At 42.3% G+C, this 130,590-nt stretch overlaps 4 protein-coding genes across 4 annotated transcripts; 1 reads left to right on the top strand and 3 right to left on the bottom strand.

The window, feature by feature from the left end:
- Window positions 1–4,255: 4,255 nt before the first annotated feature.
- LOC139470210 (protein AF-10-like) lies at window positions 4,256–35,491 on the bottom strand. Its single transcript, XM_071252527.1, has 16 exons — window positions 35,272–35,491; window positions 35,091–35,170; window positions 33,628–33,703; window positions 31,243–31,352; window positions 30,258–30,361; window positions 27,474–27,567; window positions 25,898–26,020; window positions 22,695–23,257; window positions 20,889–21,107; window positions 16,969–17,066; window positions 14,954–15,089; window positions 12,681–12,766; window positions 11,157–11,350; window positions 10,226–10,328; window positions 8,101–8,195; window positions 4,256–5,495 (listed from the first exon to the last, which is right to left on the bottom strand). The coding sequence occupies exons 1-16, from the start codon at window positions 35,378–35,380 to the stop codon at window positions 5,343–5,345; spliced, it is 2,343 nt and encodes a 780-aa protein (XP_071108628.1). The 5' UTR covers window positions 35,381–35,491; the 3' UTR covers window positions 4,256–5,342.
- A 5,627-nt stretch (window positions 35,492–41,118) lies between these two features.
- On the bottom strand, window positions 41,119–51,894 carry LOC139470209 (uncharacterized). The gene is made up of 3 exons (XM_071252526.1): window positions 50,211–51,894; window positions 42,163–42,408; window positions 41,119–42,037 (listed from the first exon to the last, which is right to left on the bottom strand). The coding sequence occupies exons 1-3, from the start codon at window positions 50,971–50,973 to the stop codon at window positions 41,685–41,687; spliced, it is 1,362 nt and encodes a 453-aa protein (XP_071108627.1). The 5' UTR covers window positions 50,974–51,894; the 3' UTR covers window positions 41,119–41,684.
- A 6,169-nt stretch (window positions 51,895–58,063) lies between these two features.
- On the top strand, window positions 58,064–77,108 carry LOC139470132 (dnaJ homolog subfamily C member 1-like). Its single transcript, XM_071252430.1, has 10 exons — window positions 58,064–58,216; window positions 59,057–59,158; window positions 60,234–60,280; window positions 62,331–62,502; window positions 64,830–65,100; window positions 67,657–67,787; window positions 68,536–68,658; window positions 73,114–73,180; window positions 73,820–74,238; window positions 76,586–77,108. The coding sequence occupies exons 1-10, from the start codon at window positions 58,064–58,066 to the stop codon at window positions 76,667–76,669; spliced, it is 1,569 nt and encodes a 522-aa protein (XP_071108531.1). The 3' UTR covers window positions 76,670–77,108.
- Window positions 77,109–84,291: 7,183 nt separating this feature from the next.
- Window positions 84,292–102,063, bottom strand: LOC139470386 (angiopoietin-related protein 3-like). Its single transcript, XM_071252804.1, has 3 exons — window positions 102,010–102,063; window positions 98,402–98,501; window positions 84,292–85,052 (listed from the first exon to the last, which is right to left on the bottom strand). Exons 1-3 carry the CDS (start codon window positions 102,031–102,033, stop codon window positions 84,397–84,399), a joined length of 780 nt encoding a protein of 259 aa, XP_071108905.1. The 5' UTR covers window positions 102,034–102,063; the 3' UTR covers window positions 84,292–84,396.
- Window positions 102,064–130,590: the final 28,527 nt, after the last annotated feature.

Here is a 130,590-nt window from a genome sequence, read left to right as displayed (position 1 = left end):
ACCAGGTACGTAGTTCATTATACCCTATGTACCATGGTACATAGCTCAGGTGACACCATAGTACCAGGTACGTAGTTCACTTGAGGTACCAAGGTACATGAAAGTACCCCGGCAGCAAGCAGTCACAGTAGCAGTGCCTGTGCCAGTGAGATTCCAACAGCATCAGTAACTCCAACAACAGGTAACATCTGAGTATCCTTCAATCACAACAGTGGTCCTACCTCCAGCACTGGAGGCTGCAATGAATACTGATTCTCCCTGCCTCACACAAGGTATAACCAACAAGTCCATTCATGTGATAAATGCTATATCATACATTTGGCATCTCCAGCGACATTCTTTGGAACTGACCTTCTCCCTGGGAAACTTGTGATGTGAACAATGTTGACAGAGCGAAGTCTTACTTGGTCATTACTTGGTATACTTGGCATATTTTAAAATCAATTTGAGGGTCCTGATATAGGGGTTCACAACTCAGTAGTCAGTAAAATTGGGTTAGTGACTTTGGTTTACACCGCTTTTAACAGTATTCCAGTTACGTCACAGTGAGTCAGCTTAATGTGGGAGGAAAGCCAGAAGTGATGCAGGTCTCAGACGTTTACCACTTCGGTGCAACCCACGAGCACAGGTATGGTGCTGACAAACCTAGAAACATAATCAGGGCGAACCAGGATTCGAACCCACTAGCTTAACTTCCCCTTGGAAAGTATTTTTCAATCAATAAAGTTCAACAAACTTGTCAGGGAAACTGTATTAATCTATTATTAACTAATTTCTGAAATCATGGGTCTGAAATACATGAGAATATTTTCTAATAATATGCTCTTAATGATTAAGGACTTGGGGACCCTATCACATACCTGTATTATCAAAGGAACGGATACTCTATCAGACGAGGCAGTTACCCCCAGTAGATCCGTAAACATTAGCTCAACTCACCCAGAAACAGTCAGCCCCACCTATTGCATTAACTCAAACTTAATGATCCAGCCTCGTCCCTATTTCACACAGGTCTCTCATTACCACCATCTCAAAAAAATCAGATCTCAGTTGTAGCTAACAAGATTGTCATGACAGTACATGAGAAGGGCTACAGCCAACGCCTCCATTTCCTTCTCCAAAGATAATGTTCAGGATGACTCACATTCCAACATTGACTCCCAGCACGGTTGCCTGAATTAGTAAGAATGCCCACTCGTCTGAATTCAGAGAATTTCACTTTCTCTTTATATTCCCGAGAATCGAACTCGCAACCTTCATATCTGTAGCCCAGTGAGTGTACCACGAGGCTACAGAGGTGGTGATAAGACTCACTTGTTTTTAGAATGTCCTTCTCAAGATCCGTTCGCCAGCAACAGATATTTTACACGCGTTTCCTAAGGTTCATGGAAAGTATGTTCGAAACATAAAAATGTTGATAAATGTTGTTTTGAAGTTTCTATTTTCGGTTTATAAGTATGGAAAAACACTTTTCCTAGGTTTTGGTAGACAGAGCATGCCGTGGGGGTCAGGAAAAACCGCAGGGGCTTCGCCCTCTTGGTTTTTCCCTCTCCCCAGGGCATGCTCTGTCTACCAAAACCTCGTGAGCATGTTTTCTCCAATACGTAAAGAAACAATTAATTCACAGCATGTGTGATGTATAACACCCTGTCCTTGATGATTTGAGGTTTCGTCCATTACTCTTGCCTGCATTGTTTTACCTTGTCGATAGATTGAACTGCAATGCGTCGCAAAAGGACTTATGTTAAACAGCAGTTCAAGTTGGGCCGTGAATTGAATACAGATTTCTCCAGTGTCAAATATTGGTCTCCTGTGACCAACCAATGAACCTAGCTAAAGCTTGATGATCATTATACAATATACGGTTCAAACCAAATGCCTAACCACACACACACATCTTGTTCAGCTAAAATTAATTTCTGAAATAGGTAGAACTCCTACATATTAAAATATTGTTAAATCTAAACTTTGACCAGGATCTGGTATCAAACCTCTAATTTCATGGGAGGGAAAGCAGTAAAAGTGCGGGATGGGAAGGTGTACTTAACGCCAGATTTCACACCATACATGATGTACAGGTGGTGTTAAGATCCAACATGCTTAAAACATGTAAAATGGTTGAGATAGTTATAAAATATATCATGGCCACAACAAATTAATCAACTGCTTGTCAAATAATTGGTCAAAAGTAGAAGAGGATGACGAAAGATGTTTTAAACATTCTGATGTCTTATTTATCTATTATTGTGATAATCTACGATCCTAAAACTAGTAAAAGTAGTGAAAGTCAAATCTTTATGTCAGGGGGACACCAAAAATGGGCTTACATCATAGTAACCATAGGAGGAATCAAACCAGTCCTTCTGCTTGAAGAGCAAACCACCTTACCCACAAGGCTACATCATGAACAGAAGTTATATAGAGGAGAGCCTATCATGTTAATAGATTAAGGTATGGTAGCCCTCCTTCACAGAGGCGTTCATAGATTAAGGTATGGTAGCCCTCCTCCACAGAGGCGTTCATGGATTAAGGTATGGTAGCCCTCCTCCACAGGGGCGTTCATAGATTAAGGTATGGTAGCCCTCCTCCACAGAGGCGTTCATAGATTAAGGTATGGTAGCCCTCCTCCACAGAGGCGTTCAGAGATTAAGGTATGGTAGCCCTCCTCCACAGGGGCGTTCAGAGATTAAGGTATGGTAGCCCTCCTCCACAGAGGCGTTCATAGATTAAGGTATGGTAGCCCTCCTCCACAGAGGCGTTCAGAGATTAAGGTATGGTAGCCGTCCTCCACAGAGGCGTTCAGAGATTAAGGTATGGTAGCCCTCCTCCACAGAGGCTGTTTCCAGAGTAGCAGCCATGGTGGAATACAGCACAGGAAGTTTATCTAAGATTCCAAACCCATTGCCCTTGGCGGGCAAACTGGAAAAAAATTCTTATAGAATTCAAAATTTGGATTTTCTTAAACTGAGTGGTATTTAACATTGCATTCAGTGCCATAGTGTACAAGTAAGCATCTAAATCTCTTCGACTCTCTTTCATGGTCAAGGTTATCAGGATGTCACCTCAGTGAATTCATTACACAAAATGGGCAATGTTAATTCCAGTGTGGGATTTGTATTGACAGTTGTACTGACAGTTGTAACGACAGTTGTAACGACAGTTGTACTGACAGTTGTACTGACAGTTGCTGCAGGCTTGGGACTGAGTATCGGCCTGAACAGCAGCAGTAAACATTTCCCTCACTATTTAAAGATCATCGTTTTATTCTAACACATGTATATTATTCAAACAAATAATTGATCAATTTGTTGTTGGCAGAGTAAGCCACCATCTACAATAAAGTGAAAATATTGCCGCAGTCAGCAATATTTCAGCCATATCACAGCAATCGATAACAGGGTGTAAGAGATGTTATGAACGTTGATCATATTGGCCAGTTTCGTTTCACACAGACGTACGTCCAATGTCTCTCTCACACAGCACTCATCACTGATCCTACTACTTCAAGTAGCCAGTTTGGTTTCACACAGACATACGTCCAATGTCTCTCTCACACAGCACTCATCACTGATCCTACTACTTCAAGTAGCCCACCATGGTGCCTTGTCACTTTCGTCTACATCATTCTACTCCTTCACACTAAAATCTCACTCCCATACGCATCAGTAAGAATCAGTGTAAAATCCATGGAAACAATCCAGAGTTCCATCACTAAACATGGAATTGAAAATATTGTAGTGACATTTCGAGATGCATGACGATTTTCATTCTCAAAATAAATTATATACAGCTATGACAATGAAACCTTTGTCTGGTACATGAGGATGACATGATTATTGATGACTGGAACATTGTGCCGCTGTAACCTCATCACATACTCCCTAATCCATACGACTCTCATCCTCACTCACTGCCATCTTTAGGCATATAGACATCTTGAAAATCACTGCATGAAAATATGACGATAACACACAATGTTGGTGATGATTTCAACACTGACCAGGGCCCACTTGCACAAAGCGATCTAAGCGCTAAGATGATCGTAACTCCCATACTTTAACATAGGCTTAGTCGTAGTGCTAAGATGGCTTTGTGCAAGTGGGCCCAGGAGTTTTATATACTAAGTAAAGAAGAAACAGAGCACCCTAATATTTCATATGACATGACATAATTAACTATAGTCATATGAAAAGAATCAGGGCCCACTTGCACAAAGCGATCTTAGCGCTAAGATGATCGTAACTTCCATACCTTAACATAGGCTTACAATAGTCTTAGCGCTAAGAGCGCTTTGTGCAAGTGGGCCCAGGTCTTTTGTAACTTCCTTTGAGTAGTGTCAATACCGTAAGTACTGTATTAGCCGTATTAAGCGCCCTGCTCCCTCCTCTGACAAACTTCTGGACCAAAATACAAGAAATCTTCATAACCTGCCCCTTCTAAGACCAAACATTTACATAACAGTAACTATAATTGAGAATGTTTTACTAGATTGTTTGAACTAAGTTTGTTAAGTAAAATACAATCTCTGGAGACAAAGTAAGCTTGCTTTTAATAAGTGGCCCCATTTGTCAATTTTATAGGCACCAGGGAACTTAATATGGCAAATACAGTAAACTGAAATTCCATTCCTGTTTCTAATAATTCACATAATCTTGAAAAAAAAAACACTTCAGGAATAGAAAAAACTCTTTAGAATGTGAAATAACCACTGATGAACACATTTGTTGTCATGACGATAATTGCTCTGGTTGGAACACATGTATTTGAGCTCTGTTTTCAAGGTGTTTGATTGACCGTGTCTACCACATTCCGGTCAGTTCCAAATGCCTAAAAAGCTGAAACAACAACCAGGACTATCACTGGTGTTATATTATAAACTGGTGTTATATCATAACAGGATATTTGCATATAGTTTTCAAAAATGTCAGAAAGAGTTAATTTTCCTCATATTCTTTACAAAACATACATTAAATATGGTAATCATTAAGCTGACATCTTGCAGCCAATCATCAGCCCTAAACCAAGTCCTTCTATGGTCCAACCATGAATCCAGCATTATTCCATAGTAAATACACGTCATTTCATCCATGGCATGCAAGAGAAATAAGTCACCCGTTGCCATGGAGACTTGATTCTAAAAGAAGGTCCAAAATCTCCATCACTGCCTCAGTCCTCCAATCACAGCACCTGTATCATTGCACAAAATGGGGGATAAGCTCCATGGGAAGTTGCCCAATCCTGGCTTCCGTTGTGTCCAGTGTGTAGCACGTACTGATGTGTTCTGGGGCCGGCCCTGTTGTAACAAGGGATGTTGTGGCTCATTGGACTTCCAGGACACAGCTTCAAGTCTTGTCCTTCGGTTTCCCATCCGGGACTCGATGACAGCCCCCATGAGTCTGGAGAGGGAGAGGATAAGGTAAACTGGTTGCCATGGGAACCGATGATGATGATGCTAATGACTGACTAATGGTGAAGCCAGGCTGCGGTTTTTGATCCTGTGAACAGAAAACAAGATTCTTATTGAGTCAGAATAAAATATGTATGTCTGGATGAAAACTAAACAACTTCAAGCAAGCAGTTTCGAGATAGATCCTTATAGATCCAGTATAAGGACAGTGTATGGATCTATTACGAAACATGGCTATTACAGTATAATAAAGAAGTTGTAATCCACAAATGTTTTGTCAAGACTGTTATTTCCAATTGCCTATAACATCTTACCACTGCTGGCCAAATAAGTGAATGAGTGAGTGAGTGTGGTTTTTACGCCGCTTTTAGCAATATTCCAGAAATATCACGGCAGGGGACACCAGAAATGAGCTTCACACATAGTAATCATGTCGAGAATCTAACCCGGGTCTTCAGCGTGACGAGCGAACGCTTTAACCACTTGGCTACCCAACCGTCCCACTGATCAAATAAAGACTAAGGTATGACGAAAACAACACACTCCAAGTCATTGACATTTTGTGCAACCTCACTGTGGGCCAGGGAAATTCCATCCCTTGTTTTTTCTACTGAAGAACCAGTGTGTAAGTGGTAGAACCACAGTAATGTACACAAGAAAGTCCTATTTTCAGGGCTATTCGGGTTAGCAGGCTTGTAATACATCCATTTCTGGATACTGTTCCACACTGTTGTCTTAGAACTGTCACTGCCTTGAGCACGTAAACACTCATATTCCCGAGGCAAGAGAGTTAACTTTAAAAGTCCAGTTTCCACCCTTGCCGAACTAGGCTGGTATTATGGAGTTACATTTTGGCTGGAGTAACGAGTCTATGCATAGTCCAAACAAAATCATGCTCCGAAATAGAAATCTGTGCTCGCGTGATTAGATGCACTCCGTGATGTAAGACTTGTTTTATCACAAAATAGATCTTGATTATCGATCAGATCGTCTTGACGGGGAGCCAGTTTTGTTTAAAGCAAATGCAAGTGATACGAGAGGTGGAATCTGATTGGTCCATAGGAGAGGCATAGAACTCGTAATAGCCACTGATGGCGCCACGATCGAGCCCAGGAATTCCAGCCTAGTTCGGCAAGGGTGGAAACTGGACTTTTAAAGTCAGTTAACTGTCTTGCCTCGGAAAGATGGTAAACACTAGGAGAGACCAGTGGCATCATAATGTTGATACAGTGATCCCTCGCTATTGTGCTCTTCAATAAAGCGCTACCTCGGTTACTACGCGCGGTAACGCATGGCTCCCAAAATTTATGTACACTTTTAATACCGAGAGTTTTACACAGACATAATTGTATTGTTGTTCGTTGTTCATTTGCACATAACGCTTCTAATTGCATAATCAACCTATTATCGCTGAATGGAGTTCTAATAATCTGTTTGAAAACATTCGCGGCAAGTCCCGGAAATACGATTGTTCAACTAGTTAACTTTTCACACTATACATCCTTTGATCTTAGAAGCGCATGCATGCAATAAAAGAGAACCACAAGCGAAGTTTATATTCTTAATTAGTGGGCAATCCAATTTGAGGCGACACTGTCACACAAATGTAGTTGCTGTCACAACACGGCGGTCATTCATTTCGTAATCGCGCTTTCGTAACATCGCCTGGTTTTTTTCCGTAGTTATAACAAGCGATTTCATTGGATTAAAATTTGTTTCTAATGACGCTTTCTTGCCGAAATCTGCTACAAGCTTCGTGATTGGTCAATTTTGAGCACGTGATCTCAGGCAGCCAATCAAATTATAGCTGTGATACCAAGCTCGTGTTTGATAAATTTCAGAAGTTGGCGAAAGAGGTTGTATAATGGTGGTTACAACTGGGGAATGTTCAAGGCAGCTGGTAAGTGGGGAGTTATTAGCAATCAAACTTTTGAGGGAAGGCTGGTTTCCATACTTAGGTCTTGTCTTCAATATGTTATGTATTTACAGGGGTATAAAAGTAAAAAACGATGTGCGTACTGTGTGAAGTATGGATTCACACAAAGTGTGTACACCAATTTTTACATATATGTCCATAAATGTAAAACGTAAGTCAATTCTTATCAATATATATGTAATAAATATGACAATAACTTCACAGACTGCTTATTTAATCAATAACACATGCAAATCTGTAGACAACAACATAAAATCAGTGACCTCATTCGGCGCAATATAGCCACACTCATTCTATTATTAGCCATTCAGGTTGGTTGGTTGGTTTGTTGTTTAACATCGCACTCAGCATTATTACAGCTATATGAGGGCGGTCTGTAAATAGTCGAGTTTGAACCAGACAATCCAGTGATTGATATCATGAGCATCGATCCACACAATATGGATTGATGACATGTACCCACCAAGTCAGCGAGCATGACCACCAGATCCCGTAAGTCGCCTCTTAAAACAAGCATAGTCGCCTTTTACGGCAAGCATGGGTTGCTGAAGACCTATTCAACCCGGATCTAGCCAATCAGGAAACAAAAAATCTGTAAGTGGGCTTGGCTTTGTTTATTTATTGAAACAAACACCAAAATAATTGCAGGGTTATCCAATCAAATGCCATGGAATCACTTGGACTTGTTTTTCAATGAACATGGTCTAATTCACGAAATGTTTCAGTTTGAAGGAAGCGGGCAGTGTGTGTAGCTGACCTGAGAGGTAGAGGGCAGCTGTTGGCCTGGTTGTGACCGGTCAGGGAGGGTCTTCACTGTCACCCCTGACCCTGCAACTAGTGGAGACACACACTCTGTCAACAAAACAAACCATGTGGTAAGGACACACACTTGTTAATCTGTGGAAATTGTGCTAACTGATGACACTGACAGCAGGTCAAAATACAGCAAAGTTATACCCCATTGTTGACACTGGTTTTGTCAAAGATGACCTCTGGTCGACGTTATTGCCTGGTGTCTCATCACAGAATGAATGTTACTGTAAGCCACAGTCAGCAATATTCCAGCAATATCATCACGATCATGGCAACTTTAGTTTCAATAAAATCATGTCATTTACTTGGATTCCTCTCCGAGTGAGATCCGAGTTTAATGAGATTGTGGCGACCTGACAAGCCAGTGACTAAATGCATGGTCAGCCATCTACACCATGGCACAGTTAAGTCTGATCCTCCCTCAGGTCAAGCATGGGATACTGTCAGATAGGTGGACTGTCCACTACAACTGACCACAGAGATTGGGAGTCTCCTCATAGTTACTACACAAGTACAGGGCCCACTTGCACAAAGCGATCTTAGCGCTAAGATGATCGTAACTCCCATACTTTAGCATAGGCTTACAATAGTCTAAGCGCTAAGATCGCTTTGTGCAAGTGGGTCCAGAACACAGGAACTGGGGTCCTTGTGTATGTTACTACATGTGTATTGACAACAGTGACTGGGGGCCTCGTGGGAGGTACTACACGAGAACTGATCACAGGAACAGGGGGCCTCGTGGGAGGTACTACACGAAAACTGATCACAGTGACTGGGGGCCTCGTGGGAGGTACTACACGAGAACTGATCACAGGAACTGGGGGCCTCGTGGGAGGTACTACACGAGAACTGATCACAGTGACTGGGGGCCTCGTGGGAGGTACTACACGAGAACTGATCACAGGAACTGGGGGCCTCGTGGGAGGTACTACACGAGAACTGATCACAGTGACTGGGGGCCTCGTGGGAGGTACTACACGAGAACTGATCACAGGAACTGGGGGCCTCGTGGGAGGTACTACACGAGAACTGATCACAGTGACTGGGGGCCTCGTGGGAGGTACTACACGAGAACTGATCACAGGAACCTGGGGCGTCGTCATAGTTACTACAAGAGAACTGACCACAGTGACTGGGGGCCTCGTGGGAGGTACTACACGAGAACTGTTCACAGGAACCTGGGGCGTCGTCATAGTTACTACACGAGAACTAATCACAGGAACTGGGGGCCTCGTAGGAGATACTACACGAGAACTGATCACAGGAACTGGGGGCGTCCTCATAGTTACTGCACAAGAACTGATCACAGGAACTGGGAGCGTCCTCATAGTTACTGCACAAGAACTGATCACAGGAACTGGGAGCGTCATCATAGTTACTACACGAGAACTGATCACAGGAACTGGGGGCCTCGTAGGAGGTACTACACGAGAACTGATCACAGGAACTGGGGGCGTTGTCATAGTTCTTACACGAGAACTGATCACAGGAACTGGGGGCGTTGTCATAGTTACTGCACGAGAACTGATCACAGGAACTGGGGGCGTTGTCATAGTTACTGCACGAGAACTGATCACAGGAACTGGGAACGTCGTCATAGTTCCTACACGAGAACTAATCACAGGAACTGGGGGCCTCGTCATAGTTACTACACGAGAACTGATCACAGGAACTGGGGGCCTCGTGGGAGGTACCACTTGAGAACTGATCACAGGAACTGGGGGCATCGTCATAGTTACTACACGAGAACTGATCACAGGAACTGGGGGCCTCGTGGGAGGTACTACACGAGAACTGATCACAGGAACTGGGGGCGTCGTCATAGTTACTACATGAGAACTGATCACAGGAACTGGGGGCGTCATCATAGTTACTACACGAGAACTGATCACAGGAACTGGGGGCGTCATCATAGTTACTACACGAGAACTGATCACAGGAACTGGGGGCCTCTTGGGAGGTACTACACGAGGACTGATCACAGGAACTGGGAGCGTCGTCATAGTTACTACATGAGAACTGATCACAGGAACTGGGGTGGTCGTCCCAGTTACAACACATGTACTGACCACAGGGGCTGGGGGCGTCGTCGGAGTTGGATGGTGTGATGGGGTTGATGATTGGAGGAGCTGGGCTCTGGCAGGATGAGTGGTCCACCGGGGACTGGGCCACCTGAAACCAAACACTGCACAAGTCAACATTCACACAAATATACTCATATCTGGCTCTTACATATAAATATTCACCTGCACCCTGGCTTTTTTTATTTGTTCTGAAGCAATGCAATAAGTACAGAAATATCCAGGGTCAGGCCATAAAATAGCAGCCTGTAAATAACACGAGTCCAAACCGATTGTGACCAATGATTCATGACGTCAGGGTGTGATGACATGCATCCAACCACCTCCCCGAGCCTGACACCTGTATACACTGTCTCTTCCTTATGACCAGCATAGGTTGCTGGGAATGGACCTACTTCAAACAGGAAACCCCACAGACCATCCTTAAATCATATGATTTTTGTTGTCTTTTCTTTATAGTGGACTCAGCAATATTCCAGCTAGATTCTGGACCAAACAATCCAATGATTGTCATCATGAACATCGATCTACGCAACTGGGTTAAAAATGACATGGACCTTGGACCAGACAATCCAGTGACTGACGAAATGAGCATTGATCCACGCAATTGGGATCGATGACATGCATCAATCAAGCCTGACCACCCGATCCCACCAGTCACCTCTTACAACAAGCATAGTCGCCTTTTACAGCAAGCATGGGTTGCTGAAGACCTATTCTACCCCGGATCTAGCCAATCAGGAAACAATAAATCTACCCCGGCAATTGTGATACGATGACATGTATCAACCAAGTCAGCTAGCCTGACTACCCAATCCCGTCAGTCGCCCCTCACAAGCATGGGTTGCTGAAGACCCATTCCAACACGGATCTTCACGGGGTTTATTCCTTTGACATAAGGTGCATCTGAGTTCCCCACCTGTGACTTGATGTCTGGAGGTGAGTCTGGTGGTGAATGCGACATGGAGTTGTTGTTGACGGTGTTGAAGGGGAGGGAGAGCCTGGCGTTGATGGTGAGCAGCTGGTTCCGTCTCTCCGTCAGGGACTTGACATACTCCTCCAGCCGCGTGTTCTCCGTCTTCAGCTGGTGCAGGCAGTTCAGCAGCGACGCTACTAGAATGAGAGAAGTAGAAAGTATATCATCGAAAGTAGACATGCAGAAACACGACTTAACATCGTGGCAGTATTCTGCCATGAAACATCTTCAAAATGGTTTCAACCGTATTTCAGTCGTGTCAGCTTATTGTAGGCAAAGTCCAAAGTGATGCAAAAGTTAATCATTTTTCACTTTTTGTTGCATTTTGTTGCACTTGAAAGAACTAACCAGTCATTATCTTCATTATGGTGACGTTACCGTATTTAACATAATAAGCGCCTCGCTCTATTAAGCGCCCACGGGGATAATTGCTCATATATTGGCTAGTAAACAATCCCAATTAGCACCCCTTCCGATTGATCAATGTACACAAGACTTATTTATTCGCGCATAAAACACACTCGTGTGTTATATTCACCCTTAATTATGGGCAATTAAATTCTGAAAAAATATATCTGTCGTATATAAACATTTCAGTCTGTCAGCATAAACCACGAAATTTATCTTTCAAATCTATTTTTTTCCACCAAAATAATATTCTTATAAGAGCCCCCTGTTTTTAATTTTGAGAGCGCCCTGGGCGCTTATTACGTCGAATATGGTAATTGCCATTGACAAACTGCAAATTACCATATTGCAAAGTTAAGAAAAATTAATTAAAAACCAAACTCCCACCCTGTTTTTGGCCTTGAACCATGTCTGGTTCTACAGGATGTTGTTTGCTTGTTGTGTAATACCACACTCAGCAAAATCCCAGCGATACGACGGCGGTCTGTCAATAATCGAGTCTGGACCAGACAATCCAGTGATTGACATCATGAGAATCGATCTCCACATTTGGGATACGATGACATGCATTAACCAAGTCAGCAAGTCTGACCAACCAATTCCATTTGTTGCCTCTTATGACAAGCATAGGTTGCCAAAGACCTATTCTACCCTGGATCTTTATGGGACCTTTTCTTACCCGTATCTTCATGGCGGGTGATAAGCATGGTTTGCTGAAGACCTATTCTTACCCGTCTCTTCATGGCAGGAAATAAGCATAGTTGCCTCTTACGACAAGCATAGTCGCCTCTTACGACAAGCATGGGTCGCTGACGACATACTCTAACTTGGATCTTCACAGGTTGAGAAAAGCATAGTCGCCTCTAACTACAAGGATAGTCGCCTCTTACTACAAGCATAGTCGCCTCTAACAAAAGGGATGGGTTGCTGAAGACCTATTCTAACCCATATCTTTATTGCTGGAAATAAGCATAGTCGCCTCTTACGACAAGCATAGTCGCCTCAAGCATGGGTTGCTGACGACCTACTCTACCACGGATCTCTACGTGATGTACTGACTGTCAAAGTGCTGGCTCTGCTCCATGAGGAACTGTGACCCCTGCTCCCACTGTCTCTCCAACAACTGCTCCATCGACGTCGGGAATCTGCAGGAGGAGGCATCATGGCATAGAATTACAAACTTACTCAAAGTGACATTATTAAAAGAATTTGCTACTAAGTCACATTCAACAATAATAAATGTTTTGTGTATGATATGTACAGAACTGCTGTGTAGGAGGGTACGCAGTAGACAATGAGTTTAAAGCACTAAATATGGTACTTAAAACTCAAAACGGTTTACCACATTGTCTTCAGGCAGTGTTTGAAATAAGCGTCTGCCCTTAGGCTCATGCCAGGCAGACGTGTTGGGCCCGTAGGTCCATGCCAGGCAGAAGTGTTGGGCCCGTAGGCCCATGCCAGGCAGAGGTGTTGGGCCGGTAGGCCCATGCCAGGCAGACGTGTTGGGCCCGTAGGCCCATGCCAGGCAGACGTGTTGGGCCGGTAGGCCAATGCCAGGCAGACGTGTTGGGCCCGTAGGCCAATGCCAGGCAGACATGTTGGGCCCGTAGGCCCATGCCAGGCAGACGTGTTGGGCCCGTAGGCCAATGCCAGGCAGACGTGTTGGGCCCGTAGGCCCATGGCAGGCAGACGTGTTGGGCCGGTAGGCCCATGCCAGGCAGACGTGTTGGGCCGGTAGGCCCATGCCAGGCAGACGTGTTGGGCCCGTAGGCCCATGCCAGGCAGACGTGTTGGGCCCGTAGGCCCATGCCAGGCAGACGTGTTGGGCCCGTAGACCCATGCCAGGCAGACGTGTTGGGCCCGTAGGCCAATGCCAGGCAGACATGTTGGGCCCGTAGGCCAATGCCAGGCAGACATGTTGGGCCCGTAGGTCCATGCCAGGCAGACATGTTGGGCCCGTAGGCCCATGGCAGGCAGACGTGTTGGGCCGGTAGGCCCATGCCAGGCAGACGTGTTGGGCCCGTAGGCCCATGGCAGGCAGACGTGTTAGGCCGGTAGGCCCATGCCAGGCAGACGTGTTGGGCCCGTAGGCCCATGCCAGGCAGACGTGTTGGGCCCGTAGGCCCATGCCAGGCAGACGTTTTTGGCCTGTAGGCCCATGGCAGGCAGACATGTTGGGCCCGTAGGCCCATGCCAGGCAGACGTGTTGGGCCCGTAGGCCCATGCCAGGCAGACATGTTGGGCCCGTAGGCCAATGCCAGGCAGACATGTTGGACCCGTAGGCCAATGCCAGGCAGACATGTTGGGCCCGTAGGTCCATGCCAGGCAGACGTGTTGGGCCCGTAGGCCAATGCCAGGCAGACATGTTGGGCCCGTGGTTTCAAATTTGTCTGCAGTCGATTTATTTGTGGAATAATTTTTCACAATAAGCAGCAGTTTGTTGATGAGGGCCTGGCAAATTTTGTCAGCGCCTGGAGATTCTAAAGTCTGTTCATTCTAATGGCAGCCTGGCAATTGTTTAATTTGTAGCACTGACTTCAGGCAACTGATTTAGTGCTTTAAAATGCAGTATTGTGATTGTTTTGAATAGATATTATTATGAGTGTGTGAGTTAAAACTTAACATCACATCAGAATTATTTCAGCCATATTGCGATGGATATTGTTAATATTTGCTGTGGAGGAAACATATTGTCTGGCTATTCATAAGTCATTTGATTGTAGATACAAATGATTACCTGTCTTTGAAAAAACATCCTGAGTTGACTTGCCCAAACGTTAGTTTTAGGGTGTTGGCTATTATTAGAAGGCTATCAGATCCGTTAATCTTTTAGGACATTGAATGACTGTCATCAAAATGTCCTGAAGAATATATTGGTAATAACATTGATGAATGTCTGATCAAAAGTTGATACCATCATTTTCAAATCCAGTTGCTCTTTGATTCCGGAACAATCTCTGATTCAGCTGAGGGTCCTACACAAGAGACAGTATCAGGCTTTACCCGACTTTAGACAGGTTACTCAAGTCCCGGGCTGGATTACCCTGGAACCTCAGAGTTGGTTTCTTTGTTTGTTTGTTTGTTGTTTAACGCTGCACTCAGCAATATTCCAGCTACTGATGGCAGTCTGTAAATAATGGAGCCTGGACCAGACAATCCAGTGATTGGTATCATGAGCATCTATCTCCACAATTGGGACACGATGACATGCATCAACCAAGTCAGCAAGAGTGTCCAACCAATCCTGTTAGTCACCTTTTACGACAATCAGTCACCTTTTGCGGCAAGCACAGAGTCAACTGAAAGCAAGCAATGGCTGCCATGAAACTCACCCTCCTGGCCCTTCTCCGCACCTCGACAAGGAGGGGAACATTTTGGGGGGACACAGGTAACCATTGACTGGGTCCTTGTCCGCATCCCCTCCTCCCCGGCTGGAGTCACATGCAGATGAGCTTCTTCCATCAAAACCTGCCAAGAACGACATCCCCAACATTGATTCAACAAAACTGATTATGCACCAAATTCACTTTGTGGATTAGTCCTCACACATATCTGACATAAAATATCAAACAGTTATGAAATATATGATGACGTTAAAAACGTGTGTCATATGATTGTTTGTCATTAAAATATTGTTTGCTGTTTTATGCTGCTAAAAATAAACAAATTGAAACATTGGTAGTGATAATAAGTACTTAAGGCAAGGTCTCCAGATATTTAAGAAAGGAAATATTGATATGTGGGATGATCTCCTAGTGTGGTGTGACCTAGTGTGATGTCAAGATGTGACACGTTCTCCCAGTGTGACACAATCTCCCAGAGTGACATGTTCTCCCAGTGTGACATGTTCTCCCAGTGTGTGACACGTTCTCCCAGTGTGACATGTTCTCCCAGTGTGACACAATCTCCCAGAGTGACACGTTCTCCCAGTGTGACACGTTCTCCAAGTGTGACATGATCTCCCAGTGTGATACCATCTCCCAGTGTGACATAATCTCCCAGTGTGACACATTCTCCTAGTGTAATACCATCTCCCAGTGTGATACCATCTCCCAGTGTGACACAATCTCCCAGTGTGACACGTTCTCCTAGTGTAATACCATCTCCCAGTGTGACACAATCTCCCAGTGTGATACCATCTCCCAGTGTGACATAATCTCCCAGTGTGACATGTTCTCCCAGTGTGATACAATCTCCCAGAGTGATACGCTCTCCCAGTGTGACACAATCTCCCAGTGTGATACAATCTCCCAGAGTGATACGTTCTCCCAGTGTGACACAATCTCCCAGTGACAAGTGTGACACAATCTCCAAGTGTGACACAATCTCTCAGAGTGATACGTTCTCCCAGTGTGAAACAATCTCCCAGTGTGACACAATCTCCCAGTGTGATACCATCTCCCAGTGTGACACTTTCTCCCAGTGTGACATAATCTCCCAGTGTGACATGTTCTCCCAGTGTGATACAATCTCCCAGAGTGATACGCTCTCCCAGTGTGACACAATCTCCCAGTGTGATACAATCTCCCAGAGTGATACGTTCTCCCAGTGTGACACAATCTCCCAGCGACGAGTGTGACACAATCTCCAAGTGTGACACAATCTCTCAGAGTGATACGTTCTCCCAGTGTGAAACAATCTCCCAGTGTGACACAATCTCCCAGTGTGACACAATCTCCCAGTGTGATACAATCTCCCAGAGTGATACGTTCTCCCAGGGTGACACAATCTCCCAGTGACGAGTGTGACACAATCTCCCAGAGTGACACAATCTCCCAGTGTGACACAATCTCCCAGTGTGAAACGATCTCCAAGCGTGACGTGATCTCCCAGTGTGACACGTTCTCCTAGTGTAATACCATCTCCCAGTGTGACACAATCTCCCAGTGTGACACAATCTCCCAGTGTGATACTATCTCCCAGAGTGATACGTTCTCCCAGTGTGACACAATCTCCCAGTGACGAGTGTGACACAATCTCCCAGAGTGACACAATCTCCCAGTGTGCCACAATCTCCCAGTGTGCCATAATCTCCCAGTGTGACACAATCTCTCAGAGTGATACATTCTCCCAGTGTGACACAATCTCCCAGTGACGAGTGTGACACAATCTCCTAGAGTGACACGATCTCCAAGCGTGACGTGATCTCCCAGTGTGATTGCTTAATGTGACACGACCTCCCAATTTGACACAATCTCCAAGAGATATCTGTCAGTGTGACACAACTTCCCAGTATGAAATGATCTCCTTGTGTGACGTAATCTCCAAGTGTAACATGATCTCCCAGTGTGATACCATCTTCCAGCGTAACATGATATCCCAGTGTGACAGGACCTCCCAGACTCACCTGACTGTCCAAACCTGGGTAGTGACACCGGTCCTGGAGCACTGAGACTCTGGAAGTAGGGAGATCCACCAAACACACTGTTACAGAAGCTGTTTTGCCTGCAACACACAGATATCATCGCTATACACACATCTACCCTGTACACATCTTTCCAGTACACACATCTTCATCTGTACACATATCTTCCCTGTACACACATCTTCCCCTGTACACACATCTTCCCTGTACACATCTTCCCCTGTACACACATCTTCCCTGTACACACATCTTCCCCTGTACACACATCTTCCATGTACACACATCTTCCCCTGTACACACATCTTCCCTGAACACACATCTTCCCTGAACACACATCTTCCCTGTACACACATCTTCCCTGTACACACATCTTCCCCTGTACACACATCTTCCCCTGTACACACATCTTCCCCTGTACACACATCTTCCCTGTACACACATCTTCCCTGTACACACATCTTCTCTGTACACACATCTTCCGCTGTACACACATCTACCCTGTACACATCTTTCCAGTACACACATCTTCCCTGTACACATATATTCCCTGTACACACATCTTCCCCTGTACACACATCTTCCCTGTACACACATCTTCCCCTGTACACACATCTTCCCCTGTACACACATCTTCCCTGTACACATATCTTCCCTGTACACACATCTTCCCCTGTACACACATCTTCCCTGTACACACATCTTCCCTGTACACACATCTTCCGCTGTACACACATCTTCCCTGTACACATATCTTCCCTTACACATATCTTCCCCTGTACACATATCTTCCCCTGTACACATATCTTCCCTTACACATATCTTCCCTTACACATATCTTCCCCTGTACACACATCTTCCCTGTACACACGTCTTCCCTTACACATATCTTCCCCTGTACACATATCTTCCCCTGTACACACATCTTCCCTGTACACATCTTCCCTGTACACACATCTTCCCTTACACATATCTTCCCCTGTACACATATCTTCCCTGTACACACATCTTCCCCTGTACACATATCTTCCCCTGTACACACATCTTCCCTGTACACATCTTCCCTGTACACACGTCTTCCCTTACACATATCTTCCCCTGTACACATATCTTCCCCTGTACACACATCTTCCCTGTACACATCTTCCCTGTACACACATCTTCCCTTACACATATCTTCCCCTGTACACATATCTTCCCTGTACACACATCTTCCCCTGTACACATATCTTCCCTGTACACACATCTTCCCCTGTACACATATCTTCCCTGTACACACATCTTCCCCTGTACACATATCTTCCCTGTACACACATCTTTCCTGTACACACATCTTCCCCTGTACACACATCTTCCCTGTACACACATCTTCCCCTGTACACACATCTTCCCTGTACACACATCTTCCCCTGTACACATCTTCCCTGTACACACATCTTCCCCTGTACACACATCTTCCCTGTACACACATCTTCCCCTGTACACACATCTTCCCCTGTACACACATCTTCCCCTGTACACACATCTCCCCTGTACACACATCTCCCCTGTACACATCTTCCCTTGTACACACATCTTCCCCTGTACACACATCTTCCCTGTACACACATCTTCCCCTGTACACACATCTTCCCCTGTACACACATCTTCCCTGTACACACATCTTCCCTGTACACACATCTTTCCAGTACACACATCTTCCCTGTACACATATCTTCCCTGTACACACATCTTCCCTGTACACACATCTTCCCTTGTACACACATCTTCCCTGTACACACATCTTCCCTTGTACACACGTCTTCCCCTGTACACACATCTCCCCTGTACACACATCTTTCCCTGTACACACATCTTCCCTTGTACACACATCTTCCCTGTACACACATCTTCCCTGTACACACATCTTCCCCTGTACACACATCTTCCCTGTACAGAACTGCAGAAAATCAAAGAATTTGTGTTTTTGATAAATCAATGCACTGTTTTTCATTATTTTCAAGCAATTCTAACAAATTTTGCACTCGTTTGATACCGAAACATGAATTCTACTATAGAATGAAATTTGAAATAAATAATTCTCACTTCAAAATGTTCTTGTTGTATTATGACTACATAAAGTCATAATAAAGTGTTAAACTAAACCTGAAAAGTTTTCAATGCAAGAGACTAAAGTTTGTAAAGAAACATAATGAATTGGTATTAGTTTCTGACGGGGAAATGATAATAATTTTACATCAATTTCACTGCATAATTTTGACAATTTCACTGCATAATTTTGACAATTTCACTGCATAATTTTGATCATTTCACTGCAGAATTTTGATGACTTTACAGCAGAACTCATGTACCCATGTCGGGAATCGAACCCGGTTCTTCGGCATGACGACAGAACGCTTTAACCACTAGGCTACCCTACCCCCCCTCACTCAAAGAAGAAGTGAGTGTGGTTTTATGCTGCTTTTAGCAATTTTCCAGCAATATCCCGGCGGGGGATGCTTCACACATTGTGTGTGTGTGTGTGTGTGTGTGTGTGTGTGTGTGTGTGTGTTGGATTTAACGCAGCTTAATGTGGGAGGAAAGCCCCAAGTGATGCAGGTCTTAGACATTTACCACTTCGGTGAAACCCACGAGCACGGGTATGGTGCTGACAAACCTAGAAACATAATCGGGGCTAACCGGGATTCGAACCCACAATCATAGGTGTCCGGCGTGCCCAAGGGACGCAACTCTGCACAGCGAATCCCGTGCCCCCTTCACACATTGTACCCACGTGGGGAATCGAACCCAGGTTCACCTGATGAAGAAGTAAGCATATAATCCGAAATGTTGTGTTCCTCATGATAAAGAAGTTGACCTCCATATATTCTCTTCCTTAATGTAATCATGAAATTTGAAATGTTTAATTCCAATATGGGATTTGTTTACCAACAGACCTGCGCTGGGTATTGGTCTCAGAAACATCAACAAGGATGTATTGTGAGAAAGCTATCATTCAGGACTGTATCTCAGGGTTTAACATGACGCACAAATATACATCAAGTACGCACAAATGTTGCGATTGGGTGCTGAAAATTAATACTGTATTCGACGTAATAAGCGCCCAGTGCGCTCTCAAAATTAGAAATAGGGGGCTCTTATTAGAATGGTATTTTGGTGAAAAAAAAACAGTTGAAAGATAAATTTCATGGCTTATGGTGACAGCCTGAAATGTTTGTATACGACAGATATATTTTTCCAGAATTTAATTGCCCATAATTAAGGGTGCATATAACACACGAGTGCGTATTATACACGAATAAATAAGTCTTGAGTACATTGCTCAATCCGAATGGGTGCTAATTGGGATTGTTCACTAGCCAATATATTAACAAATATCGCCGTGGGTGCTTATTAGAGCGGGGCGCTTATTACGTCAAATACGGTATACTGCATCCCAAGGGACGCCCAATATTCATTGTACCTATAGCGCATCAAGAGCAGTTCTGGGTGTCTGTCTTTTCATCCATAAACCATGACCACTGTCCACATGATCATTGATTGATTCCAGGTCTTAAGTAATTATATTATAGTAATTATCCAAACTACACTACACCATTTTCAGGGTTCACACTAGGAATCTTCTGACAAGGGCCCTTTATGTGAATATTCCAGAGGTACAGCCAACTTGCCCTTACAGCACACTGTTAAAATGCCCCATTGTATTTGAAACTGTGGACCTTTTTTCAAATTTAGGGGCTAAAAGCACAAGGTCTTAACATGCTTAATCTAGAATTATCCATGCATTTTAATACTTTACCGGAACCTCATATTGCCTGCAAGGACCCTTAAAGTTATATTAACATAGGGGTCCACCGGACCAAACTATAGTAAGTCAAGGTAAAATCGTGTTATCTCTCACTTACCCTGGCCCAGCCCCCGCGGAGCAGTTGGGACCCCCTGGCACCCCAGGAGGCAGTCCGTTGGAGGAGCTGTTGGACTTTTTCCGCAAGGAGAGTTTCTTGGCCCCGGGCGTCAACACTGCCTTCCCCGTCTGCATCATGTCCTTGTTCATCTTCCCCTTTCCACCAACACAACTCGATATCTTCCCTCGCCGAACCTTTTTCTTCTCCTTCTCCTGAGATCTAAACATGAGAGTTGTGTGAGTGAGTGAGTGAGTGAGTGAGTGAGTGAGTTGGGTTTAACTCTGCTTTGAACAGTATTCCAGTTACATCACCAGATCACAGTGTGTCAGCTTAATGTGAGACGAATGCTGTGATGCCAGGTCTCAGACATTTACCACTTTCGTGAAACCCATTAGCATGGGTGTGCTCGGAAATCCATGTGCAGTGTGATTCTGTGTTCTTCATGGTGGGGTATAAGGGATTTTATCTCCCGCTCAGAGATTTATTTCTCTTCCAGGCTGGATGCATAGTATTTTATAAATATCACATGGACCAATCAGATCTCATCATTGTGACATGGAGGTAATTTAAGGGTTCGTGTTTCCCCAATGTTAGTTAGTTTAGATTCCCTTTGGGTACCTGGGTCGGGTGGGTACTGAGTAGGACCTGGGTACCCACATGACTACCCGGACCCGCGGTTAGTCACGTGATATTTTGTTTCATGAAAAAAAATCATAATATAACAATTTTAAATCTCTAATGTTCGCATTTCTTCATGGCCATGAACACGTTCCTTCTGACTTAAACATGTTTGAACAAAGGTAAAACTTCAGTCAACTTCAGTGTATGCATGACCACATCGTTTTATACGTGCATCTAAAAACATTCTGCAAGGGCTACTGTCAAACTATTACCAATCGGACATTTTGTACCTTTCTCTTGACACCAACAGTGGGTACCCGGGAAGGGTCGGGTAATAGGGGTGTAGGTACCCGGGTAGTAAATTTGGACTCGTCCCAGCCCTACTTTGGGTCCAGGGTACATTAACTTAAACTAACATTGAGGGTTCATCAACCCATGTCAGCAGAGGTACCGGGGGACAACAGATGTATCTAATTATTTTGCAGGTATGTCTTCTTCATGATTTGTTTGTTGTTTAACGCCGCACTCAGCAATATTCCAGCTATATGATGGCGGTCTGTAAATAATCGAGTCTGGACAAGAAAATCCAGTGATTGACATCATGAGCATCCATCCACGCAATTGGGATACAATGACATGCATCAACCAAGTCAGCAAGCCTGACCACCCGATCCCGTTAGTTGCCTCCTATGACAAGCATAGTCGCCTTTTACAGCAAGAATGGGTTGCTGAAGACCTACTCCACCCCCGATCTTCACAGATCTTATGCATGAATCTGAATCAGTAAAAATACCACAATACGGCATTAGATGGTAAAATAGCAGACATCAGAAAACAAAATTAGATGTAGTTCCCCTAGATCTATTTCATTAGGAAAATATTGTAATTATCCAGAGAAAGCCATCTTACACCATTAATTCAAGATACAAAAAAAAGTCAACAATTCGGCAATTCAAGGAGGGAATGTGAGAAATGTACCTTAAATATTAGCAGGGTACATCGAAAATAACAGAACGGGTCTCAGCCAATCAGAAACCATCATCAATGTGCAAGGTAAGACAAAATGGAATGTTAGCAGTAAAGGCAACAAAAAACATGGAATGAGTTGAGTATGGATAGTTTTTGCAGGGCTCTACGACAGTTGATGATAGAAATCAAACTACATCTGACTCTAGACACACTGACCTTGACCGTGACCGTTTCCCAGGGGGCGGTTCCCCATCACTTCCCTTCCCGCCACTGTCCTCCTCAGCAGTATTGGGCGCACTTCCACTTAGAAACTTTTCAAATGAGTTTGAGAATGACCCCTGGTTGTGTGGACTCGTCACCTCGCCAGTCCCAGAACTACTAGCTGGGCTAGCATTAGTAAAGGGTGACGAGGCCGTGGAAAACAAACAGTTTGAATCTGTCACTGTAAACCGGGCGTCCATGATCAGTTTTTGGTCGTGTCCTGGCGGACTACATGAAGAATTGCTCAACGATGACACAGCCATCTCAGGTTTATTAATCGACTCCACAATCTGAGAGTTCGCAGGATGATTTTTCAGATCCGCCTCCGTGAATCCAGCAAATTCTGGTGACATCATCGACGATGAATCTGACATAGCACTATTATTATGAGATGGAGGCGTTGCCTGAGGTCTCTGCTTAACCACTTCACTACTTCCCGATGCTTGGCTCTGAATGACTGCATGGTCCATCGCTGTCTTGGCTCGTTCCTTGCTCTGCTCACAAAAGATTGTGAAGATCTGGAAATTAAATATTGTATTCTCTATACTGATTACAGGACCAGCACATCTCAATATAGTGAGAGGCTTAGCGTTGGAGTAATCAGTAGCTAACTAACTAACACACAGTAGCAGAGCAAGGGGGCTTGTCAACAGCTCTAGGGTAGAACTTCAACCCTTAACACTCCTTTACATATTGAGCCGAATCATTGCAGCATGAGCCCAGAGCTCCAGATAAGTTTTTGAGCAATTGAGTTTTTACTCGAAGGTTTCTATTTTAATTGGGTTATTACATTTTTCATTGTTCAACCAATATTTATTCACTCATGTATTTATCACTCTATGGGTTTTTTCCCAAAATGAGATTTTGAGATTTAAAAATAAAATAATGTTTTAGATGTATATACGGGTTCTAACTAAAGGCTTGACTCGGAAAGTAAATTAGCTTGTAATTGGGTTTCGGAAATTAGCTCTGTTCTACGCATGCTGAAAAAGTATCATTGGGAATTTACGCGTGCTGTTTTTATACATTTGAGTTTTTCAATTAATGCATGCGTTTCTGTACGCAAGTTATTAAAGGAAATTGGGTTTTGCATATTTTGGGGGGTTATTTTACGCAAATACTCTGTTTATCTGTAGCTCTGTAGCCCAGTCATTCAGTCCACCAATTAAAACTGCAGTAAACATGGAAAATCAGAACTATGTTTGAAAATGATTTGGAACAATCTGTTCTGCTCAAAAACATAGTTAGGTCCACCCAATTCTTTCAAATTGTTGTAGATAATCTATCATGCTATGACATATATATATATATATATAGTATGATGAATGATTCTGGGGGGGGACCTTAACTGTATTTGAGTAGTATATGAGCAATGTGAAGAAGCTTGTCAAGAATAAATGTGCTGACAATTTTACCATGGTTAGCGTTGCAAGTGTTCTTGATACAGCAAAGGTTCATGGATCGCATACTATTCAATGACTATCATTCTTAGGAACTAAATGTGCTTTTCCACAGGAAATATTATGAGGATTTGTATACATGTAAACAGTTGCCTGAAATTTTGTATCTTGACATGATTTGTGACAGTGTGAAGTAAAGAGGGATGGCAACACCAGACAATGTAGAAGAGGAATACTGCGTAGCTTCACTTGAAATAAGACCAGACTCTGATGTTTAGTAGATATAGCTTCAATGTTTAGTATACTCGGCTATTTCTTATGCTCTGAACAGTAGAGACTGAATATGTATAACATGTTTTTAAATAAAAAGGAATACTTACTGTACAATAGATAGGACTGGTTAGGAGTCGAAGGGTTAAGTTTTACCCCTGCACACAAACAGTACAAGTAAATAAGGTGTGGCAGGGTAAATATGTTCGAAGCAGCTGGCAGGTATACCATAACAGAAGCTTCAGTTGTAAGCATGACAGAGAGAAAGACTCCTATGGAATAAATCTAATCATCTTTGTCAGAGTGAGTGAATGTTGTTTTAAGCCAAAGTCGGCAAAGTAACACCGACATTGCAACAAAATCTGGATGAGCAACTATCTGCGTGTTGTCTGGACATTATGACACAGACATTCAGTCGCCTCTTACAACAAGCATAGTCGCCTTTTACAGCTAGCATGGGTTGTTGAAGACCTATTCTACCCCGGGTCTTCACGGTTCTCATAAGTAGAGATGATCATTGATGGCATAATAACGAAATCAGTAGAGCTGGCAACCTACTCTACCCTAGGTCCCCACAGGGTCTAACACCCAGATTTCTACTTACAACATGTACACTAAACATGACAGACAGACATCAACACATTAGTGTTTACTCAGACAGAACAGCATGCTACAAAAGCTGCCCCATGGATGCTCCACAGGTTCAGGGACACCACAAGGGTGGGACATGATGGGAACTCTTCCTCGTCGCAGGGATGGAAATTAGCACTGGCTCGCTAGCCTGGAACAGTCTTGTTAATGGTAAAGGTATCCTAAGGGCTAGTAGAATTTCAACACTTCGGGAGGTGAGTGTGTGAGTATGGTGTTACGCCGCTTTTAGCAATATTCCAGCAATATCACGGCGGGGGACACCAGAAATGGGCTTCACACATCGGCGTGACGAGCGAACGCTTTAACCACTAGGCTACCTGACCGCCCCCACTTCGGGAGGTATCGCTATATGTTATCACTATTGGGGCTTGTAGACTTTCTTGATTAATTTCTATCCCTGCATTGAGAAACATATTGCATTGATGACCATTTACTTTAATTTCAAATGGCAAGTCTTTCAAGATGATATTACACTGTGTTACAGAGAAAGTTGTCAAAAAGTCAATTTCCATCAAGTCATCTTGCCCCAAACTGTATCTTGGCATCAGTTTCAGTATATATCAGTGGACACAAAGGACTTCCTTTGCTGAGCATACTAGGCAATACCGACTTTACTTGATGTACTTCAGACTGAAGCTGAAGACAGACATTACTGCCCCCCTGCCCCCCTCGTGGTGATCCCTTCAAGTATCCCTCTGCCACAGATGTGGCTGAAGAACATCACAGTTAAGCAGAAGAGGATATGGACGTTTAAAGAATCCAGTGACCCTGATTTGACTCCAAACTGACAGAATTCCGTGCCAGATGTCCGGAGCTCCTACCAGCACTCATACATACCTTTCTTGCTTTTTCCTTGTCGGGCTTTACCGGAGCTATCTTCTCCGGCGTCGAGTCAGGGGTAGCATTCTCGGACGGGATCGGTTTGAATGCAGGAATGGTCTTTATGTTGGCATCCTTTTTCTAAAGAAGAAATATATTTTTGACTGTTTTCCTATCAACGAATAGAAACAGTTACATTTAACAGTTACTGGCTTGTCTTCAGTAATCATGGTTGGTTTGATAGTTGTTTAACGCTGCAGTATTCCAGCCATATGACGGTGGTCTGTAAAAAAAGATGGTCTGGACCAGACAATCCAGTGATTGACAACATGAGCATCCATCCACGCAATAGGGATACGAGGACATGCATCAACCAAGTCAGCGAGCCTGACCACCCGATCCCGTTAGTCGCCTAATACAACAAGCATAGTCGCCTTAGTGATCATGGTGATAGGTCCAGTTGATGCTAACCTAGTAATACAAATACATTCAATCTTAACCTAAAAGTGCAACAAGGTGAATCTTGTAGACTTGACACATCACGAGATAGTTGTTGACAGAAAATATCACATAAATATCAAGTAGTGGATAATTCAAATTTTGGAAAATTCAGTCTACATGATCTTGGATATTGTCATCTCTTTAATTGAAGACGCCACACTCAACGTATTCACTGTTAAGGCAGGCATGTCAAAAGGACCAGTGTTGACCTATTAGGATTGCAAAAAATATACCAACATGGTCAATATATACACATATGTTTAACCTGTCAACTTTATGTAGTCATAATACCACAAGAACGTTTAAAAGTGGGAATTATTCATTCCAAATTTCATTTTATGTTAGGATTCATATTTTGCATGTTTGAGTTGCGTGTTAAATGTTTGGGTATCATTCGAGTACAAAATTTGGCTGAAAGGCTTACAAATAACCAAAAATAGTGTATTGCTTGATTAAAAGAGGCAGTTTCTGTGATTCACCCTAGATTCATGGTATACCAGAGTGAATTGTGACAACAGCATAACATATTCAGTGAGTGAGTGAGTGAGTGAGTGAGTGAGTGAGTGAGTGAGTGAGTGAGTGAGTGAGTGAGTGAGTGAGTGAGTGAGTGAGTGAGTATGGTTTTACTCTGCTTTAAGCAATATTCCCGCAATATCCCGGCATGGGACACCAGAAATGGGCTTCACACATTACCATATTCAGTAACGCTACATCTCCTTTGATGTTGCTGGTGAGGAGACACTACAGCCATACCATGAAACATCCACCAACCTGGGGTGGTCTTCACTCGCCAATAGAGCTGTGACAGCAGGGGTTTATCTCGACTAGCCACAGGTCGTTATTAGGCCCCCAGTCAGAGGCAAATGACAGTAATAAACTTCCAAATTTGAACTAAAATTTCCCCCAAACCTCAGATTTTATAGAAATATGAACAGAAAATAGATCTGAAAACTATAAAGATTTTTCTCCCAATTTGCCTGCCTTGGGCATGTTGGGCACTTCGTTTGAAATCCCAGATCAATCCCTGGACATACTACATCATGGTAAGGACACTATCTGTTACTAGTTGAAGAAGCACAGAAGCGGTGCATACCAGTTTCTTGTAGTGGTAAGCACAGTAGCCACAATACTTGACATTGTCGCCATAGTTACCAGCTTCTTCGCACAGCAAACCTTGTGCCTGGGCACTGAAACAAACAAATGGTCAAGCCTCATAATGGGATCACATGTTTACATCAAACTCACAAGTGAAGGATTCTGCACCAGGATTTACAAATTCAGCCACAGACCTGTATGTTAAGCCTAAACCTTGAACAACATTTTTATTGAAATTATGAATTTCTAATAACAATGTATCAAAAGCCAGACACAAATTCATGAAGATACATGAATATGTTAAGTAAATTCTGGACTAAAATTATCAAGAATATGTTTTCAGATTGGTTTCTCAGCTAGACATTGACTGATTGTCATCCACAATGTCCCACATTGACTGATTGTCATCCACAATGTCCCACATTGACTGACTGACATCCACAATGTCCCACATTGACTGACTGACATCCACAATGTCCCACATTGACTGATTGTCATCCACAATGTCCCACATTGACTGATTGTCATCCACAATGTCCCACATTGACTGACTGCCATCCACAATGTCCCACATTGACTGACTGTAATCCACCATGTCCCACATTGACTGACTGCCATCCACAATGTCCAACATTGACTGACTGTAATCCACCATGTCCCACATTGACTGACTGCCATCCACAATGTCCCACATTGACTGACTGTAATCCACAATGTCCAACATTGACTGACTGTAATCCACCATGTCCCACATTGACTGACTGCCATCCACAATGTCCCACATTGACTGACTGTAATCCACAATGTCCCACATTGACTGACTGCCATCCACAATGTCCCACATTGACTGACTGTAATCCACAATGTCCCACACTGACTGATTGTCATCCACAATGTCCCACATTGACTGACTGCCATCCACAATGTTCCACATTGACTGACTGTAATCCACAATGTCCCACATTGACTGACTGCCATCCACAATGTCCCACATTGACTGACTGTAATCCACAATGTCCCACATTGACTGACGGCCATCCACAATGTCCCACATTGACTGACTGTAATCCACAATGTTCCACACTGACTGATTGTCATCCACAATGTTCCACATTGACTGACTGCCATCCACATTGTCCCACATTGACTGACTGTAATCCACAATGTCCCACACTGACTGACTGTAATCCACAATGTCCCATATTGACTGACTGCCATCGACAATGTCCAACATTGACTGACTGACATCCACAATGTCCCACATTAACTGACTGCCATCCACAATGTCCCATATTGATTGACTGCCATCCACAATGTCCAACATTGATTGTCATCCACAATGTCCCACATTGACTGACTGTAATCCACAATGTCCCACATTGACTGACTGCCATCCACACTGTCCCACATTGACTGTCATCCACAATGTCCCACATTGACTGCCATCCACACTGTCCCACATTGACTGTCATCCACAATGTCCCACATTGACTGACTGACATCCACAATGTCCCACATTGACTGTCATCCACAATGTCCCACATTGACTGTCATCCACAATGTCCCACATTGACTGTCATCCACAATGTCCCACATTGACTGACTGCCATCCACACTGTCCCACATTGACTGACTGACATCCACAATGTCCCACATTGACTGACTGCCATCCACAATGTCCCACATTGACTGACTGCCATCCACAATGTCCCACATTGACTGACTGCCATCCACAATGTCCCACATTGACTGACTGCCATCCACAATGTCCCACATTGACTGACTCACATCCACATTGTCCCACATTGACTGACTCACATTCACAATGTCCCACATTGACTGACTCACATCCACATTGTCCCACATTGACTGACTCACATTCACAATGTCCCACATTGACTGACTCACATCCACATTGTCCCACATTGACTGACTGACATTCACAATGTCCCACATTGACTGACTGCCATCCACATTGTCCCACATTGATTGTCATCCACAATGTTCCATATTGACTGACTGACATCCACATTGTCCCACTTTGACTGACTCACATCCACAATGTCCCATGTTGACTGACTCACATCCACAATGTCCCACATTGACTGACTCACATCCACATTGCCCCAAATTGAATGTCTTCTCAAAATTTGATAAAATCATGAGACTGTCATGTTGCCATTTGTCTCCAGTAAAAGTACCTGCAGAAGCTTGGAACAACTTTAAATCCCAAAAGATAAAGTTAAATCATATTCTATATACTACCACTGAAACTGATGCACCTGAAACAGTGTTTTGTCTGCATTTTATAAAACTAATTCATCAAATATTTGGAGGTCACCCTCAGATTGTCTTCATGACACCAGCAGTAGAAACTAACATTTTTAGTCCACTAGTCCTTATATTGAAAACATATAGCAAAACCCTTAAAAATGGCTAATTTCTACTGGTCCTTATGACACCTTAACTATTGGGCAGATTGACAAGGACTGCAGGACTAGTGACAATTTCTAACACTGGACACATTATTCCTGTTTTCCTTTTATTGCACAGCAATATTCTTACTTCACACTCAGCAATATTCCAGCTATATGACGGCCTCATGTATATAATTGTCTGGACCAGACAATCCAGTGACTGATATTGTGCAATGATCCAGGCCACCAGGGTATGATGATACGCAGTCAATCAAGTCAGAGAGTCCGACCACCCAGTTGGTAAGACCAGCATGGTTGCTGGGGAGCAACTGTAACCTGGAATCTCCTCACAAACAACAACATACCATGTAACATGAAAGTTCTGCTTGCATCCATTTTTGTTACAGGTCATACAGGAGCCGGTGGTTGACTTCGTCTCCCGGCCCTGCTCCTCGCATATATAACATGTCTGAAACAAATACATTCACTGTCAAATAACTGTCATCACAAAAATAGTAACCACTGGCAAAATTATCTGTACATTGTATCAAACAGCCTAGGGGTAATACTTCTATATATATTTTAATATGGTCACATCAAAGCACACAGTGCTACAATCTGTTGAGCAGAGTTGCATCCCTTTGATGTGCCAGCATCCAGTTATCATCGGTTCAAATCCAGTAATGTCCCTGATTATCCTGACACAATCCTTGGTTTGTCAGCACCATACTCAAGCTCAGGAGTTTCACCAAAGTTGGAAGCGTCCAAGATCTGCATCACTTTGATGCAGCAAACATTCAGCTGCATATCTTCTGGTGGGATGTAACATTTGTTGGTTTGTTTGTTGGTTAATGCCGCACTCAGCAATATTCCATATGACAGTGGTCTGTAAATAATGAAATCCTGACCAGACAATCCAGTGATTGACATCATGAGCATCGATCCACGCATTAGGGATACGATGACATGTATCAACCAAGTCAGCAAGCATGACCACCCGATCCCGTTAGTCGCCCCTTACGACAAGCCTTGTCGCCTTTTACGGCAAGAATGGGTTGCTGAAGACCTATTCTACCTCAGATCTTTACGGGCCTCATGAAATGATAACAATCATCTTCATCATTTGTCTCCAGTAAAATCACTGCTATGTACAATGCCCCATGCATTCAGCTGGGATGATGCACAATCAAGTCTTTGAATCAAACCACCCGATCCAGTGAATCCACCTTGTACCAGCAATAGGTTGCTTCAGACCCAAGCCTACATCCCCATGAAGTTATTTTTTTTTAAAACTATGAAAACTTCCAACATGTGCTAATGATTAAGAAATCAAGGTCAAACCCGACTTACTTTATTGAATCTCTCCGGGGGAACATTCTTCAATACTATTGGCTCCATTGTCTGCACATTGGCAAACCATGCCTCCGGGATAAACAATGCACACACTACATGACACCAGCCTGAAACAGAAGTTACCCATACAGTCTCTCATACAGTTACTCTTCATCATGGTGGACAATATACACACACATTGGGGTGGGTTGCAACCTCTAATAGGATAGGAAATCAGGAGGAACATGCTGTTTTCTACTAAAAACTATGTAACAAATGTTATATTTAGGATAACACTTTCTTAGTCAAGTACAGATTCTAATAGCAGTACTTCCTTGGGAGGAGTCCCATCCGGGACTCGTACCCACACTGCCAGAGAGTGGCACCTAATCGCCAGCACACAAAGTCAGCACACAACCCACTTAGTCAATGAGGCTTCCACAAAATGAAAGTCTGACAACTGGTAGTCTAGATCATGTACTTTGTGTACCCCTCTCAACCCAAGAAAGTACTAGTATGTGTACTTTACTAAGAAAGTTTTATCCCAAATATAACATTAATTACATTTGACAACCTTCCAAATGACTTTGTATATTAATCCTAAAATCTAGTTGAATTTCATTAACCTGCTGTTGGACATGACCAATGGCGTTTACCCCTGACTTTTAACACTAACAGTACTGGGCACCTGCGTGGTATGGAATACCCAAGCCTTGACAGCTCCTCAACATAACATCTGCAGTGTAGGAAAATTAAAATGGATACATGTTCCTTGTGGCTTTTTGTTAGAGGGGTGACAATTCACCGACACATCGCACATTTGGGATGACATGGTACATTATACAGTTACCATGGTTACCTGTATCAATTCATGTTCTTATTCCGTACCAATTTTCAAGGAGAATATTTTCAAAATTTGTCAATAAGCCAGCATGCTATCTGTTACAGGTTTACCTAATTACCTATCGTGAAGCAAATGCTAGGGGCTTCTTTTATAATTCTATAGGAACTAGCCTGGATTAACCAATGATGCAAGTTAAACACAAACTGATGCCTATCACAACGTCATGTCAGCTGGGTCACTAGGAATGTGGAGGAGTTGATGCAAAAAGAGCATCGTATTTGTCATCGTATTTTGAATATATTGTCCCCCGACATTAGGGTCATGACAAGCGCTCCTTAACTTCCTCTTTCCTGATATAAATCACCATCCTCAAGGGGTGACTCATCAAAAAGAAGGTCACTACGACCCAGTAATTGCATGACATGTTCATCAACACTTGTTTCATGACACGGAAACGTATGGAACAAAGCTCGCCTACTTCATGAAGCACCACCACCATCACCACAGCAGGATCGTTCAAACTGATCAATTTCATCGATGACTGTTGGTTCATTTTCTCAACAGGAATCAATTATGAAACCCTTGATTGAATTTTTTAAAATCATATTAGTTCCATCTTAATTCTATTTCTGGTGTAACACAATAATGTATCGCGTTGTTGCAAGACTTCCTGATGTCCCATTTCAGATCTCCAGATAACTTATTTAGTAACTGAGTTTTTACTCGAAGGTTCCAATTTTAATTGGGTTATTACATTTTAATTGGGTAACCAATATTTTTTTACTCATCTATTCATCACTCTATTTGGTTTTCCCCCAAATGAGCTAACATTTTGAGATTGATAAGAAAAGAAAATAATATTTTAGATATATATACCCAGTAAAGGGTTCTAACTAAATGCTTGACTCGGAAAGTAATTTAGCCCGTAATTGTGTTTCAGAAATTAGCTCAAATGCTGAAAAAGCATCACTGGATTTTTACGCACTCTTTTTTTTTTTATACATTTGAGTTTTTCATTTAATGTATGTGTTTCTGTACGCAAGTTAATTGAAAGTAATTGGGTTCTGAATATTTTTGGAGGGTATTTTACGCAAATATGCAGCTTATCTGTAGCTCTGCATTTGTTAATGAACTTGGCTCATCTATTCAATGTTATTCATAATAGGAGCAGTGTTCGAAAATTAAGCAAGAAAGTAAAGAGTCCCAGTCATAACCCTCAGATTAAAATACACCTTCCCGAGGCAAGGGAGTTGACTGACTGTAAAAAGTCCGTTTCCACCCTTGCTGAACTAAGCTGTAATTTCTAGGCTATGTATGGCAGTCTGTAAATAATCAAGTCTGGTCCAGACAATCCAGTGATTGACACTACGAGCATAGATCTACGCAATTGGGACATGATGACACGCATCAACAAAGTCGATCAACCACTTGATCCCGTTTGTCACCTCTTACGACCAGCATTGTCCCTTTTTACGACAAACATGGGTTGCTGAAGACCCATTCTACCCCGTATCTTAAGTCCTACTCTGTCATTACACCTCATTACAGCCATCACCTACCTTGAGTATCTGTTCGCTTTAGAGCACCATCCTTTTGAGGGCACAACTCACATCTCTGAAAACAGATGTCACCTCTCTGTAAAAAGTCAGTTTGCAATTAGGACATGAATTATGATGATCATCTAATTGGGGCAAAATCAGGCTTGATGTTAACACATACATAACTTAGGGTTATAATGCTACACAATGTCATGATGTCTTGATGATAAGACTGCATCACAATTCATGAAAACTTGGCAACCATACTAGGGGACATTGTCCATCACCAAAAGGAATAAGTGAGTTAACATTGTTTTGAACAATATTTCAGTTATATTTCAATGTGGCAGCTTGATGTGGGTGGAAAGCCTGAAGTAATACAGGTCCAGATGTTTGCTACTGTGGTGAAACCAAGAAGCATGGGAATAGTGCTGACAAAACTTCTATCTCTCTTTCTTTCTTTGTTGTTTAACACAGCACTCAGCAATATTCTAGCTATATGATGGCGGTCTGTAAATAATCGAGTCTGGACCAGACAATCCAGTCATTGACATCATGAGCATCGATCAGCGCAATTGAGATATGATGACATGCATCAACCAAGTCAGCGAGTCTGACCACCCGATTCCGTTAGTCGCCTCTTACGACAAGCATAGCTGCATTTTATGGCATACTTATGGGATGGAACTCTGCACAATAAATTGCGGTCCTAAGGCAAACGAGCCACCCATGATTCAACAAAGGGAATGTATAGATTGAAACAATGTACCAAGACAATCAAAAACATATTTAGAAGATATCAGCTCTTTAAATGAAAAAATGTACCGAGACTCCTTGTAAGTACAAGAAGAAAATAGTATTTCACAACACTTAGAAGGTTTTTACATCCACCTCACATACATATTCCCTGCTGCAAGTAACATACGCTGTATTGTAATGCACTGAATTTAAGGTGAATAGTTACACTCCTAAATGACACAAACATACATGGCACAGGATAGTTTTCAGAAATATTTGGTCAAGGTGCAGAATTTAAAATGTGTCAATATAAAAGGGTAATTACAACATTTCTTCAATCAGAATCAATAATAAACAATGACAACATAAATACTATTACTACAGTATGACATGACTCCAATCACAGGACACAGAACACGTGCATAAGCTTTAGCTTTCATTAAGTCTCATTATTATTTCTTTAACATTTTTCGATTTCGAACATGATGAAAGAGTTACCTCGCATGCTACAACGGATGTAATTGTAAGGGAGGTAAATCCGTCGTGTCCTTCAAAATACACATTTTTAAGTTAATTCATTCAATAATCTAAATGGATCGAAATATGCCTCAGCAGAAGTTTGAATAGTTATACCAAGGACATGTTCTGGTGTATATCAGGTCGCATTCAAGTCGCAAAAATACAAAAACAGCATTATAACGGGATCTGATTGTAAACAAACATTCAAAATGGCCGCTGATACTAACCACTCGTGCCTGTCGCTCTTGACTTTCGCATTTCCGACAATACCAAGGCCCCGTGGGGACTTGTACAATACCATAACAAGCTGAAACGAATAGAGTTACAATTTGACAGTCGAAAATAAAAAATGAATAGTGTCATTTTCTTAAGTTTTGATGTCAGATCGCATAATATTTTGATACAAACCTTGGTGAACGGCCACATTGCAACCATGGCCATCGCAGTACACGAGGGGATTTTCGGCCCAGCCTCTCTCATCCGAGCAAACACAGCAGCCACCTACCATCTCTTTCATGTTGGGCAACTTTATACTTGCGTGCAAAATTTCAAGATCAGTTTTCCGACCGTAAACATCATTGTGGGCTGAATGTGGAGGATCTATCCCTCCATTTTCAGCCCGCACTTGCCGACATAGGTCATAGCGCATGCGCTCTTCTACGGTGCAGATGAAATAATAACCCATTGAAATAATGACCGTATTTCCGTGGCCATCTTCAGACCAGGACATATTTACACGTGAAAATATTTTAATATGCATGATTACTTCAGTTTTTTTCTAAATTCGAAATTATTTGAACCATGAAAACACGGAAAATATCTGGTGAATATTATGTTGTCATATTTCCCGTTTTCCATAAAACCTGTCAAAACAAAATTAATCTGCAAACACTGCATCTTTTAAACACACTTTATTTGTGACAGAAATACTACTTATAACTACACATAATTTGTCAAAATAAGGGAATTCAATAATAATATCATACTAATTAAGTACAGATCGTAGACGTTTACGACATCGGTGAAACTACGACAAGTAGACCATTATTAATTATAAATGTCGGGAAAAAATCTACGCGAAATATTGAATATGCATTTTATTGAAATTTCCTACTCAGTGTTTCCCATGTTATATAACGCCCCACCCAGCTCACATCTCGGCAGTCTGATAGCATGAGAAAGCAACATTGTGGCACACTAGTACTGTGACCACCCGATCACCATTATACGACTGTTAGCTGCTAGGTATCCCCAAGGTGCCACACCAGAGAAAGTGTCCTATGTTATCCAATTCAGTCACGACGATTTTCTGTCGGCTTGGTAAATATTTAATAAAAATTCTTGAAAAATGCTGAAAAAAGAAATTGTTCTTCTTTTACAAAATCAGTCTCATCTGGTTTTGTAGCTGAAGCTGAAAATGTATCAAGTATCGAAATAAAATCCGAAAACTGATAAACGTGTAATATATGCACTACTTCGGCCTTTTGTTAGGTCTTCGGCAACCCATGCTTGCCATTAATTGTGACCTTGCTTGTCGTAAGAGGCGACTGACGGGATCAGGTGGTCAGACTCGCTCACTTGGTTGATGCATGTCAACCGCCTCCGTGGTCTTGTGGTAGAGCGTCCACCCGGAGAGCGGAAGGTCCGGGATTCGATCCCCGGCCGCGTCATACCAAACACGTTAAAAGATGGTACTTGTTGTTACCCTGTCTGGCGCTCGGCATTAAGGGGCTAAAACAAGGACTGGTCGGCTCGGAGTCAGTCTGAGTGGGGTATTCATGTTAAACTCCGGCATTGTATCTCTGTGAGCTAGCACTATAAATCGGCATTAGTCCAGACTAGTACAAGCAGCCACACATACGTGCATATACGTGCAATAACCTTGGACGCGACACCTCACCTGATGCACGTCATCGTATCCCAATTGCGTGGATCGATGCTCATGATATCAATCACTGGGTTTTCTGGTCCAGACTCGACTATTTACAGACCGCCGTCATATAGCTGGAAAATAGCTGAGTGCGGTGCTAAACAACAAACAAACAGTCCGCTCAGAAACTATTTAAAAGGAAAGTTTTGCTTATTGAAGTGTCCACATTTACGACCTCTTCAATGTAGAAATATCTGCTCACGCACCCAACACATACAGTCCACACTTTGATAGTAAACTTGAGCATAGGAAAATATTATCATGTATAGCTGCAATATTCTAGCACAACAAACGAAGTATTTCAGTGAAGTGACTTTCAGGCGTTGTGGGATCCTTTTCTATAGGGCGTTAATTGAGCAAACACCGGTATGACAGGGTTTGTTGTCATATTCACCATCTGTTCCACGAGTTTGCGCAAGCTCGTATCACATTTTAATCCAAATGAAATAAATTATTCACTTATTATTTGAAATATCCGTGGCAACACTTCATGCGTTCCTTATAAGGACTGATCTAACTCCATGTTGAAATGTTCTATATTGTGGATTACTAATTCAGCAGTAATTGTGATATAAATTTTTAAGAAATTATTTTTAGTTATCATTTACAATTTGATCTAAAAACTGTAAGTTTTATCATGTACAAAATGTCCCATATGGCATTGTTTGCGTTTTATGTACTTGTAAATTTGTATCTATGTTCCACAAAGCATACACGACAGCATAATCGGTTGTTCATGCGTGCATGATGGTATGTGCATGTGCGTGTATGTATAAGTGCAGGCATGCATAATATGCACACACAAGGATGTATGTGTGGTATGCATAAGTAGGCAGTGTGCACGCATACAAGCTTATTAATATGTATTTTTGTGGGGGTATTTATGTGTCGGAGGAATGTAATATGCGTGCACAGCTATGGTTTTGGTGTGGTAGTTTCAATGTGTGTGGGAATGTGATCGTATTGTATTTACTTCCATCTGTGCTCTTTATTTTAGTGTATATCATTGCACAGGATGTTGAACGTCATGACTGTACATGTGTGTCCAAAAGACAACAACTCTCAGATGGAAGTGTTGTTAAATTTGTACATATATTTTGTTCTTTTTTATCACTTAACTGTACGTACAAATGTTGTGTTAACACTCCCGGTTATAACCTGATTATCTGTTTTATCGTTGGACAATATCTCTCAATAGTCACTTTGTCACGCTTCCGATAAAATTGTTTAAAATGAAAGATTGCAGACCTCCCCTCCTCCCCCTCTGCCCCTCCTCTCTCTCTCTCTCTCTCTCTCTCTCTCTCCTCTGTGTGTGTCTCTCAGACTCTCTCTCTCTCACTCACTCACTCACCCACTCACTCACTCTCTCCTGTCTCACTCTCTTTCTCTCTCCCGCGTATGTCTCTCGCTTTCTCCCCTGTCTCCTCTGTGTCTCTCTCCCCTCCCTCTTTCTCTTTCTGTCTCCCCTCTCTCATTCTCTCACGTCTCTCTCTCTTTCTCCTGTCTCTCTCTCCCCACTCCCTTCTCCCTGTCTCTCGCCTCTTTCTCTGCATGTCTCTCTCTCTCCCCTCTCTCTTTCTCTCACGTCTCTCTCTTTCTCCTGTCTCTCTCTCCACTCTCCCTTCTCTCTGTCTCTACCCCCATTTCTCTGCGTCTCTGTCTCTCTTTCCCCCCTCTCCCTCTCTCTTTCTCTCCCCCTCTCTCTAATTGTAAGAATTGTGGACTGTATTTCCTTGCCCCATCCAAACCCGAACATATGTGTAAGGTCAGCGAATGAACTCAAATTTGCGAAGGTGAACTGCGCCTGTCATGCAGTGCGTCACGTGATCAGTTCGTGAATGTGACCACATAAATACTAACATCCAGTGTGTAGCATCACAGACACTGATACCCAACTGACATTTAACTCCCAGCATAAAACCAAATTAACTCCTCACGTGAGTGAAGGGTGTTTGACGTCACTGTCAGTGAGTGAGTTGGGTTTACGCCGCTTTAGACATTGTTCCAGCTATACTAGTGACGGCGTGTTAGCTTAATATGGGAGAAAATCCTGAAGTGATGCAGGTCTCAGGTGTTTACCACTTTTGTGAATCCCACGAACATTGGTATGGTACTGACAAACCTAGAAACATAATCGGGGAGATCCGGGATTCGAACCCACAATGACATATTGCTGTACAGCTAATTACGCCGCCTAAGGCGACTGGACCACCCGCGTCAAGGGAGACAACCACCGACCTTCCGTGCCCCAGGCTGTCGCTATATCCTCTTGGCCACCGAAACGGTTTCCATTAATAGAACTGAGACATTTTAGAGATACATAGAAGCCACACTTTAAAATGATTCCTAATTGTACGCAGGGTGCAAAGCACACGATCATTGTAATTGTATCCTTGCGTCCTGTGAGACAGAACCAATTCATTCTGTGAGTGAGTGAGTGAGAATGGTTTTACGCCGCTTTTAGAAATAATCCAGCAATATCACGGCACGACACCAGAAATGGGCTTCACATTTTGTACCCATGTCGGGAATCGAACCCGGGTCTTCGGCGTGTCGAGCGAACGCTTTAACCACTAGGCTACCCAACGCCCGTGGTGGGTAAAACGATTATAACTGCATGGCTGTGATACATTGGCGACCAGGTTGTCCAGTGGATTAAGCGTTCACTTTTTGTGAAGGTGATGCATGTGCCTTGTGTCTCAGTGTCGGCAGGGTGCTTCCGAATTGTCTCCTTTAGGAAATTTGTTTAAACCTAATCTAAAATTGGAAGCGCTTCTTCCTATAGATTGTAGAGCGTTATACAAGATGGATCGTCACATCGTCTTCCTATAGGTTGTAGAGCGTTATACAAGATGGATCGTCACATCGTCTTCCTATAGGTTGTAGAGCGTTATACAAGATGGATCGTCACATCGTCTTCCTATAGGTTGTAGAGCGTTATACAAGCCACACGGATCGTCACAGCTTTTTCAACAAACATATTTCACTGTGAACCTTTATTTACTGAAACAAACGACTTGCCATATTCTCACATCTTCACCCCGCCTATCATATCAAACAACCAGTACCGTTGCCTATTCACCACTAACTCTAAGTTACCACAACACATACACAGTGAACAGAGTCAGAACAGATAGAGTGAGTGAGTGAGTATGGTTTTACGCCGCTTTTAGCAATATTCCAGCAATATCACGGCGGGGGACACAAGAAATGGGCTTCACACATTGTACCCATGTCGGGAATCGAACCCGGGTCTTCGGCGTGACGAGCGAACGCTTTAACCACTAGGCTACCCGACCGCCCCCCACTTCGGTGAAACCCACTAACACGGGTAGGGTGCTGACAGACCTAGAAACAATTCGAAGGATTCGAAACCACAGTCATAAGTTTCTGGCGTGCCCAATTGACGCAACTCTGCACAGCGAATTGCGGCGCCTTAGACGACCGGGCCACCCATGCCCCTCAGATCATTTAGAGTGAGTGAGTGAGTGAGTAAGGCACGACGACACGTAATGACACCAATCCTGACCTAGGACTCAAGCCAGAAATAGACTAACACTGAGTCTATGAAAACATCTCTTTAAAATAATTATATTTTTCTTTATTCAAAATAACCTTTGTTTTGTGGAATCAAGGAAACTACTTTAATTTGATCTAGATATGCCTAGGCATTTAGGAAATATATATATATATATATATATATATATATATATACATACATACATACAAACACACACACATCGTATTGACCAGTATGACCTGGAGTCACTGGGAGTGCCCGACGTCTGTCTCCAACACGGCAACATGTTAATAATATATATAATCCAGAGACAGGACTAAACGCATTTATTGGTATAAAAGTACAAAGCTACCTCCTCCATTAACTATTGTTAGTTTAGTGGTTGAAGCGTTTGCTCGTCAGACCGAAGACCGGGTTCGATTCCCCCCATGCGAGAAGCCTATTTCTAGGGCCGTGTCGTTATACTGTTGGAATATTGCTAAAAGCGGTGTAAAACCCAACTCACTCAATCGCAAACTGAATTAGGTTTGAAACGTGCAGTGAAGGATTTCCAGCTGTTGTTTGTTGTGAATGCCGACTACTACCCGGAGTTGGGTTTAACCTCGCTGTGTGCAGTGTCGCCGTGGCATCTCGAAGTGCTACCATGATGCTGTAAGCAAACCAGGAGTGGTGCAAGTAGAGGACGCTGACCACCACCAGAAAGGGAATCTGGGCGAATACGGGTTAAGTAGTTGATATCACAACTTTAACAAAAAATATTCTTTAATACTACGAGACACCCCCCCCCCCCCCCCGTTGGGAGCGAAAGAATACACGCTGGTCAAGTAACAAAAATAGCGCTTTGCGAAACGAAAAATTTTGATTGACGAGTCAAATGAGAAATTTTATAATTTATACCGAAACATTTTCACGAGAATACAAACGGCATGAAGCGATATTAACTCCAAAAATGGCCATCTGTTATTATTTTGCATTGTCAATGTGGAACTAACTTAAAAAGGAAGTCAACGGTTTGTGTACGGGCCAGACACTGTGAGGAGACAATGTGAGGGGAGGTAACTCTTGTATGACAAAAGTTTCGTCAAAGTCTTAAGTTCACTGCAATGAAAATATCACTTTTTCACTTCGAAGAAATCAGCATTTCACACTGAAGTAAGTAATATATCAGGTTTCTAGAGATATACAGATAAAATAGCACATATGTGGGAACTTAAATTATTCTCCCCATCTTGTTGGGGGCGTGGTTAAATCCGGACTGGCGCTAGGTTGTTGCATGAATCCCAGCTATTTATGGGGTTGAATATACTGCTGACTGACGTTAATATTCAACAAATATGCACATTACACATAAATGATGCGAAATTTGCACATTTATTCCAACCACTTAAGTGCAACTTTACATAAACCACGCCCACTTCTATAGGTCCCCGCTATGACCCTGTTGAGTGAAAGATATACGTCGTGATTGACAGGGCCCTGGCTGTCTGATTGGTTATTGAGAGCAAATAGGGCGGGGCTATGCAAGAAGTTAAAATTTCCATAATAGTTGTTCCATATGATTGTTTCATCCTTGACAATCAGTGTAACACGTGACTTGATGAAGTCTGTTCTCTCATATAACAACTTCTTCAAGGGGTTTGGAGACTTATCACTACCGTGGATTGAGAAGGAAGTCCCCAAACCTTGCGCCTCACAATCATTCTCTTGTGTGGTGCCATCGCCGGCTGAAACAGCATAAATCAGTGTTATAAAAGACAAAAATTAAATTTTCTACCGATAAATATGCTGTAATGGATATCAATCTTAATTAAAACAAATTAAAGTTCATTAAACAAATGAATTGACTTACACCCTCCATCGTTAGATTTTGAATCGCCGACGTTGAAAACCCAACCACTGGGCGTGTCAAACCACATGTCAATCTTGATCTTTTTGTGGCGCAGATTGGTTGACGGCTGACGGAAGTCTAAACGGACCAATCCCTGACGACAACATAAAGACGACGACTCCTCTGAGGGCGGATGAAGCCATATGATGTCGCTATGGTTACCCTTGACCCTCCCGGAGTCTAGATCAGCGAAGACATCATAGGATTCTGTTAACAAAACATCATAAACTTGTATTAAAATCAAAGCAGAGCGTTGTGGTGGGGGTAGCCTAGTGGCAAATGCGTTTGCTCTTCCCACAGAATGCCCGGGTTTCGATTCTCCACACGGTGAAAAATCATGAAACCCAATTCCGGTGTCCCCTGTAATATTGTTGGAATATTGCTTGAAGCCTCATAAACCCCCACTCACTCACTCACTCACTCACTCACTCACTCTCATACCAGGTCAAATTATTCGAAAAATTAAACGTTTTAACATAATTATATTATAACGCTATGTTTCATGGCATTATCATTTGCAGACGCCCGAGGTCTTCCATTAATTGCCCGACAAAGGAAGGCAGTAGCTAAACATGGATGGAATTTGTTATCAAATAAAAAGAAACACCATTATTGGTTTTGGAACATTTACTGCAATCAACACAAATGTCACTGACCCCTTTTACAAATTTGATAATTCTATCCATTTTAGCTATAATGATGGTGTGAATCTAGGAAGGCCACAGTTGGTATGCTTGTAGAGCCTTAACAATATTTGATGGTGTGAATCTAGGAAGGCCATAGCTGATGTTGACTGTAGAGCCTTAACACTATTTGATGGTGTGAATCTAGGAAGGCCACAGCTGATGTTGACTGTTGAGCCTTAACAATATTTGATGGTGTGAATCTAGGAAGGCCATAGCTGATGTTGACTGTAGAGCCTTAACACTATTTGATGGTGTGAATCTAGGAAGGCCACAGCTGATGTTGGCTGTTGAGCCTTAACAATATTTGATGGTGTGAATCTAGGAAGGCCATAGCTGATGTTGACTGTAGAGCCTTAACACTATTTGATGGTGTGAATCTAGGAAGGCCACAGCTGATGTTGGCTGTTGAGCCTTAACACTATTTGATGGTGTGAATCTAGGAAGGCCACAGCTGATGTTGACTGTTGAGCCTTAACACTATTTGATGGTGTGAATCTAGGAAGGCCACAGCTGATGTTGGCAGTTGAGCCTTAACACTATTTGATGGTGTGAATCTAGGAAGGCCACAGCTGATGTTGACTGTAGAGCCTTAACACTATTTGATGGTGTGAATCTAGTAAGGCCACAGCTGATGTTGACAGTGGAGCCTTAACACTATTTGATGGTGTGAATCTAGGAAGGCCACAGCTGATGTGGAAAGTGGAGCCTTAACACTATTTGATGGTGTGAATCTAGGAAGGCCACAGCTGATGTTGGCAGTTGAGCCTTAACACTATTTGATGGTGTGAATCTAGTAAGGCCACAGCTGATGTTGGCTGTTGAGCCTTAACACTATTTGATGGTGTGAATCTAGGAAGGCCACAGCTGATGTTGACTGTAGAGCCTTAACACTATTTGATGGTGTGAATCTAGGAAGGCCACAGCTGATGTTGACTGTAGAGCCTTAACACTATTTGATGGTGTGAATCTAGGAAGGCCACAGCTGATGTTGGCTGTAGAGACTTAACACTATTTGATGGTGTGAATCTAGGAAGGCCACAGCTGATGTTGACTATAGAGACTTAACACTATTTGATGGTGTGAATCTGGGAAGGCCACAGCTGATGTTGGCTGTTGAGCCTTAACACTATTTGATGGTGTGAATCTGGGAAGGCCACAGCTGATGTTGGCTGTAGAGCCTTAACACTATTTGATGGTGTGAATCTGGGAAGGCCACAGCTGATGTGGAAAGTGGAGCCATGACAAATTTGACAGTGAGAATCTAGGAAGGACAAGGTTGATGCTGACCGTAGATCCATCACAATATTTGGCAGTGAGAATCTATAGGATGCCAAAAGACAGGCAGATGTAACACCATGACTCCCAACCACTTATATAACGAGATGCGTGTTCGCGTGCGTGCGTGCTTGCTTGCGTGCGTGCGTGCGTGTGTGCGTGCGTGTGTGCGGGCGTTTTATTCCGGACAAATGCCAATTTTATAGTGCCAGCGTATCATGACTGCTTTAGTTTATTACTTAATATATGTTGAGTATATATATATATATATATATACACACACACACACACACACACACACACACACACACACACACACACACACACACACACACACACACACACACATACACACACACAAGCGATTTCTTCAGGTTTAGTGGGGGCACGGGTGGCCCAGTCGTCTAAGGCGCTACGATTCGCTGTGCAGAGTTGCGTCACTTGGGCAAGCCAGATACCTATGATTGTGGGTTCGAATCACGGTTCGCCCAAATTATGTTTCTAGGTTTGTCAGCACCATACCCGTGCTCCTGGGTTTCACCGAAGTGGTAAACGTCTAAAACCTACATTACTTATATTACCTATATGACTAGAATACTGTTGAAAGCGGCGTTAAACCGAATTCACTCACTCACTCAGGTTTAATGAAACCTTTAAAGTACTCAAAGTCGACGAACAACATCAATATTTGTGTCGTCATAATGTCTTATGTAAAACCTTAACACACATTCAGTATTCCACTAACTTAGCCATGACAGTCGTCACAAACAATACATTTATCATCAATACGGTGTTAAAGTCTTCACGTCTTATAAGGTCTAAAATATTGCTGACTGTGGCTTTAAACAACATTCACTGGCTCAGCCGCCTGCCATCAACACGGGACCCGTGAAGAATCCGGAGTAGAATAGGTCTTCAGCAACCCATGCTTGCCGTAAAAGGTGACTTTGCTTGTCGTAAAAGGCGACTAACGGGATCGGGTGGTCAGACTCGCTGACTTGGTTGATGCATGTCATCGATCCCAATCGCGTGGATCGATGCTCATGATGTCAGTCACTGGAATGTCTGGTCCAGACTCGATTATTTACAGACCGCTGTCATATAGCTGGAATATTGCTGAGTGTGGCGTTAAACAACAAACAAGCAACCAACCAGCCATCAACACGGTATTGCTAAATTGAATTTGTTTCAAGTGAACGTCAATGAGAACCACCCAACCACTCCGTATGTACAGCTCCCTTCTCATCAGATTAACAGCGCCGTCGTGAGGGAGATTCATAACCGACTGAGTTTGTATGCAGACACACATCTGAAACACTCTTTGTTACATATCATACACACATGTGGCGTGTTTCCCTCTCCGGGTGTAAATATTTCCTGCCTGTCGCTACTCAAGGTTAGGAATACGTCAAACTGACCCCGTGTTGCCGGAATGGGTTACCACATTCAGACGCCCCGCCCCTTGCGATTGATGGGGGACAAGCGACCGTTTATCAGGTCAACACGTTCATTGATAGGCGTGTCGGGTCGCACAAGGCCAAGGTGTATTCGTATGGCTGATACCAGGTGCTTTAAAAAGTGATTTAGTTCTTTATAACGCCACATTCAATAATATTCCGTCTATGTGACGACAGCCTGTTAGGTCGGTTGTCACATGACAAATATAAACATGGATATAACACGCTGGATAATCGAGGGTGACGCCATGATGATGTCCTACGTCTCTCCTTGCTGGGTAGACCCGTGAAGATTTCGGGGTAGAATAGGTCTTCAGCAACCCATGCTTGCCGTGAAAGGTGACTATGCTTGTCGTAAAAGGCGACTAACGGTATCGGGTGGTCAGGCTCGCTGACTTGGTTGATGCACGTCATCAATCTCAATTGCGTGGATTGATGCTCATGATATCAATCACTGGATTTTCTGGTCCAGACTCGATTATTTACAGACTGCCGTCATATAGCTGGAATATTGCTGAGTGCGTCGATGAACAACAAACAAACAAACAACCTTGCTGGGTAACACATGAACGTGACATCGGTGAGAGAGACTGCTGAGAGAATGTAGAGAGAATGCAGAGAGACTGTAGGGAGAATGGAGAGAGACTGCAGAGAGACTGCTGAGAGAATGTAGAGAGAATGCAGAGGGACTGTAGGGAGAATGGAGAGAGACTGTAGAGAGACTGCAGAGAGAGTGCAGAGAGAGTGCAGAGAGAATGTAGAGGGACTGTAGGGAGAATGGAGAGAGACTGCAGAGACAGTGCAGAGAGAGTGCAGAGAGAGTGCAGAGAGAATGTAGAGGGACTGTAGGGAGAATGGAGAGAGACTGCAGAGAGACTGCAGAGAGAGTGCAGAGAGAGTGCAGAGAGAATGTAGAGGGACTGTAGGGAGAATGGAGAGAGACTGCAGAGAGACTGCAGAGAGAGTGCAGAGAGAGTGCAGAGAGAATGTAGAGGGACTGTAGGGAGAATGGAGAGAGACTGCAGAGAGACTGCAGAGAGAGTGCAGAGAGAGTGCAGAGAGAATGTAGAGGGAGTGTAGGGAGAATGGAGAGAGAATGTAGTTTTACGCAGTCAACTCGTAGATAGCCGCGGCGAGACAAACAAGTGGTTGAGAGCATGAGCATAGATCTACAACGTCGGGGCGTCACGTCAGGGTACAACCACCTGATCAGCAATAACAGGATACAATTACGACAAGCATGTGATCCTTATGTGTGGTGTGTGTGTTTTGTGTGTTGTTTGTGTGTGTATGTAGTGTGCGTGTGTAGTGTGTGTTTGCGTGTGTGTGTAGTGTGCGTGTGTGTAGTGTGGTGTGTGATATGTGTGTGATTATGTGGTGTGTGATATGCGTGTGTGTGTAGTGTGCGCGTGTGTGTAATGTGCGTGTGTGTATGTAGTGTGATGCGTGTATATGTGTGTAGTGTGGTGTGTGATATGTGTGTGAGTATGTGGTTAGTGATATGTGTGTGAGTATGTGGTGTGTGATATGCGTGTGTGTGTAGTGTGCGCGTGTGTGTGTAATGTGCCTGTGTGTATGTAGTGTGATGTGTGTATATGTGTGTAGTGTGGTGTGTAATATGTGTGTGAGTATGTGGTGTGTGATATGCGTGTGTGTTGTATGTGTAGTGTGTGTGGGGTGAGGGTAGTGGTCCAAACCGAACATTCCTTGTTTTATCCCCTCATGCCGAGCACTGGGCTGAATTACATGTAACATAATTCCTTTACCACATAAATGGCGTCTTTATCGCTTCTCCGATGTTCCATTAGAAGGTTAATGAGGTGGAAGCGTTCTGCTACACATGTTGAAGCCTATTGCAAACGAACACTGTTCCTTGGCTGAGAAAAGCTGTCACTGCTAACACAGGACCGCCTGACGTCCAAACCAAAGGGTATGTCACAGGTGGAGTGGCTGCATTGTATGGATTCCGGGTAGTCGAGGTGTTCAAGTGTTCGCTCTTCATGTCGTAAGCCCGGGTTCAAATATCAACGTGTTTATGTGTGTAAAATATCTTTGTGATATCATCCACCGTCACATGGCTGCACCGTAGCTAAGAATGACCATTCTCAATCAGTAATGATAGCGTTCTTTCAGAAATACACTAGATCTTGTTTCCTCGAAGTTCAAGGAAGTAAATCCATTTTAAATAAATGTTACGATAATTTTGGCATGTGCTTTATGTTCACACAACTAATATGAGAGAGTGTGAGGGAGTGAGAGAGACGGAGAGAGTGAGAGAGAAAGTGTGAGAGAGAGTGTGTGTGAGAGTGAGAGAGAGAGTGTGTATGAGAGAGGTTGAGAGAGAGAGAAAGAGAGAGAGAGTGAGAGAGAGAGTGTGTGAGAGAGAGTGAGAGAGAGAGGGTGAGAGAGAAAGTGAGAGAGAGAGAGTGTGTGAGAGAGAGTGTGTGAGAGAGAGAGAGTGTGTGAGAGAGAGAGAGTGTGAGAGAGAGTGTGTGAGAGAGAGAGAGTGTGAGAGAGAGAGAGAGTGTGAGAGAGAGTGTGTGAGAGAGAGAGTGTGTGAGAGAGAGAGTGTGTGAGAGAGAGAGAGTGTGTGAGAGAGTGTGTGAGAGAGAGTGAGAGAGAGTGAGAGAGATTGAGAGAGAGAGTGAGAGAGAGAGAGTGAGAGAGAGTGAGAGAGAGAGTGAGAGAGTGAGAGAGAAAGAGTGAGAGAGAGTGATAGAGAGTGAGAGTGTGTGTGTGAGAGAGAGTGAGAGAGAGCGTGAGAGACAGAGAGTGATAGAGAGAGAGTGAGAGAGATGAGAGAGAGAGAGTGAGAGAGAGTGTGTGTGAGAGAGAGGGTGTGAGAGAGAGTGAGAGAGAGAGTGAGAGAGAAAGAGAGAGTGATAGAGAGTGAGAGAGAGAGAGAGAGTGAGAGAGAGAGAGAGAGTGTGTGTGTGAGAGAGAGAGAGAGAGAGAGAGAGAGATTGTCCAACGATTAGACCTATGTTCAGGCTATAACCGGGAGTGTTAACACAACATTTGTACGTACAGTTAAGTGATAAAGCAGAACAAAATATGTGTAAAAATTTAACAACACTTCCATATGCGCAGTGTTGTTTTAGTGTCAGCCGGCAGAGATATCCGCTTGCCACAGACTCATTGAGAACTGACTATCCATCAGTATCCCTGCGCCTCGGTGGGAACACTGTGCTGGCTCCAGGTCTGATGAGAGCAAATTACACCACTGAGCGCGAACAGTGTCACTCAGACTGCCAGCAACCAGGTTAATCTTAACGTTAAAACGTGATACAGTGTTGCCGCGTACGTAACGACACTCAGACGTATAGCTTTGTTTGTTTGTTGTTTAACGCCGCACTCAGCAATATTCCAGCTATATGACGGCGGTCTGTAAATAATCGAGTCTGGACGAGACAATCCAGTGATTGACATCATGAGCATCGATCCACGCAATTGGGATCGATGACATGCATCAACCAAGTCAGCGAGCCTGACCACCCGATCCCGACAAGCATAGTCGCCTTTTACGGCAAGCATGGGTTGCTGAAGACCTATACTACCCCGGATCTTCACGGGTCTCAGACGTATAGCGGTAATCCTCGTTATGACAGATGGTACTGTTATGAGGGAAACTTAACCGTCCGGATTAAAAAGGTTCATGATTACTAGATCTCGGATAACAAGAAACATTCACGACTTCGATGGTCTGTTAGATAAGGTTTTCAAACTATCGGGGTCTAGATTAGGGGATTTCAAAGGGACACTGAAACGAACAAGAATGGGTAAGGCGCTGACAGACCAAGGGTAATAATCGGAACAAATCTGGGAATCGAACCAACATTGTCGGATGCTGGCAAGGTTAAGGGACACAACTCAGCAAAACAAATAATCATCGCATTAGAACACGGGGTCGTCCTATGTGACCGCCATCTTGTACGTGGATTATTGCTGAATTTGGCGTTAAACAAACAAACCCGGTGATTCTGATATTGTGTGCATTGTGACTTTGAGCCGCAGTTTGCAGGGGATAAGGGAAGTAACTTTGCACAAAATACCGAGTTATACATGGTGTAATATTCCACAGCGTCCTGCGCATGCGCATGAGGATATTGAATAGATGGTCAGGCTCGGCGGCATTTATGATTGCCGTCGGTCGTTGCAATAATATCAATCAAAAGTCCGGGTTCGACTGGTTGATGATATCCCCCGCCGTGATTTTGCCAGAATATTGCTTAAAGCGACTTTCTTAACTCACTTAACCGTAGTTATTAAGAAAAACGATTGAATTGATTTTACATGTATCTTAACCTTACCCCAGAAACGTGAAGATCCGGGGTACTTTAGGTCTTCAGCAACCCATGCTTGCCGTCAAAGGCGACTAACGGGATCGGGTGGTCAGGCTCGCTTACTTGCTTGATGCACGACATCGTATCCCAACTGTGTAGATCGATGCTCATGATATCAATGACTGGATTGTCTAGTCCAGACTCGACTACCTACAAGCTGCTGTCGTGTAGCTGGAATACTGAGTGTTAAACAACAAACAAGCTACATGGGGGTGAGGAAAGTCTACGTTTACAGGGATGCAGCTCACCTTCATCAACGTCATCAGAACCATCTCCAAACATCACTGGTGGCTTAGTTGTAGACGTAGTTGAAGACACTGTCGTCGACGTTGTCGACACCGTAGTAGATGTCGATCTTAATTCATCCTCGGTGTGGCCATACGATGCCTTATCACCTCCAAGTGAGTCGCTGTCTTCGCCGGTAGGTGGCGCCTTCACAACCTGAGAGTCTCTCAGTGCTCTACTTACGTCATTTCTGTCTCCTTGAGGAACACGCGCATCAATCGCACCTCCTTCGTCAGGTATACCATTACCACTATCCAACAAAATATTCAAGACATCCTTGCTCTCACTGACATCCTTGCTCTCACTGACATCCTTGCTCTCACTGACATCCTTTGAGTTCGATCTATTGAAAATTACGATCCGTCGGGAGTTGTCTCCCTTGGCATCGTTCACATCCTTGCTGTAATACTTCACAGGGTTGCTACGAGATTCGCACGTGCATGACTTGTATATTTTCTTGAGGTATCTCCGTGTGTGTTTGTTCTTCTTTAATTCTCGGGATTTATACTTAACGAGTTTGTTCTGACCTGCGACCAGTTGAGCTAAAACCCTTCCTTGTTTTTCAACAAGCTTCTTGAGCTTGATGATCTGCAGCTGGGTGGTCTGAAGGGCAGACTTGGACACGACCTCGGACTTAAGGTCATGACCTTGCAGAAGGTCAACGTAATGGACGTCAGAGGTCGCAGCGTTTATCGCTGACGCCAAGAGGAATATAAGCATGTACATGGTGACTAGAAAGGTATTTGATTCATCACACAGAAATTATGTTAACCTCTTTTTCAAATTTCAATTCACATCTATCATCGTTTTGGTCTTCCGAAAAAAATGGCTTTTTTTGGTGTATTAACCTAATTCCTGATCCAAACCCTGATGTATTCGTAATTCGTTAGCTCACTGATCCATTTGGACGAAAACACAAGAAACGTATTTTCAGAACGCAGTTATTGTATATCCAGCCAATCACAATCTCGGATTGGGTCCATTTAGCGTTTGGTGGACAGGTCACTTTACCACGAAAACAAACTGGGCTCCGTCTATTCACTTCACACTATCCGTTAACGTCGCGCAGTGAGAACCGTGAACCACTTTACCACTTTAAGAAAACGACACGTACTTCCTTTATTGACAAAGAATCTTCACAACGACCCTAGATAATCCGTCACAAGCCAACACACAACATCCTATGTTCATCTGTAGCGTAATGACGTGAGTGTATGGCATCGCCTTGAAGAAGGTCCAGATTTATCCTCTTTTAGATACAACGCTTGACTGAGTTCCACTGCCCACTAACGTTACATCCTCTTCCTCCCCTGATGAAGCATCCCATCTGTTGCGTTACATGTCCCACGTCAGTGGCTACTTCCAATTATTAAATATTGGCATTATGCGCATGCCCTGACAAATCAGCTTTCTCATACAAATACGCCGAAGAAAGCACAGCTTGGGGTAATCCGTGGTTTAACTGAATGAGGGTGTCAATCTCATAAACACTCATCCTCTGCTGCGCTCAGTTCTGTCAATACAAACATCAAATGGTCCTGTGACCGCAAAGCCCTCTTCCCGAGTTGGGAGCATGAAACCAATTATGTGTACATTACTCGCCAAACTCCCGCAAATAAGTATCTACACATGCTCTTAACAAAAACTGTTGACGCTCAATCCTTACTAGTTTGTATGACCTTGTTTTACTCGGCCCGAATAGAACTTGCCGTAACGGTCCGATGTGTTCCGAGTGTTTCACCCTTACTTGATGTGTTTTCCAACTGACCTCGCTGTCTGACGTGATTGTATGGCTTCGACAGATGCAGAATGTGTTATGGTAGCTGGCGGGATATGAATTGGAGAGAAAATTTAGTTTGGAAGTTTTTTGCATAAAGAATTTTAATGTTTATTTCACCGTTAATGTTTCCTGTTAAACAGCGTCATTGTGTATCATATACACACATGCTGTGCAGATAATATTTCAGCCTCTCACTCACTGTATTGGAGCGTGATCAAAGAGGAGAAAACAGTGGGAGTGCATCAGCAATGTATAACGCCAGTGGTCGCGTATGTACAAGAGAGTAAAAGCAATGATTGACAGTGTGAGTAAAGATTCACATCGGTCCCCTGAAGATCCCGGTTAGACTTTGTCTTCACCAACCCATGCGTTGTCTCCTCCACTGAAGATCCGGGTTAGAATTTGTCTTCACCAACCCATGCTTGTCTTCCCCCGGGAAGATCCGGTTAGACTTTGTCTTCACCAACCCATGCGTTGTCTCCTCCCCTGAAGATCCGGGTTAGAATTTGTCTTCCTCAACCCATGCTTGTCTTCCCCCGGAAAGATCCGGTTAGACTTTGTCTTCACCAACCCATGCGTTGTCTCCTCCCGTTAAGATCCGGGTTCGAATATATCTTAAGCAACCCATGCTTTTCTCCCCCGTGAAGATCCGGGTTAGAATTTGTCTTAACCAACCCAGGCTTGTCTTTGCCCGTGAAGATCAGGGCGTCCCCTTCCGACACGGAAACGGACGAAGTTCACCTCGCGCTACGTCAAGCTTACACCCATTCGTTAACACAGACGTACGATAGTCTCAGCAATATTAGCGCTACGTCAAGCTTACACCCATTCGTTAACACAGACGTACGATAGTCTCAGCAATCTTAGCGCTACGTCAAGCTTACACCCATTCTTTGACACAGACGTACGATAATCCTAGCAATATTAGCGCTACGTCAAGCTTACACCCATTCTTTAACACAGACGTACGATAGTCTCAGCAATATTAGCGCTACGTCAAGCTTACACCCATTCGTTAACACAGACGTACGATAGTCTCAGCAATCTTAGCGCTACGTCAAGCTTACACCCACTCTTTGACACAGACGTACGATAATCCTAGCAATATTAGCGCTACGTCAAGCTTACACCCATTCTTTAACACAGACGTACGATAGTCTCAGCAATATTAGCGCTACGTCAAGCTTACACCCATTCTTTAACACAGACGTACGATAGTCTCAGCAATATTAGCGCTATGTCAAGCTTACAAACATTCTTTAACACAGACGTACGATAGTCTCAGCAATATTAGCGCTACGTCAAGCTTACACCCATTCTTTAACACAGACGTACGATAGTCTCAGCAATATTAGCGCTACGTCAAGCTTACACCCATCCTTTAACGCAAACGTACGATAGTCTCAGCAATATTAGCGCTACGTAAAGCTTACACTTATTCTTTAACATAATCGTACGATAGTCCTAGCAATATTAGCGCTACGTCAACCGTAAATTACACGCATTCTTTAACATTAACGTAGGATAGTCGTAACGCTTATAGACTTCGTTGACGCAGAAAAACAGATCGGTCGTCCCTGCTGGTCATACATCCTATACTGACATCCATCAAAGGTGGCCATTGTTACCATCCGATCCTCACGTCCAACTCTGAAATGGCTTGATAAACAAGATTCTTACAATACCTGTGTCTGTATTTACTTCGGTGTGATCGCATTTCCAAAAACGCCCAGGACAAAAAGGTTGATCTGTAGGCAGTTGTATTTCCACACATAGCCTAAATCAAACAATGTATGTGGGCCGCATTTTTTGTATTTTTTATGTTTAGCTTTCGCAGAAAGTCTAACGTTATTATTGTGAACATCACGATAAGACGTCACACTGAATATTCAATGGATCAGCAGAAGAGATAGCATTTGAAGGTGTGTGATAATATTTACATTGTCGGTTTACATAGGTAAACAACACGTGCGTTGTATGCTCTGTATAGCCGGCAATAATGAGTCGGCCATTTGATATTCTTGGGTGTTGGGGGCTTGGAATTTCAACAAAAAAAATATTGCAGAAAAGAATAATTTTGCCGCAGGTTTTGCAACTGAAATAAGTGTTCTCGGGACATACAGTATGTATAGAAGCGTTGTTGTATGTATGACATGTGCAGACATGTACTACGATGGTGCGCACAAAATACTGTATTGTGAACACGAGATACTAAAGCGGTCCCATGGGTTACTAAAGCGGTCCCATGGGTTACTAAAGCGGTCCCATGGGTTACTAAAGCTGTCCTATGGGTTACTAAAGCGTGCTCATGAGTTACTTAAGCGTGCTTACGAATTACTAAAGTGTGAGTGAGTGAGTGAGTGAGTGAGTGAGTGAGTGAGTGAGTATTGCGCCGTTTTCAGCAATAATCCCGCCATATCTCAGCGGGATATCCCCAGTGTATGACTTTTCTCTGTTTCAAACCTATCACTTCAGTTTCGGACCATTATTAAATATGCAGCATTATATTTCCGCCCTAATTGTGTGTTTGCAGATGACTTCCGAGCTGACCATGCTGTCACATGTCCTGATGATGGTTGTCGAGGATGTCCGCTAGCCCCTGTGTGTGTGGTGCGGGATGGTGCACGTTTAGTAAATAGTTATGAGTGAAAAACTGCACTTCATGCAAACAATATGTCGTAAATCACAACGCATCCTCTTTATCTGTCACCATTTTACGGTTGAGTGATTTCCACGCGGTGTGATACTCATGGCACAGATTCTTGGGTTTGAGGCCTTCTTTCTTCGAATGTATATTTTTACAAAGAGTAAAGATGAAGTAGGCCAATTAATTTTTTGGGGGAGTTCGACAGCAATTTTTACAGTTAATGTCTTATGTTTATAAAGCTGGGGCCGCATCCGTCTTCTAATGGCCAGAGCGTCTGTGGTTTTGGATTGATTTGGATTGTTGTTAAACGCCGCATTCAGCAATATTCCAGCTATATGACGATGGTCTGCAAATAATCGAGTCTGGACCAGAAAATCTACTGATTAATAACATGAGCATCGATCCACGCATCAACCAGGTCAGCGAGTCTGACCACCCGATCCCGTTAGTCGCCTATTACGACAAGCATAGTCGCCTTTTACGACAAGCATGGGTTGCTGAAGACCTATCCACCACCTATCTTCACGACTTCCATTCCAGATTATGCTTTAAAAAGTATTTTGAATCAGTCATAAAGTCCGCAACAGTAGTTTTGTGTCAAACTTCAGAGGTTCCATGATGAGAAAACATATTCCGCTAACAATGTAACATAACAATATGAATATTTCCTTTTTTCATTACGTGTTTTGATCGTTATCTATAGTGTATTTACAAATTCCCTCAAAATTATTGTTCATATATATGTAAAAATGCTCAACGAGATTGTGAGGTCTTGTGTGTATTTTGAAACAGAGCGATTGTATGTCCGCTTCACAAGAAAAGTGCCAAAGATCAGGTTTAACAACCACAGAGAAATCTCTTGACTTCCGGTCAAATGGGAAATATTCATCATCTCTGAAAATCGGTTTCGGCCTTCGAAAAAAGCGTTCAACAGCAGATAGTGTGTTTACGTTTTATGGAATAATGAGGACATATTTATCAAAATCTACTGCTTAAGGAAATCTTTTTATTGTGTAAATCACACTAACCTGTGGCATCGCCTTCTTAATTATGGAATTAATGGAAATTGTCTGACATTGTTTCCTGATAGGTACTCTAAGCTTAAAGGTGTAAGGACTGAACATGTTCTAACGGAGTATGTCAACTGTTGTGTCGGAACACGTCAAGGATGTGTGGTGAGCTCAACATTATTCACACTATTTATCAATGAAACTGTCACTGAACTGAAACAAGCAATTTGCAGGGGTATTTTCATTTCAGAAGAAGAGCCAAGTATTTGTTCGTGGCATACTCCGATGACGTCACCAACTCAGCTGACAGTGCAGGGAGATTACAGGATCAACCGTGTCGGTGATTTTTGTATGAGATGGGGTATGGCTTTAAATGTCGAAATTTCAAAAATAGAAGTTGTCAGAATAGACATGTACATGGCATTATAGAGGAAATCAATTAGAAACAAACACTTTTTACAAATACCTAGGTTTAGTCTTCACGTCTAAACTAATCTGGACAAGAGCAAAAACTAACTTAGCACAACAAGCAGAAATAGTCTTCTGATGTATAAAAACACACCTTCTTTCTAGGGGTTTACCAGTGCATACAGCCACGACAATGTTTGATGCAATGATTCTACCAATTATATCCTACTGTTCTGAATTATGGGAAATCAGTATTGTGGACACATAGGAAGGACACTCCAAGCGTCTACTTGAGCTGCCTAGAGCGTGTAACGACGCCTTTCTTGGTGAATATGGAAGACATAAATTGTATGTACATTATACCATCAAGTATTAAACTACTTTCTGTAAAACAGTAACAAACAAACGTATCTAAAGCTGTATGGGCGGGATTAAGTGGGTCGTGTATCTTGGGCTACTTACATCAAGAACCTTAAAGTAAAGTACGTTTATAACGAACACGCTTATAACGAACTGACGGATATAACGAACTGATTTTTTTGTTCCCGACTATTTGCTATAGTTATGCTGTATATATGCGTAGAAAGAACTACGGTTATAACAAACTAAAGTTAGTAGTCCCTTCGAGTTCGTTATAACCGTAGTTTACTGTATTTCCAAATGCTGATTTGGATAAGCATGGATAATACTAGGTGTTGGAAATAATGCAATAACGGGTTCTAAACTGTGACTTTAAAAAATGGCACAGCAATACAATGTCTTAAATCTGAACTCCAAGCCTATTCAACTTAAATCAACTCTTGAAGCGGAACTAAAAGTCCATAAATTACATCGACGGCAAACCTTACAGGATATATGTAATGCATTCTGCTGAAGTTGTCAAAAACTCGGACTTAAGACAGGAAGACATAAAAGAGAAAACTCAGAAGAACGTTTATGTAAATATTGTGTCAATTTTGGAATGAACTATGACGAAATTGAATACCATTTCTTGTTAGTATGCTAACACAATTCACAATTACGAATAACTTGCTGCGCATCGAGCCCATTTTAAAACAGTTAAGTAAATCTTATGTCTCAAACATGTAAACATACGATTAATCAATTGTTTAAATACTAACAAATGTTATATTTGGGATTACAATTTCCTAGTAAAGTAAGTCCCGTCCGGGATTCGAACCCATACTCCCAAAATAAGGCATCTTATCGCCAGCACAATAAGTCAGCGGTCTAACCCACTCAACCACCGAGGCTTCCTCAAAACGAAAGTCTGTTGTCCAGATCACGTTCTCAGCCCGAAGAAGGACTGGAATTTGTACTAAATTTACACTAAGGGTCATCCAAAATATAACATTTGTTCCATTTGAACACTTTAAAAAAGACATCGTGTATTCATATTTAAATACTAGTACATGTATCACACTATGAAAATTTAAATGTTTATTAGATTATGTGTATATATTAATCATGTCGTATTAGTTTCTTGGCCTGTGGCCTAAGAAGTTGTGATGCTCACTATGATTATATTTAAATGCCCCGCATGGCCCTGTGAATTAAGAAGATAAAAGAAAGACTGGTCAGCTCGGAGTCAGCATAATGTGTCTGAGTGGGATACCCATATTAAATTGCAGCATGATGTCTCAACGGCCTAACATAATAGAGTGCGATCCTCTTGAACGCGAAGTTTAATCCTCATATACAATCAAACGTTGTTTGAAACGTCGTAAAATGTCGCCTGACAAGGTAGACAACTCTGTTATTACTTACAATTTCAGGGAGCAGTCATTAAAAGTTAAAATAACGCAATCTTATGTCGATATGTTTGCAAGAAGGATTGTCAAAATGCCTTCATATTAAAATGTGATTAGTATATTAGTTAACAAAAAAACTTATTTATTTTCATTTCGGTCATATTTAGAATTATATAGTCCAGGTGTAAAATTCAAAATCTGCATAATTCAGACCCACAAAATGGCGACGGCAGGTAGTCGTCTGCTGAAAATAGCTTTGCTGACGTTGTCAGTGTCTGTTGCTGTATCTTGGGACAATATTGACTTTGAGATATTTGATTTAGTGGAGGAAGTGAATTATGTGAACTTCTATGAAATTTTAGGTGTTGACCAGGTGAGCGGGAAGGCACACAATTATTATTGAAATAAGCCAACGTGGTTGTGTTCAGTTTCAGTATGGAAGCCGGTGGACAATAATTGTCGACTGTTGACACGGTACTTCTTCCTTCAGTGATCTCCACCGTATCGCCTTATTTCCACTGCATATCGGAGATGATGCGAGTGTGGGGTGGGCTGATTACTGAACAGTACTTACTAAACAAATGACCGGCGGATGTAACTGCACAACCATATGCACAAGCTGTTCACTGCACTTCGCGGTTCCGATTTCCGAGTTATGGTTGTCTTATTTGACCAATGGTCACTATGTTGCTGAAATAGTGCTGATATTAATTTATACTTATTAATACTTGTGATCAAATGTTCATGATATCACTAAAACCACTATTTTGTAGATAAGTGTCAAGATTTTTCTTTTTTTTGGTAACTTTTAATGTGACAATTATGCTTTGAGTAAAATCTTATGTTGTTTATGCTATTAGCATGATTACAGACATGTTAGGTATTGGATCAGGTTGAAGTATTGCAATGCATTGATAACATCATCACAATAAATAAAGTGGTAGTAGGCTAGCCTACTGGTTAATGTGTGTGCTTGTCACGTCAAAGGCCGGTTCTGATTCTCCACATGGGTACAATGTATGGAGCCCATTTCTGATATCCCCTGTCCTGAAACTTTTTGAATATTGCTGACCATGCTGACAGCAGCGTAAACCGTATTCACTCAATCACAATAAATCCACAGTAACTTAGCTTCAGATGATTTATTTAACAGATGTTTTTTACAAATCTGTCAGCAATTGGTACCACAATGATCAAAGTCTTTTGTTTTAAGAGTGCAACAACTGCTGAGATCCGCCGGTCTTACCGCAAGTTATCCCTGCAATACCACCCGGACAAGAACAAGGCTGATGATGCGGAGGATCAGTTTAGACGGGTTCGTACTCTGCTCAGATATTACAGTTAGGGTTCTTAGTGTGGAGCATCGTCAATACATAAGCAAGCCCAGATGTGGTACAAAACAGAAAAGACACTGTTCTACATAGTCATAAATAACAGGGCTGAAGTTACAGGGCATTTTTCATCTAACAGTTTCATGAATGTTTGCCATTGTTTTAACTTTAAAGGATGCTGTATATTTAAGCAATAAACGACTCAGGGTCATTGGTTTTTGTACAATCAAACACTCAGTGACTGCAGGGAGAATAAACCATGAGGGGCGCACAATGAACAAGTGTTTTATTGTACGAGAAACAACAACCACGAGTCGTTTAATTTTTTATATGTGATATAAGCATTATGTGCAGCCTTGTCGATTACCGCTAGCTTTTCTCCTAACATGTTTGTCATATTTCTCCCACTTTTGGACGTGATTGTTTGGCCTCTGCGTTTATCAGCGTCACAGCTACGTCTGTGGGTACTACTGACTAAACACTTCCCTCTAAAAGATAACGTCGTCCAAAATATGATGTCATCAAGTTGTGAGCGCATATTTGAATCTCCAGCAATAACGTCCTGATAGAACAATGTTTTATAACGTGTAACAAACCACGCCTCGTTCTTCATTGTTCTTTGCAATTTATCGCGTAGCTATCTTATACAATCTGATAATAGGGATCAGTTCCGATCAGTTCATATTCCAGAACACTGACTGTTTGAAAGTCCTAAAGATTCTTTTTCAGAATAACCACTGATAGTAGGAATGATGGAGAGGAATGGTCTAGAATATGCTGATGCCATTTGTCTCTTGCAAAATTCCTGTTACTGCAAATGTAAGATGTATAATTCTATTATTTTGCAACCAGGTGATATTCCTAGCTTACATCAATTGCTGGTGTTGGAAACACTATGCATATATCATTCAGTGTTCTAAAGTAACAGCAACAGAGTTGCAATCAACCTATTATGGCAAAATGTAGTAGTCCACAAAATATGTCATCAGTCCTTCCTGTATGTAACTTGTCCTGGACAAGCAGACTTATGTAAGTTTCAAGCCCTGGTTGTTGTTGTAGATGGTTGCAGTGTATGAAGTCCTCAAGGATGAAGAAAGAAGACAGAGGTATGTCAATTATGGCATTGTCCCAAGATTATTTTCCAGATTTAGTTTCCATCAAGATCTGGTGATGAGTAGAACATGAGTCAGTAATGGTTGACGAGGAGTTGTAAACATTGTGTGCCAGCAGCAATAAAATATGATTGTTCATATGTATGTTAATGATTATTTTCAACACTATTAAACTGATGGGGAATTCATGGCTGATTATTTGCCCAGTATCACTGTTGTTGTAAGGGCCCAATTGAGGATAGGATGTGGGTTCAAGTAGTGACCGGGCTGATTGTGTGTCATGGTTGATTGTGTGTCATGGCTCCCTGACTGTGTGGGTTCAAGTAGTGACCTGGCTGATTGTGTGTCATGGCTGATTGTGTGTCATGTATCCCTGACTATGTGGGTCCAAGTAGTGACCTGGTTGATTGTGTGTCCTGTCTCCCTGACTATGTGGGTTCAAGTAGTGACCTGGCTGATTGTGTGTCATGTCTTCCTGACTATGTGGGTTCAAGTAGTGACCTGGTTGATTGTGTGTCATGTCTCCCTGACTATGTGGGTTCAAGTAGTGACCTGGTTGATTGTGTGTCATGTATCCCTGACTGTGTGGGTCCAAGTAGTGACCTGGTTGATTGTGTGTCCTGTCTCCCTGACTATGTGGGTTCAAGTAGTGACCTGGCTGATTGTGTGTCATGTCTTCCTGACTATGTGGGTTCAAGTAGTGACCTGGTTGATTGTGTGTCATGTATCCCTGACTATGTGGGTCCAAGTAGTGACCTGGTTGATTGTGTGTCCTGTGTCCCTGACTATGTGGGTTCAAGTAGTGACCTGGCTGATTGTGTGTCATGTCTTCCTGACTATGTGGGTTCAAGTAGTGACCTGGTTGATTGTGTGTCATGTCTCCCTGACTGTGTGGGTTCAAGTAGTGACCTGGTTGATTGTGTGTCCTGTCTCCCTGACTATGTGGGTTCAAGTAGTGACCTGGTTGATTGTGTGTCATGGCTCCCTGACTATGTGGATTCAAGTAGTGACCTGGCAGATTGTGTGTCATGTCTTCCTGACTATGTGGGTTCAAGTAGTGACCTGGTTGATTGTGTGTCATGTCTCCCTGACTGTGTGGGTTCAAGTAGTGACCTGGCTAATTGTGTGTCATGTCTCCCTGACTATGTGGGTTCAAGTAGTGACCTGGCTGATTGTGTGTCATGTCTCCCTGACTTTGTGGGTTCAAGTAGTGACCTGGTTGATTGTGTGTCATGTCTCCCTGACTATGTGGGTTCAAGTAGTGACCTGGTTGATTGTGTGTCTTGCCTCCCTGACTGTATGGGTTCAAGTAGTGACCTGGCTGATTGTGTGTCATGGCTCCCTGACTGTGTGGGTTCAAGTAGTGACCTGGTTGATTGTGTGTCATGTCTCCCTGACTGTATGGGTTTAAGTAGTGACCTGGTTGATTGTGTGTCATGGCTCCCTGACTGTATGGGTTCAAGTAGTGACCTGGCTGATTGTGTGTCATGGCTGATTGTCTAATTCTGTTTACTGCAACATAACTAATATTGCTTACTGCAGCTAAACTTTTTCTTACTGCCATAACCAGTGAGCATTCAGAGTAAGCATATATGTCCCCAGCTTCTAGGGTGGCTGTGGATTGGAAAGTTCAGTAGTGATGTATCAAAGTATCATGATATATCAATATATTGATTATAAACATGATTATCAAAATCGATACTGTATTGACATTAACAATTTATCGATACCATAGTGAGATATATGGTGACATTGCTACCGGCAACCTATGCATGTCGTAAGAGGCAACTAAATGGATCTTCTTGTGGTCAGGCTCTGTAACATGGTTGGGTGCAGGTCATCGTAATCCAATTGTATGGATTGATGCTCATGATGTCAATCACTGGTTTTGTCTGGTTTAGACTTGATTATTTACAGACTGGCCTCTTATCACTGGAATATATTGCTGAGTGTAGTGTTAAACATAAACAAATTACTGTAGTTTTTACGACAAAACATAAGCTCAATTTCTAGCTTAAAAGCTTTGTTTTTTGTTTTTGTCCAGGTATGACCAGGTGCTGGTGGAGGGGCTCCCTGACTGGAGGCAGCCGGTGTTCTATTACCGCCGTGTCCGCAAGATGGGCATGCTGGAGCTGACTGGCCTCCTGGGCTTCATCCTCACCATTGGACAGTACCTGGTGGCGTGGGCTGTCTACTTCGAAAAGAGGCTCTCCCTGGTCAGTCTTGTCACATGTTGGACAATGTTATTAGGCCATACCTTCTTAATTTTTGTGTGTATGAATTCGACCGACCAAGTGCAAAAGTCCCAATTAGGAAATATAATTAGTTTAGTTTATTTATATTTGACTCACTGCTTTGTTCTGCAAAATAGTTTTTTAACAATGATTGACCAATTGCAGTGTGTATCCAATGTTCAAAAATAAGCATGACTGTTATTTAGGGAAATCTAAGGTTACAAGTTAAAGTTTTAGGGGTCCCTATATTCAAATACCACAGAGAATACTGAGAGAACCCCTAAATTTTGAACAGTGTCTATTTGTGGCCCATGCAGAACCCATTTGAAGGGAACAAAGACTTCTCTTGTAAATATCTTTACATGCTATTTTAAATACACTAAAATATCCTGCACTCTAAACAGAAAGAGCATAGGTGCTTATTTTAAAAATTATGTCATGACATCTGTGGGTGTAAGTGAACATCTATGCTTAAAAAGAATACAATTTTCAGTTGCTACCTATTTAACCAATATTCTCTAAAAGAAAAACATTTACAGCTGCAGCCTCTGCTCTCAAATAGAATAACATGACCAGTTGTCTGATATAGGAAGACGTTTATGCCTCAAATAGAATAACATAATCAATGGGTGTCAGTGTTTGCATTCTTCTCCAAAATAATGGGGTCCCTATGGATGTGGTAGCCGTGAGCACCGTAGGTTCGAAGCTATCTAGGGGGGTTTGGGGGCATGCCCCCCCCCCCCCCCCCCCCCCCCCCGAGAAGTTTTGTTAAATGTGGACCTGAAATGGTGAACTTTAGGCCATTCTGAGCATAAATAAGTGTGTGGTTAAAATCTTTAAGTGTCAGTTTTTATGTGTGTACATAAAACATTTTTGAATCTTCATAGATAAGCCACTTGACTCTTTCAACACCAGTCAACCAGAAGCTTTACTGCTGTGACACTGAGTTCCCAGAGACTCTTATGTGATAGATGAAGCCAACATTTATCAAGGAAAAGATCTGCTTGTAAAACATTAGTCCTGCACCATGACTGTGGAATATGTTTATTTTATGAAAACATCACCAATCTAGAAATGTATACAAAAGCAAGTCTAGCCAGCTTTAGCTAGGAAATCAGCTACACTAACCTCGCCCAGAGTCTTTTTGTTGCTGTAACGTGCATTCTTGCCAATATCTGCTACGAGGGTGGGGATTGGTCAAACTAGAGCACATGACCTAAGGCTGTACAGCAATGGTATGTGTATAATGAATTTAAGATTTTGGCGAAAGGTTTTTGTTCTACTGAACGTTTCAAGCAGGAATCTCGCGATCTGTATTAAAAACATGGAACTTCGTGGATGTATCATGCTAGGTTAGGAACTGTGACAAAGGTTTTTCAGGCATATTGGAATCATCATATCCGAGCCGAGAAATCGAGGCGACAAAAGCTGAGATGTCATTTGATTTACATTACGCGCAATCACACGAAAAGATGGAAATAATAACTTAGCTGTAAGTCTACAACTTATAGATATATTTTGGTTGATTTTATTTAATACTTTGTATGCTAGATCTATATTTAAAGATTTGCAAGAAAAGTCTTTATTTTGCTCTTTGACATGGACATTTGACGTGGACCTGTTGTCGAAGTGTGTGTCCGAGAATTTTATTTTCAATAACATCGTGGGAAATAGTGAATTATTTTTAATCGATAAAATATGATAAATTGAAATGGAATACGTATTTCAGACATTGTGAAATGTGATAGATTGAATAAATGAATGATATGACAGGTAGGTTCACCCTCTATTGTGATGTGACTACACCTTGGCTGGTCTACCGGCCTACAGTGTTGAAAGAGTATATGGCTCTTCAAGCAAACTTTCTTGAAACCTATTTTTCTTTTGACAAAGTTTCGGCGATGCCATTGACAAAATACTGTTAACAAGGTCTGCGAATGGCTCACTTGTGTAATGCAGGAAGACTTCTGTGCCTCAAATAGAAAAACATAATCACCTGTGTTATGCAGGAAGACTTCTATGCCTCAAATAGAATAACATAATCAGTTGTGTTATGCAGGAAGACTTCTATGCCTCAAATAGAATAACATAATCAGTTGTGTGATGCAGGAAGACTTCTATGCCTCAAATAGAATAACATAATCAGTTGTGTGATGCAGGAAGACTTCTATGCCTCAAATAGAATAACATAATCAGTTGTGTGATTCAGGAAGACTTCTATGCCTCAAATAGAATAACATAATCAGTTGTGTGATGCAGGAAGACTTCTATGCCTCAAATAGAATAACATAGTCAGTTGTGTGATGTAGGAAGACTTCTATGCCTCAAAGAAGAAGAAGGTGGCCGACAAGAACAAGAAGAAGAGCAAGGTGGGAGTTGAGGAACTGGAGGAGGAGATAGAGGAAGAGCTGAAGTCCCTGCCCCGCCCCCAACTGATGGACTTGTGGATGTTCCGCCTGCCTGGTTTCCTGGTGTACCTGGTGCGCATGTCACCTGAAGCAGTCCGGGCACTGATCGAGCTCGTCAAGTCTCGGAGGGAGGTGGAGGAAGAAGAGGAGGAGGAAGAGGAGGAGGGCCAAGGTAAGTTGTGTGGAGGAGTTGTGTGACAGGACTCATTCTGTAGCCAGAGTTCATTGTTCATATCCAGGGTTAGTTGTGCGGAGGAGTTGTGTGACAGGACTCATTCTGTAGCCAGAGTTCATTATTCCTATCCAGGGTTAGTTGTGCGGAGGAGTTGTGTGACAGGACTCATTCTGTAGCCAGAGTTCATTGTTCCTATCCAGGGTTAGTTGTGTGGAGGAGTTGTGTGACAGGACTCATTCTGTAGCCAGAGTTCATTGTTCCTATCCAGGGTTAGTTGTGCGGAGGAGTTGTGTGACAGGACTCATTCTGTAGCCAGAGTTCATTGTTCATATCCAGGGTTAGTTGTGTGGAGGAGCTGTTGTGTGACAGGATTCATTCTGTAGCCAGAGTTCATTGTTCCTATCCAGGGTTAGTTGTGCGGAGGAGTTGTGTGACAGGACTCATTCTGTAGCCAGAGTTCATTGTTCCTATCCAGGGTTAGTTGTGTGGAGGAGCTGTTGGCGTGACAGGATTCATTATGTAGCCAGAGTTCATTGTTCCTATCCAGGGTTAGTTGTGCGGAGGAGTTGTGTGACAGGACTCATTCTGTAGCCAGAGTTCATTGTTCATATCCAGGGTTAGTTGTGTGGAGGAGCTGTTGTGTGACAGGATTCATTCTGTAGCCAGAGTTCATTGTTCCTATCCAGGGTTAGTTGTGCGGAGGAGTTGTGTGACAGGACTCATTCTGTAGCCAGAGTTCATTGTTCCTATCCAGGGTTAGTTGTGTGGAGGAGTTGTGTGACAGGACTCATCCTGTAGCCAGAGTTCATTGTTCCTATCCAGGGTTAGTTGTGTGGAGGAAATGTATGACAGGACTCATCCTGTAGTCAGAGTTCATTGTTCCTATCCAGGGTTAGTTGTGTGGAGGTGTTGTGTGACAGGACTCATTCTGTAGCCAGAGTTCATTGTTCCTATCCAGGGTTAGTTGTGTGGAGGAAATGTATGACAGGACTCATCCTGTAGCCAGAGTTCATTGTTCCTATCCAGGGTTAGTTGTGTGGAGGAGTTGTGTGACAGGACTCATTCTGTAGCCAGAGTTCATTATTCCTATCCAGGGTTAGTTGTGCGGAGGAGTTGTGTGACAGGACTCATTCTGTAGCCAGAGTTCATTGTTCCTATCCAGGGTTAGTTGTGTGGAGGAGTTGTGTGACAGGATTCATTGTTCATATTTTTGGCATTGTTGACAACCCTTACACGTCTTGGACATCTTTGAATTATTTTTGATAGCTTCTCATCTGAGGTTGCCCAGTTGTAGTCTATGATTTTAATCAGAAAGCCAGAGTTTAGTAAAAATTCTTCTGCTCTTGTGAGATTAGCTTATTCTAGTCCATGTACTAAGCCTAAAAATGTACTGGAAAGTAAAGGCAAAATAAGTGCTTGACTCGAATGTATTTTGCATAGACTGCAGTTGTCTGAAGTGTGCAATTTGAAGTGCAGAGTTGCATCCCTTTGGCGTGCCAGATTTCTATGATCTTGGATTTTATTCACCGATTCTATTGGTTAATTTCTGCAGCATGGTGCACCTGCCCGGTAGAGTTTTACAAGTTATTTAAGAGATGGGTGACCCCCACTTTCCACCCCCTCAGGTTATGGTGTCAAATTCGGAACCAGGCTTAGAAATAAACTGTCCCTTTTGGAATTATAATTTCATAGAAGGGGTTGAATTAAGAAATATATTTATGCATACAAAAAAACAATGCTTAACATACTGATCACCTATCTTAAATACCAGAATAGAGACCTGTGAAGATCCAGGTTAGAACTGGTCTTCAGCAGCCCATGGTTGTCGTAAGAGGTGACAAATGGGAGGACTCACTGACTTTGTTGATGCTAGGGTTGGGGCGAGTCAAAATTTACTACCAGGGTACCCAACTCCCTATTACCCGACCCTACCTGGGTACCCGCTGTAGGTCTCAAGTTGGGTACAAAATGTTCAATTGGGAATTGTTTTACCGGAGCCCTGGTATATGAATATGGTCTAAAATGATCTGATCGTGGATACACTGAAGTTGACTGAAGCTTTGTCTTTACTCAAACATATAAAAGTCAGAAGGAATGTGCGCATAGTCAGAAAGAAATGCAAACATTAGCGACGTGTACAAGTGTAATGTTGGAATTTTAGTGTTATGTCACTAAACAATATATTGCATGACTAGCCACGTGTCTGGGAAGTCCTGTGGGTACCTGGGTCCCACTCAGGACCCAGCTGACTTGAGTACCTGTGTACTCCCAGCCCTAGTTGATGCATGTCATCATTACCCAATTACGTAGATTGGTGCTCACTATGTCAATCACTGGATTGTCATCATAATAGCTGGAATATTGCTGAGTGCGGCTTTAAATAAGAAAGAATTAAAAAAAAACCCCAAAAACCCAAATGGACCAGAATGTTCACATCCATGTCACGATACCCAATCACAAAGAAAGTTCTCACCTTAATTCATGATGCTCATAGATGGTAGAATGCAGCATTAAACGACAAAAACAACAAATAAAAAAATTATTCATTTTCAGAATCCACACGGAAAGCAAAACGGAAGAAGGTGGAGATACCTGAATATCAAGCCGACCTGTATCAGCATCTCCTGTCCAATCAGACAGAAGCGGGAGTTCAGTCTGCAGAGAGCGAACACAAACACAATAAAGTACGGTTATGCAATAGTTCCTGACTCTTCGGCCATTCTGAAATAAAGTAAGGTTGCACAATAATTCTTCATTGTCAGGCCTTTCCACAATCAAACTAGGCAATGCAACAGCTCTTGGCTCTTTGGCCTGCCCATTGACTGACATATAGTCCGAAAAGTCTTAGTCTTACACAATAGAATATTTTATGGACTATATATATGTCAGTCAATGGGAAGGGCAAAGAGTCACGAGCTGTTGCATAGCCTAGCTTACTGGTGGAAAGGCCCGAGAATAAAGAAATTACACAGAAAATCTGTGAAGATCCGGAGTAGAATAGATCTTCAGCGACCCATGCTTGCCGTAAAAGGCGACTATGCTTGTTGTAAGAGGCGACTAATAGAATCGGGTGGTCAGGCTCGCTGACTTGGTTGATGCAATTATATGTCATTGTATCCCAATTGCATGGATCGATGCTCATGATGTCAATCACTGGATTGTCTGTTCCAGACTTGATTATTTACAGATCGCCATCATATAGCTGGAATATTGCTGACTGCGGCATTAAACAACAAATATACAAAACAAAATTATTACACAATACTTTTCTCTCCTCTAAATTCTTTTCCTAATGCTGATTTCAGAAAAAGTGGAATAGAGCTGGCTAGACTCCTTTTTGAACGGTTTTGTGCTGTAGCTGACAGCTGATTTGTTTTTTTGACTTGATCAGTGTGTCCATGTATGTGATCCCCCTGTGTTAATGTATTCCAGAAAGATGGAGACTGGACTGATGAGGAGCTGATACTGCTGGCGAAGGCTGTCAACAAGTTCCCCGGGGGAACAGTGAAGCGATGGGAGAAAATAGCCGATTTCGTGGGCAGGACAGTTGAGGAGGTGGGATAAGCCACATATATAACATGGCAAGCAAGTACTGGGTGTTACATTGTTACTTCATGACAGGACAGTTGAGGAGGTGGGGTAAGCCACGTATAACATAGCAAGCAAGTACTGGGTGTTACATTGTTACTTCATGACATGACAGTTGAGGAGGTGGGATAAGCTACGTATAACATGGCAAGCAAGGACTGGGTGTTACATTGTTACTTCATGACAGGACAGTTGAGGAGGTGGGATAAGCCACATATAACATGGCAAGCAAGGACTGGGTGTTACATTGTTACTTCATGACAGGACAGTTGAGGAGGTGGGATAAGCCACATATAACATGGCAAGCAAGTACTGGGCATGCTGGGTGTAACATTGTTACTTCATGACAGGACAGTTGAGGAGGTGGGATAAGCCACATATAACATGGCAAGCAAGGACTGGGTGTTACATTGTTACTTCATGACAGGACAGTTGAGGAGGTGGGATAAGCCACATATAACATAGCAAGCAAGTACTGGGCATGCTGGGTGTTACATTGTTACTTCATGACAGGACAGTTGAGGAGGTGGGATAAGCCACATATAACATGGCAAGCAAGTACTGGGTGTTACATTCTTACTTCATGACAGGACAGTTGAGGAGGTGGGATAAGCCACATATAACATGGCAAGCAAGTACTGGGTGTTACATTGTAACTTCATGACAGGACAGTTGAGGAGGTGGGATAAGCCACATATAACATGGCAAGCAAGTACTGGGTGTTACATTGTTACTTCATGACAGGACAGTTGAGGAGGTGGGATAAGCCACATATAACATAGCAAGCAAGTACTGGGCATGCTGGGTGTTACATTGTTACTTCATGACAGGACAGTTGAGGAGGTGGGATAAGCCACATATAACATGGCAAGCAAGTACTGGGTGTTACATTGTTACTTCATATGCAGGACAGTTGAGGAGGTGGGATAAGCCACATATAACATAGCAAGCAAGTACTGGGCATGCTGGGTGTTACATTGTTACTTCATGACAGGACAGTTGAGGAGGTGGGATAAGCCACATGTAACATGGCAAGCAAGGACTGGGTGTTACATTGTTACTTCATATGCAGGACAGTTGAGGAGGTGGGATAAGCCACATGTAACATGGCAAGCAAGGACTGGGTGTTACATTGTTACTTCATATGCAGGACAGTTGAGGAGGTGGGATAAGCCACATATAACATGGCAAGCAAGGACTGGGTGTTACATTGTTACTGCATATGCAGGACAGTTGAGGAGGTGGGATAAGCCACATGTAACATGGCAAGCAGGGACTAGGTGTTACATTGTTACTTCATGACAGGACAGTTGAGGAGGTGGGATAAGCCACATATAACATGGCAAGCAAGGACTGGGTGTTACATTGTTACTGCATATGCAGGACAGTTGAGGAGGTGGGATAAGCCACATATAACATAGCAAGCAAGGACTGGGTGTTACATTATTACTTCATGACAGGACAGTTGAGGAGGTGGGATAAGCCACATGTAACATGGCAAGCAAGTACTGGGTGTTACATTGTTACTTCATATGCAGGACAGTTGAGGAGGTGGGATAAGCCACTTATAAACCTATACATTGGGATTGCTATTAAGTAAGAGACTTCTTTCTATAGACATTAAAACCTATTGTGAGGTTTTACGTTCCAGTCGGGTTAAATCTCATAAAGAGGGACGTTGTAATGTCCCTGGGATTTTATATAATATCCCAGGGATTTTATAGGATATTCAAGTCATATTTGCCATATATCCCAGAGATTTTATATAATGTCCTGGGTATTTTATTAATGTAACTTCCGTTCAGATTGTAACATGTAATGAAATGTAAAATCATATGACAAATGTTTTCTTTATATTCCCGAGGATCGAACTCGCAACCTTCATATCTGTAGCCCAGTGAGTGTACCACGAGGCTACAGAGTTGTTGATAAGCCACACTGGTTTTTAGAATGTCCTTATCAAGATCCGTACGCCAGCAACAGATATATTACGAGCGTTTCCTAAGGTTCATGGAATATATGTCTGAAACATAAAAATGTTGATAAATGTTGTTTTAAGTTTCTTTTTTCAGTTTATAAGTATGGAAAAACACTTTCCCTCGGTCTTGGTAGACAGAGCATGCCCTGGGGGTCGGGAAAAACCGCAGGGGCTTCGCCCCCTTGGTTTTTCCCTGTCCCCAGGGCATGCTCTGTCAACCAAAACCTCATAAGCTTGTTTTCTCCAATACATATAACATAGCAAGCAAGGACTGGGTGTTACATTATTACTTCATGACAGGACAGTTGAGGAGGTGGGATAAGCCACATATAACATGGCAAGCAAGTACTGGGTGTTACATTGTTACTTCATGACAGGACAGTTGAGGAGGTGGGATAAGCCACATGTAACATGGCAAGCAAGGACTGGGTGTTACATTGTTACTTCATATGCAGGATAGTTGAGGAGGTGGGATAAGCCACTTATAAATCTATACATTGGGATCGCTATTAAGTAAGAGACTTCTTTCTATAGGCATTAAAACCTATTGTGAGGTTTTACTTTCCAGTCGGGTTAAATCTCATAAAGAGGGACGTTGTAATGTCCCTGGGATTTTATATGATATCCCAGGGATTTTATAGGATATTCAAGTCATATTTGCCATGATATCCCAGAGATTTTATATAATGTCCTGGGTATTTTATTAATGTAACTTCCGTTCAGATTGTAACATGTAATGAAATGTAAAATCATATGACAAATGTTTTCTTTATATTCCCGAGGATCGAACTCGCAACCTTCATATCTGTAGCCCAGTGAGTGTACCACGAGGCTACAGAGTTGTTGATAAGCCACACTGGTTTTTAGAATGTCCTTTTCAAGATCCGCACGCCAGCAACAGATATTTTTATAGAAAACAGTTTTTTTTAATCAAGTTGGGGACAAGTGATACTTGTACAAATATTTGCCCCCCCCCTGTCAAAAAAGGTTAACTAGGGCCTTGTTGTTACTTCATGACAGGACAGTGACTGAATTCAAATTAAGTTGAATGTGTTCTTAGTATGAAGTTCATTATGTCCAGACATTAGGATCTAGAGTTAATAATTTTGGATTTTAGTATTCAAGGTTTGGTCCTTGTGCTTTTAGCCCCTACAGCTGAAAAAAGGTCCACATTTCCAAATACAATGGGGCATTTTAACATTGTGCTGTATGGGCAAGTGTGGGTGTACCTCTGGAATATTTGAAATTTTGGCTGTGTATTTGTCATCATGGCCATGTTTTTGTGCATGAATTGTTTGATGAACACTCCTCAGAAGTTGACTGTTGACAAAGTAGACACAAGGTAGACACAATTTATGGATAACAAGATCTTTTATATATTATTATGATAGCGATGTTTCGGTACCGATCCTTGTATCGTTTGACTTACTGAGAGAAGCAGGCATAAAATCAACCCATTGCACAATAACATAAATTTTCTTGAGAATAGCAGCGATGAAACCTGACTTCAGTAGCATTAGAAATTAGCAGTAGTCCTGTAGTCCTTGACAAACTGCCCATTAGTTAAGGTATCATAAGGACTAGTAAAGATTTGCCAATTTTTGTTATCAATATAAGGACTAGCGGATTAAACCAGTGTGGTTCCACGGCTGCTTCAAGATGACACAATGAAGCGGATGTACAATCTGGCCTTGTTAGACAAGTCGCAGGACATGGCCAGTCTGTCAATTAAAGAGGGCAGCAATCAAAATTCTTTGGCCTAGCTTCATAATGTCTTTTGGCCTAATTTAAGAAAATGTAATGATGTGACAAATCTTGTCGCCCACTCAGTGTTTAACAACTGAAGAGTACATACATTGAAGAATGTAATTGCAATATGGCTAGTTCTGTTTTGTGAGCAATTGTAACAGGTGTTGGGAATTGATCATTCATTTTTTTCCAAATCATCAATCATCTGATACAATTGCTTTCTGACATTGTATACATTGTCCATGAATTGATATATGAAACAGGTGCTTGTTATTGGAATGATTTAAATCCTTGAAACAGGGTTCACTGTAGGAATCTTCTGAGATGGGCCCATAATGTGAAAATTTCAAATATTCCAGAGGTACACCCACACTTGCCCTGTATGGGCCCAAATGTTAAAATGCCCAATTGTATTTGAAAACTTGGGCCTCTTTTCAAATGTAGGGGATAAAGCACAAAGCCCCACCCTAGAATTATCCCTGTTGAAATATGTAATTCTTATTCACTATCATGATTAAAGGAAATGTGTGATACACTGCTTTGAGAAATGCTACAAATAAAAAAGGGAACTTTGAGTCCCATTGGACGTTGTTATAATCAAAGTTAGTTGCGAGAAGGCATCAGAGACTGGCAACTGATCATTTTGAGGAGTGTAGTTTAGTCCACATTATTCAGAGCCTGTTCTTTGTTTCCAGGTGACTGTTAAATCTAAAAAGGTGAAAGGAGGCGCTTTTGCAATGAACCTGAGTTCTTCTGTTCAAGGTAATATGCTGGTTGATTTCACTATGCCAGTAAGCACCTTTATAACTATAACTATGTTCTTTTTTGTGGTGCCATGTGCAGCACTAAACAAACAAACAAACAAACAAACAAAACAACAGTACTATGAAAGATTTGACCTGTGGAAAAGAAACAAAATCACTGTCTCGTTGTTTCTTGAATTTTATTCATCAAAAACTGGCTTTAAATTGTTTGATCGGCATTACTTAGAGGCTGATGGATGACAAAGGGGACACAATTTATGGATAACAACTTCTTTATTGACTGTAAAGCCGTCGGTATAGATCCTTATACCATTGTCACACAAGGCTACTTGACAATGGTATGAGGATCTATACCAAAACGTCGCCTTTTCAGTAAATATAGAAGTTGTTATCTATAAATTGTGTCTACTTTGAAAACTGGCTTTCACAGGAAATACCAATTGGGTGAGATCATGTGATGTCTCCTTGGATGAAATTGCATTGCAATGCTTGTCTATAAAAGTTTAAGAGACTCTGAGTTTTAAACTTTTATTGACTTGTGTTAACATATTTGAAATCAGAAGACTCGACTCAAGGGTTAGATTCTCTGTGTAGCCAGTTTGTCAAATGCTAATAGCCAATGCTATTTTCCCAACAGGTGGTAGTTTTTCTGGGAAAACCAAGAAACAAGAATGGGATATAAGTGACTCTATCATAACTACAACAGATTCAGTAGCATCCTCGGAAAACACAGAGGAGGAGAATAAACCAAGGAGAAGAAACAAACCGTCCAAAGTAGTGAAAACTGCTGATAGATCACTGCATATACCTGACAGTCAGCCAGTCTCCAAACCTGCAGCTGCACCGCCCTCAGAGAGGGAGGCACCTGCCAGTGTGAGTGGCATGAGTCCGGACTCAGTACAGGGTAATACCACAGAGTCTGTGAAGCTAAAGACTGGGGATACAACATGGACTCAGAATCAGCAGGTGATATTTGAGTGGGCTCTGAAGCATACACCGAAAGGGGTGGAGAAGAGATGGGAGAAAATTGCTGATCAAATTCCAGGAAAATCAAAAGTGAGTACTACTATAACATGATTAACAGGGCTTTGCATAGCCTTTGGGGCAGTGGGGTAGCCTTGTGGTTAAATATTACACTCGTCTTGCCGAAGGTCTGACATCGATTCCCAACATAGGTATTATCTGTGAAGTTCATTTCTGGTGTCCCCTGCCATAATGTTACTGGAATATAGTGCTAAAAGTGGTGTGAAACTCTCTCACTTATATAGCCTTTGATATCTGATGTAGTCATGACACACTATGGTTTGTTGTGGGAGTCGTAGATTTATAAAGCATCAGGACTGTCAGACATAACAAAGACTTTATGAACAATAACCATACCTTGGTTTGAAATGTTGTGTCGATGTTGACTATGATCACAAGTTTTTTGTCAAATATGCAGGGTCCATGTGTCATGTGAAACTCTCACTTTTAGCATGATGAGTATTTGTATACATCTTAGGTATGTATGTTTCAGAGAGTAGCAGGGCTCCAGATAATGTTGTAGGCCGCAGAGTATTTACGTTATGACTCTGTATTATCGCGGTACATGTATCTGTATGTCTTGTAATCCACACCCCTTGTTGACTGTTTGCTTATGCAAATCAAAGCACAATATTACATTGTCACGGCTACTTGTTAGTATACACTTTAACTTTTTAATGATAGTTTCTGGAATGTTTTTGAAGTGGAATTACCCCTTCCACCATTCGAAATTGGTTTGACAAGAACAAGCAACAAGAAACATTTTGTGTATGACATATTTAATAGTGTAGTAAGCGTGCACCATTATTAAATATCTTCTGCACTCTACTCTCATGTTATCATACACATTGGGTATTGATTTTTTGGGGGGGTTATTCACTATATGTTTACTCCCTTGGATCCAGTCTGTTGGGTATTTTTAAAATTAAAATGATAATGCTGTTTGATGTAACTTTATGTTTTCTTCTGTTCTTGTGGTGCCGCAAATGTGTCACCTGTCGCTTTACCTCACAACAGCAATACATGTGTCAGTTGCAAGTGTGTCAGAGACGTAGCACTTTTGTGCATTAGTCACTGCAGTTTATGTGTTTATGTATAGGTGATACCTGCATTCAATCAGTAAATAAAGATGTTCAATTACACAACTCTGTAAGGCTACATTGGTAATTATGCACGGTGATGTTTTTACTTGTGGGTTTTTAATGTACGTTTGTACAAAAGCAATTCAAAGTTAATTGGGTTTAGTGTTATTAAATGGATTATAATTAGCTGCGCTTTCTAGACCAAACAGAACTTTACTCGACCCGGCAGTGATAAAAACTAGTAGTTTTAGTCCACTTGTCCTTGTGATGATAACATATAGCAGAACGCTTGAAAATCGCAAATTTCTACTAGTCCTAATGATACCTTAACTGTTGGGCAGTTTGGCAAATACTGTAGGACCAGTGCCAGTTTCTCAAGCTGCCCCAGCATCGGACTAGTGGCTAAGGTTGGAGACTGTGATGACTGTGAGAGGTGCAGTTCAATTGTCAGGGTAAAATATCAAAGAGTCTCTGGAAGGTTAATGTTGTATGACAAAGCAGTGACTCAAGTGAAAACCAACATTACGGATTAATTAATTCACCACATGCAAGGGGCACCTGTGGTCCAATCGTCTGATGTGCTGCAATTCGCTGTGCAGAGTTGCATCCCTTGGGCACGCATGAAACCTGTGAATGGGTTTGAATCCTGGTTCCCTTTGATTACGTTACCAGGCTGTCAACATGGTCAACACCATACCTGTGCCTATGGGTTTCACCAAAGTGGTAAACTGCTAAGATCTGCATCTGTTTGGCATTTCCTTCCACATCATGAGCTGGCATGTCATCCTATATCTAATTTACTGGACTGCCACCGTTGTCTAGTGGTAGAGAGTCTGCCCAGAGAGTGGAAGGTCTGGGGTTCGATCCCAGGCCGCTTCATACCAAAGGACGTTAAAAGATGGTACTTGTTGTTAGGTTGTCTGATGCTCAGCAGTAAGGGACTAAAGCAAGGACTGGTCTGCTAGGGAGTCAGTGCACACCCACACACCCACCCCCACACACCCCCACACCCACCCCCACTCACCCGCCTACACCCCCACACACACCCCCTCCACACACACCCCACACACGAACACACACGAACACACGAACACACACACACACACACACACACACACACACACACACACACACACACACACACACACACACACACACACACACACACACACACACACACACACACACACACACAGGGTTGTATGTTGCTATATAAGTGCAATACGTTAAACCCCTTTTCACCTCACCACCTCTGTTCAAAGTGGCGGCGTTAATCCCTTCTCACTTACTCATTGCAGGAAGACTGCATACTGAGGTTCAAGCACCTTGCTGACCTGGTCAAGAAGAAGAAGACAGGCCAGACGTCTGAGGAACAGAGTTGAGGTCTTGGAAAGTGGATCTTCTCTTGGTGCTAACTGATTTACCTAGCAATGCATTTATTATGGACAAGCATTACCTATGGTGAAATATAGACTGTGGGGGCTCTTTATTAGGCATGTGATACAGGAGACACGTGTATATAAAGGCAATGTTATAGGATGTGGTGGAAGGCAAAGTTTGATATATTGCTATTTAATGTGATGGTGTGTGTTTATGGGTTGGATGTCGTGAGGTACCCTGTGATAAATGTTTGAAGATTCTATTTTGAAACATTATTTTGATTTTGTCTTTATGGGTAGATTATGCATTATGTCTTTATGCATATATTATGCACCATACATATTGTAAAACTAGAATATATTCTTGGTTCTTAGGGACTGCATCGCTGACAGGTTTTGTATACACTGCTTTCCTCCATCAGTGGTGGGGTAGCCTATTGGTTAAGGCATTGGCTTGTGACGCCGAAAACCTGGGTTCTATTCCCCACATGGGTACAATGTGTGAAGCCCATTTATGGTATCCCCCACCTTGAGAGAATATTGCTAAAAGCGTAAAACCATACTCACTCACTCACTTTCCTCTCTCAAACATGAATGCATGTGTCTGATTTTATGTTTTTAGCCATCTAAAAAAATGATGCCGTTTATGACTCATGAAGTGAGTGAGTGAGTGAGTGAGTATGGTTTTACGCCGCTTTTAGCAATATTCCAGCAATATCACGGCGGGGGTCACTAGAAATGGCCTTCACACGTTGTACCCATGTCGGGAATTGAACCCAGGTCTTTGGTGTGACAAGCGAGGCTTTAAACACTAGGCTACCCGACCGCCCATATGACTCATGGAAGTCATAAGAGCTAAACTCATGAAGGTGGCCCGTGAAGATCTGTGTAGTGGTCTGCAGCAACCCATGCTTGCCATAAGAAGTGACTATGTAAGGGGCGACTAACGGGATCGGGTGGTCAAGCTTGCTGACTTGGTTGATGCATGTCATCGTATCCCTATCGTGGAGATCGATGCTCATGATGTCAATCACTAGATTGTCTGGTTCAGACACGATTATTTACAGACTGCTGTCATATAGCTGGAATATTGCTGAGTGCAGCATTAAACAACAAACAAACAAAACTCATGAACATGCCTCATGAACACAAACTTTGCCATTGCAAGATGTTAAAGCAGTATGTACAGCAGATAGCTGTACAGCTGTGGTACATATTGCAGGAGGAATGTTGCTGATTTTGTGATCCCATCTGAGCGATCATTTGTACGAACACTTGCTGGGTTCCTCAGTCCTTGTCTTGACTTGTTGGGTGGGTGTGACTACATCACACATTGTGTATTCATCATTGAGGAAAGATTGTAGTGTTTACAAACCCACAAAGTAAATTCGATGTGTATGCTGCTGCATTATCCAAACTGACTTACATTTTCGCATTTATTGCACTTTTAGTATCCATTCTACACCTTGACAGACTTTCCAACATGTTTCAACAGCCCCCCACGAGGAAATGTCCATAAGAACATTGTTTTATATGTTGTTTAATATGTTTATGATCATGTTTATTTCTGTCACATTATTACTGTTGCTATTTGAAGTGACACTCACCACCATGTATATGAAATATGAATATATAAATATATAAATAATGAAATGATTCTCAGCCCATAACATCATCATGTTTTCTTAAATGGATGTTGATATGAATCTACAATATGTACTAAATAATCATCATAATGATAAGGTAGGACAAATTTGATTATATGATCATCATGATCATGACCGTTAGATTATTCAATTTAGTCTTGTCATCATGTTCGTGTTTGAAGCTGCAGTCTTGGCTCGGGAAGTAACAGTAGAGGTCAACTCCACCTTAGTGGTAGATGTCCAGTGTCACTTCAGTGAAACCCACATCCAGCTGACATGCCGGGATATGACTGGAATACTACTCAAAGCGGTGTTAAACCCAACTCATTCACTCATTGAAAACAGTCTACCACATCATAGATTGGACATATTTAGTCTCAATTCTTCAAAACATTTCTTGCCAATGTCCCGAGAATTAGGTTGCCATTCCCGCCTTCAGCTGTTTCCTCACCAATGAATTCTTTGTTTGTCGTTTTTGTCAGATGTAGAGGGCATTTGTAGACTTTTCCATCCAAAAAATAAAATAGAAATTGTTGTATTTCTTTGCTTATTCCTTAATTTTTTTTAATCTACCAAAGATATATTATGATTCATATTTTTATTATTCTTGTTTTGCAGTAGGAATAAGCATTGTCTTTCTTTTTGACTTTACTGAGCAGCCCTGTGAAAGGTTTTGCCATCCATGAATTCCTCTTGGAAACTGCAAAGATAGTGGGCATTATAGTATGGCCTGGCATGTTTATCTTCCACTCGCCTATTGGGAAATTTTTCAAGATCAAGGTAATGCATTAACAATCGCTCATTAAAATAATTGCGTTTGCACTTTCGCGACACATATTCTTTTATCACTGAAATTTGTATGTGCTTTTTAGGATGTGGTCCTGCTTTGAATATTTTTTATTTTAGTCAAAGAAAGTTGCAGGTCAAGGTCACTGGGTTATTTCAAAACACAAAACAATGTTTGCCTGTGTCTCAGTGTCAAAAGTCAGTGGCACATGTCACCTTTGAAGGCCCTCATAGTTATCAAGATATATGATCATAGCATTCATTGCCAGATATTACTGCTCTTTTATTCAACCTTGACATTTCTCAAGAAGTTCAACCGAAGCTCAAGGTCACAACTGGGTGTGTGTCAAGAACATGTTTATATTTGTCATGTCAGTCGACCACTGCAGCCTACTTTACCTAATTAATGTGTCATGTTTAGTTATGACGACACTGAATATGTCCTTGTGTTTTGACAAATATTTATGGCCCAGGTGAATTTTTTTAACATATGTATTACTTATGTCAAAGGTCAAATCCACTCTCAAGGGCATTTTATGAGTCACACAATCAGTTGCTGAAAGGGATTTCAAATTTAATATAGATGTTATGCATAGCCTTGATAGGTGTCAGGGGCATAGGGGTTGCCTCAGGGTCAAGGTGTTCGTTTGTCACGGGGAAGGCCTGGGTTCTATGTCCCACATCAGTAGAATGGGTGAAGCACGTTTATTGTGTCTCCTGCTGGGATATTCCAAAGTGACAAAGTGATGTAACACCTTATTCACACGCTGTTAAATTCCAAGTTCCCATTCAAAGTTTAACCATTACTTTTATATTTTGTAAATCTAATTAAGGGGTAAACAATAGAAATTCACAGGGAGACTTACTGTAGATAGTTTGCTTATGAGAGAGGCATTTCTAGCGTATTACAAGGACAACTGTTGCCTTGTTGGTATTTTGTGATAGTAGTGATGTTATGAGATGATTTTCTGTGAGTTGTAAAGTCAGTGTTCTAAATTCAGCATAACAGTCAAGGTGTCCTTATAACCAGGGTATTACACGATATAGAAATGTGCATCACTCATGCACAAATGTCTTGAATGGATGCAGAAAAGAATATACTGTCATCTGGATGGATGCACAGTAATATTCATTCCTGTAAGGGCCTTTAAAGTTACTTATTCAGGGGGTTCCCTAGACCCCTAGTGTTGTAGGTCAAGGTAAAACCATGCATAACCCTTATGTTAAGAGTTTAAGATTTAGGGGCCCTAGATTCAAATACCATAGGGGCAACCCGCAAGGACTCTAGAAGCCCCACTTAATTTTAGATATAAGTAACCAAATTGACATGTTCATCACTATCTGCGTATTTGGTACTCAGCTTTTGCTACAGAAAAGGCAAGGCAATTTGGCTGCTTCTCTTTTCCATGTAATTCTATCCATAATTAGATTTATCATAATTCTTTTACCTGTCCTTTTCTTTGCTTTTATCTAGTTTCTCTGTATAAGTGCAATAATCTTGAATGCGATATTAAACACAATTTCAACTCACCTCACTAAGTGACCTGGGTAACCTAATGACCTTGTGACCTAGGTAACCCAGTGACATTGTAACCGAGTAACCTAGTGACCTTGTGACATAGTGGCCTGATTTCTATTCCCAACATGGGTACAATGTAGGAAGCTCATTCCTCTTGCCCCTGCCAAACAAAGTGAAAACTATACTCAACTTTTCTGTATTGATCTTTTGTAATGAAATTTTTGTGAATGTTTTTGTAGTTAGAACCATGTACATGTTTATACGGATAAATTGGAACATTATGGAAATGTTGAATATATTTGTTTCAGAAAGTTATAAGAATCATTGATTATATCTTACAGGTGTGAACATAATATTTTTCTATTAATGCCAAAGATTATGATCTTATGGAGACCTTTACTGAATGGAGAAATTCATGAAAATTAAAAAAAACCCCAACTTTTTGTGAAACTTGTGAGAAATAAAGATGCACGTCAGGTATTATACATACTTTGAAAGATGTGACCAACAGCTCCAGGAAGGGTATCCTCAGAAAAATAAAGTTGTTACATTCATTTCCTTGTCTTGGTGATTGTGAATAACAGCAACAAAACCCTTTCCATATTCATAAGAAATCTCTCATACCGATTCCAACAAAATCACAAGCATGTGTTTGTGAATCACAATCAACTAGTGATGATACCAGGTGTTCTATAAGTACGTGTGACACAGTGACCGTGTGACACAGTGACCGGAACATTAATCTAGACTATACATCGTTGCATGAAAGGGCGATCAACCTGTTGACCTACCCCTCACAAAAGTACTCAATAGCATTTCCATTTGCTTTTATGTGTAACGATTATGAAATCTACTGAGGGCCTCTTCCACGATTCCCCCCATAGAGGTTGCGATTGAGTTGTGCTCATTCAACCAAATATGGGAGCCAAATTTCTAATGACTTGTCTCTCCTTTGGGATTCCGGGTTAGTAGGGTACCACCCTTGGTTTACGTAAAAGGGTACTAACTAAATTGATCGGGTGTTCAAGTCAAGACGACTTGCCAAGGACCAAAGAGATGGATTTTACACCTTTGAAACATGCAAATACAGTAATCAATGCCTGCAGTGATCGGAAACAAACACAAATAGAGTACTAAATGCATCCAGTGACCAGATTACTTTTAGGATTCTCCATATGAACTTTCAGCGTTTGGTTGATATTAATCCTTGCCTCCTTTGTATTTGACTATGCATTAACTAACCGAATTGCTAGTTTAAACTCCACTTGGCATTGACGGAACTCTTTTCCCCTTAATTTACCTTGATGCTAGAATAACTAGACGAAAAACGTTTCGCTAGCGGTATTCGGACCCGTGAAGTCAGTATCGAAAACTAACGAATGTGGTCATCTGCCGCCGTGGCATGGTAGGAATCGTGTGGAATTAAAGTGACATTTAATGACATTAAGGCTATTAAGTTACCCGTTTATGAAGGGGGATATTTGTGAGTTATTAAATGTTTCTCTTTCCGTGAGCATACCTATGCTCAGGGGCGGTCGGGTAGCCTACTGGTTAAAGCGTTCGTTCGTCACGCTGAAGACCCGAGTTCGATTCCCGACATGGGTACAATGTATAAAGCTCATTTCTGGTGTTCCCGCAGTGATATTGCTGGAATATTGCTGAAAGCGCCGTAAAACTATACTCACTCACTGTGTTTGTTCTATATGAAGTTCTAAAATAAATATCCTGAACGTTTCTGGTGTCATGATTGCACACAAAAGCAGGAATATTTTGTTAGTGGGCATGGATATAAATGTCAACAATCCCGTGTTTTGTGCATTTTACGAAGGTGAACATTTTATTGTTTCTACTCGAGTCCTCTCGTGGCGTAAAAATGCTATTCAACGAGAATGTAGTATTTACATTAACATCTTGCCCAAGACACAGTTCGCAAAGTTTCATGTTCCCGAAAGTAACACTCTGTCATTGCGTCCCGCCCGTACACAAATTATCAATTGTGCATGATATCTTCAAATATCAAATTACAGTAAACTACGGTTATAACGAACTCAAAGGGACTACTCATTTTAGTTCGTTATAACCGAAGTTCGTTATAAGCATATATACAGCATAACTACAGCAAATAGTCGGGACCAAAAAGTAGTTCGTTATATCCGTCAGTTCGTTATATGCATGTTCGTTATAACCGTAGTTTACTGTAGCTGTATAATTGTTCCAGTTACCTTCAAAGCTGGTATATATTACAATATTTGGAATGAAAGGTGAACCAATTTGATATCTGTCTTTGGAAGGATTGTAAGTGAAATGCCTTAGCGCACTATCCCCAAAAATAAAAGATGGAAAATCACTGGCATGCACCAAATTGGCATGCCAAGTCGGGCTATTGTCACCGCCATTAACATTAAACATACTGTAACCAGTCGACTCATTAGAAACTATACATTGACTGGAAATGTGAGGGGCTTGACGAGATCAGGACGTCAACGGAAGACCAATGTCAGAGAGGACAGGATCCTTGTGCTCCAGGCTAAAAGGCAGCCAACTTGCACCTTTTAACAGAGTGTCCCTTAGCACCACCAGACGTCGACTGAATGCAGCGGGAAGGCCAGAAGACCACTCATCGCAGCCCAACACTTGCGGGACCGTTTAGCCTGGCGTCAGGCTCGAGGACGCTGGAACTTGAGGTCATGGATGATGATTCATTGGTCTGACGAGAGTCGGTTGTGATTGTACCACGCTGATGGTAGGACTCGTGTCTGGAGGCAGATGGGAACACCTTATCATCAGCGCAACATCCAGGGGACTGTGGCATGTGTCGGCAGCTCATTGATGGCATGGGGATGTTGCACCTTAAGACATTAGATGGACAAGGTACCAAGATACAGATTTATTGGCACATGCAAGTAACCAGGATGTATACCATAGACGGCATGTTTTACAGGTGGAATGGTCAATGTTTGAGCGGGTTTGCTATCCGCGTTCAGTAACCGTATCTCGTGCAACAAAGTTTTTTGTTTGTTTGTTGTTTAAAATCGCACATAGCACTATTCCAGCTATATGACGGCGGCCTGTAAGTTATGATTGTTACTGAATCATTAAAATACATTTTAACTGTTGTCAAAATGGCAATCTTCCGTTTACCTATGATCGAAAAATTAGATTTTCAAGGGAATTTAAATCCTTGGTATATATGCACAGCATGTAAGGTTATTGCACACGTTAGAAAATACTTGAAATCGATGCTTATCTAATTCACATACATCTGGAGAATATTATGTTCATTGTGATTTAAATATTCCTCTATTTCAATACCTACGTTAATATGTGCACATTTTGCTGCCAAATAAAACGTATATATCAAACATTAGGCGTTAAACAACAAGCAAACACGACAAGAGTACATTGCCAAACTCTGCTATATATACTCACCGCTAGAAGAAATGCGAAGCACAGAATCATATGGAGAAGTATGTACCCCTGTTATAAGATCACGTTTAAATAATCAAATAATGCTTGACACAAAAAGCAACCAAACCCTTTCAATATTCAGCAAAAAGTAGAGCCGATTGTACGATTCCGACTATACCCCCCCCCCCCCCCCCCCCCACACACACACACACCAAGCATGAAAGCATTGTAATTAACAATAAACTAATAACAAAATCTGGTTATGACATAATAAACATTGGGTTCAGAGTCACGTGAAGAAATTTGTTCCCTAATTGATTGGTCAAGACGCAGGCGTCTGGTGGAGCCAGTTCTCTTATATGGCTGTCTCTCTAAGTACCTTTCACCACCTTCATGTTGACGGAGTAGACGTTCTTCAATACTCCCCCTACGGGCCAAGATGCTGACCCAGCTGTTGACAACTGCGTAGCGGTGGTGTTGAGTGGTAGGTGGAGGTTGACGTAGTTGCAGTCGTTCCCGTACCACCACCCCGTGCCCTGAGACTCGGCACACCATGCAGCGTCTGGGTTCCCGGCAGCCCCAAATCTAGCCCCCAACAGGTTCCGGTTGTCGCCATAGACAAATCCATCTTCTAAACCATCAGAGCTGAAAACGTCCCATGACACTTCATACTTGTCACTGGACCCTTTCAGGAAGAACTTGCTGTAGTAAGCATGACCAGAGAAGCCATCTCCGACGATTTCCACATCCAGGTTGTAAGACTCACTCTTCAAGATCTTCTCAATTTTGTTGAGGCCTAAAAAGGAGGAACAACCTCCAACGTCCCCGAACCCGATGTCGTAGTCGTCGTACTGTCTGTTCATGAAGTCGGTGTCACAGCTCGGGTTGCGCTCCTCGATGTAGGTATATCCCCCATCAGCCAGGTAGCACTTCGCAAAGAACGGTGCAATGACATTCAGGGGCTTTATCTGTATAACCTCGATGTGACCTGGGACTGTCAAACCGGCGGCGAACGCAGCACTGCAATCTGTATAGAAACATCATGTTATATAGGATTACATGTATCAGTTCAAGGGGCCGTGGGACAGCCTTATGGTTAAAGCGAAAGACCTGGATTCGATTCCCCACATGGGTGCAATGTATGAAACCCATTTCTGGTGCCCGCCGCCGTCATAAAAAATCAAATCAAATAGGTTGCTCATTAATTCTTATAATCAAATAGTTTTCTCCTATATTGTTATAACCAAATAGGTTGCCCTATATTCTTATAAACATTTAGGTTGCCCTATATTCTTATAATCAAATAGGTTGCCCATTTATTCTCACATCCAATTAGGTTGCCCTTTATTCTTATAATCAAATAGGTTGCTCCTTATTCATATAACCATTTAGGTTGCCCTATATTCTTACAATCAAATAGGTTGCCGCCTATTCTTATAACCAATTAGTTTGCCCTATATTTTTATAATCAAATAGGTTACTCCCTTATTCTTATAACCATTTAGGTTGCCCTATATTCTTACAATCAAATAGGTTGTCCCTTATTCTTATAACCATTTAGGTTGCCCTATATTCTTACTATAAAAAAGGTTGCCCCTTATTCTTATAATAATTAAGGTTGTCTATATTCTTACAATTAAATAGGTTGCCCCTTATTCTTATAAGAACTAAATTTGTTTTAAAAAATGCTAGCTTTTTAACTGTTTACATGCTTATGTTATTTTTGTGTCTTGACTAATTAAATGAATTTATTCGTGGTTTTGTTTTTATATTTTTTAATACAAAATGTTGAAGAAAAAAAAATGTTTTGCAATGGAAAAAAGGGAATATGAGGTGTACTGTATTCCAATATCTTTGAAATTGAATGTTTTGCAGAAAACAGTTTGCAGTGTTTATATTTATCAACTGCTGTTTTCGGCACTGAATGAACTGATTTAACTGAAATCGATTTAAATTCGTTACATTTTCAAGTTAAAAGTAATCTGGATACCAAAAGAAACTTTGATTTATGTTTGTAGTACACCCCAAAAAGAGGGATTACACAAGTGATATATTAAGATGACATACAACTTATACATACTTACGTGTATAAACTACTATCAAAAAGTGAGGATAACAAGTGTTTGCAAAAAGGTGAGCGTATCCTGCACCACCGGTGGAACAAACACATGCAAAGGCAAGTTAGTTGTTAAGTTCGAAAAACACGGAAACGTTTGGCACAAGTCAAAACAGAGAATTTCATCAGACATAACTCCATTTGCTATTTCTGTGGTAGTCACCAATCAACCCATTTATACTTCTAAAAACAGCTTTAACCCTTTTAAAGCTTTTGAGAAGTTCAAAAGTATGGGTATGGTCTGAAAAAGCAAGAAGCACATATGGGGCATGTTTCGGCCAATGATTAGAGTATTCTTGCAAGTCTAAGGGTCCAGCAGGAGTTATTTCTGCGACTTGCTATTTCAAAACCCAAAATTCAGAGTGATATTTATTGAAAGAAAAATTGAATGAAAAATTTCCGTACATCCATTCAGCATAACATCACGCAAATCTTACAAAACGAAATATTTATCGACATTGTAACATGAACGTTAATTAAAATCGATATTTAGGAGGAACTAATTTACTGAGCGCATGACAGAACAAGACTGTCGTTAGTAATACGTCTCCTCGTGCTTACCTTCGAAAAGATGCATGATATGGGGTGCCGCGAAACCGATCAATGGTTTCGAGGTACTCCAATAATGATGGTCCATTTTACGAAAGGGGTGGTCACGTGTTCAAGCCCATTTCTCAGAAAATAAACAAACAACAGGAAATATCACAAATTCAATTCTTTATCACAGTTCCTCATCTTACTTGTAACTTGTAGTTATGCGTATTTATGAAATACAAATAATCAAAATTAGAAAAGACGTACATACTGTTTGGCCCCTGTACAAGATAGTGTCAACTCGCCTGAAACTGAGGTGGTGACAAGAGACGTCAAACATGTGCGAAATTTCAGACATGCAGCTTAGCTGGGATGGAAAAAGTTGTTTACTGTTACAGTGGAATAACATATGTGAGAGAGACCGTGGGAATTAGCAGAAGAATTAACCAGGAAATTATTCACGGGAGCAGTGGACAGTGGCAGGATATTTGTATCTTGGACAGGTACCAAATTACGTTCGTTAGCGAGCTGCTGCTGTCCCTGAAAAATGTTCGAAGTATGTCGTTTTTGAGCCGAGCTCGAGTCAATGGAATACGACTTCAACGATTCATCGGTTTTGTGGCCGGTAATTTTGCAAATCTCTCGATTTTCAATACCTGCGTTTGACAGCAAAGTGACGACAGTTTGCAGTGTGAAATTCCCGTTCTTGGATAATGTTTATGCTGCGCTCAAATGGCGGTCCCCTGATGTGCCTGTGTATGGCAGGACGCAACCCAACAAAACTCGATTTTGAGTAAAGGTCTCCCTCAGCATTTCTGACTTCGACATAAAAGAACCTCAGTCTCTCATTCAGTTGAAAAGCAGGAAGCTCTTCGAACGTGGGTTCAAAACCTCGGAAACCAAGCCATTCTGGAAGTGAAAAGATTGCCTCGTTCAGGGTACAAATGTGAGGGTAAGTGGGAGTAATTCGTTATTATTACGATGTCGTGTTTAAATGAAATTTCCGTATATCCATTTAGTATTACATATCTCAAATCTTACAAAACGAAATATTTAATTTATGTTAAGATTTTGGTCAATCTCGTTATATTATTGCCAATTTTTGCGATGACACATTGGTCACGCTTTACATTGCTATCATGGCAATGATGTAAGGGAGGTAACTCTCGCTGATGTTGATCGAATCTGCGTAGGAAATTTTGGTGTGTGTTTATGTATTCTTTTATGATTCAATGGCTTACGTCGAAATATTTTAACTGCCTGTAGATTTGGAGAGGTTCCCATCCACGATGTCCTGTACTGCTTTTTCATCAAGGGACGCGAAGCGGTCACTGGACGCTTGAACTTTGGGCTCTACGGAAACGCTGGCTGTATTTCCTAGTTCAGGGGCCATCTCAGAACGGTTTTCAGCTTCAACAGCTGTTGTGGGTTATAATAAGAACAAAATTAGGTGGGTGTATGAAAGTCATAACTATTATAGAGTTGCAATAAATGTTTTTACTATGTTAGAAATTGATTTTGTTTTGTTTTTTCCTTTGGCCAAGCCCAAGAAAATTACATTAATTATGATTTTTATTTTGTAATTAATGGAAAAAGGTAAATTTCATTTACCTTCAAATTCTTGAAGTATCTCAGAAAATGTCTCGTCGTCCCATTCACTCAATATTTCATCGAAATCTCCGATGTGGAAGTCAGGGTAAATTTCTCTCTGTTCCTCCATGTTGATGATTTCAAAAATAGTTCCATTAATTAATGTATACATACACGGTGATGAGACCCCAAAAATTCAACGATGTTATGCTCATTCGACAACACTTTTTAACCAATCAGATCAGGGAACAAACCTACTTTTATGTTACAATGTGTAATACAGCTGTATGTTTATTAAACGGGTGATCTCTCCACGGGCAAGTAATAATCTATATTTAGACTATGCACTTGTTTTGTGTACAGATGTGACGGCGGGGTTAGGGCAACCTGACCCACACGAGCATTAATAGTCATGTTTACCTATACTAGTTGACTGCCAAGGATGAACTCATTCATGTGTGAAAAATGCTGTCGAGGCATCTGTAAACGGCTGTAGAAATGCATATGTAGCCTAGTTTAGACTATGCACTTGTTTTGTGTACTGATGTGACGGCGAGGTTAGGGCAACCTGACCCACACGAGCATTATTAGTCATGTTTACCTGTATTGGTTGACTGCCAAGGTTAAACTCATTCATGTGTGAAAAATGTTGTCAATTCATCTGTTACATCTTTTTTTTCGAATTGCGTTATTAACTCTTTCAACACCAGTCATCCAGAAGTGTTTACTGCTGGGACACCGAGATCCCAGAGACTCTTGTGTGATAGATGAAGCCAACATTTATCAAAGAAAAAACCTGCGTGTAAAATATATTTGCTACTACATGTTATACACCATTTGAAAGGTCTGATCCTATGGTTTATAAAAATGAAAGTTATTTTTTTCACATTATTTAAAATAATGCATTTACAACTTAATTAAATTCGTTGTAAATAAAAAATGTACGCTAACACGTTGTTAACATCCAGATTAAGGACCAAGGAAGCGAAAACTTGACGATTTTCGGCAAATATATGATTTCATAATATCCACGTACCTATTTCTGTTTTATTTTCATTGTTTACGTAATTGCAAAATCATTTTAAAAAGAATTATAAATAGTTTCTGTCATCACCCATTTCCCGATAACAGCGACTGTCCGCTCAGTAAAATGAAGAAATACCCCCGTTTTCGAGGTTTTGTATGAATGACACGTTCGTCGAAGAATGGTATATGACACATCGCTGGAAAGCTTATTCCTTCATCTACACACCCGTAACTGTTTTTTTCGTAGTTATAACAAGCGATTTCATTGGATTAAAATTGGTTTCTAATGACGCTTTCTTGCTAAAATCTGCTACAAGTATCGTGATTGGTCAATTTTGAGCACGTGACCTAAGGCAGCCAATCAAATTACAGCTGTGATACCAAGCTCATGTTCGATAAATTACAGAAGTTTGCGAAAGAATTTTGTTAAATCGTGTTATTCTGAACGTTTTGAGCAGGAAATCACGATATCTATTGAAAATATGGAACTTCGTGAATGTATCGTGCTAGTTTACGAGCTGTATCAAAGATTTGTCATGCATATATTTTTGCATTAAACATCGTGTCCGAGCCGAAAGCCGAGATGTCATTTGACTTAAATTACACGCGATCGCACGAAAAGATGGAAATAATAACTTAGATGTAAGTTTGATTACTTTTAGATATATTTTTGTTGATTTTATTTATTACTTTGTATAATATATTTAAAGATTCGTTTAAAACGTCTTTTTTTTCCTCTTTGACGTGTTCGATGTGGACCCGTTGTCGAAATGTGTGTCCGAGAATTTTAATTTCAATAACATCGCGAGAAATAGTGAATAATTTTTTAATTTAACGATAAAAAATGTTAAATTGAAATGGAATATGTATTTCAGACATTGTGAAATGTGATAGATGTGAAATGAATGACATTACAGGTAGGTCCATGAAAATATATACTATTTTGACGTGACTACGGCTTGGCCGGATAACCGGCCTGCGGTGTCTGGGAACTCGATGCTTCTTGGCCGGATAACCGGCCTACGGTGTTGAAAGATGAGTCATCATATTCTTTCATATATATTTCTTGAGCACCAAACCTTGAAGTGTAGCCAGGACATTTCCTCGAACTATAGGCGGCCAAGTAGCTTCAATATCTTAATAAGTTATATCACTGAACATTGGTCAAGGTGTATTCAGTAAGTGAGTGACTATGATTTTACGCCACTTTTAGCAATATTCCAGCAATATCGCGGCGGGGGACACCTGAAATGAGCTTCACACATTGTACCCATGTCGGGAATCAAAACCGGTTCTTCGGCGTGACGAGCGAACGCTCTAACCACTAGGCTACGCGACCGCCCCTGTATTCAGTAAACACAGATGTGAGGGGCTGTATTTCCTTCATCGAACACACGCTGAACGAACTAGAACTTGTTTCGCAGGTAGGTTTTGTTAAGATTTGTAATCTTGTTCTCTCTCTACCCTCTACTTCCTTAATCACAATTAAAATCCTAAATAGACTTTCGGGACGAACACTGTGGCAATTTTAGACCCTCTGTTTTTGTATTTACTTGAGCTCATTTCCCCTAATGTTTACATCATCTCATAAGACTAAGTCATCAATGATGTCAAAGCTGTCTGACATGTTTCTTATGAACGGGTGGTGAGAGGGTAGTCCACGCAAAGGATGAAAAGCATTCTTTCGGGAGAGATGGGTGGCCCTTTTCGAGAAGAAGATTACTTCTTCACCCACATAGGTGCTGTGGTACAAAGGCACAGATGGCCCGCCACCTGTCTCCTGACAGGACACTGGTGTGGCGATGGCATGTGGAGATGATAGATCACTGAAACGAGCTTATAATACACAGTCGACGACCCAGCAACTTTGTTTCTAGGTTGACGTCATATCGGCGAAGGATCTTGCAACAAAATTCCACAAATCATGTCATCGGGTATTATGATGTGATTGTAAACTTTGAGGTGCAAGGTCTCGTTCCACAAGGCGATCGTATTGTAGCGCAATGACAGTCGTTCGTCTAAGTTACAGTAGGTGAGTGGCTATCACCTTAGCGCTACGATCATGTTGTGGAACGGACGTCTGAATTCTAAAGGTGAGTCGACATGCACAGACATGAACGTGATGTAGGTATATGCCTACGTGATGTATTTCGTGTCTCCATGCAAACATGGTGCCACGCGTGACTACAAACAGACGTTTGATGTTGATGTTGTTGTCACGCGTTCATCCACGCCGAGAAGTTGGCAGTCGTGTATGCCTACATGCGTACTGTCAAGCGTGTCTCCATGCAAACGAAGTGCCATGCGTGTCTTCAAACAGACGTTTATCCATATGATTATGACGCTGTCACTCGCCCATCCATGCCGAGGACTTGGCACTCTTGTATGTCTACATGCGTACTGTCACGCGTGTCTCCATGCACACGTTATGTACCTCGTGTTTCCATGCAAAACGTGGTGCCACGCGTGACTACAAACAGACGTTACTAGATATGACATACGTGGTGTTTGACTGGTGTCTTCATGCAAACGTGATGCCACTCGTGTACACATACATACATACAAACATACCAACATATATAGAGACGTGGCGTCGCTCGTAGGGGTGTGCCTCCAAGTGGACTGGAGGGGGGGGGGGGGGGGGGGGGGGGGTTCTTTTGGATTGTTGTTTGTGTTGGCAAAGTAAGCAGGGTGGGTGTCGATTGCGTGTGGAGATGATAGATCACTGTCGATGACCCAGCAACTTTGTTGCTAGGTTGACGTCATATCGGTGAAGGATCTTGCAACAAAATTTCACAAACGACATCATCGGGTATTATGACGTGATTGTAAACTTTGAGGTGCAAGGTAATTGTAGCACAATGACAGTCGTTCGTCTAAGTGGCGATCACCTTAGCGCTACGATCATGGTGTGGAACGAACGCCTGAATTTCTAAAGGTGAACCGACATGCACAGACATGAACGTGGTGTAGGAATGCAGGGAGAGGATCAAAATGGTCCCTGTTTTGATTGGTCCAACACATGGTCCGTTCCGGCGCCCGACTTGCACCCAGGTTTTCCAAACCGCCCGACCCTTGTGTTTCTTTTCCATAGGAAAAGTGATGACCAGAGAGCATCTATTGGTTTTAAGGCACTGACACCCCGTTTCCTGATTGGACTACAACCCAAGCTTCTGATTGGTAGCCTTTTTTTACCCTGTTTTTCGCCCTGGGGGTGAGCATGCTGATTTCCCCATCCTAAAGACAACACAATTCATTTTTTTTCAACTTTTAGAGTGGATCGAAAGGGCCCCTGTTTTGATGGGTCCAAAACGCATGCGGCGATTGATCCGTTTTGATGCCTGGACTGAGCTTCATTTTTTTCAAACCGACCGGTCCCTTGTGTTTGTTTTTGTCATAGGAAAAAATACATTTTCCATGGGAGAAAAAGCACAATTCGCTCAGGTGCTGTCTTCTGATTGGTCGAAAACCCAAGCTTCTGATTGGTCAGATTTCGATCAATCAGAGACCCTTCTATAAATAGATCGTCTTGTTTGTCTATATAAAGGAAGGGCTGACGTCCATCAGGCACTCAACGCCATCATGACGGGCAAGCAGAGTACACCCTATCGTTTCGAGAGGAAAGACACAACACGATCCAGACGGTTAAGAACTGCTAACCATACGTATCGTTTGACCTTCAACCCAGACTACTTGGAAACCGTACCACCGGAACTGCCATAGAACTGCCAGATTGATCGATGACTTCTATCAACAGACGCAGGCCAGAAGGGGGATCGTATTGGTCCAGGTATCGACCATCCCACTTTGAACACTCCCATACGGATTCCCTTTCGTCGCTTTGAAGATCTCCATGGGCTAGATATCTTGCATGCCGTGGAAAAAGTCCAACAGTCCAACAAAGCCCTGAACATCGATGCCACCATGGTTGTGACTTTAGCACACGTAGCAGATCCCGACAGGCGGTCACCGTCTGAAAAACTTTGTTGGACTTGAACCATTTTTAGAACACAAACGAGGTATGGTACGAATCAAGAATGAAGATAAATCCTGTTTGGCACGGGCCCTGGTGGTAGCACAGCATTATGCCCAGAAGCCCAACCCTGGTCCCAGTCGGGTGGGACGCGCCTTGGCCCACCTCCATTATCAACTGAAAGTCTACAGTCAAGAGGTGGACCAGAGACTGATGTACAAGTGTGATGAGGCTCCACCCAACGCCACCCTGCTACATTTATTCCATCATGATCACCACTACGATGTGATCACTTCCATGCCAGCTTTTTATGTGTCTAGCTATTACTGCAAACTCTGCGACCAACATTATGAACATCCCGAAAACCATCCCTGCACCAAGCAATACCGCTGCCACCGTTGCCTCCACTCTAGCTATTGCGGACCCAAGGAAGAGCACGTAATCCCTTGCTTGACATGTCAACGCTGGTTCCCAAATCAACAGTGTTACACCCAACATCTCCAGTCACTGTCAGAGGGAAAACCCAGCTCCTGTCAATCGATTCACAGGTGCCCGACCTGTTTTCAGCTGGTCCGCGTCTTGGAGACCCCCATGGCTCATCACGACTGCTCAGATGAAGAACGTCCCTGCTTAGTAAATCAAGAACCCATGACCCCAGACCATCGCTGTTTCATGACATGAACGCACAGCCTTCCTCAAGTGGCATACCCAAAAAGTTCAAGAAGGAGCCTTGTTTGACTTGCAAGAAGAACTCTTAGCCTACTGTCAGAGTGATGTCGACATTTTGAGACGTGGATGCGCTGACTTCCGACAGAACGCCATCAGGACGATTCACATGGATCCCTATTAAGAGGTGATGACAGCCGCTGCATTCACCATGAAATCCTTCCGAAAACACGATCTGAAACCTGATACCATAGCAATTCTTCCACCTCAAGGCTACCAACCCAAGAGAAACTATCCCCAGGCCTGTATGCACTGGTTAAGTTATCTCATGGAGACTGACCCCGATCTGCACCTCCAGCACGCCAGGAATGGAGGTGAAAAAGAGTTCACGTGTGGAGAGGGCAAACACCAGTACAGTGTGGATGGCTACGATCCAGCGACAGGCACCATCTACGAATTCCTGTGGTGTTTCTTGCATGGGTGTCAAATATGTCACAAGACCAAACGTGGAGAACCTCATCCCGTCCAGCACAGTCACCACCACCATCACCACCACCACCGATGGACACCTCAGATGCAGCAGCACCCACACCAAAACCAGTGGCAGCCATCACAGCACTCTCATCAACAACACCCACACCAAAACCAGTGGCACCAGCAGTGGCAGCCACCACCCCCACAGCAACAGAAGCACCAGTAGCAACACCCTCACTAACAGAACGCTTCGACGCACTCCACACAGCGGCAGTAGCAACACCCTCACCAACAGAAGCAGCAGCAACAGCAGCACTCATTGCAACATTGAGCAGGCTACCTGTCTGATGACGATGACGATGGTTGTCATCCACTTTTTCTCATTGTTGGCATTGTTTGGCATTGTTTCGCATTGTTTCACATTTGTTAGGTGTCATCATTAAAGAGGGATAAATTGATCTGACTCTTTGTGTCTTGATTGATCTCAACTCCAATAGGAGGCTGAACCGAGGGTATGTTGTCTCTTTAGGTTGGAAATCATCATGCACACCCCCAGTTAAAAAACAAAAACAAAACAAGATCTACATCTGACCACTTCCTGCATTCCTACACCACGTTCATGTCTGTGCCTGTCGATTCACCTTTAGAAATTCAGGCAACACCTTTAGAATTCCACATTATGATCGTAGCTCTGAGATGACCGACTTTTAACTTAGACGAACGGCTGTCATTGCGCTACAATACGATCGCCTTGTGGAACGAGACCTTGCACCTCAAAGTTTACAATCACATCATAATACCCGATGACATGATTTGTGGAATTTTGTTGCAAGATCCTTCGCCGATATGACGTCAACCTAGAAACAAAGTTGCTGGGTCGTCGACTGTGTATTATAAGCTCGTCTCAGTGATCTATCATCTCCACATGCCATCGCCACATCAGTCAGTGTCCTGTAAGGAGACAGGTGGCAGACCATCTGTGCCTTTGCACCACAGCACCTAGGTGGGTGAAGAAGTAATCTCCAAAACGGCCCTTTTCAGGGCCACCCATCTCTCCCGAAAGAATGCTTTTCATCCTTTGCGTTGACTACCCTCTCACCACCCAACCACCAAAAAAAAAACCCAAAACCCTGAAAAAAACCTCTTCCTCCTCCTTCCTCCCTGCCTCCCTCCCTCCCTCCTCTTCCTCCTCCATCCTCCCCCCTCCCTCCCACCTCCCTCCTCCCACAGAATATGCACACTTTCTGATAGTAATGTTTGATAAGTCACGCACCAAACCTATACTCTCAATATACATGTTGATCTTACTGCTTATATATTAAGGTGCCATGCTTTCCTGATGTGCTATCATTCTTATTTGAAATAATGACATAAATAGTTACCACTCATCCTTCAATATTTTAGAAGGTCGGGTTAATCACAAACATATTTGAATATATACAACAGCTATAATTACTTATCTTAATACTTAAAAGCATTAGGTTTGTCTGTCATACAGACCCCGAAACAAATATGTTCAATACAGCCCAAAATTTGGCAAAATGAAGAAAGTCTCTTGGCTCCTTTTTATTATAGTTTATAACGATTGTTTGACAACAGGGTATATCTGCAAACTATGTTCATTTCAGACATTAGATGTTATTCTAGCATCGGGTCTGGGGTACGTTCACTGCATCAGCCTTGACATTAAAACGATATTTACATATATAAATACATACAGAGGAAACGCTTAGCATATATTTTTTAAAAAAGAATGTGGGACCTGCTAAATACATATATATGTGGACATATATGTATGGATATTTGGATGAATATAGATATACCTCCTTATAGACAGTGATCGTAGATGATTGTAGAACGTGCATGGAGAAAATGGAATAATTATGTGAGTAATCGGGTAAATACCACATTGAGCAATATTCAGTCATATTGCGATAGTGGTTTCCAACATACAAGACGGACCATGAAATTATGACTTGAATTTGGACCTGGCTTTCTGGTGTGATGTAGCACCCTATAATCTCCTGTTGAAAAAGAGCTAAAAGCACAAATAAACATCACGAGATGAAACTGATGTATACATCTTGACATAGATTTGCGTTGTATTACTACGTTTATTCAGCAGTAAATATGTATTTTGCGCAAAAAGGATATTGTAGGATCGACGCTGACCTGCGCATATAACCTATTCACCAGTGCTGTAATATTTAATTCATTTGTCCTTTTGATACATATCGATAGGAACATGGAGAGTCTGTCTGAAGAAATATAGACATGCATGGGATCTTTTGGATAGTTGTACTTCACGGTCAGACTAAGGCTTAGTCTCTGAAAATATATTATTTTGGTTTAAACGAGAAACTATATTTAAATTTAAAAGGAGCCTCAGTGCGATGGAAATTTCAACCTGAACCTGTTGACCTCTTGGCTTGTTTCATTTGGGGCTATAGAATTGCAGTAAGGCTTTGGCGGAAGGGAAAATAATATGGTTCAGGGACTGTGAGACAAACTACTTCATGGTCTGTATCGCCATCATGATGTTTAGAGCTACGAAATTAGAGCCATCTGAGACAACAACTCGACACCGGTTTGCACCCATCAGATACCAGTCACTGCTGTCACTTCTTCTCTCACCAAACGAAGAAACAAATACGAAAAATGTCAGAAGTGTATCTTTTGAATCTTTCTAATTTGCTATTTAGATACATGATTTAACTTTACAGTATTTATATGTACCTCATGTTCAAAAATGTATTATAGGTGTCTGTGATGCTGGTACCGTTTTATCGCCATTGTGTAGCTTTTGTGGAGTTATAATGAGTATAAAATACCTGTCTTGAAATATGGACTTGTAAAAGAGTTCATCATTGAGCCATATGCAGTCTAACCTATTTAATTTGCATGTATGGATATATTATCCATTTACTTATTCACAGTTATTATGGACATATACAGAATTTCATTGTACCTTATTATTAAAAAAAATACCCGTGAAGATCCGGGTTAGAATAGGCCTTCAACATCCCATGCTTGTACGAAGGCGACTAACGTAATTGGGTGGTCAGACTCGCTGACTTGGTTGATGCATGTCATCGTATCCCAATTGCGTATGATCGGTGCTCTTGATGTCAATAACTGGATTGTTTGGCCCAGACTGGATCACAATACCATATCTGATATAAACAGAGGTGGTAATGCTTTAATCTCTACATTGTACCCTTGTTCACGAGCACTTGTTCTATTCAGCAAACAGCCCAAACCCGAAACTCTACACTATAAACGTTGCAAGAAACTGTATTTCTGAAGACATCACGATACAGTTTTTACGATGCATCATTCTTGACCAGCCTTGTGTTTGAGTAAAGCATGCGTCGCTAAAACGTTCTCCCGGAGGAGTAGCAGTTTTATGTCGCGTTCAAGATTATTGCACTTATAAAGCGAAGCACGGGTATGGTGCTGACCTAAAAACATAACTGGGGGGAACCAGGATTAGAACCCACGATCATAGGTGAGGTGAAATGGGGTTTGACGTCGCATCCAAGATTGTTGCACTTATATAGCGACGTGCATGCAGTAGTGTGTGTGTGTGTGTGTGTGTGTTTGTGTGGCTGCTTACCAGTCCGGACTGATGCCGATTTATAGTGCTAGCTCACTGAGATACCATGCCGCAGTTTAACATGAATACCCAACTCAGACACAGTATACTGACTCTGAGCCCCTTAATGTCCAGCACCAGACAGGGTAACAACAAGTACCATATTTTAACGTCTTTTGGTATGACGCGGCCGGGATCGAACCCCGGACCTACCGCTCTCCGGGCTGACGCTCTACCACTAGACCACGGAGGTGGTCCCTACGATCATAGGTTTCTGGCGGAAAACAGAAAAGTTCTGAATTTTCACAGAAAATCGCGGCGGCTTAGGCGACTGGCCCACCCGTGCCCCCGTATCTGACAGTGGGTTAAAACTAACTGAACATGTGTCCTCCCAGTACCAACCTTCGTAGTACATTTCACAGTTGTCTCCGGCCATCCAGGGAGGACTGCATGCGCACTGACCATCATCGCCCAACGCTTGACCAGATGGGCAGAGAGTTTGCTGAAACAAACAGAAACACTTGATGCAAAGCTTGACAGTTGAAATTCCAGGGTGGAGTAGGATCACGCACCATTTTCCTCATCAGTACCAACGTCACCTCGTCATCAGTACCGACGTCACCAGTACTGACGTCACCAGTACCTTCGTCAACAGTATCGACGTCGCCTCAACACCAGCACCTTCGTCAACAGTATCGACGTCACCAGAACCGATGTCACAGCACCTTCGTCAACAGTATCGACGTCACCAGTACCGACGTCGCCTCGTCGCCCGTACCGATGTCACCTCGTCACTAGTGCCCTCGCCACCTCGTCACCATAACGGTCGTCACCTCGTCACAGTGCCAACGTCACCTCGTCACCAGCACCGACGTCACCCCTCACCTTGCCAACAGTATCGACGTCACCTCGTCACAGAGACGACATCACCTCGACACCAGTACCGCCGTCACCTCGCCATCGCATCACCTGCATCGACGTCACCTCGTCACCACTACCGTCGTCACCTCGTCACAGTGCAAACTTCACCTCGTCACCAGCACCGACGTCACCCCCTCACCTTGCCAACAGTATCGACGCCACCCCGTCACCAGTACCGACATCACCAGTACCTTCGTCAACAGTACAGACGTCACTTCGTCATCAGTACCGACATCAACCTTTCACCAGTACCGACGTCACCAGAACCTTCGTCACCTCGTCAAATGTATCGACGTCACCTCGTCACCCGTACCGATGTCACCTCGTCATTTGTACAGATGTCACCTCGTCACTAGTGCCGTCGCCACCTCGTCGCCGTTACCGTCGCCACCTCGTCACCATTACCGTCGTCACCAGTACCGTCGTCACCTCGTCACAGTACCAACGTCGCCTCGTCACCAGTACCGACATCACCCCCTGACCTTGTCAGCAGTATCGACGCCACCCTGTCACCAGTATAGACGTCGCCTCGTCACCAGTACCGACGTCACACTCTCACCTTGCCAAGAGTAACGACGCGACCCCGTCAACCGTACCGACGTCACCCCAGTCGCCTAAGGCGCCGCAATTCAATGTGCAGAGCTGCATCCCTTGGGCACGAAAGAACCCAATGATTGTGGGTTCGAATTCCGGTTCGTCCCGATTATGTTTCCAGGTGAGTCAGCAACATACCCGTGCTCGTGGGTTTAACCGAAGTGGTAAACGTCTGAGACCTGCATCACTTCGGGATTTCCTCCCACATAAAGCTGACACACCGTGATATAACTGGAATACTGTTAAAAGCGGCGTTAAACCCAACTCACCAACTCACTGACATAATCACGGTATAAATCAACTGATTCAGTTCTGTAAGGACAATTCCCCGAAAGCATTCGCTTGCACAGCTTCATCTTGGGTGGGTTTCATTGCTGAAAATAGCCGACCAATCAGATTACGTGTTGTTGGATTATGGAACCCATAAAGTGGACGTCAGTCTGGTATTATAACATCTGGGGCGCTTTGCAATCCACGAATCGCTTTGAGTGAGCAAATTTATCGCTCATCGCAGGCTCTGCAACAGCTCGAAACGCTTGCGCACTCTTCCAAAATAGCAGCGCGAATGCCGCCTGGTTGTCTTGCTCTAATGAAGAACGTCATAGAAGGGGCTCGATGACGAGCCGATGCATTTATGACTACTTTAAAGATAGGGAGCCGTCTGGGAGTGTTGGCCTTTGCCCATTTTCCAGTTGATACAGTCAAGAATTTCTTGTTCGCTGTCGACCTCAGACGCCATATTGGCTTGAGAACGAAGTGACCCCAGTCAACGATCAGTGCGATTGCAAACGGCTGAAAGTTAGCATACCGTTGTGAGGCGAATCGCTCTGGATCGCTTGCAAGCGATTGGCTGTTTGAAACGCATCCCACTATACAGACCTATGTCGAATTCTCGTTTAGAACAGTCCTTTTGATTGGTTGTTAGTTGAAACGTATCTGCGGGGTAATGTGTGGTAAGATATGAGACGGCTTGATGCCACTTCCAAAACGGGGTTGGTGGGGTAGCCGAAGACCCTGTTCCCATTGCCCACATGGTTACAATGTGTGTCAATAAAAGCGGACCCGTGAAGATCTAGGGTGGAAAAGACCTTAAGGAACCCAGGCTTGCCGTAAAAGGCGACTATGCGGGATCGGGTGGTCAGGACCGCTGACTTGGTTGATGTATGTCATCGTGCAATCACTGGATTGTCTGGTCCAGACTCGATTATTTACAGACCGCCTTCATACAGCTGGAATATAGCTGGTCACCGGTTGTTCGCAAAATAGGTGAGCGTATATTGCCCCATCGGTGGCAACTGTCACAAACCTATGCAAATGAAAGTAAACTGTTGACCTTATCAAACACGGGAACAAATGGTACAAATCACAATAGGAAATTGTATCGGACATAACGTTTGTCATCGTTGCGTCAAACCGATTTCCCGCGTTTATATACGTAGCTGGAATATTGCTAAATGCAGCGTAAAACCCAACTCACTCACTTCCCAATTAGACTGAAGAAATATAATACGCTGAATATCGAGAAAGGCTAATGTGCAGATACAATTATCCTTGGTATTATCTACGGAAGCCGTTTAGGGCCATTTGTTTGTTTATTTTGTTCTTGAAATTGAAAAACACTTGCTTGATAACGGTGTTAGAACCTACACCGAAACGTCGTTCTTAATTGTAATAAAGAAGTTGTTCATCCATAAATTCTTATCCTTACTTAGTGGTTAAAGCGTTCGATCGTAACGCCGAAGACCCGGGTTCGATTCCAGAGATGGGTACAATGTCCCCCGCCGTGATATTGCTGGAATATTGCTAAAAGCGGCGTAAAACCCTACTCACTCATTCTTGAAATTTCAAGATAATAAGTTAACATTTCAAGATACTATCTTGAAATTTCACGTTGGTTATCTTGAAATTTCAACATAACAAACATAGTCAACTTAGTATCTTGAAATTTAAAATAGTGTCTTGAAATTTCAACTTAGTATCTTGAAATTTCAACTTAGTATCTTGTAATTTCAAGATAGCGTCGAAAACAAAACAAAAACAAAAACAACAAAAACAAACAAACAAAAAACCCCAAACAAATGGCCATAAAAGGCTCCCGTAATTATCTATGCATTCTATTATGATAAATATCCTGGACTCATTCACTGCCATAGCATCAGTCTGAGCCCCTTCCGAGCTTGGAGAGATTGAGGTACTGACGTAACTTCAGAGATGAGGGGCGGTCGGGTAGCCTGGTGGTTAAAGCGTTCGCTCGTCACGCCGACGACCCGGGTTCGATTCCCGATATGAGTACAACCCATGTCTGGTGTCCCCCGCCGTGATATTGCTGGAATATTGCTAAAAGAGGCGTAAAATCATACTCACTCACTCACTTCAGAGATGAAGGTGACGGAGGGCCAAGGACATTCATCAGAACATAGTGGATGCATAATACTCTGGATAACCGAGGATGAGCTATTGTATGAGTACATCTATAACAAAATTGTAACATGTACCTGAACCACATCACGAAGCTTCATGTAGATACACCCTGCAACAGAATTGACGCAGGTGGAATTGGCAACGATGTCATAGAGGCGGCACTCATTGACACCACTCTCGGTGTTGTAGGTAGCCGACACGCAGATAGGATGAAGCTGACATGCTGCAGCACACTCCATCCTGCTGGAAACACCCAGGACATCAACGGCAGCTGCCGAGAAACATTGATCCCCAGGACATAGGTCCTCTGGCAGGAACCGTTTCTGTCCTTCACTGCATCCAGAAACCACTGCATCCTCCTGCCGGAGGAACCAAACCATACAGAGCAGAGAAGACAAGCCGACGTGGGCCATCATGGCTTCAGAATGCAGTCAGCTGTCTGGGAAGAACCGTTCGAAATAATGACAAATAATGCTGTCATATCTTTAAACGGTTCTCATGTGCACATAATGACGATGGTAATAAATCGTTTAGGTGGATGTGTCATTGTATGGTTTATCTGGGAAACAGGACAGATGGTTTCAATCCACTGCGCCACATCGAACATCTCCGTTTGTATTGACACGAGGGGGGTGATTCTGTTTACAAGCATGAATAAAGATCGGCATGGTAACGGCGGGTCTTCGACTTGAGTATTGATGATGTACAAGAATATATCTATGCCCGCCTTCATTGGTTACGAAGTGTTCGATATTCGATAAGATGAAAGAAGTGTCACATTGGTGAGATATGCCTTTTTGTTGATCTCTTTACAAAGCTGTTTCCATAATAAACTAAACAAAAACAAACAGATCAGCCAGCAGGGACCTTGGTGCCTTTTCACAAAAGCTTCCATTCTTTAATATAGACTTACGACAGTCGCTGAGCTACGGTCGCGTTTTGAAACGCGGCCCAGGGTTAGAAGACGTGAGGAAAGGTGACCAGTGGGACCGCCTGACTTCCTGTCCATCGAAACTATTCCCTGTAGACTGCTGACCCATCTGTTGACAACTCCGTAGCGGTGGTGTTGAGTGGTAGGTGGAGGTTGACGTAGTTGCAGTCGTTCCCGTACCACCACCCCGTGCCCTGAGACTCGGCACACCCTGCAGCGTCTGGGTTCCCGGCAGCCCCAAATCTCGCCCCCAACAGGTTCCGGTTGTCGCCATAGACAAATCCATCTTCTAACCAGCAGACTGTACATCCTCCCATGAATCTCCATAGTTCGGGTAGAGGTTTTGATTGTCCACTTCGCAGTTGTGGTTGCCAAACCCCATGTCGTAGTCGTCGTACTTTCGCTAATTTTCAATGAACGTATGCATATTTTAAATTATACTCTTCAAAAAAAGAAACTTAACATAGATGTAAAAACACTTTTTGCCAAATATCTAAACTCTAAACGTAGCGTTTGGGGATCAATTTTACAGCTTCATCCAAACGCAACCGCCTGTAAAAAACGTGCAGGACAGGATCCTGCATTTAGGCAAGCAGGCCCCCCTGCTGAATGGGTATAAAAATCCACATCAACGGCTGTTCATACAGTCCTTATAATGGCAGTAGAGGCGGTGACAGAATGCCAAGACTGAATGCAGCTCAACGGAACAGCGCCATTTGGAGATTACAAGCTGGAGCAACTCAGCAAGAAGTGGCCAGGCACTTTGGCGTATCCAGACAGACACTCTCCGCACTGTGGACCCGATACAACAACACCAACAGAGTTGACGACTGACCAAGGTCAGGAAGACCAAGGGTGACAACCCAAGCACAAGATCGATGCATTCGGCTGCGACACCTCCGAGACTGCACTACCACAGCCACGTCTACAACTACACAGACCCCTGGGCTACGCAGAATGTCAGATCAAACGGTACGCAACCGACTGAGGGAGGCTGGACATTTTGCACGAAGACCTGTTCGACGTCATGGATTGATCCCACGGCATCTGGCGGACCGTCTGCTTTGGTGCCTACAGAGGGTTAGATGGGCACGTGCAAGGTGGAGAAATGTACTGTTTACTGACGAGTCCTGTTTCCTACTCACACGTGCTGATGGGCGCGCACGTGTCTAAAGGCGTCGGGGTGAACGCTACGCCCCCAACTGTGTGCAACAGGTTGTCCCATTTGGCGGCGGGATTGTCATGGAATGGGCCGGAATTCATCATGGTGGTAGGACGCCTCTCGTGCATGTGGCAGGTGCATTTACAGGTGTGCGATACAGAGACTTGATCCTACAGCCTTACGTTCTTCCTCACGTCAACGTTCATGGCAGACAGTTCCAGCAGGACAACGCTCGACCGCATATTGCACGTGTTTGTCAGGACTTCTTACACCACAACAACATCCAGACATTACCTTGGCCAGCCCGGTCACCAGATTTGTCCCCGATTGAGCATCTGTGGGACGAGTTGGATCGACGCGTTTGCAGAAGGAATCCACCGCCCAAACTCTTCCGGCGCTTCTTGGTGCACTTCAGCATGAATGGCAGCACATCCAACAGCGTGTTATTGACAACTTGATTGCATCTATAGGTCGTCGGTGTCAAGCGCTGATTGATGCACGTGGTGGGCACAACAGATACTGACATTTTCTGTACCCCTGTGACATCGTGTTACATCGTTAACTGAATCGTGTACGTGTGTCTGTCTAGGTGACACGATTAATGTTTTGAACATTGTGTACATTGATCTTCAAACAGTGTTTCAATTATGGTTTCTGTGTCCTATTTTGAAACAATCGCATTATATTACATTTTGAAAGTCAGTGTCAAGTTTCTTTTTTTGAAGAATATATAATGTACCCTTGAACACTATAAACACGTGTGTTTACCCTGTTGATTAAAGTTGGGTATAAATAAACGACAATGTGGTCTGCTGTGTACTAGTGCAGAAAATTGCTGCTTATAAGTAAAGAAAGACGTCAAGAAATTTATTCGTTTTGCAACCCAGTGCGGCGCTGTTTAAAGTCTCGGCGTAAACAACCTTTGTAGTTGACTGAGCTTAGATGAAACGACCCGTTTGAAGTCAGTGTAAACACGCCCAACATACCCAAATCCATTATAATCGGCCTCATGGTTACTACTTCGTTATTGTGTTACATGTGACGTCTAGTTGTATGCCGCTGTGAATTGTGATAGAGGTTTATGACCTAGTGATAGGTGCATGTGTTGTATGTACTCTATATATGTCAAGGTGTGTCGAATTTGTAACGAAATCAGCCTTAGTCACAGATGGATATAAAAAAATGTTATATAAAAGTCAAGGTTATGTCCCAGTACAGTTGGGGATGATCTAAATTATACCAACAAGTGAGTGAGTGAGTGAGTGAGTGAGTATGGTTTTACGCCGCTTTTAGCAATATTCCAGCAATACCACGGCGGGGGTCACCAGAAATGGGCTTCACACGTTAATACAAACAAGCAATCCTAGACGGCTGCAAGTGTCAAATCTTCAAATCTTCCTCCAGTCAGGCAGATGGAGGAAACAACGGTTGAGTGAAAGAAAATGCAACTCTTCCATTTAGGTGATATTAGAGATGAACAAATTTCAATATTTGTTTATTTGTCCTTCATTCGAAAATGAGAGTAAACAACTGATTCATAAATACTGGTATTTTAACCCAATATGTTTAAAGTGAAATTGCTTCTTAATAATCTAAGAGTAGGAACATGAAAGAAACGTATCTAGTATGTGTTGAATCATCATGATAAAGTTAAAACATGTAAAGAATATTTCGTAAATGCTTACAAATTTCTAGAATTTGCGTTTTTACCTGACTCGACTGCTCTGAAAAGATGTTTTATGACATTGTAATGGTGTTTATATGTAATACATTTCGGGTCATGAGTACTTGAATAGTACCTATAATGCTGGCGTTTGGGTGTAATAAAGTTCACATGCAAGGAATGGGGGAGGGGATGCGCAAACACTGACCCCTGGGTCTGGAACATGATGGGAATTCAAAACCCACTTGATAAATCTTAGCCACATCTTCTCTCATGCTGGCGCTTCTCTATGGAACTCCCTTCCCTTCAAGGGGGCACGGGTGGGCCAGTCGTCTAAGGCGCCGCAATTCGCTGTGCAGAGTTGCGTCCCTTGGGCACGCCAGAAACCTATGATTGTTGGTTCGAATCCCGGTTCGCCTCGATTATGTTTCTAGGTTTGTCAGCACCAAACCCGTGCTCGTGGGTTACACCGAAGTGGTAAACGTCTGAGACCTGCATCACTTGGGGCTTTCTTAAAACATTAAGCTGACACGCCGTGATATGACTGGAATACTGTTAAAAGCGGCGTTAAACCCAACTCACTCACTCACTCACCCTTCCCTTCAGCCTCAAAGGTGAACCCAGTATCACTGTGTTGAAGTATGGACCTTTTTGGACGCTACAACTGAATCTTACTGTCCCCTCGCTGTTGTATATATATACATTATGCTGAATTTGAGTATTAAGCATGTCTCCTAGTGATATGGATTATGCGCTATACAATTATTATTATTATTATCATTATTATTATTACATCTCGCGAACGAACTGCGATACCTTACATATCCTTGTCGTAAATATGTCCTTTGAAACTAACACAGGCATTATCGACAACATTGAATTGATCGCAGTCATAATACATGATGACAAGCGAGACGTAAACGGTATCGAACTTATGAAAGATTGTATTTATGATCGTTTTCAGCCAAGTTGTTGTAACGGTGGCGGCCTGATGTGTTTGTTTAAATATGTTTATTATTTATTTATATGGACACGCATGTCAATAATGGCGAGCAATAAAAGAGTTACAATGATTAGCTTGCAGCATATTTGTTTGAGTGACCTGGTTATCTGAAATGATGTACATTCTTCAGAACTGTTGATACACCCTTCCTCAGCAACGGTTCCTAAACAACGGTTGCATCTGGCGGGGTGGGTAGTGGGGGGTGTGGTGGGGGGTGTGGGGTGTGGTGTGTGGGTGTGGTGTGTGTGTGTGTGTGTGTGTGTGTGTGGGGGGGGGGGGGGGGGGGGGGGGGGGGTAGTGGTTAAAGCGTTCTCTCGTAACGCCGAAGACCCCACATGGGTACTATGTGTGAAGCCCATTTCAGGTGTCCTTCGCCGTGATATTACCGGAATACTCTAAAAGCGGCGTAAACCAATACTCACTCACTCTGGGGATCAGCACGATAAATGATTGCGTATGGGGAGAGTTAAGGTTTACACAGCTAGTTTCAGCAAGACCGAATGATGAAAATAACCCAATATTCCTCCTCATGCTATTATTTAACCTACTCTTGTAATCTCTCTCATATATGCATTGTTGTCACTGTTAATCCTCCACCTGCTATATATATTCTGTACAGTAAACAAAGAAGTTGTTATCCACAAATGGTGTCTACTTTACTAAGTGACTATTGACGTTTTTGCCATTGTTTGATTGACATCATTTTTTTTATCTATTCCACTGTGTATGCAGATAAAAGCAAAAACAACGTATATCCATAATATTCATTATGTAATTATTATTTGTGTGGACGTCGGATGGGAATAGATGAAAGCCCTGAGGTCGGATGGCCTGGCTCGGTCACGTGGTTGGTCGCTATATTATACTCGAAGGTATTTCTTCCTTGTCGCGATATTACGATCGACAATGCATTTTATCTCATATATTCTTCATACGAATTTCACAGGTCATTCTGTTAAAACACTAAAACTATATGTGTTTACCAACCGAATCCGATGTCACATTGCTCCGGACCCTTGAAGATCCGGGGTAGAATAGGTCTTCGGCAACCTGTGCTTGCCGTAAAAGGCGGCCATGCTTATTGTAAGACTTAAGAGGCGACTTACGGGATCGGTGGTCAGGCTCGCTGACTTAGTTGATGCATGTCATCGATCCAAACTGCGTGGATCATGTTATCAATCACTGGATTGTCTGGTCCAGACTCGATTATTTACAGACCGCCGTCATATAGCTGGAATATTGCTGAGTACGGCGTTTAAACAACAAACCAACCAACCACATTGTTTCGACAATGCTATTGTTTTCGCTGATTCAGCAATCTTTCAGTAATAATTACAAAGTTTACCGCAACCTTGTCATGTACAGAAATCAACCTAGTTAAATTAATGAAGCAAATTCATTGACAATTATCAACTTACGATAGATACAAATATATTGAATATCCCACAGCTTCTGGTCTAACTATCGCTGCGTGACTTCTCTTTAGGCGCATCCGTGATGACGTCACACACGATAGCAAAGACCGTTGTGTTGCAATGAATAGCCCACGTGCTGGATAGCAAAGGTCGTCAAGTTTCACGTATCACGTCGACGCACCTGTTTTTTAGCAGTTAAATATCTCCGTTAATGTGATTAAATACAAAGTTAGAGTGGCGACATTTAGCGTTAAACTGTCAAGTCGTGGATAGGGATTAAATTTCGACGTAGTTTGACACACGGGGGCACTTTGTGCAAGATGAGATATTTATGCGCGCCGCTCTTTGAGACAGCATTCCCTGCAGAATACCACTGAGAGTTGTACGGTATTAAGGTAAGATATATGAGTCTTCCACGTACCTATTCAATGTATTACATATTGAAGACACGGTTGCCATGGACGCTGCTTTTAGCAGAGATTGCTTATTATTTGCAAAATGGTTTTGTCGCTTGTATAATATCACATCTACATTCATTATCATTACTATTATTATCATTAATACATATTGTTGACAAACACCTTCGATACATAAGAGTCATTGCCTGCGATTATAGTCATGGCTTTGTAGCTTCAATAGAAAATCACTTCTAAATTCATCATTATAATTATTTGTTATATATATTTGTTATTTGCGTATCGTACTCTGTCAGTTTCGGTAAGAGAATACAATGCCCATTGAATATATCATAGTTTATAGATTAATATGTAAGAGGTTTTCAAGTTGTGTGAAAAGAGCCAATTTAAAAGGATTCAATTCCGAATATGATACATAAATACTTACTCGAGTGAAATATGCGTTAGATTGAGCTTTTCAATAAAAATACGCACTGTCAATAATTACTACAATAATTATAACTGTGCGAGGAAGGTGATCTAGTTCAACATTGATTACAAATAATGTTTATCTCCTGATATAAATATTCCTAAAATATGTAAGCTTTCAGAAAGTTTTGTGGTAGACATGTAGAGGACATTTCCAAAGTTGACGTATCAGTGACAAAAACTGATGTCCGGTGAATTTCCCTATTTTGACTTGTACAATTGACTTGCATGAGCATGTATTTGTGATGGGTTCCACTAGCGGGACAGGATACGCTCACCCTTTCCGCGAACGCCTGGTATCATAACTATTTGATAGTGATTCATAAACCAATGATAATGTTATGGGCGGAGTCCTACTGTCGACTCTCGTTTTGACAGTTATTCCTTATGAATATGAAAAGGGTTGTCATCATCTTGTTTGGAAACTCAGAATATACCACTTCCCCTTCACGATGCTCATGCACGCGATACACATCTCATGCTCAATATGATAATCACCCAGTACTGAAATTAGGACGAAATACCTTATAAATGTCGTATATTTTCCTTACTTACTCGCTAGTCAATGTCAAGATTCGTTGTTGACGAGCAGCATGGCTTTGTTGTGCTGACGTCGCTGGACACAATGTCCTTTGTTCTACTGTGATGCACGTGCCCATCACAGTCCAGGGGTAAACAAAGGCTGTGTCAACAATGTGTCAATCAGTGCTCTGGCCAAAACAAGTCTGTAGAAGACAGGTCTGTAGGAGACAGGTCTGTAGAAGGGGTAGAATAGGTCTTCAGCAACCCATGCTTGCCATAAAAGGCGAATATGCTTGTCGTAAGAGGCGACTAACGAGATCAGGTGGTCAGGCTCGCTGACTTGGTTGATGCATGTCATCGATCCCAATTGCGTGGATCGATGCTCATGATATTAATCACTGGATTGTCTGGTCCAGACTCGATTATTTACAGACCGCCGTCATATAGCTGGAATATTGCCGAGTGCGGCGTAAAACAACAAACCAACCAACCAATCATATTGCGAGAATTCCATTCTGAAGACTGAAGATTGTATTACACGAAGCAATATTACAACAAGGGGGAACTTCTTGCAGGCATCATGAAATGTTAAAGCAACATCGCAGCACTACATTCATCTTAACCCCAATCCCCACAACCCCTTACTCCGAATCCACAAACCCCTAACCCCCAATCCCCACAACCCCTTACTCCGAATCCACAAACCCCTAACCCCTAACCCCCAATCCCCACAACCCCTTACTCCGAATTCACAAACTCCTAACCCCCAATCCCCACAACCCCTTACTCCGAATCCACAAAACCCCTAACCCCCAATCCCCACAACCCCTTACTCCGAATCCACAAACCCCTAACCCCCAATCCCCACAACCCCTTACTCCGAATCCACAAACCCCTAACCCCCAATCCCCACAACCCCTTACTCCGAATCCACAAACCCCTAACCTCCAATCCCCACAACCCCTTACTCCGAATCCACAAAACCCTAACCTCCAATCCCCACAACCCCTTACTCCGAATCCACAAAACCCTAACCTCCAATCCCCACAACCCCTTACTCCGAATCCACAAAACCCTAACCCCCAATCCCCACAACCCCTTACTCCGAATCCACAAAACCCTAACCCCCAATCCCCACAAGCCCTTACTCCGAATTCACAAACTCCTAACCCCCAATCCCCACAACCCCTTACTCCGAATCCACAAAACCCCTAACCCCCAATCCCCACAACCCCTTACTCCGAATCCACAAACCCCTAACCCCCAATCCCCACAACCCCTTACTCCGAATCCACAAACCCCTAACCCCCAATCCCCACAACCCCTTACTCCGAATCCACAAACCCCTAACCTCCAATCCCCACAACCCCTTACTCCGAATCCACAAACCCCTAACCCCCAATCCCCAGAACCCCTTACTCCGAATCCACAAACCCCTAACCTCCAATCCCCACAACCCCTTACTCCGAATCCACCCCCTCCCCCTTATATCAGGTGCATTCACCGTTGTTGCCTATCAGAGACTAATCACACATAAGTTGTTGAAGTAGAACTATCGCGTCCCACCCATGCACCCGACACCCAATGCAGGTATTAATCTAGACTTGCTGTGAACTTTCTGTCTCCGTTGACGACAGCTACAACTTGCAGCCACCATCCTAACTACCAGTATATTCGGCTGCCAGAGCTACACAGACGTTTCTTTCTGTGTAAACTTAAAACGGATTAGTCGTTGTGACAGTTTAAGACCGCCTCCGTGGTCTAGTGGTAGAGCTTCCGGTCGGAGAGCGGAAGGTCCGGGGTTCGATCCCCGGGCGCGTCTTACCAGGCGACTTTGAAAGATAGTACTTGTTACCCTGTGTGTGGGGCGAACAGAAGGACTGGTCGGCTCGGAGTCAGTATACTGTCTGAGCTGGGTATTCACGTTAAACTGGGGTATAGTCTGGAAGTTAATTTAAGGTACCGACGTTTACTACAATATCTGAAAAAACTATCGGACCTACTCCAGTCAAAGTTGGTATGAGATTATGAAACAGCCATACATAACTGGATATTACATTTAAAGACAATCGGTGCATGAATAAAAAATCTGTCTATTTAGCTATCACTATATTTCATCAACAACCAGACCTGTTCGTCACGGGTGGAACGAGCATTCACTGAAACAGCCATCTGCATAATGCTACCCCTGCGTCACAGGGTCATATGACACAGTTGAACAAATCAACTCGAATCACGCACGTTGATACGCCAAACGTTAACACCGTATTCATGCGTGCGTGATTCCTGTGCACCCTTTCGAGTTGAGTTGATTGGTTCAACTGTGTCATATGGCCCTGCGACGCAGGGGTAGCATTATGCAGATGTCTGTTTCAGTGAATGCTCGTTCCACCGATGACTAACAGGTCTGGTTGGACCTGTGGTAAATACCGTACACATACAAGTAAGTGACACTGTGACATCTGTGTTAGTCTTTCTGTTATAAACAAAATAGCTTGATGTTCACCTCAGGTGTACATTCTTCGGGTCGATTTCACGCACCGACGTGTAGCACATGGTTGAATATGTGAAATAACGATTATAGTTACATATATTTCACAGTATATAATTTATTTCTATTTCCGTACCGTTAATATGTAAATATACATTATATGATTTCGCATATGACTCCGGGTTATATTCGACATATTTTACTTAGCTGTAGACAGTCAGCATACTGGGATAGAATATAGGAAAGGTGAACACCAGCGAATAACCAGTCTCGATTATCCTAGGTAATCCATTGGTGCGAAAGACAAAGTGTCAGTGAAAGTAATATGACAGTTTCTGGCGTTGACGGTCTGTATTTGAATAAGTTTGCATACTGGGTGGTCGGGTAGCCTAGTGTTTAAAGCGTTCGCTCGTCACGCCGAAGACCCGGCTTCTATTCCCGACATGGGTACAATGTGTGAAGCCCATTTCTGGTGTCCCCCGCCGTGATATTGCAGGAAAAAGCGGCGTAAAACCATACTCACACACTAATTAAGCATACATTGTTCAGATCAGCATAGCTGAAGAAACAAAAGCAGGCTTACGTCACAGTCAAGACGGCCGGGAAATGGAGCTATAAAAGCATTAAAGAAATGTGTGGTTCAAATCAGATTGTTTTCGCCGTAGTCTCGGAATTGTTGTTATGTTGTATGCTATCTTTTACTTTACTTGATGTGACGTGACTTACATGACGTGACCTTACTTACGTGACATGACTTGACCATGGTACATTTCCGGGACACAATTTCACGTACTTCAGAATCATACGCATGGTAGACATCCTAAAAGAAGCCAGAGAGAACGAGAATGAGAGCGAGAACGAGAGCGAGAACGAGAGCGAGAGCGAAAGAAAACCTCGTAGCCTCACTTGCAGCCGAGTGAGGGGCTGGCGGGTAGCCTAGTGGTTAAAGCGTTCGCTCTTTACAACAGCATCCGTGTAGAGAGATCACTGTATGTCTGTGCCGCTCCCGGTAAACGATTTTGACATTGATTTGTCGCTAAACTGATCAAAGGTCTGTGACTTGATGTTTTCCTAATAGATACCCGATTCGTAACATATCGCACTTACATTCCTGTTATAATGTACATAAATCTTAACCCATGAATTCTGCAACACGATTCGCTTCCTTAAACACGTGCATTATATGTGTACTTACATTTTCGATAATGCATCTTTCCATGTACTTATCACTTGGAATCATCGACTGAGTACGCAGTTTTGGCAGGATCAAGAAATCTTTACCGGTCCAGTTTTCAGCTCGATAAGTTCATATGTAATTCATGATCTAAAATATAGTACTCGTATTTAAAGGCAGCTGATCATGTTTGATTTGTCCTTAGATCGCGCCGCATGCACTTTGCTGAAGCATATCATGTGCATTACAGATTAGGATCGGGGATCTATTAGGGAAATACTCTGGGACAGTCCGCAGCTCTGTGTCGTAACAAGTCAATATTAAAATCGTTTATAGGGAGCAGCGCCGAGATACGGTTACTGCAGGTTATGTCCATGAACAGGCAAACACCTCGTCCTGGTGATCCAAACCTCGCGAGACAATATATCTCAAGAGTCTCCACAGTGTGTGTAAACATTATTTTCCAATTATACCGAGGAGCAGAAAAAAAAACATACCCCTCAGTTGATTATGTCATGAGTTTGATTTTCTCAAACTTATCCAGCCACATGTTGCTGTTGCAGGAATGCGTGATGGTTAAATACACAAAACCAAATTTTACAATAGTTCTTTCAATTTTCAATTACATAAAAAGTAAACTCAGTATACTTTCTTCAGCCCTAACTTTATATGCTCAGTTGTAGATTACTTTAAGTTGTTGTAAAAGGTTTGGTGGGGGTCTGCTCAATTAAGGCTCTGTTTGAAATGTTCATATAATGAATGGAAGATGTGGAACAGATTCGCCCTTGGGTGGGTCTACCTTCTTGAGTGTAAACGTTGTTAGAGGGCTGGGCCGGGTAACTCGGGTACTCGGTTCGGGTGGGTACTGAGAAGGACCCGGGTACCGCCGGGACTACACGGACCTGTGATTAGCTTACCCTCTTGTGTGAAAACGTTGTTAGTAGGGATGTGACGGGGAAATCGGGTACTCGGGTCGGGTGGGTACTGAGAAGGACCCGGGTACCGTCGGGACTACACGGACCTGTGATTAGTCATGTGATATATTGTTTAATGACAAAATGATCTACAACTGTTTATGGTTACACTACAAGCCACTAAAGTTCGCATTTCTTTGTGACCATGCTCCCATTCCTTCTCACCTTTAGGTTTGAATAAAGATTTAACTTCAGTCAACTTCAGTGTATGAATGACCAGATCGTTTTATACGTGTATCTTAATACATTTTGTCCAGGTCTACGGTCAAACTATTCCCAATCAGACATTTTGTACCTATCTCTTAAGATCTACAGCGGGTGCCCGGGTAGGTTCGGGTAATAGGGGTGGGTGGGTACCCGGGTAGGGTCGGGTAATATGGGGTGGGTACTCGGGTAGGGTCGGGTAATAGGGGGTGGGTACCCGGGTAGGGTCGGGTAATAGGGGGGTGGGTATCCGGGTAGGGTCGGGTAATAGGGGGGTGGGTACCCGGGTAGGGTCGGGTAATAGGGGGGTGGGTACCCGGGTAGGGTCGGGTAATAGGGGGGTGGGTACCCAGGTAAATTTGGACTCGTCCCAGCCCTAGGTGTTACAGTAGTTGACAGCGTAATTACCTCATCAACGCTTTGCGGCCTTACAACTTTACAACTTAAAATTACGACCGCTTCATCAGCACAATACAATATCAATCGACATTACGCGTCACATGTATGGGATAATAACAAACTTGAATTTGTTGTCAGATGCAATACAAGAATTACTGAACAAATCTGTCGACACAGTATTTTCCAACATTGATAAGTGTATTGTATGCTTTGTTAGACCCATTGGACTCCTTCAGACGTGAAAAGAAAAACAAAGTTTTGAAAAAGATGCTCATTGAAATATATGGTTTGAGATTTGACTTGGTTGATGCATGTCATCGTATCCCAATTGCGTGGATCGATGCTCTTGATGTCAATAACTCTATTGTCTGGCCCAGACTCGATTATGTACAGGCCACCGTCATAAAGATGGAATATTGCTGAGTGCGGTGTTAACCAACCATCAAACTAACAAAAACCTTATCTCATATCACGATTTTGAAAATACTTGTGAGCCTGATGAGTTAACAGAGGGTGACCCGAACTCTGAATTTGTACAATATAGTATTGATTCTCAAATATCAAGTGAAGAAATATTAGAGGGTATATAGCATCTTGCATGCAACAAAATACCTGGGTAGATATATAACCCCAGCAGAGATACGAAATCAGAAATTAATTAATACAAAACCTCAAAGTCAGAGAATAATCAGAATATATGAGATCACAGTTAAAACTACATGTATTATATATTTCACAATTGAATTCTTTTTCACACCGTTAACATGTATGGCTTTCAGTGATCCATCCACATTTTCACCACTATGTTGCCATCATTACACCCGATGGAGTCTGTTACGTCGAATAATCGAAACCGTTAGTCCCTGGCGTTGACGTTTTACATTTACAGTAAACTACGTTTATAACGAACACGCCTATAACGAACTTACCGATATAACGAATTTATTTTTTAGTCCCAGCCATTTGTTGTGTATACGCTGTATATATGCTTATAACGAACTACGGTTATTACGAACTTAAATTAGTGATCCATTCGAGTTCGTTGTAACCGTAGTTTGCTGTACATATATTTCATAGAAAAAGATATAATTATGTCTTGAAGCAGGATCGTATATCAATGGTTTGTCTCTGGCACAAACCCCTCCTTCCCCATCCCTGCCACATCATTAACGGGGCGGTCGGGTAGCCTAGTGGTTAAAGCGTTCGCTCGTCACGCCGAAGACCCGGGTTCGATTCCCGACATGGGTACAATGTGTGAAGCCCATTTCTGGTGTCCCCCGCCGTGATATTGCTGGAATATTGCTAAAAGCGGCGTAAAATCAAACTCACTCACTCACTCCACATCATTAAATGAATTGTCCCCAATACGGCGAAACAACGATAGGCTGAGGTCTACTCACCACTTCAGAAGCCCTTACCAGGTCAACAAGTTGCTGTTTGTCGCTGGGTGTATATACGGCCATAATGACCCCTAGACAAACAGTGAGTGTTGACACATGCAGTGTACGCGTGGACACACACCTCGTGGCACCACACTGGTCAGCTCACGGGTCATCTCACGGGTGGACACTGCCGAAGAAGTAACCGGCTTACTGACACGCCGCGACTTTGCTAGCCAGCCTGTAGAGCTACCATGGCCCTGTCTGACATAACGAGGACAGATGCTGTGTGTACGACTGACTGAGGCACCATACGTCCCGTGGCTACAATACAGGAAGCCAACTCAAACAAAACCCTAAACTCCCACTGACACCTATTTCCGACCCGTGAAGATCCGGGGTAGAATAGGTCTTCAGCAACCCATGCTTGCCGTAAAAGGCGACTATGCTTGTCGTAAGAGGCGACTAACGGGATCGCGTGGTCAGGCTCGCTGACTTGTTTGATGCATGTCATCGCATCCCAACTGCGCGGATCGATGCTCATGATGTCAATCATTGGATTGTCTGGTCCAGACTTGATTATTAACGGACCGCCATCATATAGCTGGAATATTGCCGAGTGCAGCATTAAATAAGAAACAGAACAGGATACTCATCTCCAACTTCGTATGAGACAGCCACTGTTTATATGGCTCATTGAAGGAACAGAGATTTGTCCTGAAACTTAGAGTGAGTGGGTGAGATAGCTCTTTTTTATTTTGTTTTTTAGATAGCTCTTTTTTATCATCAACAGAATTAGAATTTACCGAGTTCATAAAAATCGTATGTGCACGAGTGTAAATATCACTTCACGCGCGCCTTTGTATTGTTTGCGTCATCCTGATGTCATCGTTGACGTTATTCGAATCCTAGTGTGACGTCACACTAGAAACGTCATGGCTGAAGAGTGTTGACGTCATTCTTTAGTTGTTGATTTCCAAAACTGCGGTCGTGATCAGAGCATTTTTCTAAAGGGGAGCTCAAGGGGATAGGAAATGATGGGCAATAAAGAAATCATTACACACGCATTTTGTGTCATACTGATTTTACGACAAACGTGTAAGAATTTATGTAATAACCTCGCTCTCGCTCGGGAAAAAATACAAGAATTTCGACACTCGTTTCGTAAAATCCGTATGACACACATGCTCGTTTAATGATCTTTGTGAACATGTTTGTTATATTGTGGTACATTAGAGCACTGTGCTGACACACTTTGTGTTAGTGTGAGGACGAATCTGGGATTTGAATCCATATCAATACTTATGTCACGCCTGAACAATTGATCGGCAAATTGCAGCGCCTTAGACGACTAGACCACCACTGCCTTTGAAATGCAGCTTATTTTGATTGCTAAATGCTAACGAGCAATAGAATCAACTTATCTTACTTGACAAAGACTTTCTTTTCCACGAGCCGTTGCACATATTTCCATTCGTTTTGAAAGTCAAATTCTATGATAACATCTCTAAAGCCCTGTCAAATATACAAACATAGTACAAAGTAGCTAGCTTTTCAATAAAATTTAAAAATAAAAAATGCCTCTTGTAGTGATCCTCTGAAATTGTTAACGTACGACCTTCACAGGTCATTGTCAAAGAACTCGTCAAGTACCATAGTTGTCACCCGTGCCCCCCTAACGATGAATAGAATCAACTTATCTTACTTGACAAAGACTTTCTTTTCCACGAGCCGTTGCACATATTTCCATTCGTTTTGAAAGTCAAATTCTATGATAACATCTCTAAAGCCCTGTCAAATATACAAACATAGTACAAAGTAGCTAGCTTTTCGATAAAATTTAAAAATAAAAAATGCCTCTTGTAGCGATCCTCTGAAATTGTTAACGTACGACCTTCACAGGTCATTGTCAAAGAACTCGTCAAGTACCATAGTTGTCACCCGTGCCCCCCTATCGATGAATAGAATCAACTTATCTTACTTGACAAAGACTTTCTTTTCCACGAGCCGTTGCACATATTTCCATTCGTTTTGAAAGTCAAATTCTATGATAACATCTCTAAAGCCCTGTAAAATATACAAACATAGAACAAAGTAGCTAGCTTTTCGATAAAATTTAAAAATAAAAAAATCTGTTGTAGCGATCCTCTGAAATTGTTAACGCACGACCTTCACAGGTCATTGTCAAAGAACTCGTCAAGTAACATAGTTGTCATATACAGCGCCCAGCGGTCAGAGAGGAGACGACATGAAAGCTGTTATAACATTAGACCTGTAAACGGAATACAGCTGACGTATTTGGCTGATAAACAGTGTCTGTCTTTGATGAGGTGACTACAAACGATGTGAGCCGGTGACTCTCTGAAAGACATTGTCCTTGTGAACGGTGCAACACTGTCATCCATATTTATCGACACCAGAGCGTGGCAGTGTATTTGTGGTATACTGATGTTCACGGGACTCTTGAATCTGAGGTTTCAAATCACGATCATAAGTCGCGACTAAACCAGCCGCATCGCTGCATAATCACTAATAGTAATACCCCGTTCACATGCACAACATTTACTAACGTAAGTAATTTTACACATGTGTAACCATACATACGTGTGTATATGTACATTTACTATGCGTTCACATGAAAAGCATCTTAGGTGTGTAAATAAAGTATGTAAATTGTGTAAGGCACACATAGTCGTCAGTCTGTTCACGACTTTCAACACAAAACAGGTGGTTTTCCAATCGAAGTTGAATGAGAAGGGAGTTTCTTCACCGAAAATGTTCGCGTGAAGCAACATGTGTTTGATTTAATTTGTACACAAAGTTTTGACTCCTTGAAACCAAAAGAAAACACCGTCCACTCAACTCTGTAAATACTCATAAAAGGTGGCAACTGTTGACAATTTGTTTGGTGTTGGCAAAAGATCAGATATTAATTAGATCATCCTCTTACGTTGACATAAACGTTCCTATTGCAACATATACACACAGTGCAAATTTACATTTACATTTGCACCTGCTCCAGACATGATACAAATTTGCTCCTGGTGTAAATATACGCACATGAGTAAACGCGTTCACATGACAAGTATACTCACGTGTGTATTTCTACACACGTATGTACATATACACACATATGTATAGATGCGCATGTGAACGGCGCCTTAGACGAAGAACACTAAGAAAGAACAAATTCAAAATTGATAGAAAACAGCTTTTTGATTAAGCTGAGGTTAACTTGTGCTGTGTGAAGTATCTTTCATTGACTCGGAAAATGCTTTGCCTTGAAAAGGGATTTATTCTGCCTCTCAACAAGGCACGTGCAGAGTGACTTGCTCGTGATGGGGTGTACGGGATTTATTCTGCCTCTCAAAAATGCACGTGCAGCCTGACTTGCTCGTGAATGGGTATAAAGGATTTATTTACCCGCTGAGAAGCTTATTTCTCTCTATGGCAGAATACACAGTATTTTATCAAGCTCACGTGGATCAATCTGATGTCATCACTCTGACATGGAGGTATGATGCATTTTTATACGTTATTGGCATGCATAACATAAATCAGCTTTCAACCGTCTGAAATCTCCTTCTCAATGGCAGTTAGTTAGTTTGGTTAGTTTGCTTTAACGGTCTACGTGTCAGCTTGAAGGGAACGATAACCTCAAAATAAAACAGTCTTTGGCGTCTACCATAATCATGAAACCAGGAACATGGTTATTGGGCTGACATAGCAAGTATTATAATCATACGATCACAAGATCCTGACATAACTAAGGGACGCAACTCTATATAGCTAAATGTGAGGCTTGAGACGACTGGGCGTCCATGCCCCCGTTAACACACTGACACACATACCTGCCCTCAGTACGTTTATTGACCTGTACTGACAGGACGATGCTGTGGGCAGCTGTTTAAGCTGGGGTTATCGCCCTTGTGTTACACACGTCGCCTACAGTTGCTGCAGCATCAAGGTGTGACCATAGTGTCACTGTCTGTGTACCTTGGAATTACTGACCCAGTGTTACATCAACTCTAACGTCAACTGTTAAACACGATCGTCACTGTCACGAGTCAATCCGGTCAGACCTAGATTCATTTTCAATAGTAATGCTAACATTATGTAAAGTTGAGGCTTGTTCGGACTAAATGTGTATTACGAAAGGGTTTGCAAGTGGGCAACTTGTAGAGTTCTTCAAATATCTCGCCTTAAAATATAATCGAAGATTAAAAAAAAGATTAATCTGTGTAATATCTGCTGTCAGCAAATAAACGTCATCATGGCTGTCATTCCTAGGTGGATCCAACAGTCAGCAACTTATTCTTGTCACTCGGTGATTTGGACGTTTACCTGTGTTCGAGCCTCCACGGTGTGCATCGTTGCTTACAAAATCAATCACTGGCTTGTCTAGTCCAGACCCTATTATGTACACGGTCATACACTGCCACTGTCATATATTGCTGGAATATTGCTGGGTTCGGCGTTAAACTGCGGCTGTCATTATTGAAATGTGCAATTTTTCTGATATTTCACAGAATGAAATAGAAGGGTGTTTTCCTTGACAGAAACAGATAACCAGGGTCCTGCTTCTCGGTTTCATCAAACTAGTGTAAATTTACCACCTGCGTCTGTAGGATAATGTCTATATATTTTGACAAGTAAAATATTTCCTTGCACTATCTCGATATGAAAATTAAGTGTCTGTGTTGTATACTTCAGTGCGATTCTTAAGTGTAACGCGTTAGACAGTATATAAAGAAAATCAAATACTATTTCCTTGTGTGATTGACAAAAAACCAATAGCGTCAATCCTTCAGCATATGCAGTCTGGTTTTCCGTCATACTTTGTCAACAAGGGCAATTTTCGGACCACATCGTGTAAACGAAATATACCGAAAATATGCAGTCAATGGAATAATATTTGTTCATAATTGTTTTGTTATGGCAATGTCATGTTCAGAAATACTACATGTTGCTATTCGTGTCTCCATAGACTGCCGACGATGAGAACAAGGCAGTTTTAACACACTTCCTCGAGGGCGGGGACTCCGAGACAACAATAGCCTCTCTAACTCTCATCCAAACAGTAGTTAAGACTCAACAATACCCACAGCTTAGCATTTAGCGCTTTACCATACATGCGCTCAAAACTTTGCCAAGAGAGCTAAATCCAGACCACTACCCAGAATGCCGGACTGACAGAAACCTAACAGGGCGGACGGGTCAGTATTGACCTTTGACGCATGCGCAGACCTGTTGATCTACGTCTGAAGTGTGAACGTCAGATTAGATGTTGACGCTCGGCCAAGGTCGCAAATCGTCGCGAACAAATAATGTCTTCAGACCGGAACACGCCCCGCTCGCTGCTTTTATATGCTGTAAGCTGAATAAATTCCAATTAGATATTTGTCGAACACCCACTGGGTTAGCGGCAAACACGACCTGACGATCCCGGTTTTAGCGACTAGACGTCATTCAGAGTACCTACAGGGGATGGCCATGTTGGATTCGTGACCTTCACCTTCACGTACTTCATGGATGTCACAGCATGCGCGGTGGGGCTGGACTAATAATTCAAAGTTGTGATATGGTACACCTACTCATATTGACAACGAAATATATTTCGAACTAACGTTTATAATAAACGCGTTATTCCAGATAGTTTTAAGTGTGTTGTGTACATTTTAGCATTATACACCGAATGACCTCTGATTCATTATATTTTCAATGTCAAGAACACAATCATTGAAGAATTACTTAACATATTTAAGAGTAGGTAAGGTGAGGTGAAATGGGGTTTAACGTCGCGTCCAAGATTATTGCACTTATATAGCGACGTGCAGGTGTGTGTAGGTGTGTGTGTTTGTGGGGCTGCTTGAACTAGTCCGGACTGATGCCGATTTATAGTGCTAGCTCACTGAGATACCATGGCGCAGTTTAACATGAATACCCCACTCAGACACAGTATACTGACTCCCAGCCGACCAGTCCTTGTTTTAGCCCCTTAATGCCGAGCGCCAGACAGGGTAACAACAAGTATAATCTTTTAACGTCTTTTGGTATGAGGCGGCCGGGGATCGAACCCCAAACCTTCCGCTCTCCGGGCGGACGCTCTACCTCTGGATACGGAGGCGGTTATTTAAGAGTAACTCAGTGATACGTCCAAATGATTTAACTAGAAACTGTGTCCTATGTGACATTTGCACTAAATGTAATTTTGGCCGGCGTCCTTCTATTGAATGAACTTATGTTATTATGTACATTAAAGATTTACAGGAAATACATTGAATAGAGGATATTCCTAGTTGAGACGCAACGTGTTGCTTGGTGTTATAAACTGTCCTCTTTCCAGTTCAATTCAAATAGGGAACACGTAATGACAACGTATTTTACATTCTTCCAAAAACTGTTTTCATTTTTTTCAGATCCAGCTTGGTTAAGAAACAACAAGTAGGAGAAACAGGTAAAGACCATTCTCTGGATTAAACAAACTGCTTCGCTTGCTATATTGATATCACTGCTTTATTATTTTGATATTTTGCAAGTTAGTAAACTCTGAACTGGCAAATAATATAAAATGTTTGTTTAAAAGTACATTATGTAATGTTCGCTATGAGACGGTTTTACTGTAATTAATAGTGTCAGTCTTCCCACAGAATATTGTTTCTGGGCGGTGGTGTAGTCGAGAGGTTTTAGCGGTCGCTCTTCACTCGGGGTCTCCGCTCGGGTTCGATTCCCCACTTGGGTACAACGCTTTTAAGCTTATTTCTCTTGATATTACTGTAATATTTCTGAAAGTAGCGTATAACCACCACTCACTGAATAAAGCAATAAATTCGCAGTCTAATGCGTTGTTTTACCCTACAATTGGGACTATATTTTACCCGTCAATTGGGACGGGTAAGAAACGTCAAGTGTCATCACATCCCCACAACATGAGACCTTGCTCATGATATCAACCACTGGATTTTCAGGTCTAGACTCTTTTATAGGCAGCCGTGATATATCTGGCATATTGCGACATTAAACAAACAAACAAACAAACAAACAAACAATATATTGCTGGAATAGTGCAACGTGCAGTGTAAACCCTCCCACATTCAGTAAAGACATACTGACAGCACCCCCTGGGCACCTGTAATACACGATTCCTGTGACGCTGTGGGTTATCAACTTGTTTGTGATATTTATATATCAATAGCTAACGTCTTCTTACTTTCACTGATCCAACTAATTACAACCCCTGACTCGAGACAGGACAAAAGTCCCAGACGAATTCTGCGGTGAAATTAATTATCACAAATTCTGCAGCTAATATTACATTATCTACGGTAAAGTTTTCCCCTCCAAAATTAATACAGACTACTATGCATAATGTCACTGATATGCATTTATGGTTAGATGTGAAATAGTCTATAACACCTCAAGAGCCTATAAAGGTTAAAATTATTCATTTCAAATTTTGTTTATTTATAGGATTCATATTTTGTATGTTTGAATTGCATTTTTAATGTTTGGGCATAATCCGAGTGCCCACTTTTATATAGAAAAGGTTGACAATTGTGAAAGTTAGTGTTCAGCGATTTTCCTGCAAATCTGCGGCAAATTTCCTGCAAATTTTTCTGCTATCGCGGAGTCGCAGAATTCACCTGCGACTGAGGCGAAGGCACCGTGGGTCACAACCCCTCTTCCTGCGCCACACCTAGATGCCCAGCCTTGAGAAAGTGTTTTAGAGGTCAGCGAGCGCGCTCGCACTGTGACGACATTGTTGGGAAGACGTATATTTTAGTGATGCTCTTTCTTCTCTTGGTGTATTTAGGGATGAAGGATTATGTTGTTGCGTCTGATTCATTTATGCCTCTGCTTTTCCGCTGTTCATACACTATAAACTAGGAAACACTACTCACTAGTGCGTGACCGGTCTGTGGTTGTTGTTCATGTACACCTTTAAGCAAAGAGGCATTTTTGTCAGATTCACATCTAGATTTTATCAAATGTCGTCATTGTTTCTATATTTCGCCAATTGACAGATATATAGGTGTACTCTGTGTACACAAAGAGCGAACAAAATGTCATTGCCCAAAACATATCATGGAAGAAAAAGTTAAAAAGTTGTGACCCTTCCATAATCACGAGAAATCTCCATAGTACGATTCCGACTCAGTCACGGGCATGGATTAATAAATCAATATCAAATAGTAATGATACCAGGTGTCCGGGAAAGGTGAGCGTATCCTGCCCAATCGGTAGCACCCACTACAAACACATGCAAAGGCAAGTCAATTGTTCGCCTAAGAGTGAGTGTGTGAGTGAGTGAGTTGGATTTAACGCCGCTTTTCACAGTATTCCAGTTACATCACGGCATGTCAGCTTAATGTGGGAGGAAAGCCCAAAGTGATGCAGGTCTTAGACGTTTACCACTTCGGTGAAACCCACGAGCACGGGTATAGTGCTGACAAACCTAGAAACATAATCGGGGCGAACCGGGATTCGAACCCACAATCATAGGTTTCTGGCGTGCCCAAGGGACGCAACTCTGCAGAGCGAATCGCGGCGCCTTAGACGACTAGGCCACCTGTGCCCCCCTGTTCGCCTAAGAAAACACTGGAGCATATTGTATGATTCAAATTAGGGAATAGCATCAAACATCTTTTGTGTCACTGATGTGTTCAATTTGAAAATGTTGATAGCTTTACCGATTCCATGGATGTTGTTACCCCGATCAAACCTTTGCGCTAGAGTCGTATGGCGCTCTTTGGATCTTCGCAGAAAGAGCATACTCAATTGTACCTCAAATGTTGTGAAATGTAAACCTGGAGGCTGGGACGGCTGAAAGGGATCGTTGGCTATTGGGAAGTTGAAGTCATCCCTCTTGTCATAAGTCTTGTGTATAGTTTCTTGTCCCTCTGGATATTCATGCACAGATAAAAGTATGAAACAGATGAGGTGATTTCACTGGCCTCTTCTATTTCTGGTTCAGATGGGAAGATCAGTTGAAGTTATGTATTTCTTCCTGTGTCAACACATACACTGAATTGTTCTCAATTTAGATGGCGACTTTCAATCGTACACATAAAACTTGTGTTAAAAACATCTCCATGTAGTGCCGGCGAAACCCAGGCCCTCAAACTGGCTCAGTGTACAGGGTTTGTCCAACGCTTAAGTGGTCGATACCGAGGAATGCCCCTTGTGTTCCTTTGTGTTAAACCGAGAGTGAATAAAATGTCCAGGCCTAAAAAGAGAATGTAAGAAATGCGAAAACCCCTCCTTTTTGGAATCGCATTTTGGTAGTTTCCTACTGTGTTCTGGAGCAGAGAGTCGAAACACCCTGACAGCTCGAGTCATTACACAACCGACGTTTTCAGGTATGTCTATGTTGTTTAAGGAACTATATAATTAGGTTGTTCTTTCTCATCCAGTAGTTCACTGTCTATTTTGGAAGCATTTACTTTTTATTTCTCTCAAGCATATAGGTAAATACATCCCTTTAACTTTACCGTTACACCGAGATTATTAGACGTAAATATATATATATATATATATATATATATATATATATATATATATATATATATATATATATATATAATAAAATAATAAAGTCCACGTATATATATATTATGGACAAAAACTGTAATAGGCGAGCGTCTTTGGGGAGCACTATTCCATCTATGTATTAACGATACGAAATCACACGAGAATAACGTTCTCTCCTTCATGGAAAGTCATTCTTAAAATAATCGAAGTTGAAGACATGTTCACCACAAAAGTAACTTTTGAAACTGGCTCAAACACATCGGGGGAGTCCTATATAAATCTTTTGGGAACCTTCTTCAATCGCCATTGTACGCAAGGCACTTCGACCATATCGTATCGAATATTTGCGTCCACATCGACCACATACGATTGAAAAGAAGCTAAGGACCATCTGATTGTTTCCTACTGTTATAGTTTATATGTCAAGCCTCCTGTCATTCAGTGCTACGTCATGGCAGATTAACAAAAGCAATATGAAAGAATCTGTCCTGAAGTTATTTTAGTATTTAATGACTTAGATTGATTTTTATTTATTCACTATGGATCTTTCGGTAATTACGTATTATCTATCCCGAGTGATTGGTGATGCATGTCCCGAAGTATTTGCGAGTGACATACAGACATTGCAATGTTAGTACTGGTCATTTTGTAATATCATTATCATAATGTTGAGAATGTAAAGTTTGTAATGCCTTTTCCACAACATCCCCCACTGACGTCAGCGAAATTGTTACACACTGATGCTTCCGAAAAATTACGGTTCCGAGTGTATCCTGAGCATGTGTTAATGAACCACTAACCAATATGAATACCAGGTGTTCGCGAAGGTGAGCGTATCCCGTCCCATCCGTGGCACCCGTCACAAACACATGCAAAGGCAGGTAAACTTTTCACCTAAAAAACACACGGAAACACGTGGTACAAGTCAGTATAGGGAACTGCATAAGGAATCATGCAACAGACATGTTGAAGTGTGTTCAAGTTGGTTCCCAGCCCTAGGAGAACTTATGTCATCACCGCACAGTAACTGGTAGATAATAACGCCATCCGTCACCCAGTTCATTACAAATGTCAGGAATCAATCCAATACCATTCATCCTCGTAACAGCGGCACATGAAACATGGGAAGGTAGGAAAACCGAGTGGGTTTTGCTTTGGCCCATCAAACTTTAGGGCTAGGTTCGATTCTTCTAGTGGGTAGTTTGTGTGAAGTACATTTCTGGTGTTCGCGGCTGTGTAGTTATTGTCTTCAAGCGGCATAAAACCTTACTCACTCACTCACTTGAAACTTGTTGAAATTACTGTAAACTACGGTTATAACGAACACGCTTATAACGAACTGACGGATATAACGAACTCCTTTTTTGGTCCCGACTATTTGCTGTAGTTATGCTGTATATGTGCTTATAACGAACTACGGTTAAAAGGAACTAAAATTAGTAGTCCCTTTGAGTTCGTTATAACCGTACTTTACTGTCTTTTTGATAAATGGAAGCGGCAGAATTAATTATCGCCTCATTTGAATCATTGTAGTGACAACAAATTTCTCACGGAGGATTTATTAGAATTTGATGTCTTAAATTTATACCATGATAAAAATATTGATTTTGTCAATGAAACTGACTTTACAGAAACACGTCATTTCAATTATTCTCCCGAAAAATATTTCAATTTTTATTGAAATTCCAGTCAAGACAATGTTGATTAAGCGTAATGTACTTGCTTCATTCCTCACGTGGAATTATAGTATTTAACGTGACAATGCATTAACTTGAACAAGTCACCTCAACGGACGTGTTAACAAACTGGGATGAATGTGGAGTATTTGATGGTTTACCCACAGGCTATTTCAGTATCCTCCTGAAACACAGACAGGGGTGCTCTGAATAAATTAGAAACTGAAAACACACAAACACTGCAAGACAAACTGTAATATGGCAGGTGGGACGGACATGCTACACAAACAGAGCAATACACGCAATCTGGAAACACACAGGATCTAAACAGTCTTAGGCCAAGCTTCTCATGACCGTTCCTTAAACGTCTTTGAAAACGACCTTTCTCCTATCCAATTACTCTGTAGGTGCGAGGATTTGTGAATCCGATACTTAATAGTAGTATCTCAGCCCTAGTGTATTAATGTCTTTTAATTTTGTTTGTTTGTAAGACGTTCCAGATAACAGGTTTCATGATTATTCACGTTTAAATATTATTTATTAATCAACGAAATATTCATATTTCAAGACCGTTTCGCACAAATATATGTACCATATTCATTTGTGTAGACTTTCTGAAAAAAGGGTTTGTAACGATGCACTATTATATTGCTCAGTAGGAGGCAACGTGCCTCCACCGACCATTCGACTCGCGAAGATCCGGGGTACAATAGGTCTTCAGCAACCCATTCTTGCCTTAACAGGCGACTTTGGTTGTTGTAGAGGTGATAACGGGATCGTGTCGTCGGTGTCGCTGACTTGGTTGATGCATGTCATTGTATCCCAATAGTGTTTATATGGACCCGTGAAGATTCCGGGGTAGAATAGGTCTTCAGCAACCCATACTTGCCGTAAAAGGCGACGAACGGGATCGGGTGGTCAGGCTTGCTGACTTGGTTGATGCATGTCATCGATCCCAATTGCTTGGGTCGATGTTCATGATGTCAATCACTGGATTGTCTGGTCCAGACTCGATTATTTACAGACCGCCGTCATATAGCTGGAATATTGCTGAGTGAGGCGTTAAACAACAAACAAACAATTGTGTTTATCGATGCTCATGATATCAGTCACTCGATTGTCTGGTCGACATTTAATCATTGTAAAATGAAAAATTAAATTAAAATAAATAAACTGAGAGCAAGGTGTTAGAATACAGCATCTCGACTATAATACCGTTTGATTTTGCCGCTTTGGTGAACGTACGACCGACTAAAGAAATAAGTAATTTACACCAAGGCGTGGAGTCCCACGTCAACAATATCACCTACCGCTAACCCAGGCCTACGGTAGGGCAGCATTAATTTGCATGATGTGTTAGTGTTCGACATGTTTCCAAACAGCGATGCATGTAGCTGCATCTAATTACCCTTCCAGATGCTCAGATAAGACATGTGTGTCAACTTCTTTATTAACTAGGTCACAAGTACATCACGTGAAAAGAATGAAGACACGTACATGTGGCACTCCCACGAGTGGAAGTGTTTTCTCTGCAGTAGGCCTCCGGAAACAACCATGAACTCCATTTGGGTGTATATAAGCGACATAACTATTTCCACAATCATAATATCCAATTCGATTATATCATAATCATGTGGGGGCTAGGGTGGCCCAGTCTCCTAAGGCGCCGCGATTCACTGTGCAGAGTTGCGTCCCTTGGGCACGCCAGAAACCTGTGATTGTGGGTTCGAATCCCGGTTCGCCCCGATTATGTTTCTAGGTTTGTCAGCACCATACCTGTGCTCGTGGGTTTCACCGAAGTTGTAAACGTCTGAGACCTGCATCACTTTGGGCTCTCCTCCCACATTAAGCTGACATGCCGTGATATAACTGGAATACTGTTAAAAGCGGCGTTAAACCCAACTCACTCACTCACTCATAATCATGTATTTATGAATCACTACCAATAATTATTAGACCAAGCAGTTATAACATCAGGTGTTCGCGAAAAGATGAAGGTGTCCTTCCCCACCGGTCACACCATCACAAACACATGCAAAGGCAAGTCAATTGTTCACCTAAAAATAATCATTATCCACAATCATAAGACATTGCTGCTAAAGTCAGAGTCCATCATCGTACAACTCAGACTATGAATCACTGTCAAATAGTGATGACACCTGGTGGTTGTTGGAGTGAAATCTGAGCATCAACCACTATGTCCCGAATCATTCGTAATTCGAGATAATCAGGGCGTCCATAGTGTTCATAAAGATTCTGATGGGACCATACATATACATCGCCACTCATATCATAGGGGACAAAAGGTTTCGATCTTACTAGATTTCACTGTAAGTAATTTGTTATAAGTGAAATACAGTAAACTACGTTTATAACGAACACGCTTATAACGAACTGACGGATATAACGAACTTATTTTTTGGGTCCCGACTATTTGCTGTAGTTATACTGCATATATGCTTATAATGAACTACGGTTATGACGAACTAAAATTAGTAGTCCCTTTGAGTTCGTTATAACCGTAGTTGACTGTATGATTGACGAAAACGAAAATGATAAGAAATCGCTACCGATAGTGTCCACTGCACTATTCCGACTATATCACATTCATGTGTTTATTAATCACTACCATAAAGTAATGATAGCAGGCGTTTGGGGGAAGGGGGAGCGTATCATGTTCAAACGGTGGCACCCGTCACAAACACATGTAAAGGCAAGTCAATTGTTCTCAACTTGCTTTGCTTATACAATCCTATTTCTTACTTATAAGATACTGTTGGTTTACTAGATTTGTCTTGACTGTATTGCCTCATTGTTTGTTTGTTTCCTTTCAAATGTCGTGCATCAGCACCCCGAAATCCTTGTAACTTAAAATATATTTGATAGCTAACTGAACTTTCACTGCAGTTTTCACTGTAAATTATAGTCTTTCAAAAACTTTCAAAACTATGGATGTGTACATGTTTAGTGTGCATATTCCCGACTGTCGTCTATCAGAAATATTAATTATATTGATAATATCAAAATTATGGGAAGTGGGTATTCTTGTATATACTTAACGTGGTCTTATTTTTATACGTGAATAGTATGCATCTTAATAATTAGCGATAACTTGTCCTCGGTATATATGAAGTAGAAAGTGGAAATGTGGACATCCTTCATATACTCTCTTGGACAACCAGAGGTGGTTTGTTGGGGACTGGTGATACCGGTAGGACAGGACACGTTACCCTTTTCGCGAACACCT

Source organism: Haliotis cracherodii, unplaced genomic scaffold, assembly GCF_022045235.1.
Source record: "Haliotis cracherodii isolate W230 unplaced genomic scaffold, xgHalCrac1.p SCAF_20, whole genome shotgun sequence".
In the NCBI taxonomy this organism is placed as follows: Eukaryota; Metazoa; Mollusca; class Gastropoda; order Lepetellida; family Haliotidae; genus Haliotis; species Haliotis cracherodii.
This window is presented reverse-complemented; position numbering and strand designations above follow the sequence as displayed.

Excerpts from the sequence above, each read along its gene's own strand:
- LOC139470210 (XM_071252527.1), bottom strand. The coding sequence starts at position 35,380 with ATGAAAGAGATGGTAGGTGGCTGCTGTGTTTGCTCGGATGAGAGAGGC. Across the intron at positions 17,067-20,888 it reads TCCGCGGGGGCTGGGCCAGG|GCAAAACAGCTTCTGTAACA; the intron begins GTAAGTGAGAGA and ends TGTGTGTTGCAG. Across the intron at positions 10,329-11,156 it reads CTCCAGACATCAAGTCACAG|GTGGCCCAGTCCCCGGTGGA; the intron begins GTGGGGAACTCA and ends GTTTGGTTTCAG.
- LOC139470209 (XM_071252526.1), bottom strand. The coding sequence starts at position 50,973 with ATGTACATGCTTATATTCCTCTTGGCGTCAGCGATAAACGCTGCGACC. Across the intron at positions 42,409-50,210 it reads TTCTGATGACGTTGATGAAG|AATCCTATGATGTCTTCGCT; the intron begins GTGAGCTGCATC and ends TTTTGTTAACAG. Across the intron at positions 42,038-42,162 it reads AAAATCTAACGATGGAGGGT|CCGGCGATGGCACCACACAA; the intron begins GTAAGTCAATTC and ends ATGCTGTTTCAG.
- LOC139470132 (XM_071252430.1), top strand. The coding sequence starts at position 58,064 with ATGGCGACGGCAGGTAGTCGTCTGCTGAAAATAGCTTTGCTGACGTTG. Across the intron at positions 59,159-60,233 it reads CGGAGGATCAGTTTAGACGG|ATGGTTGCAGTGTATGAAGT; the intron begins GTTCGTACTCTG and ends TTGTTGTTGTAG. Across the intron at positions 67,788-68,535 it reads GCGAACACAAACACAATAAA|AAAGATGGAGACTGGACTGA; the intron begins GTACGGTTATGC and ends AATGTATTCCAG.
- LOC139470386 (XM_071252804.1), bottom strand. The coding sequence starts at position 102,033 with ATGAAGCTTCGTGATGTGGTTCAG. Across the intron at positions 98,502-102,009 it reads AGCTTCGTGATGTGGTTCAG|CAAACTCTCTGCCCATCTGG; the intron begins GTACATGTTACA and ends TGTTTGTTTCAG. Across the intron at positions 85,053-98,401 it reads CTGTGAAATGTACTACGAAG|ATTGCAGTGCTGCGTTCGCC; the intron begins GTTGGTACTGGG and ends GTTTCTATACAG.